Source organism: Empidonax traillii, unplaced genomic scaffold, assembly GCF_003031625.1.
Source record: "Empidonax traillii isolate 1590-97213 ecotype Southwest subspecies unplaced genomic scaffold, ASM303162v1 scaffold3:size4013460, whole genome shotgun sequence".
Taxonomy (NCBI): domain Eukaryota; kingdom Metazoa; phylum Chordata; class Aves; order Passeriformes; family Tyrannidae; genus Empidonax; species Empidonax traillii.
Window position 1 is genome coordinate 590,853 of NW_020955196.1, and position 139,576 is coordinate 730,428.

The 139,576-nt window shown below is 40.9% G+C and overlaps 3 protein-coding genes and 1 long non-coding RNA gene across 6 annotated transcripts; 3 read left to right on the forward strand and 1 right to left on the reverse strand.

The window, feature by feature from the left end:
- Window positions 1-11,094: 11,094 nt before the first annotated feature.
- On the reverse strand, window positions 11,095-17,624 carry LOC114069338. The gene is made up of 3 exons (XR_003573763.1): window positions 17,476-17,624; window positions 16,653-16,786; window positions 11,095-11,734 (listed from the first exon to the last, which is right to left on the reverse strand). It is a non-coding gene; the product is annotated as an uncharacterized LOC114069338 (long non-coding RNA).
- Window positions 17,625-33,770: 16,146 nt separating this feature from the next.
- CCDC112 (coiled-coil domain containing 112) lies at window positions 33,771-41,383 on the forward strand. Its single transcript, XM_027905850.1, has 10 exons — window positions 33,771-33,829; window positions 34,186-34,301; window positions 35,532-35,653; window positions 36,516-36,605; window positions 37,377-37,452; window positions 38,029-38,419; window positions 39,232-39,642; window positions 40,292-40,387; window positions 40,978-41,096; window positions 41,180-41,383. The coding sequence occupies exons 1-10, from the start codon at window positions 33,782-33,784 to the stop codon at window positions 41,208-41,210; spliced, it is 1,500 nt and encodes a 499-aa protein (XP_027761651.1). The 5' UTR covers window positions 33,771-33,781; the 3' UTR covers window positions 41,211-41,383.
- Window positions 41,384-41,541: 158 nt separating this feature from the next.
- PGGT1B (protein geranylgeranyltransferase type I subunit beta) lies at window positions 41,542-74,643 on the forward strand. Its single transcript, XM_027905977.1, is given in 10 exon segments — window positions 41,542-41,703; window positions 46,885-47,003; window positions 54,990-55,057; window positions 64,687-64,838; window positions 65,876-66,008; window positions 70,700-70,745; window positions 72,280-72,464; window positions 72,741-72,849; window positions 73,934-74,068; window positions 74,071-74,643. Coding segments are annotated over 10 exon segments (1,128 nt in total). The 5' UTR covers window positions 41,542-41,566; the 3' UTR covers window positions 74,115-74,643.
- Window positions 74,644-89,743: 15,100 nt separating this feature from the next.
- Window positions 89,744-121,128, forward strand: TRIM36 (tripartite motif containing 36). Of its 3 annotated transcripts, none has more exons than XM_027906178.1 (10): window positions 89,747-89,851; window positions 99,980-100,214; window positions 107,169-107,494; window positions 110,509-110,655; window positions 111,709-111,804; window positions 112,703-112,956; window positions 113,603-113,727; window positions 114,581-114,874; window positions 115,171-115,468; window positions 119,606-121,128. In XM_027906178.1, exons 1-10 carry the CDS (start codon window positions 89,789-89,791, stop codon window positions 119,958-119,960), a joined length of 2,193 nt encoding a protein of 730 aa, XP_027761979.1. In that variant the 5' UTR covers window positions 89,747-89,788; the 3' UTR covers window positions 119,961-121,128. The 3 variants fall into 3 exon arrangements, with proteins under 3 accessions (XP_027762143.1, XP_027761979.1, XP_027762063.1); XM_027906262.1 differs by lacking the exon at window positions 89,747-89,851 and adding an exon at window positions 98,913-98,961; XM_027906342.1 differs by lacking the exon at window positions 99,980-100,214 and having other exon boundaries at window positions 89,744-89,851.
- The last annotated feature ends 18,448 nt before the right edge of the window (window positions 121,129-139,576 follow it).

The window sequence follows — 139,576 nt, forward strand, 5'->3', positions numbered from 1 at the left end:
CAACTGCAGAGGACAGGATTTAGGCAGGCAGAATGTAATCCTTCAGCCCAAGATTAGAGATAAAAGTGATGGCTCATCCTCCACCTGAACGGTGTCTCAAGGGATACTGATGTGGCCAGCATTTCCCATACCACCTCTCAGGTGAAAGTATGTGCTACAGAGTTTTGTGGTGGATGCACAGCCAGGACTGGATGGGAGAGAAATACACAGTTTCCCACAGCTCCTGACTGTTTTTGAAGCACACATGCTTAACAACACAAACACAGTCCGGGCTTTGGATGGTGCATACTAAGTGAGACTGTTGATCCATACAGGCATCAAGACAGCTTACCACAAATCTGTTTAAAAGTCATGTTTGACAAATATGAAGAGCCTACATAAAAGTACAGTTACCACAACAATTCCAGCCATTATTACAAGAAAATTGCTTTTTAAATAAAATTTCAGGACATTCTGTGAGCAAGTTTCAAATAACTATCTGCTGGATATTACAAAGAAGTATCCTACTGATGCTTCAGGGACTGAAAACTTTTGGCAGCCAGGGAACAAAATGTTAATCTTACCAGTGGTTTGAAACCTGGCACTGGCATATTCCTGTGCTTTGAAGATGCAAGTATGTTCTGTGAAAGCACCAGCCAGTGCCACCTGCCTTTCTCTTCTATTCCCGCCATACACCCTTGAGTAGTGGTGAGGGATTATCAAGTATTTTAGTTGCTAGGATGATAAAAGAGAAAACATTACAGCATGGCATTTCAGTTGGAGGAGGAGTAGGGGATGTATCCTGTAATTTTAACAAAAGGAGAGAGATACTCTCAAGCAAAATAAAATCAAACACTCAATGAATTTTGTTTCATGTGTTATCTTCTGTAAGGTAATCAGTGTGGACAAAAACATACCCACACATGTTATTGCAGCTGAAAGGAAATGTTTCTTTTCCAAGTTGTTACTCAATGCTGGCACCAGTTTATTTATTCGAGTTGCTCTATCTTTGATCCTCTAGTAAAAGAGGAAGAGAACCTTTATCAAAAACAAAAGGAGATCTGATTTCCAGCTATCACACACCAGAAGCAACAGTAGTTGATCCATGTAGAGGAACAGAGACAGTGCCATGACAGGTGTGGGTTTATACCTGACACATTCCTGCCGTGTGAGGCACTTGTTAAGACACTCGGGCAGGCAAAGAGCAGCTTGCTGCAAAGTGGTTATTTTAAGATGAACAGTTTCTGTCCCTGGAGTGATAAAAGTTCAGGTCATCATACCCACCAGTAGGATGGCAGCAGGTGTTTGCTGTGCCTATCAAGCAAAATGGCAAAATTAGATGTGAGAGTCTCTGGGTGGCAATCTTGAACCTTTTGTGCCATCTTTGCCAAGTAGGCACTGCCTGAACTGATGTAGTTACAGGGTGATAAGAGGCAGTGTGTTTAAAAGTTGGTGATGGAAGATCAAAATGAGGAAACATAAAGCAATAACAGTCTCGAAGATGAGAGGATTATGAGATTATGTTTTGTAATCGGTTATTTTTTCTTTCTCAGTTGTGACTGAGGCTGTAAAACAGAGCTCAGAGGGGTTTCTTCCATGAATAGACCTTCTCCTCCTTATGGACAGCATGGTATCCTCATGACTATGTCTGATTTTTGGATGGTATGCCAATTTTGGATGAATAAAATTGGTGCTAAGGATCTTCTAAAATCCTTGCTGAAGTAGACAGAGGAGTTGTGTTGGCCTTATTAATTCTGTCAGGCTCACTTGGCACCTTATGCAGACAAAGTCTTGAAATATTTCTTTTACAGTCTATTCTCATGTGAATTCCAGTTACAGCTATAGCTGACAGATCTTGACTCTACAGAATTTTATATACTTGTGAGCTATCTGTCCAGAACCAAGACGAAAAGGAAGGGCCCATGTACTCTGTGGTAAAGCCTTGGGAGTGGGCTGTGGAGAAACACATACAATGTCTTTCTGTTGATAGTATTTTGCATCACTCTGGGGTTACAGTATCTTAAAAAGTATTCCTTTAACCATTCACTCTCCAGTTCTGTCCCCAAAACAAGGGAGTTCCAACTCAAATCAGTGCCCAAAGCCCATGTAGAAAAAGTAAGGCATCCCAAGGCAGAGCTCTGTGGTCTGTAGAGACATTCCAGCAGCACCATGGGGAAAACAAATGCCATGATTTTATTCCTTGCTACTCCAAACTAATCCCTCATAGTGGCAGGACTCAGGACTGTATTCTTGAAGCAAAATAATAATTTGACAGAGTTCAATAAACTCAATAGATTTAACAGTGTAACAGTGGTCTACCAAGGTTTAATAAGTTTGGCAGCAAGGTTTTCATTAATTACTGCATGGAAGAAACATAAAAGAAAACCGAGTTAGAATTGAGTTAAAATGATTCATACAGAAACTGGAAATGCAAAGGTTAAGGAAGATCCTTCCATTGAGGCATAAGGATCAGACTGCACCCCTTACCTTCTCAAGTCCTGATGGACCCAGGTGTGGCTAGGACCAATCTCAGTTTCAGGCTTGGCAAGTTTTATGTCTAATGGAATTACCTAGACAAAGTTTATAATAACTAATATTGAGTAGCTGTATGGATTAGTAATTTTTCCTTAGTCTTAATTCAGCATGATACCAATCACTAAGTGAGAATCTCTTAATGAGTAAGAGATCTCTTAGTCTCAGGTAAGGATCTCAGACCTTCAGAGGTGTCCCTGCAAGAGGGAAGTCACTGGCATGTAGTTCATCTGCAATGCAGGGGGAGCTCAAACTGGGCCGATCCCAATGCTAATATTTATAGAATGAAGTAGGTGGTGGTTATTCAATAATATAGACAAGGTTGATGTCTTCATTTTATCTCTGATATCTTGTTCTGTATTTTGGGGATCTTGCATTTTTTTTGGCTTCAAAACCATCTTTAGGAATATTTTTCCAAGGCACCTTCACTTCCTTGTACATGAGCCAGCATCCAGCAGAAACACAGGAAAACTGCATGGACTGCAGGAGTAGCACAAGGCTCTTTTCTCCCCTGATGGATCAGCCCCATGTAGAGCTTCCAGCTCCAGTATTCATCGTAGTGCATTTACTGTGGCCATGACACAGATATCAAATGGCACAGGTAAATAACTCTGAATGAAGCCTCAGTCATCTGTTGGCATGGTTTAACCCCAGCTGGCAATGAGGCATCACAGACACAGACACCCTGCAGAGCACTAGGAGTGCTGGAGCCCAGCACATTTGAAGGACGGGCAGGATTTCATGAGCTGCCTGGGCAAAACATGAGACAAGAGGAACCCTATGGATCTTTGTGCAGGGCTGAGCTTTCTTTCAGCTATGGGCTGGCACGCTCTGCATGTAACTCCCATGTTTATATGCCCTACATGCAACTTTGCAGTCAACATGATTTTGTTCAGCTAATTCTGAGGCAAAACCAGCGCAACTTTTCCAGTTAAAAAGATCGGTCCAAGAGAGTTGTCAGCCATTGCAAAAACACCTAGTTTTTTGAAAAGGAGCAAAGCTATCGCCTTCTTGTGCAACTAAGAAACATGCCTAACATACTTCATCCACTCAGATCAACACATATACAACAAGTCTGCTCCTGACTTGCATCCTTGTGTCTTCTTCACCCTGCCCAAACTCTAGTTTCAATCACTTCACAAATTTTGTTTAGGTTCTGTTTTCAAAGAGCCAAAAATCTGTTGGGGTCCCTATATTGTCATGTAAAGAAAATAATACAACCATGCTTTATTTCTGTACTCTCTGTGAACCATGGTGGGGTATAGGTTATCAAGATCAGTCCTTCAGTCATGGTAGGAGAGCCAGGGAGAGTTTCCTGTGCACTTTCTACAGAGGGTACGTGCAGGGTTGGGCAGTAACACCAGTGAGAAAATATTTGGTTTCAACAGTCATGTAAACAACTTTTTTTTTTTTTTGGCATAGAGTTGTATATTTCACATTAGAAGTACTCTCAAATACTTCACAGGAAATGTGGTGTGTCCTTTATCCTCCCTTTCTTCCTTAGTTTACAAAGTCCTAAGAAAACTGTATCTCCTATCATGTAGAATCTTTCCCCTCCCTTTTCTCTGCTTCCCACCAAAAGAATACTCAGGTCATTATGCAAACATTTGGTTTGTAGGCTGAAGATGCTTTCTCCAGCTGCATTTTTTTGTCCAGTGAAATTACCAGCCCTATCTCGAGCTTAAACATGATTGCAACCAACTTCAAATGTTATGCTGACCTTTTGTTTGCAAATAATTTTTTTCCCTAAAACCACATGCTAGCTAGACAAAGACAGCTGGATTCTAATATGCTTCCAGTGCCTTTTGCACAGGTTCATAGAGATTATGCTGAATAAGTAATTTCTGCTTATGCAAGATCTCCTATCACGCAGGAACCCAAGGCAATTTCCTCATCATTCTCTTTGCAATAAAGAAATAACAGCAGAAGACAAGAACATTCTCCCACATGTAAAAAAAAAAAAAAAAAAAAGGAACCAAATATGTAGTAGAACTAAGAGAGATAGACAGAATCTTCTCAGACATGCAACAGCTCCAAGAGCCCCAGGCCCCAGGGGCAATGGAGATGCAGGCAGGGTCTGTCCTCAGCAGAACAGCATGGGCAGCCTCTTGTGGAAACGAGGGATGGAAACTGGTGACTTCTGCTCTATCTGAAGGTCTATAACTATGACATAAGTTCATAAAAATCATAGAACTGTAGAATGATAGAATGATTTGGGTTGGAAGGGATCTCAGAGATGGTTTAGTTCCAATCCCCCTGCCAGGGACAGAGACACCTTCCACTAGACCACTTTGGTCAGAGCCCCATCAAATATGGTCTAGAACACTTCCAGGGATGGGGCATCCACCAATTCTCTGGGCAACCTGAGGAGAGCAACAGTACCATCTGTCAACATCTGTTTAAGCAGCAGAGTATGATTTTGGACCATGGGACTCTGTTTGAAGGTCAGCCTCTGCTTGGGAAGGATGGAATCCATCCCACTAAGTGGGGCAAATGTATCTTTGCCAGGAGAATGGCTGCCTTAGTAAGGAGAAAATATAAAAAAAATACAACTAAAATCCTGGATCAGAACCATAAATACCTATTTAAACTCACAAATGTTATTTCAGAGAAATAAGAGAAATATTTTTCGCAGGACAGAGGGCTGAACGCTAAACTAAACATCATGAAAAACAAAGTCTACTGGTATTAAATCTGGTGGAAGCTCCCCAGACAGCACTGGAACATATATGCTGTGGTGTGAATGGAATCTGATGGCACAATTTGACCTAATGTTTCAAAGGGTGGAGTCTGAGGACCAAAGGAAATGCCCCTGGCATTTCCCAGACGTTTGTGCAGGCAGCTCATGGTACCACCCCTATGGTGCCTATGGGTGAGTGCCCAAGGGACCCCTGCCTGGAGCAAACACCTCTTCAGGCACAGAACATCTTATTGCCTGAGTAATGGGTGCTTCTCTGCAATGCAGGTCCTGCACTGAGGGCTTCCAGCTTGCCAAAAAAGAACAGGAAAGGGTAAGTGAATGTGCCCCCCACAGGGTGCTCTTGCAGGGTGGCACCTGTGTCTGACAGCTCAGCCCTTACTCATGGCACCTTGATGAGCAAGGAATAAAACCTCTGCTTGTGTGACATCTCTAAACAGCCACTCTACCTTTTGATGAAGGGCACAGGCACCCAGGCCACCCGGGAATTTGCTGGAATCTCTGTCCTGTCCGGCACTGTAGCAGCTTCCTTGTGCATGCTGAGCAAGCTCGTGTGCTGGCTTGTGCCAGCCCTGTCAGCCGGCATCCTTCCCCAGAGCAACAGGTTTCCAGCCCAGCACTACCACCCTCTCTGCAGCTAAACTGGCTGAGTCCTTAATAATGGAGGCCACAGCTACACAAGTGCTGCCCTTTTTCAGAGGTGAGCACCAAACAATGGTACTTGCAAATTAACATCTTTGAGAAAACATCAGAGGCCATGCTTAGTGCTCTCCAGCCAGTGTGGGGTCATCACCTGGCACCTCGACTTCTTACAGGATTTCTGCTCCTTCCTGCTCCTCTAACATTGGTATACTTGAATCTTCACATAAGGAAGGTAAAATCAAAAACAAAACAAAACAAAACGAGTTTACAAAACAAACTATTGTTTGGTGAAATTGTGGTTTGTGATAAAAAAGAAAAGATAATGACACAACTGATATCCAGTATTTTCCATAATAATAATAACATAGCATAATAGTAATACTATTATTACTCTCAAGTGTGACTAATTTGATACATAAAAATAGCTTTTCTCATCTCTGGAATATATTTGTCTTTCTAAAACACCCCTTTTATTTAAGATTTCTAATTCTGAGTGATGAACATGTGAGGCAGAGTTTGACAGCTAAGAGGACTGCTTGACAGTGAAGATTGCATAATTCTTGCAGAGCAGTGGGTATGACAGAGAAGGTTATTTTGCAGCTAGAGTCCCCAGTCCATGTTTGTGCAGTGCATAGGGTACTGAACCCTTCTGGCTTAAGGTTTGTTACTGCTGTCAAAATGCAGATATGAGGTAATTAATCTACATGAGCCCCTGGAACAACAGCCTCAAGGCCCCCATTGCACAGGGGCACTGTAGAAGCAGGCAGTGACACCATCACCAAAAGTGATGGGCTCAGGGGTTCATCATTAACAGTTGGAACTCTCAGTGTGCCTCTGTTTGGGTCTCCCAGAGCAGGTCCAAAAACTCCTGCTTGGTTTCTCTCACTGTGGGAGGTATGAAATGAGAAGGTTAATTCTAGAGAAGAGAAAGGCTCAGCAGGCATGAACTAGTACAGGTCCACTGCTACAAACAGAACTGCACCAGTTTGTACCAGTAGACGAATTCTGTCATTGTCTCGTCCAATTTAGCCATGCCAGGCTGATGTTGCTACAGTGTTGTTGAAATGTCTGATAACAGACAGAAAAAAGTACATATTTTAAAATATATGTGCGTATTTGTAGAAAGTGATGAGGGAGGGCTGGGGGGCGGGGGCGTGGAAAAGAAAGAAGACCTAACAAAACCTCCCAAGCTTCAAACTCCCTTGCCTTATTTGCTTATTTTTACTGACAACGTTTTTCTGATGCCTTTCTTTTTAAAGTGGTGGTAATTGTATCATAGCTGTCACCGTAACAGGTAACTGGTGTGCTGTATGCACTGGGGAAAGTGGTGGGTGACAAAATTGCACTACTGTGAATAACTGTGGACTGGAGGAGAGCACACTGCTGGAGAGCTGCACTGGGTCTGAAAACACCCTACCTCTTCCCCTCCCCTCCAGTCATCTTCTAGTCCTCATGCTATTTTTAGGGTGCTTCAGGATTCTCTCAATTCCTCATCAAAGCTCTGCCTAAAAAACCACTTTCACACCATATCCCTCACAGTATAAAAACAAAAACCCTCCTAAAACCAAGTGTTTACAGGGGCAATTATTTTACTTGGTGCATAATGGTAATTATCAAGGACTTGAACCCACTCAGCACTTTGGATAAGCTGAGCTATGGGTATCAATTTCTTGATACCTTTCTGCAGGAGGTGTCAACTCTTTTCCACTGCACCTTTTAGTTTTATTCAGAGCGGTTATCACATGCTGTGACAGAGTGAAAAATCAATAGAGGCTTTTTTTTCCCCCCTCTCTCCTTGTTTCTCAGTGCAGGTTAAAGTTATCTTTCCCCAAATGCACAACACACTGCTATTGGCTGACTCAGCCATAACTGACTGCTGCAGCTGTCAGAAAGTTTTAAATCCTTTACATTTTAAAGTTCTTTTGAAAGCATTCAGTGTAATTAAAGTTACATTTGTTAGAATTTCATATAACAAATAGCAGCCTGTTTAGTATATTTCATGAGCGCACAATATCACTTCTCCCTCTCTTTTTAGTGTACAAAGTGTTTTATTGAATGGGAGGTAGCAAAAGATTATCTAAAACTAACTTTATCTGCCAGTCTCTCCCTGTATGAGGGCAAAGTTTACTCTTGCAAGGTGTCATGCTGACTCCAGTAATGTTTATTTGCCTGGGCAAAAAGCACCCAGTTCACTAAGGGCGATTAGGACTGGTCTCTGGGTTGCAGCCTCTTTGCAGCTTCTGGAGATTTGAAGGACATGTTACAGGATCAGCAGCTAGACATTTAATTTTTACCCTTTCTTATTTTTTTCCACAGCCATGTTCAAAATAATAGGACTTATTTTCACTTGGTGTATGGAAAAAAACAAAGTACCACCCATGACTTGCCAGTGCTGACCTTTCTCTATCTGCTGCATTACAGAAATGGATTTTGGCTTTATGCACTGCTTTTCTTCTGCTCTTTTTACAAATTGTTAATGAGTGAGTTCAGTGCAATGGCTCTCAAGACAAAAAGGAGGCAGATACTGTGTATTTGATATTGTTTACAGTCACTAGGGTGACGCAAGCTGTTTCACTGAATTGGGTAAAGCTGACTGAAATGCAGCATCCTCTTGTAACAAAACCAGGAATTACTGACCATCATGTTGCTTCCCACTGTGGGCTTCTTTTCCTAGTCCATAGAGGTCACAAATGCAGGAGTACTGTGTGCTCACAGGAGAGATCCTAAGTGAGACCCCCCAGCCCCACAGTCCTTTCACATGGGCAGCCTGTTGTCCAGAGGAAAAGAAGAAGTGAGCATTTTCTGTTTCTTACCCAAAATCATGCTACAAGGAAGGAGCTGCCCTGACTTCTTTATAGCCCTTAGGCAGGGCTGGACTACTCTCTGGGCTTGGACCTGGATCCGGAGGCAAAGACAGTGCATTCTCCACCCCACAGAGGGTCTCTGGCATTGGTCCAGGCACATCCTCCTTCCTTATTGCTTTTTGCTTCCATTATACTGATGGAACATCCTCCCCCTGCCCACAGTGCAGGTACAGGTTGGTCCTCAGCAGTGCCAAGAAGTCCCCACCCTGTAAATACTTTGCTGCTGAAGCTGCCTAGACAGGTCTTCTTGTCAACTGAAAACAGCCATTCCTGTATCCACGATGCCAGATGTTACCAAAGCCTTGGAAGCCCCTCTTGCTTAGCTAGGTCTCCTCTGCACCAAACCCCCTTCTATGACACCTGTGATCACATCCATCACTACCCTAAGTCCTTCAGAACAGTGTCCTGTTAAGCATTTCTCTTTGGTCCATGAACTTTGGTCCAGATTCAGTAATGCCAGCTTACAATGCCAGCAAAGCCAGCATTTCTCTCGCTGGGACAGCTGCAGCATGTTGCATCAGTGCCCTTTCCAGTGCCTCATTCTGCAGTGGAGGGGTCCCTACTAAATTCTACAGAGTGGTTCAAAAGTTTAAAAAAGCAAATATTTCAGTGGAATCCTGTGGGACTTCCCTATACATATAATTTCTGGTGTGCTTGACATGTCTCAGTGTGGCCATCAAACTTGAGGACAGATAACATCATAGAGTGGAATGTGTGGTGGCTTTATTTTTGGTGACCTTATCACTACTGCTTTAAATACACTGAGCAGCACATAAGGATGATGTTCATAAGCAAGGTGCAGCTCTCTGAGTCTGAAACACATTTGCCTCACTAAACATCCTAATTGGGTGTCCTGTAATAAAACCTTGATGGAAAAGGTCACAGAATAACTGCACAGCTCAGAAAATTCACACATTATAATCCCAGCCCTTCAACTTCCCTCTTCCTCATACTGTGCACTGTTAGTTCCCAGACAGGAGCGTGTTTAGCTCTCTGCCTCCTGTTCTCTTCCTGCTGTTCTCAACCAAGAGCAAAACACTCTCCTTCTTGCTTAATTAAACTTGGCTCATGTAATGCTGAGCATGTCACATTTTATCAGAGAGCTCATAGTTATTGACATTAATTTTCATAGAAAGAAACCTTTGAACTAAAATCAATGTATTGCTCGTGTAACAGTCCCTTTGGACCATGGGGTGGGTTGTCTGCAGCCCACACCTCCTTCTAGCTGTGAAAGCTCAGCTGGATGCCGCAGACTCTTGAAGGAGTGGTCAGTGGAAGAGGGTAAAGAAAGAAACCTCTGCAGGAAAGGGACCTGATGGTCCTGGCCAATGTCAATTTGAATATGAGCCATCAATGTGCTCTAGCAGTCAGGAGCATTGAGCATGTCCTGGGGTGCACCAGGCACAGCAGGTGAGGGAAGGTGATTGTCCTGCTGTGCTCTGCACTAGTGCAGCCTCACCTCAAGTTCTGTGTGCAATTTTGGGCATCACAATGTAGGAAGGTATAGGGCTACAAGGATGCTGAAGGGTCTGGAAGTGAAGCCATATGAAGAGCAGCTTGGTCTGTTCAGCCTGGAGGAGACTCATAACTGTCTACAGCTTTCTTACAAAGGAAGCGGAGGGGCAGATACTGGTCTCTGCTCTCAGAAGACCAATGACAGGACCTGAGGGAATGGCATTAAGCTGAGTCAGGGGAGGTTTAGGCTGGATATTAGAAAAAGGTTCTTCACCCAGAGATGGTAAGGCACTGGAACAGGCTCCCCAGGGAAGTGATCACAACACCAAGCCTGACAGAGCTCAAAAAGTGTTTGGACAATGCTCTCAGGCATATGGTGTGATTCTTGGGGCTGTTCTGTGTAGGGCCAGAAGAGGGACTATGATGATCCTTGTGGGTCCCTTCTAGTTCAGCTGTGATGCTATGATCATAAAATACAAGATGAGAAATGTTTCTCTTCCATTATGTGGGCTGCCCATCATCTCAGTTTGTGAGACCACAGTGAAGGTGCTTGACTATTTACTTGGAAAGATGAGGAACTGTAAGAGTGTGAGAGCACAGGTGACAGTGCTCTGCTGCAGGGGTGCCCAGCAGACATGTCAGCTGAGAAGGGCATTTCCCATCTCTCTCAGAATTTGATCCTGAATCTCACCTTATTTATGATGAAGCAGGGGGTTAAATAATGACAGTGTAGTTTTCTCTCCCTCCCCCTTTTTTTTCTTTTTTTCTTTTTTTTTTTTTTTTTTTTTTGAGGAGAAAATAAAAGTATATTTCTATTTGTCAGAAATGTGGATAAAGATACAAAATACAACATAAATGCTACTCTAAATGTCAAAAAAATTATACAGCAACTAAAAAGAGCCAAAGCTTTATTTTAATCTTCTGGTGTTTTTTCTAGCTAGTTTTGTTATTCTTCTAGCTTCTGCAATTTTTAAACATCTGGGATCAGTAGTGCCTTTTTGCCCTAGTCACAGTGCTATGATACTGTTCACCCCCCTCCAATGAACTTTGCTCAGGGATCAGCTCCTGCAAAGACGCTCACATCAGAGGAGAAAGCGAGGCAACCCAGTTCACATGCAGCCTGTCTCTGCTCACACCTCTTGGGGCACCAGGTGAGAAGAGATGTGACAAGAAGCATGACAGAGAAGGAATCTTGACTCCCTCTCTTCTATCCTGCTGCCACAGGAAAAGCCTTGAAGCAGTACCGATGCTGTCTCTTTGCATGGTGCAAAAGTTCCCGCCAGCACCCTCGGAGACAGATCTGCCTGGTTTTCTTCTGGGTTCCTATGGTCAACACCTGACCGAGTAGTACTTTGGGGTACTACGGTCAAGAGCTGACAGATAGTGAATGCATTTCACACCAGGGTCTCACAACACACCTTGGACTATACTGTCAGATGTGGTAAACTGTAGGGATGAATAAATGACAACAGAGTTGAGATCACCCTTAATGCATGTGTTCTTTCTCCTGGCTGCAGAAATTAGAGAAACAGCTGAACAATGACAAGAAATAGTTGGAAACACCCTGAAAATGAGGGAAATCATCTTCAATAGAGGTCTTGTGGCTTCCTGCATGTTCTGGGACAGAAAAAACCATCCCCCATGTTGTGAAACCACTCACTTGGAGAGGAGGGCCAGAATGGTCTGGTCTGAAATGAGAATCTGGTGCTCCTCTCAGAAATGAACAACCTCTTCTCTGCAACACTGTAAACATTAATAGGAACTTCTCAGACATGCCATTCCTTGGGTATTATTGTTTGAAAAGTAGAGCTTGCCCAGGAGGAGAACTGGCCTCAGGACAGGCTGTAAAAGTGAGTCTTCACAATAGGTCATTTTTTGACTCTAAGTCATATAGTGACTAAGCCAAGCAAATTCCCTAGGGTAAACTTTGTTCTGTTTAATTGCACATTTTGGTGCAGCTGTTAGGTGTCAGTGTTCACCACAGCTGCTGGAGCTGATTGCTGGTCCAAATACTGACCAAATCTTGACTGTGCAGTTGGACTTGTTTTATTCTTTTGCAAATAAGTAGAACCTAGCCCAGATCAACAAAAACTAATCCCCTCCCAGAATAATGGGATTCTCTTTGAAGTCATTAAGATTGCAAAGGTTTATTCTATCTCCTTGTGAATTTCCACACCTCTGTAAGTGCTAAGGTTTCCCTCACACCAGGGAGGTCTAGAAATTAATTGCCTTGGCTGGCAAGCAGATAGTCAGATTGCTACCTCATCACCAGCTATCATTTGTCTGTAAGGCTGCAGACTTCCTAGGGGTCTGCATGACTCCTCTGTCTGGATGGACTGTGCACTGCTCCAGCACTTACTGTTACAGGGTTGTGACCTTCTTCCGATTAAAAGACAGTGCAATTCTAATGCCTATAGAGAGACTACATTTATATTCTAATCCATTTAGCCTTGTCTTCTGCTCTCTGCTTGAGAGGAGAATACACTTATAGGTGCACATACAGGTATATGTATGCATTTGGACTTGCTAGGACTCCTGGACCCAAGGTCTGCCCATCCAGTTTTCACCCAATAGGTGATAAAGCAAAAAGTGATCTTGTATTTGGACAATTTGGACTCTTAGTAGACTATAATCTCTCCCTGGATTCAAAAATCTATGATAAATGTGAATTCTCTAGAGCAACCTCAGGCAGCCCATCATGAGTGTGTGTATAAAATCCTGCACACTGTGGGGCAATACTAAAGCCCAACACTTTAATACAAAGAGCACGCCTCTCCTTTGCACTGATTATCAATAAGAACATTTGTTCTTGTTTCCTTTCTTACCTGACTCTAAAAATAAGCCATGGAAACAGCTTCTGTGCCCCATCTTGGCCCCTTTCCATTATGCCTATGGGTTTGTCTGCACCTGGTTATTCACTGAAATAGCAGCTCTGGATAATGATACTGCTTTTATATCTGTATATCTATCTAAAAGCAAGCAACAGAACAAAAAGCATCACATGGCCTTTGCTTCGCTACACAGAGCAGATCAAAAGGAGCCAGTTATCCATACTACTCGCCTAAATATTTTTCCACATTTCCACTCATAATGTGAGTGCCCTCCTGAATGAGAAGCTCTAGACAGAACCAGCTTTCCTAGTACACCAACAGTTCTCATGTCTGGGCAGCAGCAGATAAACTGTAGTGAATACATGAAGTGACATTTTCCTTTTGTGTTCTTTTGAGTTTGCTGGATAGCATTTCAGTACTTTCCCTCTAGTACATCTCATTCTTTTCCTAATCACCTCATTACTATATCCTTCTTATTACAGGCAGGCACGAACTAGCAAGCTGCAAGAAAATATGTCCAGTTTCAAGCTGTCTGCAATCAGCATCTCGAGAGATGATCCAGGTTTCTGGAGACAAATAATTGATCTGTGATTCATCCTTGTGATTTTAATAGGCCAAAATTACACCCACTGATGAAAAACCTCTTAAGAAGTAGGGTGCTTGAGACTGGGATCTATATTTTGCAGTGTGGGTTCTATTTTGACATTTAAAGTATCCTTACACTGGCTTATCTGAGTGAGATAATAAGTCTCTTGGACAAGTAAAATGATAGAGATAATTTGGTTTAACTTTTTACAAGAGGAGTTGCTCATATGTGTTCTCTGTTTCCTTGGATACTAGAGATTTCATGTCACAGTTCAGCCTCACGTACATTTTCTATTCCATTACAGTACCTGGAATATGAATGAAAAATCCCCAGAAATTATTAAGACATGAACAAGACTTCAGGAGTAACCTCAAGCAGGAACATCCTCATCAGGGTCAGGTAGAAGTGGACAGGGAAAGCAGAAAGCTTATCATCTGCATCAGTTTCTTGATGGTGCTCTCTCTTCTTGCATAGGAATATTCTCTTCCCTTCCCATTCTAGGGATGCAGTTGCTTTTGCTTTTGGCATCCACCTGACTAGCTCAAAAGATAATTAATTAGACCATGTGCATAGTTTGGACTGAAGGCCAGTTCAGTGCATTTCAAAACCAATTCTCATCAGCCTTTTCACACTCGTAAGAGTGTGACAATAATCAGAACTTTCACCTTCAAAGCTACACTTAGGTTTACAGGCTGATTCACTAATCTTACTATCCAGGTCACAGACAAATTCAATTTTTTTCTGTTCACTTGGAAATACCTGCCTAGCATTTTTCAGTCATAAATATTTTTCCAGAAAGGGAATAATACTGAATAATTCCAAGGCTGTTGATATCATTAACAGTAAAGCTGGTTTAAACAGTTTCATAAAATTTGACTAGATAACTTTTAATGAGACTTCTTTAGTCTGGATAAAAGGGCAGAGAAGACCTAGAAAAAGCTGGTGGGTTCTTCTAATTTTAGGTGGTGGTTTCTTTGTGTTTGGCAAACCCAGGTGGACCTTTCCCATCAATGTACTGAGTTATTCTGAAAATTCAAACAAACTTTATCATTTACAATATCTTACAGCAAGGAGTGATACAAGCTAATTGTGTATTTTGTGAGAAGCTACCTCCTTGTTCCTATTTGGAATTTGCCTATGTGTATTTCAGTTGCTGTTCCTGAAGTTTTGTGTTGGAAGAGTCCATGACAAATAGCCAACTCCTTTAAGTCATTTAGCAATTTACAGACCATTGAGTTCTGACCCTTTCCACGCTGCAGAGTCTTAAGTTGTTCAAATTTCTATCAGAGGAAAGCTGTTTTCTAGCTTCACAAATCTTGCTTTTTTCTCTGTAACTTCTCCATTCTTTGACTTTTTCTAAGCTATTTCAAACAAAATGCATCATCAAAGATGCAGATATATCATAGCCAAACACACAGTGGCATAATGGCATTCACTGTTTAGTACTTTAGAATTTTGTGAACAACTCACATCTTCCTTCCACTTTTTGAATGTTGCTGAGAACTGATTTGATATTTTTCACTGGATGCACCTCTTCTTCTACAAGACCTTTCCCTTTCCTGTTGCCAAGTAAGAGGAAAGAGTTCCTAATTTAACTGCCTCACTTCAGTCTTTAAATTAATGAAATGAATTATGTCTTTAAACTGTCTGAGAGAAACTGTAAAGAGAATTTTAGCCAGAATATAGTAAACATCATTATTTACTTTCAAATCCCCACAAGGCACTGAATAATTTGTGTTGCCCTGTGAACACTTTTCTTTCTTCCTACTTGTTCAGATCCACAAAGCTTTCTCTCCAACTCTGCATTTCCAGCTTCCTTCAGAGGGAGGGGAATATGTTTGAGCTACACAATGCCAATGCTCTGAAGTGGTCATTGAACCGGGAAAGCAAAATGCCATCACAGGTGACACCAGAGGTTTATCTTACCTCCTTATTCATGGCAGTGAGGCTGGTGCTTGGTGTCACCATTTTTAATGAGACCACACCACTGACACCGTCATGCCCCTTAAGACACCTGAGAATTTCACTAACTCTGGAAGATATTCCGAGAAGCAATCTGGCAGATTCGGAGCCACTTTGCAATGGCAACATCTGCCTAGTGGGAAAAAAAGTCAGCATGAATCAAGTCAGTACAATGAAATGCACTGGCAAACCTTCCTACCTGGATTTCCAGATGTGTTCTTGCCATGATGTAGGAAAGCAGGCTGGGAGGGACCTACCACCCACTAGGGAAGGTCTTTTGTTTCCAAAAGACATCAAGGGATATTAATACCCCATGGCTTGTTGAGTAATAGTATCCTAGAAAATGCATTAGAAATCACTTTTCAACTAGGCATGCAAACTTTATTTTTATTGGATATACCACAGAAGAAGTCCTAACAAGGGTGATGACCCCTACTGCATAAGAAGACTAGAGGCCTGCAGTTGGAGAGGGTTCTTGCATTGTGAAGCTTCTTTAAGGCAGGATCATTAACTCCAATTCCCTCCCAGGAGGATGGTTTGCTTCATGACTAATGCTAAGCACAGTTAAGTGGCACAGCTAGAGTTCTTGGCAAAGCAACATATGGTGTTTTCAAGCGTTATAGATGTTTCATTGCATATGTTTCCCACTCTCTTACCTTGTGACACTCAAGAGCGCCGGTTTTCTCTGTTTATTACTGCTGTGCTCCTTTATACCTTTGTTTTCAAATGTTAATTATTTACAGTACTGACAACAGAAACTCACAATGCAACAATAGATATACATGTAAATGCACCTTTTTGGGGATTTCTTGTAATTAAGACTCCAAACTATGCAAAAGCTTTTTGATGACAGACTCTCTTGCTGCTTTCCCTCATATTGTGGACTCACAAGTTGGGAACTCTTTGTGCAAAGCACCAAGGCCTTGGTTTTATGCCAACTAGAAACTCAATACACGCTTTGACTGCTTGCCTTGTGTTCTTTGGAACAACAGCATTTTCATTTGCACAAATAGCCTTTACATAAATAAGCTTGGTTCAGAGGCAGGCAGGAAGATACATACGCATGGAGAGCATAAAGACGAGCCACACCAAGCGGGTCTTACCAGTTAGTACAGCGTGTTTATTCAGGGAATCACATTTGTCCTCTCTGGAAAAGCCATTGTGGTATTTTCTGTAGAGTCTAATGAGCCAGTCCCAGAACAATCCTTCTGAGTCATCAGTTTCCATTTGCACAAACCTGGTGTTAAATGAAATGATAGGCAGGCAGATAATGATTAATCCAGGGAAGATACAAAACCTATCAGATTACATTAAACAATGGCCAAATTCAGATGGAAAATGCCTCCCCCTCAACTCACAAAAAGGAAGAGAGTAGTGTATTCCTTACTACTAAAGCTCTTTGTCACAGCTTACTTCCTACAAATATACATTGCAATTAATTCAATTAAAAGTAATGAGAAAAATATAGCAGGTTAAAGGTGAAATTGCTTGCCTTGTTTCATCTGAAAATTTCACCTCAAATCAAACTAAATTAGCATGACTGTAGGTCTAAGATCTATGAATTGTACAGGTAAAGAATGTGGATTGCATGCTACCTATATGAGCTAACATATGCATACTGTAGGATGGTGAGACATTGGAACAGGTTGCCCAGAGGAGTTGTGGATGTCCCACCCCTGGGAGTGCTCAAGGCTACATTGGATGGAGCCTGGAGCAACCTGATCTAATGGAAGGTGTCCTGCCCATGGGAGGGAGCTTGAACTAGACAGTCTTTAAGGTCCCTTCCAACCCAAAGCATTCTATAATCCTATAAAAACTTGTTCACATTCATAGGACTGATGGTAGAGTGAAATGGAACATTTTAGAGAACTACTACAGAGTGGCAAAGTGCACTTGCCTGGACTGCTGAGAACAGAGATGACTCACCTCAGAAGCCAGGTGCAAGTCAGGATAGTGATTGTCTTAAGCCCTATATTCCAAATGCTGTGGCATGTAAGGAGCTGGGGTCCTCTCGAACTTCTGTAAGGGATTGGTGGAACATGATCCCAACCCCATAGAAATCCAAGAGGTTTTCAGCCCCTCTTCTGATGAGTTTCAAATCCCTCAGGATAAAATAAAGCAAGCAAACACAATACAGCTAAACTAAAAGAAAAATTTTAAAAATTACATGTTGTAATCAGTCACCAAAGTCACATCTACAAATGGGAGAACAGCTGAAGAGTAAATTATAGCCAACTAAATCAAATGGAACCAAGTGCAGTAAGATAGTGCTATTGCTGGTTCAAAATCAAACTGACATATAACTTTTGACTGGTCAAAAAAAGCCATATGGGCCTATTTCATTCACAGTGCTTTCTTGACAACAACTACTTTTTTCTGAATTTTGAAGTATAGAAAAATTGTAATCTAGAGTGCTTAGTTACTGCAGTATATATTTCTGAAGTTTATTTTTCTTGATTTATATCCAGGTTTACAATTATTTGTGGATTAAAACAAAAAAAAAACATGTATGTCTTAATTTGAGTCTGATATCTGTGTCAAGTCCCCACAGAAGAAATAAAATCTAGATAATATATTTTACTTTAAGGTGATATGAACAAATCCAGTAACTTGCTTGTATTCCCTGATAATTGATCTAAGTTCATTTTCTGTTTGGGAAACATTTTATGTCAACTACTTGTTTCGCTCACTAGATAAGCTTGGTAAACGATGTGATATAATCAAAGCAAGGTAAATTGAGCAATGATGCTTGTGGGTGAACATTCTATCTGATAAACATGTTTTTGTACTGACGCAAAGCTCATTTTCTGCAAAGCTGAGCTTTGTAGCCTAATGGTACTTCATTCTCCCCCCCAACAAGTCACAGGACTTTCTTCTTTCCTGCCTTTTTTATGTGTAAATAATGTTTGCATATGTGGTGCAAACAAATTCAGGAATCAAGTCAAAAGTATCACCAAATGTGCCCTGTTTTGGCTTCAGAGTAGGAAACTTAGAGTAGCAGGTCTGCAAGGAGCATATTGATTAGCTATTCCCATCCTAAACCATAAATGCATCTATGGTTTACTAAATGTCAAGTGATGGAATATTACCCTGTGATAATAATACCATAGTTATAATACTACTACCACATTAATAACAATAATAGTACATAATTATAGTAAATATATAATATATTTATATATATTATATAAAATAATATAAATAACAGATCCTGGAAAAAAAATCAATACAAAACTGTATTCCCTTAAAAAAGAAACTGACACTGACAGAATGCGTAACACATATTTGCACATATACATTCAGCTCATGTGGACTTTGCCTAGCTGGTCTGTTCATTATATAAGCGTCATGACTAACCTTCTCATTAATTGTTCAACCCAAAATCCCATCATTCAACCCCCCCACAAATTCACCTCTAACAAAACCCTCACAACCACAAAAACTACCCCTTGAATCTGATCATGAATTTAAGCTTCTTTGACCAGTTCACAAGCCCATCCCTCTTAGGAATCCCATAATTCTTCTTTCAGTATTATTCCCTACCCTACTACTTCCCACACCTGAAAACGAATGAATTGCCAATCACCTTTCTACCCTGCAACTACAATTCTTCCACCTAATTACAAGAGAACTTATGATCCCTCTAAACAAGGGAGGACACAAATGAGTTTTAATCCTAACATCTCTAATAACACTCCTACTGATAAATGACCTTCTAGGCCTTCTATCATATACATTCACCCCACCACTCAATCACACTGAATGTATGTTTTTTACTGTCAAAGTCAACAACTCTGTGGCGCAAAAGTTACTGCAAGACCCTTCCCATGAGACTCCTAAACTGCCTTTATTTTACCAGATCAGATTGTCAGCCTCCCAGTCTGGCCCAAGCCACTCTCAGTAACTTCCACAGTGTTTTAGAAAAAGTCCCCTTCTGGTCAAAGACATAGGAAAACATGTGTTTTAAACCCTGGATACATTCTTGAGATCTTCTCTTGTGCCAAGTCTTCATGGTTTCCCCATTAGCTGAGGATGTTTCTTTTGTTTGAAAATTAGTTTCTGATTCTGTCTTTTTTTTAATACAAAATAAATATATCTAATGATGAGCCAATTTGCAGCTACCCTGGGCAGGCCTGTGAAATGTTCTTTATGGTACTGTACGCAGAACATGTACAGGTTAGACAGCAGGGCAATACCTACCAGCTTGCTCTCGTGGGCGGGACCTGCGGGGCTCTCAGAGGCAAACTGTGCACTGCCAGACCTCTGTCAGCCACGCAGTCAGAACTTCTGGGCACAGCAAGCAGCCCGCAAACACCTGCAGCTTTACTACCCAGAAATTTCAGAAATGATGACTTCTTTCTACCTCTGTAGAGGTACCTCTTTTCCCTGGCAGACAGTAATTTCACAGTATTTACACTGAAAAAGGTATTAAAGGTATATGGGAAACAAAACGTGTATCTTCTATTTAAAGTTGCAAGATGGTCACCCTTCATTACCAAAGAGACATTTCAGCACAGTCTGGAGCTTTGGCAGCTCTAACAGCTGAGACTGTGTCTATAGCACTGTCAGCTTGGCTGTGTGTCATTTCAAATGTATGTCATGAAAATGCTTTTCTAAAGAGTTGTCAACATTGAGCCCATAGAAATGTTGCAAGACTAAAGTCCTGATGCAGTTAGAGACTTAGCAATTGCAAATTTATTGGCAAGTATTTTCAGATTCATTTTAATATGTCCTCCTATTAAGAAGAGGACAGAACAGTTTGGTTCTTTGCATTTAGGTCCAGGTATCTGAAGGAAAATTTCATCTGTATTGATACCGTCTTCTCTGATTGTAATAAATGGGATATCTACACACTTTCTGTAAGAAAGTGAAATTTTGTAATAGAAAAGTGCCATGCAATTCAGGAAAGAAATTACCATAACTATATACATTTGCATTTGCAAATATCTTTCGTTTCAAGTGGCTTTACAAGTCCTAGCTTTTGGTCAGGCTTAGTCTTTGCATGGGCATGTCTAATGCTCATGAATGTATTTCCAGTCAGGTCCCATGAATTTATCTGCACAGAAGGCGCAAAGTCACAGGCACCTTTAGCAAGCACTGAAAGCAAAATGGCATAAAGGAAAGCCTGCTATGAAAAGGAAGGGATTATATTATTATTGTTATTTGTCAAAGTAATGTTTTTCAAACACTTTCCAGCTATTACTTGTATCCAAGGCTCTGTTGCAGTAAAGCCATAAAAGGACCATCACTGAGCCCAGAGGGTGCTGGATCAGGCCTTCCTGATATATTCTCCCACACCACAACATTTGAGGCACCACTTGAATAGCCCTGGCTCTTTTTTTTTTGTCTCACTGTCATGACATCTGCCCATAAAATCACCAGCTCTCTTTGTGGCAGCAGTCTATTCATTCCTCAGCTAACATTAAACTAGCTCTAACTAATCAGAAAGAAATTAATTACTTTAACACCTCAGGCTGCAGCAGCTGGGTCTTTAAACAGGATTCCTGGCAGATCTGTGCTTGTCTGAGACACATTCTACTACAAATGCACTGCTGTAGGTAGTAGGTCCCTTAACAGCACAGTTTCTAGCTGGGTCTACCAGATCAACTGTGTAGAGGTGAACAGGAGAACACCATTCAAAAAAGGTGCTGATTAAATCAGAATTAGCCTACTACATGTAGAAAATTCTGGGAGACAAGAGTAGTTAAATAGATACCCAAAAGTTAAAATTCTGATATTAGCTGGTCAAGCTGAAGGAGCACATTTCCAGCTTCCTAAGCCAGCAGAAAGACTGAGCTGACATAAATCATTTTATATCTCCTGTGAGCTGCACTCAATTGAAGGAAATAAAAATAATCCATATTAACCTAATGATGTCTTTTATTTGCCAAAAGTAATTTATATTTTACTTAGGGAAGTTGAATTTGGCCTATCTAACATGTCTGGGCTCTGCTGGCAAAGGTAAAATAAATAAATAAATAAATAAATAAATAAATAAATAAATACAGGTAAGAAAAAGCTAACTCTTCAGTTATAGACATCAATAAGCTAAATTTAAAGGATGCCACTCATAGCAGAAGTTATATGATGCAGAGAACAACAACATATTCTGCAACTATCTGTCAGATGCCTGTAAGGGGGTACCTGACAAGCACATGTCCTTAACATGTCTGCAGTCCTTTTGTCAGCTTTAGAAGCTATTTTGGGAGAGCCATGTGTCTCCAGGTGGTCCCTATCCCAAGAGCAGATTCCCACCACAATCCCAACACAGCAGCCCTTCAGCAGCCTCTGGGGACAATTTCCAGATTTGTCCTGGCTGGAGCTTCCAGATGATGGTGGGCACTCTGCTGCAGGGTGGTTATTCCCCTGTGGGCTTTGGCTGTGGTTTTCCAGCAGCCTTTCCCTTTCTTATTTCCCCCTCAGGTAGCCTGTCAGAAGCTCATTGATTACCTCGAAGGGATTTGCCACATGCAAGAGCTGAAGGCAAGTCTTGTCTTCCCTTATGAACTGCCTTGCATGCCTCTCATGTCATTCTTCCGCTGGGAGACTAGATGCTAACTTCTGTGCTAACATTCTTCCTTAAGCTAAGTTTCTGGAAGATATTTAATATATTGACGAAAGGCAAGAAAAATGAAAATGTCATTAAGACTACTGAAAGGGACACCTGGAACAGCAGAATTAATGTTTCTCTTCCTCATTTACATTGTAATAGGTCAGGTGTTACATTCTTACTTTTCTACAGACAGAACTTTAAAGTGTATTTAGAACTCAAACTTTTGCCAATATCAATAAGCATGAGAAGCCTATATGTTTCTGGATTGCGCATAAAACTTTCAAAATGTGAATATGCATTCTACAGGATCACTTCAATATTAGATTATTTGATTAATTTCTCTATTAATATTATTAACTTTTTTTCCCAGAAAACAGTTAAAACTTTTTTCAGCTTAAATATTTATGTTAATCTTTATATTGGATTGTATTTTATTCAAAACATAAACACAATTATGCTCTGGTCTGCTAACCATTTAGGCAATTATGAAGATACAAGTAGTTAAGCCCCCTAATTCCATATGCACCAAAATGTTTACCATCTGGTTTCTGGGTATGTCATTAATATTTTCAGAGTATGCAGTTTTCTGGAACAGTTCTGCAAGCAATGCATAAAATTTGTAATACTGATCCACCTCTGGGTTTTAGAAAACGGGGATTGCTCAGCCAATTCAAATGAAAATGCAACAATAACTGCTTTAAACCAGCTTTTCAATTATATCCACTGGGAGTACAATGCAAATGCAGGTGAATTTATCAATATTGATACTACTAGCCTTTATAATAAGGAGAACACCTGCTTTAGTTCAAAGGTGTAGGATTTGGCTTTGGAATAAAAGCGCCCAAGGTGGGTTCTACCCTCCATGGTACAGGTTTATGTAGAAATGACATCTACGATTTAGCCCCAGATTAGTATAAATTTTGTCATGACACTATGTCCAAACCCACTTGGAAACTGTATTTCTGTAGTGAAAAGGAATTAATTTGTTAAGAAAAAGAAATTTGATCCTCATACACTTTCATCATAGTATAGCATATCTGAGACTCAGCAGGCACTGTCTCCATTTTGAAACCCAACAGAGAACACTTATTTTTCAACTAAAGCATAAGATTTTATTTTCCATTAGTTCTTAATCACTGCAATAAAAGGTAATCTAATTATGTCTTTCAGTCGCAGGCCAGTTCTATAAGTTAATGTTACACCCTAAAATGTAGATGAGTATAATGCACAGGGAGGATTGTAAAGACAGAGGTTACTGCCATTACGTGTGTGCTTGCACAGATACTCTGGGGAAGGGCACATTCTGAAGCTCCAGATAAATACTTAGAGTTTGATGATAACACTTGGCAAAAAAGGGCAGTTTAAGAGTTAATCTGTCCTTTTTTTTTTTTTTTTTGAGTGCTTTGAACCTATTTTTACAAACTGGTAGAGGAAATACGAACATTTAGTGCATCCATCTCTGGGACCCCAGCAGTCATGTCGCCACAACAGCTGTGTGCAAGGCTGCCCCAAGCCACAGCAGTGGGGGAAAACTGCACAGACAGTGTCCATGCCTCCCAGACAGACGACATACATGTGTCGCAGTCAGTGTGAAAATGTTCTTAGGACTGGTTGTAGTATGAGAGAAAATGGCATTTACTGAGAGAAAACAGGTAGGCTTGATGCTTTTTCTTGAGCTCTGACAGCAGCTGCCATCTCATATGCTTCCCACAGAAAGTTTACCACATATCAGGAAGAATGCTTAGACATCTCAGACACAGGTCTAGGGTTTGGTCAATCAGTACAAGTTTGTATCACATTTACTTGTGGATGCTGTGTTTAATGCGACCTTTTTTGGGTCAGATGGAGCCTAACTCAGAAGAAGGGCATATTGAGAGCCACGGCCTGACTCACTAATTAGCACATTGAACCACACTATGATTGAAATGTTCTAAGCTTTGCTATTATAAATAAAAAGCAACTAGAAGAATCTGATGTTTGCGTTTTGGATTAACATTAGTTCCTGTGTCTTAAGTCTCAGGAGCTGCACTGGGGTTGCACAAGCACCTGCAAATTCCCTTGCCATTGTTCTTTCCTCTAACTGCTGATTGTGACCCAAGCAGTTATCTTTCTTTTAATTTCCTTGCTCCTCTGCAACCTTTATAAACATAGTTTTAACCTTTCCGGTACAGCAGGCATAGCAATATAAGGAAAGCATTTTGATAATGTACAATAAAGAGAGATAAGACAGAACGGTTAGATAAGGAATGATAGCTAAGCTTATTTTTAGAAGTGTTTAAAACCAGAACATATATATGTATCAGTAGGTTCCCACAAGAATGTGTCCTGAGGCTACCAATCAAGTACTGGGATGGGGATAGTGTAACAAATTCCTCAGTACCTTTGAGTCTTAAACCACAGATATTTGTTTTATGGGGGACCTACTCAGCCATCTATCAGTTATCTATGCATGTACCTGGTTATGGGATTTGGCACTTGGACTAGGAATTAACACCAATACACACTATAAGTGACGTTACACAGCAGACAGGCACTGTAGGTAAACTGTGTTCTGCATGGTGGAACTCACCATGCTAGATCCCCAACAAACACAGCAGTCTCTGGGTATGTAGCCTCTTGCATTTCCAAATATTCTGTCCTCCAGCTGTGGGCTGTTACCAGCTGGGGAATGAAAAAGACAAAATGTCAGCTCTTTGCCACCTGGGAGATGGGTACATGGGGAAAATCCTTCTGGGTCATTTTAGCTGGCTTTGGGAGAAGACAAAGTAACCGCTAATGCATGACAAGATCTAGTGCCACGGGCACAAAAGCAGAGTGTTGGAAGGATTGCTTTTGTTTTGAAGAGGTATTGAACTTCTAGTGAGGATGTGCTGCTGTATTAATAGAGGCCTCCAACACAAATATTAAAAGATGCTAAAGCCATGCATTGTAGTTCTCCAAGTAGGGAAACTTTTCAAATCACATTACATCAGCAGTGTCAGAGCATCAGTGTGACTCACTGCATGTTCATTTGCCACAGGGGTATTCCCAGGTCCTAGCAAATGGTACTCATTTGAGTTCTCATTGTGTTGCTGTGACAGAAAAACACTAATTTAGAAACAAAAACCTGAAAAGGTCAACAGAGGTACAGCCAAAAAAAAAGAGAACAATTTGCCTCAAGCACAGCAGGGGCCAGACAACTCATATTACCCTGTCATAAACTGTAATTATCCTCAGCTTTGCAATTGGGATACTAAAGGTTCTCAATAGAGTGGCATGCTCTGATAGTGTAATCTGACTTGCAGGAATGGTCAGGATACAGACTTAGTCCCCTTAAAAGAAAACATAATGGAAATAGCTCTTGACAGAAGTCAGAAAGAGAGACAGTGTATCAGTCCTTCTGGAATTCTCCAATAAATAAAATGACTCTATGGGGAGCAGGGAGGAAGAGAAAGATGAACTTTGTTTGGAAATTAAGAATATCACCTGAGAAGTTCTGTCAGAGCATATAAAAGTTTGCTTAATGGTGTAATTGTGCAGTGAAAAGTTTCCAAGGGCAATGTTGAACTTGAGGGATGTTTTCCAGCCTTTATCATGTACCAATTGATAATATGCTTCTAAATGGACTGACTACTGTATACTCAGAGGTTTAATATGTCTCTCAACACAGCTTCAGCTAAATATCTGCAAAGGGTGTAGCTTTTTTTGTTTGGCTTGTGTAGTAACGGCCACTTTTTTATTAATATGGCACTCATAGTATGTTCATCCCTTTACAAACACTTTACAATGTGCCTTTTGACAAGAGAAAAGCCCTGGTATCCTACAGCTCATTTTTGGCTCCAACTCCTGAGAGTACTGAAGTACCACTCAGACAGAAGGCAAGGAGGAGAGCGGTAGGGGTAATCTTTTGTGTGCCTTACAGCAGCACAAAATGGGTACAACCCATTTGAGTGGAGTTTGGAAGTGTTCTGTAAGATTTATGTGGGAAGTAGATGGTGCCTGTGATTACTATCCATGGGAAACACAGGGTGGAAACTCATGGATGCTATTTTCAGCAGTGCTACAGAACAGCCTACATCAGCCCACCTGGTTGGCTTTGTGAGCACACTGCTCTCACCAGCATTAAAACCACTTGTAATCTCAGCTTGACCTTTAGAGTTTGGGTCATGCTCATACACAGATAAAACCATCTAATTATCCTGGCCTGTCTGCTGATGAATTATCCTTGCTACTAACAGTCCCATCTGTTTGTATTATTCTATAAATATGAAATATACTGTACTACGTATTCTTTCCCCAATCTGACAGAAAGTTCTGTAACACATAGTTAGGCCTTTCACATTTCTCATGCCTCTCATCTCCCAAAAGTATATATGGGAGGCTGCTTCCTCTCCGAGGTGTAATCAGCAGCATTACCCTTTCTTACAGACTTCATTAAGGGAAAAGATCTCATTGTATGACTTCCTGCATTTCCTTTTCAGTGCCTGAAGCAGGCTAAGCCTGATGCAAGAGCTTGTTTGTGAGAAGAAATTAAGCATACGTCTCTCACTTTCTCTATTGTGCCCCACAATGCTGGTTTTTTCCCAGGCAAACATATTTCTGTGGATTATCTAACAGAGGACTAGAGTGACCTGCAGGCTTGCAGTCCGTGTTAACAAGGATAAGACACTATACACACCCCCACGTGTTTGCATATGTTTTCATGGGTTTTTTTTTCTAAATCATATGTTTTACAGTAGGGTCTAACAGCAGGCCCAGCACAAATGCAAACTTGATTATTTATTTGACTTCGTGTGCTGCAAAGTAGAGATTGAACAAATGCCGACGTGCAATTCTCAACACAGTTGTTCCTAAGCTGTGTGGCAATGCCCCAGCACCATCCACACAAGCCCCCGAAGCACTACACACTGGATGTTCCATGTAGGGGCCAATGGTGCCTATGTGACCTGCCTCAGGCCACCCGAGCAGCTGTTCTGGAGGCAGGAGTGACACCCTCTGAATCCCTGTCACTGTTCCAGACTCAGTGCGTCACTGTACCTCCACCATGAGCTATTTCACTCCAGCTGTTTCCAGCACCTTGCACATTTGATATCACATTACATATGTAAAAACTGTCTTCACCTACATTCAAGCGACTTCTTGATAGTCTGTTCATTTTCACTGAAAACAACAGCTTGATATTTGGCAGTTCTGTGAACAGGCAGAAACTAACACAAGTGCTCTGTTTTCATTTTCTACTTTAAAAGGCACAAAAATCTGATATCCCAAGAAAAGCAAAAAACAAAAATAGGAAAGAATTAAAATTACAAGAACACAATGTAGTTACTATTCTCAGCTTGACCCTGGGTCACTTACTACTATATCATTTTGAACCCCTGTTAGCACAATACTTGTCTGACATTGGAGATTTCCAGTAGAAGAGTAAAACGTTCATTGGAGTAAAAACGCTCCTGGGATTCCTTTTCCTTTTTGACTCATTTCAAACCTTTTCTAATTTCTGGCTACTACAGAACAGGAATCAATAATCATTCTAAGGTAGCTATGCAGTGATAGCAATCCAAGAGAGAAAAAAAAAATGTTTATGTTACATTATGCTTCTTGTTGGACAAATATGTAAGAGGTCAATGTCTTCAAACACATCTGCAGATCATCTACACGGAGTATTTTTTGGGTTCTTCTCACAGTTTCCTGGAGCTATGCTGGGAACCGCAAGACTGGTGTCAGCTGTATCCAGGCTACCAGATCAGTTCCTGTGCATGTAACAGGTAGTCTCCCTGTTGCCTATCTATTTCTGCTTTCAAGTTTTTCCACTGGGTGCCTTCTCACTCTAAGCACTGTTTTAAAATCAAGGAAAATTAAAACTTAAGACAATATGAAAGACTTTAAAGCCTCCTGAGCTCTCTATTTCCTCTCTCACTGCTTGTCAATGCTGCTTCTATAGTATTTGGGGGTGAAAAATCTGTTAAAAACCTTAGCAAAATGCATCAAGTTAGACACAAATGCTTTTGGTGTCAGCTTGTTCATATGGAAATATTCCTACTGATTTCACTGGGACATGATCAGGACAGAAACCAGGAGTCTTTATCCCACCATAACGTGACTTTGAGACTGTGAGACATGAGAGATACCAGGAAAGAGCAAGGGAACAGGACAAGGTGTTGAAGGTCTTCACCATATCCTTTCTTCTAAAACAGTACCAAGATCCTATCTTTTGCCCACGAAATTTTACTTTATCTTTTGCCCAAACATTCACTTGACTTAATATTGGCAGAGACTGGTACTGTCACACTTTACAGTAACCTGTTCTGACCTGTTCTGAAGCCAGGTATAAAAGTAGAGGCAATATTTTATATTGTCTGGAAGCTGCTTCTCTTTGATAAATGGGTGTTGGTCAAAGAAAACCCAGTGAATGTTAACAAAACTTGCTAGCAAGCTTGTTTTCATTGCAATAGTCGACCCATGAAACCCACAGTGTTTAACTCTGTGCTATTGAAATCTGGGATAATTTGTGAAACTGGGGTAGCCTTATGGTGGCCATGAAAATAGCAAACGTTGTCCCTGTTTCAAGTTTATTTTTTAATCTGAATTTGGACAATTTTTTTTTCTGTAAATGGACTTTTTGTTTATCTGTTCCTTTTTTAAATCACAAAGACTTGTTTCCATGTCAACTAGCAGTGAGTGTGTCTTGCATCTTTCAGCCATATACCCAGAAAAATGAAGGCAAAAATTGTGACTGTGATTGACATATGTGTTGCTGTACTGGTTGTGCAATTACAGTCCCAAGTCACATACATGCTCATTCAGCTGCTTAAGCATAAGGACTTACAGTAACTACAAATAAAAAATGTAGAAGTACAGCATTCTAAACTGTAGCTTTTTAATTCTGATTAAAAATTTAATTCTGATTACTAATTTAATCACTCAACTCTCATAGCTACTGCAGCAAGCTGTAGCAACTAGAACTAAGAAAAATACAAGTAATCATACAAATTAGGAGCTTTATTGTGCCTATTATGAAATCAGTGCTGAAAGTCTTAAACACTTCCAGCTGTAGCAATGCTAGGCTCTGCACTTGTGACAGACCAGGCGGTTCCCTTTATTTATGTATGTCAGTTTTGCTTTTGTGCACAAATATTCTTGTACTTGCTCCAGTAAAGGTCAGCTTTGCCAGCCAGTCATCTTCCTTGTGAACCTAGGAACCCATTTCTTCTTTGCAGGACACGGTTCCTCAGAGAACCTTATTGACAATACACTCTCATTTATCTGCCTCTGACATACGTGAGGTCTTTGGAGCTGCTGAGTATGGCTGGAATTAGTAGACTGCTGGCCTTCAAGTGACAGGGAGAAGAAGAGCTCCTGACAGCCCAAAGCAGGCTGCCAGTTTTTTGCAGAAGCCAAAGAAAAGCCAAAAGAAAGTCCTTCACACTTGATTGCATTAGTAATGTTATAGAAGAGCAGCATAGGTGCTGATAAACTAAAAACTCATGATGAAAAAGAAGTGGCAGAGACAGCTGCTGAGTAAGGCCTTAAAGCTCCAGCGTGACTGATGTAGTAGTGTGACCTATAGAGTTGTGCCAGTTTCAAACACAAGCAGCTGCTAAGGTTGTTGATTGAATGTACAAATGTGTACCAGGGATGGCATCCAACTTTTTTTGCTGTGTTGAGATTTGGCCAAGCCTAAAATTTTCTGTAATTTTGCCAGAGCACATTTCTGTCCTCTGCTCGCCAGATCTAAGGACAGTATTTTGGAACACTAAGACTTGAACTTAGAATTAGCACCTTCATCACATTCCAAATGATTTTCAAGAAAACCTTTGGGGCTTCAGCAACACATTAGGAATTGTTTGTTTACTTCCATGCCTGCAATCACTTTTTGCTTGTTTGTCTCAAGTACAGTTGTGGGAAACATTTTCTTTCTCCTTTTATAAAAGAAAAGGGAGATGAATAAGGATGTAATTACAAAAGAGGCAAGAATGGGAAATAACGTAAAAATACATTAAAAAGTTCTAGAGAATGGGGAGAAAAAAAGAAAAAACAGAATTGGAGTAAAAAAGAAATGAAAAGCTGAATAATTATCCAGTTTTCATTTACATAGTTATAAATCAGAAGAAAGTGAGAAACATTAAAATTTTGTGCTTTTGTTCATTTGGAACTCTTGGGTTTGTCCAGTTTTTTTTTTTTCATTTCCCCTTTGGTCTTCAATTTTAGTGTGAAATCTAGACTTCAACCAGGGGAGGGAGGGGAAGGAAGGGGAGGGGAGAGGAGGCGAGGCGAGGCGAGGGAACTTATTTTAATTATTTTTCATGCTACCTATATTCCTTGCCGTCATGCCACCAAGCACGTACCTAAAGCACAGCTTTGTGTGAAAATGAGTTAGGGTGAGTGGAACAGGCACTCATCTGGGAAACAGAAAAGGAATCTTTTATAACTGCACCATCTCGTCTGGAGCTCCTCAACTTCTAGGGCAAGTTAGGCAGTGGCAGGAGAAGGTGCTGAGGGACACTGACACTAGGCTGCAGCTGCAGAGCGAGAAACCTTTGTCTGTCCAGGCTGTCAGGCCTCCCAGCACTCCAGGCCAGGTCTCATCGACGAGCACCCTGTCCTTATCAAATAAAGGGAAGCTAGTGGTCTCAGTATGTGGCCAGATCATCCTGTAAAGAGAGAAAGCGATAGCCAAAGGGCTGGATGCAGGCTCTGCTACCTACAGACACTAAAAGCTTGTTGTTGGTTTCTAAAAAACACAACAAAACGAAACAAACCAACCAAATAAAACAAACAAAAAACCCCACCCAAAACTATGCCTTTAGTAGCTATCAGGTGTTTCTCAGATGACATCTGGTGGACAAAAGCTAGAGATGAAAGCAGCCCGCCTTCGTAGTAAAGAACTGTACGATCCTTGCTCACATCTGCACTACTGCACTTACTGCTGGTGCACCTATCAGGTGCCCTCCCAACTCTGCTCATCCACCCCTCCTCACCACTCTGTTATTACAGTTCCCCAGAATAAGCACATGTCATCCATGAAGCAGCAATAGCTTTTTTTTTTTTTAGCACTCACTTTCATATTTTCTTTTTTGTTGTGACTTATGTCTTGAATTTAATTCTGATCTGCAAATTCAAGGCTAGGATAGAGTGGATATACCATTTTCAGAAACAAAAACACAAGGAAAGCCCATGTTAGCAGCAACTGGGTGTTTCAACTAGGTGTGGGATAACTAGACAATGTTGTGAATGCCTTCACAAGTTTATAGTTGTACTCAGAGAGTTAAAGGCTTTGATTTTTAATGATCATTAATTTACTTGTCCTCTTTTAAACTGCTTCGATTTTAATTCTCTAACAGTGTCTGTCTTTCTGCTTGATACAACTGTCCTAATGCATTCCTGATGAGGTCTCAGAGGCACCAATTAAAAAAAACAACTCTCCACATGAGTGAATACTTATTTCTCACACTTCAATGAGTGAATACTTATTTCTCCTAGTAAGATAGCTGGATGTCATGAATGGGAATATGAAGTTCTGGTGCAGTCCTTTTTATCTATTTGGCTTGCAGAATTTCAGAAAATATCAAATACCGCTGAACCAAGGCTCCAACAGAAAGCCTCTTCCATAAATAGACTGTGATCAATTGTTTGACTGCTAGCTCTGCATCTTCCAGGTTAATGCCCTTTTTTCCTGTTTTTGGTCCTTCTTTTTTTTTTTTTTTTCCTGTTCTTTAAATCCTAACAGCTTTATCTTCTTCTTGGTGTATTTCCATGCTTTATTTTTTTTTGTTGCAAAATTTTGAAAGATTTTATGAAGCAAAACACACAGTAAAGTTAGGGATTCATGGCCTTCAAACACCAAACTAAGCTGAGAAAGAATGTGGGACAGGTCAGGAGGTCATTACGTAATTATCTAGCCTGTTTCTTCTGGATTTAGATTACTTGTTTACAGAAAGGGCACAGTGGCCATCCAAGAGTCGTGGCATTGTATTTGGTCTGGCTGGCATGGAGTTAACATTCTCTGCTCCAGTGCACATAGAGCTGTGCTTTGTGTTTATAGCCATGACAGTGTTGAGACCACTCCAGTGTTTGGCTACTGCTGAACGGTGCTCAGGTAGCATAAGGGCTCTCTCCCCAGCATCTCCCCTAAAGGCTTGGAGGCCAGTAGGCTTGGAGTGGGCAAGAGGCTGGGACACAGCTCGGACAGCTGACCCAAAAAGACCAAAGGGACATTCCATACCACATGATGCTGTAAAAATAAAAGCTAAGGTGTGGTGTATTTTTTTATTAAGGCGTTTGTCTTCTAAAGAAACTGCTACATGAACTGGGGCCACACTCCTCCGTAAGTGGCTGGATATCACCTATTAATAGCAAGGAAGGAATAAAGCTTTTTGCTTCTCTTTGCTTCTGAGGGTGGCCTTTGCCTTGACCTTCAGTAATGAGTTTTTCATCTTATTTCTGCTGACCAAAGTGAGTGACAGAGCAGCTTTTGGACACCTGGTGCCTAGTCAAGGTCAACCTACTGCAGGCATGTCCTAGATGAGATGAGTCCTGCTCCACCAAGGGAATGAAGTAATGTCCTGGCACAGCTGGTAGCCAAGGTTCATCTTTATACCACCATTACAACTTGATGTCTGACTCCACGGTGCTCAAAGCCATAAGTAACGAAGTATAACTCTGCTCCGTTATCTGAAATATCCCTGCAAATGGTTTCCAGCACAACTATGAAAAGTTCTTAGGATTCTGAGCAACTCACAGGTAAAGGGTGTGGCAAATAATAATAGAGATTGTCCATCCAGAAACTGGTGAACTACTGAACAGTATCTGAATTATACGAGTGGGGACACCTTTCCAAAATGCTTGCTGAAAACAGGTGCTTCCAATGGAGCAGTCCAGTGGCCAATTTGCTGATCATAGAAACAAAGCTTGGAAGGGCTGACAGTGACTAAAAGAAAGCAAATATTAACACTACTGACTTTTTCCTCTTACATCCAACAGTAAAGGCCAAGACAAAGAAGACTTGGAAGCATTGTCATGAAAAGAATACTTTTACAAGCCATTCCAGGTACCAATCTGTGAGAACACTCCTCTTTAATTTATGCTGACAACTATTTTCAGGTTTTGAAACCTTCTCCTTTACTTTTTAATGCCCATTCAGCAAATACAAACAGAACAAATCTTAGTACAGCCAAAAAATACCAAGAGGAAAAATGTATCAGGAAAGTGGTCTTAAAAACATCAATTAGGCAAAAAAAATTTCTTCAGCTTAGGCCGCTCAGGCAGCATCTGTGAATGCTTTTGTGTTCTGCAGCTGGGAAAACACCAGTTCCTAAAATCTCTTCAGCTAGCAGAGCCACTGAATGATTAATTATTTCTATTCCGCAGAAATGTTAAATGGTAACTCATTTTAAAGTTTGATTCGTAAATACACGAGTGAAAAACATGATCTTGAGAGTCCCGTCCCCTCCCCCCCCCAAAAAAAAAAAATTACTGAATAACGTGGAATTCTTTACATTTTGACATTTACATTTACATAATGAGGGCATATTCCGGTTCTCCCCGAAGAAAGCAATCAATACAAAGCCTTAAGTCCCGACATAAATGAAACGAGGGCCACTAACACCAGCTCTACAGCGGCTGAGAAGGAGGGCGGAAAAGAGTTAAATCGTGTGAGGGAAAGGCGCGGCCGCCCCTCCCCTCAGCGCAGCCGGCGGCAAGATGGCCGCGCTGGCCACGGCGCTGGCGGCGGCCGCCGGGCAGCAGCAGGTAAAGGCCTCCCGGCGTGCCGGGGGCGGAGGGATGAGCCTGGAACAGGAACCCGCAGGAAGCAGCGCGGGCTTGTGGGGCTGGCCTGGGAATGGCAGCCTTTGCCAAAGCAAGGCGGTGTTGTTGTTTCATTGCTCTGTTGAATGAGTGCCTTTTTGTGCGCGGTCACCGGCTCGCCGCCACTCGCCGCTCCAGTTTCGTACCTGTGCGGCGGGAAATTAGTTGAGTCGCGCCAGCGGAGAACCGAAGTGATGCTGTCACTCTGCACTGTGGTGTTGTCTGCTTAAAACTAACGAACGAGCATTTAAAAAAAAAAAATACTGGTTGTGAATAATACTTTATTTTGTTATCTGCAGAATGAGGGCTGTTCCAGCACTGCAGGTGCTGGTCTACAGTTTCAGAACTGGAAGATGAAAGCTGAGCCAGCTAAGAAAGTTGAATTCATAAGAAGTGCAGAAAAGCTAAAAGCTCAGTAAGTTAAACACTTCATCATAAGTATGTTTTCATGCTGCTCTGGAGGTAGCACGTTTAAATAAGAATATATAGGAATGAAATCTTCAGGCTAAGGTTTCCTTTTCAAGAGCTCAGACAAATTGTTGTGGTTTTTACAGCAGTTCAGGATAGGTTTACGAGCTCAAAAATGCCCTGTTGTTCCGACTGCCGTTTGGACTTTGGCCGGTCATCTTGTTTAGTAAGAATTGCTGCTCTAGGTGCACAAAAAGGGAAGTGTGTGTGTGTGTGTGTGTGTGTGTGTGTGTGTGGCACAATTGAGTTCTCAGTTTTCCTACTCAGCTGCGCTTACACTTCTAAAGAACTAAAGCCCTTAAGACGTACTAACAAAAGGGGAATTGCAGCAGCATTACAACAACTCCTTCAGAGAAAACTGAAAGACTTCCTCTAAAATATTTAGGCCACTGCTCTGGAAAATGAGGGTTCAAGACAGCTCAGGCACAGAAGTGATTTAAATCTGTTTCCCCACATCTTGACTAAATGCTGGTAGCAACTGCGCTGGTGGCTGAAAGAACAGGGAATTTTCTTCTTGAATGGATGAGCTTTATGAGGAATAGTGATGGAGGAATAGAGGTGTAGCCACCTGGTTGAAGGAGACCCTTGTAGTTGTGAATCCTGAGTGAACAGTGGCACTTAAGTCTCACAGCAGTGCTTTACACTGTCTGACTGAATTGACTTCACCTTGATTACCCTGGATCCTGTGTTATGGCTCTAAATTTGACTGCTAGGTAATGTAGACGTTCCTAAGCAGCTTGAAAAGAGGCATGTCATTTAGCTGTGGCTCATTGTCCCTCTGTAGTGTTGTCTGTGCTGGGGCTCCATCTAGGTGTGCCACTGTATTAATACAGCCTGTCTGCCTGCACTTTTCAGGGAAAGTTCTCATAAGGCTTCCAGATCGTGAGCATACACATAGAATTTCAGGCTGTTTTAGTGTGTGAACCACTGCCTGTCAGCAAGGTGATTTCCTTGTTAAATTCTTTCCCTTGTTCAAGTTCTTGAGTTACTTTGGTGTGTAGTCTTGTAACTCCAGAAAGATTTTCCTTGAAAACAGTTGTAGGAACAAACCAGGGATTTGTAAAAAATCTAAGACAGTCCTGTTGACATAATTTCAGCTGCACGTTAACCTTGGAAAATTTTGGGACTTTGCTGAGTATTCGTGTCCTACTCAGTGTGGCACCCTTTTTTTTTTTAGGCTTGCAAATATAGAAAAAGACAAAAGTGGACTTCTTTATAATAGGAAGAGTGATTTCAGGGTAGAATACAGAATACTAGAGGATCTGGAACGCAGCATGACTCTCAGCAGAAAAACAGAAAGTAAGTGGGGTTTTATTCAGATTTATTGTTTGCCTTTTTTTTCTTTAATCTGCTGTTGCTTGTGTAAATGGTTTAATAATCAGTAGTGCAGAGAGATTAGTTTGGGTGGAAGCTACATACTGTCAGACCATGATCTTTTAGAATATGTACAAGAACACTCAAAATTTCCATTTACTTCAGCATGGTCTGTGTGCTTTTGCACTTTCTGTAGTCTTAAGCAGGAACCAGTAGGGTCATATCTTAGCTACATTTTGTTACATTTAGGTCTTGGAATCTCTTATCCCTTTCTTAAACCAAATCTTTTAGGATGGAAGATACAGCTCCTTAGTACCTAAGATGTATCCAGAACTTCATCCTCTTCAGTATTTTATTTATGGACTGAGAAGGAGCCAAGTGGTAAAAAAGCAAATAAATGCACGCATGCTCGGAGTACACAAAAACATTGATTCTACCCTATTTAACACAGCAAACAAATAAATCTTGTTGAAGTAGTGTATTCACATACACTTTCCAAGTTTGCTTTCTCTTCACGGGTGAGTGTTTTGAGGCCTAGGTCAAAGTTGCCCTCAAAACTCTAGAGAAGTTGTCATCTACATAGGCAGTATTCTCCAAACTCCCCCTTGGAAATGGGAGCTACTGATTTTAAAATCTGTTGATGCTGTGTGGGGAGATACATGGACCATGTGGTCAGCTCTATGCAGTTACAGATATTACAGCAGTTTCTTATGACCAAACACAATTTGTGTCTCTGCTTAGATTAAATCCGCAGTTTATTTTGGATACTTCATTGCTTTTGTTCTTGTGTGGAATTTAATGCACAAAGAAGCTGTTAGAACTATCAGCACCTTATTTTGTTTAACAGAAGCTAAAATCCTGCAGCGGCTATCAAAAATACAAAACAATGTGAAGAGACTTCAGCAACAATTAAAGGATGTGAAGCCTACACCAGAATGTAAGTCATGATGACACATTTAAAAACATTTTCATCTACAGACAGGTTTCTCACATAAGTTGGACTTGTCCTTTTATAGCAAATGCTGCAACAACCTGTTCAGTTTAGATGTTTTGAAACTTTTGGGAAATAGGCACTAAAAGAACCATTCACTTGTGATACTCTACTACCTCATGTGGAGCTTAAGTTGAGGCCCTCCTACTAGCTGAGGGCTTTCTGATGCTAGATAAAATGCATCCCACTTCATTTATTCAGTGTTTTATCTACCAAAAAAAATCATTATCTTCTTAAGGTGTCAGTGAAGATACAAAGAACTAGCAAGGCAGGAAAACTGAAATAAGAGTTTTAGATTATTTAACTTTACCAAAAGCCAGGTTAGTTAAACTGTGTGTTCCGTATGTATCCACAAAGATTTATGCTGGTTTAAAACAGATTCTAAAACTTTTTTCTACCACTGCAAGAGAGATCTTCTCTGGACAACTGTCTTACCATCTTTCAAAAAGTCAGGACTACAGCATGTTGACAGCACAGGACAAAGTCTTACTTTGATGTTTCTTTGTCAGCTTTGTAAAAGTAATGACCTGCAGGCTAAATAGGATTGCAACAGCCTGGTATAAACCAAAATCACTAACTGCATAAACTGTTTATAAACTGTTATTAAAAAAAAACAAAAGTAGAGCTCTGTCCTGGAAGTCTCTGCATTTCTGGATAGTGCTGGTAAATACTGTATCCTTCTTAAGTTATATGCTTTTTTTTCTTTTCCTCTTGTAGTTGTTGACAAGCTCAAGGAAATGATGGAAGAAATTGAAAATGAAATCAGTGCTTTTAAAGAGGAACAGAGGCATATGTATGTTTATACATGCTTCAGCTATAAGAAAAAGTGCTTTCATAAGACACAATGAAAACGTCTCATTAGTCCAGCAAACTGTTCTTTAGATTTACTCTTTTGCGAGTGGTTCCTGTGGTATGTAAATCAAAGCACGAGCTATCAACGGTAGAATCCTGATAAACTGTGTTTTAGAGGGGCTCCTGCAGTATTCCAGTGTAGCAACCATTTGCCTAAGAAAAGGCTTTTCAGAGAAAGGCTGCAGAAGAGATTATATTGTGGGGGTTTTGCTGATGACTGTTGTTCTGTTTTCTGAGTGGGTTTGTGGGGATTTTCCTTCCTCTCTACTGGTGTCAGGAGGGGATTGAGTTAGTTGTATGAGTGCCATCAATGTGTGCTTTCAGTAAAAGGGTAACTTAATAATCATTGTATAGTGCTTTATTATCAGATCATTACAACTGTGCCATTACCACTTCAGTTCTTAATCTTTGAAGAATAGCTTTTGTGTGGCATTGAACAATTCCAAAATTAATGTTTGGTGAATGGACAATGAGTACTAGATTTTTTTGTTACATTCCAGTGTTTGTCACTTTTCAGATATGAACAGCTTTTGAAGGAGGAAAAAGCTACCATTAATGAGCTCAGTCTCTTTGAGAGAAAAGTGGAACTGTGGGCGTTAGGCAGCTTAACAACAGAAAAAGTTTTGAAATTACCATCAGCCAGGGTTACAGTTGATAAAACACTGGAAAATCATCTACCCCAAGAAGTAGTAGAGTTTGAAAGGTTTCTTCAGCGAACAGGAGGACGGCAAGGAGGCTGGGATGATTATGATCATCAAAATTTTCTGAAAATACGGACTAAATACAGAGGAAGGCTGTCTTACATCGATGAAGCCCTTCAGTATCTTGGTGGAAGAACAAAAGAAGATATTGAACAGCATGACAAATGGTATCAAGAATTTCTAATTTTACATGAAAGAAAGAAAGAGGTAAAATAACCCCTCTAGGGCTTTTGGAGATTTAAGAAAAAGTACTTATTTTTAAATGCAGAAGCTTCTTATTTTTGAATCTGCCTCTTTGGTGGTAGTGCTAGGTGGATTTCTGTTGGTGTATAAATGAGGTCTTTGGCATCCTCAACTTGCCAAAAGTACTTGTCTTTAATAAATAATTACCAATAAACGTAAGACCTAATAACACACTGAAGTGGGCTGTGTATTGCCAAAGTATGTTATAAATGCTTCTGGTGGTAGTGGTCTAGCAAGTTAGATGCCAATCCCAGTGCAGTAAGTGATTCTATCGGAAATCACAGTTCCTATTACATTTGTCCCTAAGAATGTCTGTCCCACTGTATAGGCAATCTACCTGTGCCAGACTGACATACAGAATCATGATTCTCTCAAGAACTATCCATCTAAGTAAAAAAAGATACACTGACATAAGAACTATTATGAAATAGTAGGTTGAATTGTTAATTTGAAAAAAAGTAGGAACTGAAATATGTTTGTATTGAAAAAAACATATTACACCAACATTCATAACTACCCAAAGTTATTATAATTGCTGTAACTGAAACAGGTTTAGCAGATGTCTATTAAAGCTGCCCATGTGATCCATAAAAAAGAAAAAAAGGGTGAGAATACATATGTAGGTTCTCCTTTCCCTTAAGTTTTGCCTTCAGTAGACCTCTAATTCCTATGTGTGGTTTGTGTCTTTGGAATATATGTTTTCATCAGATTGAATCAATATGAATATGTAAATTTTCATTAAAACCTTGGACTTTTTTTCTACTGGTCCCTTGCAGTCAATTAAGAAATGGAAAGAAAAGCAGCAGACAGAAAAAGAAAGAAACTTGAAGGAGAAAGAGAAATCAGAAAAAATGCTCAAGCAAAAATGGCGACAGCACGAAGCAGCTCAGAAGCAAAAAGCAGAAGAAGAAAGAAAAAGAAAACAAGCAGCAGTTGAAGCATGGAAGAAGCAGAAAGCAATAGCATTTGCAATGGAACAAGCATCTCAACTAAAACTAAAAGAAGAGAGAGAGAAAAGGCAAGAAAAAGAGCGCCAATGTCACGTGAAGTTACTGTTGGAAAAGAATACCTTGCAGAAAAAAGTAAAGGAGGAACTTGAAAAGCTTGGAAATGAGAAGAGAGAGGAAGCTGAAAAGGAGGAAGGGAAGAAAATTGGTGCAGAAAAAATTTCTAGGTTTCAGGAGCGTGTGCGTAATTACATCTTCATTTATGCATATGTTAAACACTTTTTAAAACTCAAATTTCATACACATAAATTGATTCACTCTGAGAACAGCATCTACTGCAGACAAGAAATAGTAGGAAACTTGATTTTAGACACAGATGTTCCTTTTCCTCAATATCTAAATTCTACAAGATTACTCAATTCCACATTTCTTGCTACACATAGAAGTGGTTTTATTCAGTGTAAAAATGGGAAAAATTGCTTGGGCTGTGTTGTTCTCCATGGTGTAGAAAATGTCAGAGGACCTGAGTGTTGGATGCAGAGATAAAAAGAGATGTTTGAATATCCTTGCACTTTTCAGTAGCTGTTAGGTAAAGTTGGATCCCATATCAGTGTAAGTGCAAGTACTGGAGAACTGATATTATTGTCAGCATTCACACTAGAGTTTTTTTATAAAAAGAGTTTAAACTACTATTTTTTTTTCAAAGGCATGCAACTATAATTTATTTGTGCAGGCCAAGCTATAGTAAGTAGCTACCTAGTGAAACTTCCTGTACTATGGCAATAATTTCAAAACAAAAAATAATTACGTGAGAAAAGGCTGCATATATATTTATATCCTTTGTTTTACTTCCAAAGAAAAGTTCACTTTTCCATTCATTATATTTCAGGATCTACATAAACTGGAGCTAAGGCTTTTACAGAAACAAGCTAAAGAAATAGAGGAACAAGAAAAAGAGAAAAAGTTGGCAAAGTTGAGAGAGAAGGTAATTTTTGTTTTGTTGTAATGTGAGGTGTGTGCAGCTTGGTGGTTTAAACAAACTTTTTTTTCATTGATCTAAAAAGCAGTAGTGTTTAATTACCTAAATGGCTGATAAAGTAATTCATGTTATCAGGAGAAAAAAATGCAGCAGGCATAGTTGTTCTTGTGTTTAAAAACAAAACCAAAAAAGATGAGCATTTATTTATCGTAGCAGTATTTACCGGGGTAAAGCCTATAGGTCATGCACTGCTGCAATATCAGTGCTGGCTTGTACTTTTTGAAATGGTTTCTATCATTGGTTAAATAAGTAGACTGGCTTCCCGAAGCATTTTGAGTACACTGGGTGTTGAAAGAGTTTAACCTTGTAAATTACTAAAATCTAGTGACAGCAAGAAGTTGTTGCCCCTCTTACTGATTTCATGTTTCACCCGTTCCCTGGGATAGTATGAAAGGAAATGTCTCGTTCTGTCTAGCCAGCTCTGTTTTGTTTACTCTGCACCCGTTCCTGCGGTAAAGACACAAGGAGTGCAACATAAATCCTTCTGTGATCAAGGAAAAAGATCAATTTTTTTTGCTTATTCGTTTAATTCTGAGGTCGAGATTCGGGTAACCAGAGACCGATCCGGGTTGCACAAAGCTTCCAAGGGCTTGGAGGAATGTAGGAAGGAGATGGCACCAGCAGCTTCAGAACCACTGTTACGTGTTGTTCAAAGGTAAGGAGGGGGCCATGGACGTGCAGCCTGACAGAGATGCAGTTAATATACGAGCTCTTTATGCCTTTTTGCTTTGTTATCAGGGCTGTCCCAGCCTGGAGAGGAGGGCTGTAGCTGCGTCCCAGCCTGTCCCTGCCGCAAGACGAAGCAGCAGACAGCACTTTTCGGGAGCCGGCATAGAGTTGGCGTGCACTCCCTTTGTATTTCGAGAGTGTTGGGTTGAGAGTGCCACCCGTGGGACCGGCCAGGCGTGATGTCCCTTGGCACTAATAGCACGTTTCCCCACAGCCGCGTGGGACGGCCTCTTCGGGGTGGGGTGGGTCGTCCCACTGTCGCCGGCCCTTCCCTTTCCCCTTCCGCTTTGCCTCTTCCCCGTTCTCTTTCCTGTTCCCTGTTCGCTTTCCCCGCCCCGGGGCGGGTCCCGCGGGTGACGCGCTCGGGGCGCGCCGGGCGCGGGCAGCGGCGGCGGGATGGAGATGGCGGCGGCGGCGGCGCCGGGCGCGGGGGAGCCGGAGCGCCTGGACTTCCTGCGGGATCGGCACGTGCGCTTCTTCCAGCGCTGCCTCCAGATCCTGCCCGAGCGCTACTCGTCCCTGGAGACCAGCAGGTAGCAGCGGGCCGGGATCTCGTGCTTCGGGCGGGCCGCGCACCGCCGTGTCCCGCCCGGCGCCCCCCGCCCGTGCCGGGATGCTGCGCTCATCCCCCTCCCTGCCGGGCGGGCTCTCCACGGAAGGCCCTGCCGGAGGCTGCCCGGCCTCCCGTGGCCGTGGGCAGGGAGCCGCACTGCCCGGGCCGGAAGGAAAAGCCTCCCTGTAAATCCGGCCACCGGCAGAAGGCTCCCAAAAAAAACCCGGGTTGATGTAGGGGTGTAGTCTATGCTCGCGTAACCTGCCCGATATCCCCGCGGGAAGACTTGTTGATCCTTTTAATCTGTTTACAATCCAGTGCTTAATCTGCCCTGGAAGCCATTTTAAAATAAGTTACTTAAGCTTTTTGTTGCTCTGGGTCAACACGCAGAAGATTCTTGTTCATGTAAGAGAAATACATTAAATCTTCATTTCTTAGTATAAGAGATAAAGTACTAGTGAAGTATGTTATGAATTAGAGGGACATTTGTTCCTGTAATGATTTTAGAATGTTCTTACTTCATGTTCTTGAAGTCTTCACTAAGGTAGTTGGTGACATCTGAGGCACAAGAAGAGCAATAACTTGATTGTCAAGTTTCACCGTATAAAAATGTGGAGATATGCAGATGGTTTGCAACCAATAAAATCATCAGATGCTTTTCACAGTGTCATCTTCTGCAGGTCATTCTGTGAAGAATGCTGAATGGCTTTGATCAGGTCATCCTGCTGAATCAAGCTTTATTTCAGTTGAGAGCACAAACACTTGGCAGAACTGTGTAAAGACTAGCACAGATAGTGCCAGACTGTGTGTGGAGAGGGGCTAGCAGAGGACTACAAATATGATTAAGGGGCTGGAACATTCGTTGTGTGTGGAAAGGTTGGAGGAGCTGGGCCTCTTCAGCCTCGAGAAGAGATGACTGAGAGAGGAATTTACCAATGCATTCAAATATCTTAAGGGTGAGCAGCAAGAGGATGGGGCCAGACTCTTCAGTGGTGCCCAGTGGCAGAACAAAGGGCCACAAACTCAAACACAGGATTGTCCATCTGAATATGAGCAGAAACTTCTTTGGTGTGGGGGTGACCGATCACTGAAACAGGCTACCCAGACAGGTTGTGGAATTTCCTTCCCTGAGATACTCAAAACTTGCCTGCACATGATCTGGGCAACTTGCTCTGGGTGAACCTGCTTTAGCAGAGAGAGGGTTATACTGTATGATCTCTAAAGGCCCCTTCCAACCCCAGCCATTCTGTAATTTTGTGAAATTTTGATTTCAGAGCTTGAAATAATTTATTCATTAAGAATTATTGGGTATTTCAGTGTACTTTCTCAGTTATTTTAGATGACAGCAAGAGGAAGTCTAGGCCTCCTATACTTTTAACTGATGTTAGACCCTAAAGTTATAATAACATGCAGATGTGTTAAAGTGATAACAAATAGCTAACCTTAGCCCACTGACATATGAAAATGCTAAAGAAATGGAATATGTCTGGCCTAGAAGAGGAACAGTCTGATCAGTCTTCTATTACTGAGAAACTGACTACAGAGAAAGATGGAGGTGTGCTCTTTAGAAGGGACCATGGTGATGGGGCGGGAGACCGGGGGAATAAGGTGCTTCAGAAAGAATTGTGTGGCTGTAGGAAAATATTCACCATTCGAGCAGTTAACCATGAACAGCTTGCCCACTGAAGTAATGGAGTCTCCATTGCGGTCTCGGCTTGTCAGGGTCCTGGGAGTCTCATCTGAGGCCCTGTGTTCTGCAGAAGGTGGCATCAGTGAGAGGCACTCACTGCATTGCCAAGCTTGTCACAGTTTACCACTGATCTGAAACAGAAGTTCCAGTTTACAGAAAGTCTTCCTCAATCTTACTGAATAACAGTAACAATGATTGTTTGAGAACTCTAGAGAAATTAATTAGATGTCTTGAGCTTTTTGATTTGCGGCCATAGTAGCCTCAGTACCTTGAATGACCATTGGCAATGTGTGTTGCACATAATAGCTGTGCAGTATTGGAAAAACACTTGTTTTCTGAAAATTGGAACCATCAATTTGAAACTATTTCATGATGCCTTAATTTTTGGCTAATGAGCACTGTCTAAGCTTTCAATTAGAATAAAAATCATGGCCCTGTCAATTCATGCATTTTCTGTAGTTGTGAAGTTTTTACTCAGCTACAGGTTTTTTGGTTCTCTTACAGTGATTTTTAGATCAGTGTTCTGCAGGTGTGCATGCATGACTGGTGACAAAAGGGGGGGATTAAATCATAAATGCATCATCCCCTGTGTGACCTCAAGGGTACTAAGTTTGCCTTTTTGCAAGGTCAGGGTAACTGAATTCAGCAAACCTTAAGCAAACCTCTGAAACTGATACTGCTGCATAAAGAAATGCTATTAAGCCTTTTATTCTTGCTTCCCCTGTTCCTCCCTTTGCATGGTCCATTGTGAATTCAAGGGGAAACTCAACTAAATTAAAGAAAGATGTGTTAAATAAATAAATAAATAAAATCATTTGTCAGATGTTTTTTGTTCACTGCACTGCAGCATTTGTTGTCACCAAACAAGGGTGGTAGAGACTGAAATTTTCCACACTGTGCTGGTCCGTTCTGGCTTAGGCTGTAGATTTTCAAACAATAAGGGTGAACAAAGAAAATTCATTTAATGTTCTTTACTCAACTTTTTGGTTCAAAGCCTTCATAATTATTTTTATCTGCAGTTATTGCATGCAACAGTAGTTCCAGCAAGACTGCTTTTTAAGTGTTCTGACTGATGGTGTTTCCAACATACTGATTGCTAGTACCGTCAGGTTTTGCAGGAAAATGAACTCCCAGTCTCTGAAATCCTTCAGACTGTGGTACTTCATGGTGCTCTTTGTAGCACACCTAATCAGTTTCGCAGATCAGTTATTTCAAACGCGTTTTGAATTCTGTTGAGAAACTGTAGTCTTCGTTCATGCCTGAAGATGAAGAGATCTGAATGTGTCATCAGAGATGTCCTGTTGATTGTCCTCTGTGGAAATGGCTGTAGATAAAGTTCTTACTCTTCATGGCATGTATTGCCTAAGATGCTAGGAGTTGTTTTTGTTGGAACATATGTCTGTTAAGTTTCTGTGAGGCAGAATAGCCTATGGAGTAAGGATGCAGTGTCTAGGTGGCTGTATTGGGACCTCTCTGTGTCCAGTGGTGCCAGATCTTCTTGCCCATCACAAGTAAATTCCAACACACCCAGGCTGTTCCTTAGTAATGCTTGAAACAGACAATCAGCTCTGAATAAGTAAACTGAAACCCAACTGTAAGTAAAACCACTTTTTAAATTCATGTATTTGACATATATTTTTAACTATAGATGAGATTTACTGTCTGTACTGTATGCACAGCTTTGTGGTTTGGGACCTACTTCGCAGCAGTTTCTAGTGCTGATGTTGGCATGTTGTTTGTGCCTTATTGGAAGTAGCTCAGCTGGGTAAAATAGTGTGAAAATATCTTTTAAGTAGTTCTAGTAAAAGACTGTCAGTGTTTGTGAAAATCAGAACATATTGGCAGTGTTTCAAATTATTTATTTAGCTGAACGGTAAATTCCTTGGAGTTTTTTTATAGAAGTAGTGATTTTGTTTGAATTAGTGGTTCATTAACCGGTGTCAGATTTTGGGTTAAACAGAGATCTGATCAGTGCAATACTTGATATTAGCCTTGAGGTGTTAATTTTGCACTTCGAAAAACAATTTTTTGTCATCAGAAGAGTTAAAAGATACTTTTGCTCAACATAAAAACACCTTTGTGTGCAACATACTTTTTTTGGCTTTCTCTACTCAAAAGAAGTATTTTTAATAATAATTGTCAAGACATATATTTTACCAGCCCACTGATAGAAACGTCACCCTTGGAGGTTGTGCCACTGTGCTGAGATTACCACTGGTTTTTCCTTGGTCTTACTGTTTGGAGTTCTGATGAAGAAACACATGCAGGAATTAAGTGGCTGCAGAGTCACCTATCCACATCTGTCTCCTCGCCTTCAGAGCTGCCTACTGCTGGTGGCCAAGGTGGCTCACTGGCTTGTGAGGAAAATGCAAATTACAGCTTGATCTGCTAAGGAAAGCTGGTATTAGCTTCTGGTTTTCCTTGACATGCTGAATTGTAGTTTCTGCATATATAGCAGTTGTTTCACATTCCATGGTCTTACCTGGTGAAAGGAGAGCAAGAATTTCTGGAAGGATAGGCAGACACAAGTGTGGGTGGCAAAATATACCTCCAGCTAATTTTAGTCTGAGTCAGGGCTTCCAAGGTACCATTACATGAACATTTTCTCTCCTAGCAAACGCCCTGAGAGTGCTGTTGCTTTGGTGCTCTGTCAGAGTGAGTAATGCAGCTGTTTGAAGGGCCATGCTCTGTGTTGGTGTCTGCAGTGGTTTGAGATAAAAACAAACCCTGCAAAGAAGGTGCTAGTCAGCAGGTCTGGTAGGACACGTTTATGGAAGGAGACAAGTTGTGGGAAAGAATTTTGGTGTACGAGCTACTCCACTGCCCTATTAGATACCTGAGTTTGGTGTACTCAATTTTAGATGTTTAAATAAGGTAGTCATCTAGGTTGCTTTATGCCCAAGCGCAAGAAATAAGTAGCTCTAGATGTTAATTCATCCTGTGTGCATATTTTTGCATTGTTTGCTTGCAAAGTAGGCTTTGCTGTTTGCCATTTGAATTCTAAGCATCTGAAACTGGGTTTGGGGCACAATGAGAAGCAGCTTGCTATAGTTAAGGATTACCTTGCATATGCACTTAATGCATATTTAGGGGATTATTCATGTAAGAATTTTTCACAGAGAACTAGTGTTCCATGTATTAATAACATAACATAGTTTACTTTGTAGTAGGTTGTTTTGTTGGGTATTTTTTCTTGTAAACAGGCTCGTAGGTTAATTTTGAATTTACATATTATTATTATATAAAAGAAGACGCAGCTTAAATAAAAGACCTTGTTGAGACAGAGAAATGCCTGCAGTACAAAGAAAATTATTTTATCCAATAGATAAATTTCATGTTTTCTGAGCTAGTCTCTGGGTTGCACCTCTGTCAAAGGCTGAGAATGCATAGATGTATCTGTTTCTGCAACATTTTGTTAATTTCCCCATGATATTTATGGTGGGAAGTGTAAGTCTTATCTTTTTCTTTTAGGTTGACAATTGCATTTTTCGCACTCTCTGGTCTGGATATGTTGGATTCCTTAGATGTGGTGAACAAAGATGATATAATAGAATGGATTTATTCCCTGCAGGTCCTTCCCACTGAAGACAGTGAGTGAGTTTTTAGTTTTTTTATTGATATTAACATCTTTACTTTTGCTTTCTACTTGGGGAATAGTGGATGGCTCTGGTTTTTATAAAATACAAGGTTGACTTTCCTGAAGTGCTGTCCTGATAATTTCAGATAGTGATGTCAAGCAAATCTTGGAAATAGATCCCTCACAAGTAATAAAGCTAGAAAAAGCAGAAATTAGTTTGAAGATAAGCCAGTATAAAATAGTATGATGAAGTTGCACCTTTGGGCTTCTCAGGGGAATGTTTCACCTGATTCTAAAAGAAATGCATATGTTATGGAACTATTACAAGTCTAATAGTGTTTATATTGAATTCCACTCCTTTACCAGGAGTTCTGAGCACAGGTGAGGTTATTTGGAACAGCTTTTGGAAAACTGGAGGTATAATGGTAAGAAGCAAAAAGGATAAACACAGTCCCTGTTTGAGAAAATAAAATATGTTCTTTAGAGCTCAAGGTTGAATTTACCCAAGGTTTTTAGAGGGAATAGTGCTGTTGCTGTATCCCAGCTGTCCTCAGATTGGAAGGTGCATAGCAGATCCAAGCCAGAGAGGGAGCCCACAGGAAATGTCTGTTTCCTGGTGACTTGACAGAAGTTAGGGAGGTGCTCTTCCTGTGGGCTAGGTGGTATTAGCCGTTTTTTCTGTGGCGGTGTAGTGGAGTGGTGACCAGCAGTAGAGGGGGTGGGAGGGAGGGAGATGTGGGTGAGGCGCTGCTGCTTTACAACAGGCGTGTTAAATGCTGGTTGTGGGTATAGCTTCAGGCTGGTGGCTCTCCAGAGAAAAAGTAATTCCAAGTGGCTGTCTGCAAAATCATGAACTTTCGATGGCTGTAGAAAGAAAATTGTGTGTTTTCCTTTATTATTTAGTCTAATTACATACTACAAATTAGGTATCTAAAATCTGTATGCTACAAATAAGGTATCTAAAATCAGTTTTATGAAATAAAAACATTTTTATGAAGTAAACATTTGGAAATCAGGATAGCTGATGCTTTGTTTTTGCAGTAATAAAAAGATAATTTTTCTTACTCTGGAGACTTAGAAACCATCAGATCCACTCCATGAATTAGTTTTAATAGATTTCTTTTGCCTTTTGTTGTATTCCAGGACTGATTATAGAAAATTAGGAATTTGGATCAAATAATTACTCCTGACATTTTTAATCACAAGGAGGTGCCTGTCCCTTCTAACTTTTATCCCAGTCTTCAGGAGTGTATTCCAAAAGATCAGGGAAATTTGCAAGATTAGAGAAAACAGCATTTTTATTTGTTTATCATTGATAGTATGCACTGATTTTTCAGGAAGGTTTTACATGGCCAGTGTTTGGAATATCCCCACTGTCGAGAGCCTCCAAGGGAGGGCAGTAAAAATCTCGGCATACAGATGTGGAGGCTGACAGTCCGTGGCACAGCAGAGATGTTCTCCTTTTTTTTCTAGCTATCATCCCCTCATAAAACTGCAGTAGAGTAGTTTTGGGGAGGGTGCTTTTGGCAGTGCATTCTGTGCTTTCTAAATAGTAAACCTCTGCCTTTTACCATAAGAGCAAGCTTCCTCCAATCCTGTATTTTCATATCACATTGTAATAACTCTTATTCTTCTTACGTTTTGATAATAACACTACTCTTATCTGGTCATTTGACCCCTAAAACTTCAGCATTATTTTTATTTTGTTTTTGCTTCATCTACTGGACAATAGACAGTGTAAAATGTACATTATACCAACAGCAGAAAGTTGTATATTGGATGACTAAATGTGAAGAAGAGAATGTCTACCCTCCTGTAGTGTCTACTTATGATAAAATGTATTGACTTTCTGGTTTTTAATCCTGGGTGTGTGCAATGCTTGTTAATTGGCAGCTTCCCAGTAGCAGAGCTCTTACTCCCTCTTTTGGCCTGTTTGAAGAAGTATTTAAACTCTTGTAGGCTACAGCAGTTAAGTTTTTGGTTTCAAAATGATTGTGCATCTCTAGATATGGGTGCCTGCTGGATGGATCAGAATCCTTCCGGGTAAAAAAATTAAACAAGCAACCACAATACTTTGCTTTTAAAGAACCTTACTATTGCAGCTTTTTTAACATTCATTCTGATAAATCTGTTTTTCTGTGGAATATTGGTTTTAAACATTTATATTATAACAATGTTTTATAATGCAGTTTCTGCAGTGACAGATTACAGCAATCTAAAGCAACTGTGTCACATTTGATATAAGCCTCTACTTAGTTTGGTTCTGGGACTGAAAACCAATTTAAAACCTACATTTTAAATTGGAATATATTTTTACAGAATCTTGGGATTTGTTTTTAATTATGTCAGTGGCCGAATTTCTAAAATGGGCAAAAAAGGAAATTCCTGTAATTCTTTTCAGAATAAATAAATTTCTCTGCTCTTCATCTTTGTCCCTCCAAAGGTTCCATTATCTATGGCACTTCAGTTGATTTTTGTTTAAAGCATTTTTTAAGGTGGCAAATTCAAATTATTTTGAGAATTACTGCTATCTTACAGTCATTTTTCCAGTGGATAGGAGACAGAACAGTTGATCCTTTACAAGCTTAGTACCTGCTTATTTTTATCAATAACTTTCGTAGTATATGTACCGGCTGGGATGGAATTCACTGTTTTTCCTAGTAGCCCCTAAGATGCTGTGTTTTGGGCCTAGGACTAAGAGGAGTGTTGGTAAACAGCCGTCTTTTAGCTGTTGCTGTGTAGTGCCTGCACAGTGTCAAGGCTGGCTCTTTTCTTTTCCTCTGCACTCCTTTTCCCCCAGCAGATACAGCTGGGGGACATAGCCAGGACAGCTGACTTGGACACCTGAGGACTGACCTGAGGGATACTCCACACCATCTGGCATCATTTTCAGCAATAAAAGCTTGGGAAAAAAAGGAGAAAGGGGGCAATGTTTGTGGATCTGGCAGTTGTCTTCCTGAGTAACCCTTACACCTGCTGAGGCCCTGCTTTCTGGGAAGTTGCTGTACACCTGCCTGGCTGATGGGAAGTAGTGAATGAATCCCTCCTTTGCTTTGTGTGTGCCCACAACTTCTGCTTCACTTATCAGACTGGCTCTGTCTCACTCCCTGCGTCTTCTCCCTTTCTCTCTGTTTTCTTGTCCTGACACTGGAGGGGGAAGTGAGGGGGTGGCTGTGCAGGTGCTCAGCTGCTGGTTGGGGTCAACCCACCACAGCAGGGCATTACAGAACCTGGCAGAAAATTCAGGATTTAGTGGCTTTGAGCACTTCTTAGATAGGGTCTCCCAATATCCTGTGGTGGTTTTAAGTAACATGTTTGTATTTACTGCTGTGTAATGTATCTGATGGCTAAGGAAAGCTTCACTTCAGAGGTTTGTAGTCTTTGAAATTTTTATGTGAAACTAAAGCTCTCTAATGCAAAGTGGTGAGATCTTGATCTAGCTGAGTAAGAAAGCAAATGTATACTCTGTCAGCCTAATTGAAATGCACTAAAGGAAGATAAAGGTCTGTCAGTATAGTGGTCTTCTGTAGGTTTATTGCGACTGTGATTCAAACAGATAATGTCCTTTAGGTACCCTCATTTTAGCTCAGCTGTTTCAGAGACTGTCTCAATACCAGTTTTAATTAGGAGGGAATGGCATGTCACATATGCATGCTGACTCTCACACAGAAACACATCTTTAGCTGAATGCTTCAACTTATTGCCGCCTTCTGCTAGTTTGAAGGGCCCCTGCCTTCTCTAACTCATGCTAAATAGTTTGGCTTTATATTGCATAGATTTTGGCCGTGGTTACCTTTCCTTCACTTTCAGTAAATGCTCTGCTTAGGTGTGTGGCTAATATATATTTTTGTTTTGTTGGTGTGTTCACTGCAGGAAGTTGAAATCTTGAAAAAGTACTTTTTTTCTTTCCCTTTTTTCATTTTGAGGAAGGTGGTGGTCTTTTACAAGCCTTACCAGAAATTATATGTATTTAGACTAAGACGTATTTTTTAAATGTTACTGAAATGGGAAAAGCTTTCAGAGAAGACCCTCTTTCAACTAGCTACTTGTGCTTAAGATCCTTATCATGCCAGAGTTTTAATGTTTTTCCTCTCATAGTACAGCTCTTTGATGGAATTTCACATTTATTATAACTATCTTAAAGTGCAACTCATAGCAATTTAGGAAATATGTATCCCCGTTTCTTGCACGCTAGTTCACTACTTTTAAAAGAGAGAGTCCAGAGCTCTGTACTCAAGTAATCCAATTACAGGCAGCAGAGACACACTGCTTGGCCGTATTCATCCACCCTCCTCCCACATAGGAACACTGGCGTTTGTTTGACCCTGCTTGAGAGCTTGCTGAAGTGGCTGGAAAGCATGTATCTATTTATCTAACAGAAGGTTAGTTTTGTGTTGTGTTGGTGAACTGTGTTGGTTGGAAATGCCAGTGCCAGTCCACTAAGGCAGAGGGAAGGAAATTGTACTTTTGGAAAGCTGGATGCTTCACTAGCTTTGCTGTACTAAGAAATGGAACCAAAAAGAACACTGAGACATAATTTCGTTTGTAGGACTGAATCCACAGGACCCATGCATAGCAGACTGAGAATCGTCATGCTACGTGACAGACCTAAAACTTACTTCTGTCAAAGACCAGGTTTAGATTTGTAATAATGATTATTTCTTCTTGTGTTGTCAGTACTGAAAAAACGTATAAAATGCCATTGACTGTTTTTTGAAATCTTTGTTGCATGTGTGCTTTTTGATCATAAGTTTCTTGAGCAGAAATATGAATTTTCTTCCAATATAAGTTTCTTTAATGGCTACATTTGAAGTATTTATCTGGATGTATAATGGACTTCCATTTTAGAGAATGCAAATTCGCATTTTATGACGTCCTCTAGTGCTTGGGCTTACAGGAATAATCACATTTTTAGCCCTAGTTCAGTAAAAAGAGCTTATGTGTATTTTTATCTGGCTCTACTGGCAGGGTCAGCCTGTATTAAAGTTGTGATTTTATATATATATAAAAAAAGATTATAATGATGTATGTAACCTTGCTTCTGTACTTAACAAAATGAGAAAAGCCTTGCAGACAGAGAAATGAATGGGTAATCTAAATGTGAAGAATTAGGGGTAAAAGTTATTAATCCTTCCATGCAAGAGAAATCTTAAAACACAAATAACAAAAATGTCCTCTCTGTAAAAAAAAAGGGCTCCTACGATAAGTTGTCTGTGGTCATCACTTGAAGCTCTGTTACCTATCTTAAGGACTTTCTGGCTTAAGCGCACATAAGTAATAGAGTTTTCACAGGATAGTCTCAGCCCTTGATTTAAGTATGCAGCCTTTTTGTTTTGAGAAAGGGCCAGTTTTCTTTAGTTGTCTAATGGGAAAGTTTTTCCAGGTGGGTTATGTTCAGCTTGCAACAGTTATGCAGCAATCGATGAAACGTTTATTACTTTTGCTCTGTCTTCAGCTCCTTCAGAAAGTGGTTAAGGTCGGTCGGTGGTGAAAGCGAACACTAGGTGGTACCGTTTCACAGCTGCAGTTGCACTGAGCTTCAGCAAGCTGTGCTGGGGCTGAACTGGTCACTCCAGCAATTTTTTTACAAGGGACATAAACTATGATCACACCCTCTTAATTAAGGTATATTTAATTTCTGATTCTGACAGCCCATTTGTGGTCAGGAAAGGAGGCAAGAGTTTGACTAGTACCGCTAAGCTATCATAAAATAAGAAGTAGAAGTACTTTGCCCCAACATAGTCAAACTGGTTTCACAGAAGGTGAAGTTTCACATTATGAAGTTTCTTTCACAAGCTGAAAGACAGCAGTTTTCTCTGACTCCCCTTTGGTTCCCATTTGATTTTGAGCTTGTGTTTTCACAGTATGCTAAAAAAAATTTCTAGACATGACATCAATGTTCCAGAGTCATCTGGTTAAAAAGTGTTTTTCACTTCCTGTTTTAATGCTTCCCTTCTAAACTCAGAATTCTATTTTTTTATTCAGTGTTTTGACTAGATATTCAGCAGCTCTTGTAATACTGAAAGTCTAGGAAGCATATACTGCTGCACATTAGTGGATTTGAAGGAGGGGATAAAATTCCTTTTAAAGTTTCTCTTCTAGTAGTAACAGCATTAAAGAGTCATGCTGATCTGTTTCTCCTAGAAGCCAGTGTTTGAATTCTAGAATGAGGGATCTAAAGTACTGACAAAAAGAGTCAAATCGGATTTTAAATTGATAGCAGTAAAGTTAAAAATCCATTTTAAAATTACAGATGCTGTTTTCTAGTTGATAGAAGTTTAGTAGTACAAGAAAGGTTTTAAAATACTACATGAAAATTGAACAGCTAAAGGAAGTAATAGATCATGATTTCATTCATGTACTTTATTTTCAATCTCTTTTCATAATAGCTGTGAATTCAGAAGTGGACAGAATAGCTGTGTGCTAGTAGGCTAACAACTTTTCTGGATGAAGGGTTTCCACTTTAGGACCATTTCAAAGTGAGTTTTCTAGTTTGCTTAGACACAGATTCCTTTTTACTGAAAATGGGTCAAGTGAATGATGATTTTTTTTCCACAATGTCACCTGGCAAATTTGGTACTTAAGAGGCTGGAATTCTAGTTCTTCTCTTACTGATTCATTCACATTGTGTCATTTTTGAAATTGTGATTTTTTTCTTTTTCTTTGGACAGTATCTTTCAGGACCTTGGATTATTCTTAAATTCATTTTATTGTGCTTTCCAAAGGCTGATGCAATATGAAATGCAAGCATTTGACTCTAGAAGCAAACCAACGAATGTTCTCTTCTGAGAATGTTTAGATTATAACAAAATAAAACAGTTACGAATTTTTTTGTCTACAGTTACAGAGACTTTTTCTATTTCCTCTTTGTGGGTATGACTATACCATATCAACTTTTAGTGAAGGCTGAAGTTGCTTTCATTACATGTGTAGAATCATTAAAAAGTAATTTTGATTGAACAGTGGAGGAAGTGGAGAACTGCAGGTGTTCCTAACTCCATTTCAGTTAGATCCAAAGACTTGTCTTGTAGTGAAGCTTGCATACTTTAGCCAAATAAAGTTCTTAGGCTAGTAAAAACTTCCGTGTTTAAATTTTGCATATATGCAGAACATATTTAGAATTAAAAGGTAATATGGTGATAAATTACACAAGAACTTGTAGATCACATTATCCAGTAAGCTTTTTAGGGCTTTCAGCTTTATAACTATTCTTTCTTTTTTTTTTTTTTTAGTCTGGTGCAATTTTCCGTAATATCCATGAGGATTTTCAGATTAAAGGCTGAAGAATTAAAAAAACAAGGGGAGGGGGGGAAGAGAATTTAGGAAATTTAGGAACACCCAAGTGCTGTTTATCTACAGCTTTTACTTTCAGAGACTGCGTAGTAAACAACTGAGTTTTTACCATACAAAAGCAGGATTGAACCCTGCAAACCTGTACCTAACCATAGAGAGTGTGTGGTTCACACTTCTGTATGCATGATGCTCAGGTATTGTGAGAAATTTGAAACAAATTATACTAAATCACTGACAGAAATGTTTGATAGCTACAATGTGCTTAAAAGTGCAGTTTGTTTGCCCTTGAACATTTTGCAGAGTATCTTAAAACAGTTCTGCTTGGGAACAGACGGTATTACCAGGCAGGAATCCAGAGAGGAATAAAAAAATATGTTAACTCTGGGCATTTTCCCAGGGGAGCAATCCCTTTTTATTTTTTCTGGAGAGCATGGAAGACAATTCTTTGCTGATCCAATGGCTATATTTTCACAAAATTAAAAAAAAAAATAAAATCTATGCCTTATACTTTGTCATTACAGCAGGATTAGGTTTGCTTGTAATTTTCTCAGGTGTTTTTTTTTTTTTAATTAATCATTGATAACAAACTCTAGTTATGTTATAAATAGTGTTGGACTAATGGGTGTTGATCTCAGTAGAGAATTATGGATTATAATGAGTGTTTTAAAAAAACAAGTTAGTTGAGTATTGTTTTAATCTTTTCCAGGATCAAACTTGAATCGCTGTGGATTCAGAGGCTCTTCATATTTAGGGATGCCATTCAATCCCTCCAAGGTCAGTTAAGAATGTGTGTGTGTGTGTGTGTGTGTAATATTTTCAATTAGGCAATAAATGATCTCGTGTCTTTTTTACAATAGAAACTTCACAATTACAGAATATCTAGAAGGCAGAGGTTTTTGCACTGTTAATACACTAAAATGTTTTCAGAGGTTTTAAGAAACATGCATAAGAAACATGCTAAAATGATACCTAGGATTTGAGTTGAGTTCCAGATCAGTGAAGAAACTGGCATACAAATTGTGGCTTGTCTCAGTGCAGTTTTTCGTTCTCTGGTTTTTTGCTAACTTAGTTAAACTTCTCTAGCTCAAGAACTGTCACGTGGCAGAGAAGAGCACAACAGCCCCATACTAAGCAGTGCAGTACATACTGTTCTTTGGTATCATACAGTGGTTTGGACTGGAAGGAACCCTTAAAACCATCACACTCCAATCCTTTCACCACAGGCAAGGACACCTGCCACTAGACCAGATTGCTTAGGACCTCATCCAACTTTGCCTTGAACAATTCCAGGGATGGGGAACCCACAACTCCTCTGGACAGCCTGTTCCAGTGCCTCACCACCCTTACAGTGAAGAATTTATTCCTAACACCTAATCTAAGCCTACTTTCAGTTTAAAGCCATTCCCCCTTGTCCTATCACTACATGCCCTTGTAGAATGTCCCTCTCCATCTTTCTCATGGGCACCCTTCAGGTACTGGAAGGCCACTGTTAGGTCATCTTGAAGCCTTCTCTTTCCCAGGCTGACCAACCACAACTCTCTCAGCCTTTCCTTGCAGAAGAGATGCTCCCTCTAATCGTCTTCCTGGCCCTCTCATCATGCCACATCCTTCTTGTGCTGGGGACCTCAGAGCTGGATGCGGCACTCTGGGTGGGATCTCACCAGAGAGGAATAGAAGGGCAGAATCCCCTCCCTCCCACTCCTGCCCATGCTGTTTTTGATGCAGCCCAGGTTACAATTGGCTTTCTGAGCTGCGAGCACACATTGTTGTCTCATGTCCAGCCTTTACTTCACCAGCACCCCTAAGTCCTTCTTGGCAGGTCTGCTCTTGATTACTTCTTCTCGCAGTCTATACTCTCCCAGTTTGAGACTGCCTCAACCCAGATGCAGCAACTTGCACTTAGTCTTGTTAAATCTCATGAGATTCCCCTGCATCCACTTCTTGAGCTGGTCCAGGTCCCTTTGGATGGCATCCCGTCCTTCAGGAGTGTCAGCAGCACCACTCAGCTTGGTGTCATGTGCAGATTTGCTGAGGGTGCACTCGATCCCTCTGTCTGTGTCATTAATGAAGATACTAAGTAACACTGGTCCCAGTACAGACCCCTGAGGGCACCACTTGTCACTGATGCCCACTGGGACTTTGAGCCATTGACCACTACCCCCTGGATGTGACAATCCAAGCAATTCCTTATCCACTGAACAGTCCACCCATCAAATGCATAGCTTAATTAAGAGAGATGGGTGTTGTGGGGGTATCAGATCTGCTTTAAAGCTCTATCAGTGGACCTCTCTAACTATCCTGCTTCTTTTAGAAAGTAAATACTATCTGATGCCAATATGCATGGTGCCATGTAGGCCATCCCATTGTCAAAAAAGACCTCAAAATTTTGACCATGTCACCAGCCATGTAGGCATGTATGAACAGACTGGGCCTTTCTGTTTCTTCTGATGTCACTGTCTGCAACTGGTATTCCCCTTCCTGTGTTGAATCACACATTGTACCTGATACCCACTCAGATGTAGGCAAAGCTCTGTTCATCCCATAAGAGATGATGCTTTGAAGCCCAGGGAACCAAGAGGATTAAACTTTGTATTTGAAAAGAAAGTGCCCTTAATAAAAGAGAGAAAGGAGGTTAGCAGAGGCTGCTAGAAGTGTTGCAGAGGGTTTTATGAAGCTGGATGTGGAAAGTAGAGACCAGTGGCAGGAAGGACTGTAAAAGAAGTGCAGTAGTTCTGTCCTGTGTTTGACAATAACTTTATGCTTCTGAGTAGCTTGTGGAAATGTTAATCTGTGTTGAAGTAATGACTACATGTGCGTCTTTGCATGGCAAGTCAGCCAAGTCCTTATAGCAGTAATAACTCAGAAGTTGCACTTTATAACAAGCTGAAAATAATTGTGAAGACAGTTTTTTTACAAGTCTACGTTGAGCACTCAGCAGCATGTGACAGGCAAGGTAATTTGTCTCTTGGTTTGCTTTGGTATTTATCCTGTTACACACTACAGGTGATGTCTGCAGTGAGATCTCAATGTAGTAGCAAGTTTCAGTTGGCATTTACTTCTGTGGCAATCCAACCACACACTGAGCTTGAAGGAAACAAGGAAAAAATTCTGCTTAAAACCTAAACAAATTTGGGATCTGTACTGGTGACTTACTGGGATAATTTGTTAAAAAAAACACTTATATACAAAATAGTAGACAATTTCAATATAGTTGTATAAGGAAAAGACTGGGCTTACTCAGCAGAAAGTTGATTGTCTTTGATAACAGTCATCTAAAGAAGGTGGAGGTTGTTATGCTTACATTATGGCATAACAGCACTATATAATGGATAGACATAATTTTACCAAACTGAGATAATAAAAATAAATCAGTCTCATGTTTCCTCAAAGATTTGGGTCATTGCCATGTGGTGTAGTATATTAAGTCAGTGTATAAAGCTAGAAGAATTGATTCTGAATATAGTTCTCAGATTTTGTTATGGGCCCTGAAGACAAAAATCCTGTAAGACTGACAATGCGTTGTTTTCCCTTCTCAACACTTTGTGGTGTTTTAGTTTAACTATCAACCGCCAACAGTATGTGCTTCATACTTAAATATTCTCTTTACAGGAAATGTGTTGCAGTCCATCGGTGTCTTAGAATGTGTTAGCCAATCTGCAGAAGGAAAAAAGGGGTGGAACCATGTAACCTGTGGAAATAAGCTATAAGGTCATTATCTCTAGAAAACTGTTTGCACATGGATGTGCTTTTTATTCAAACGCTGCAGTAATTTTTTTGTTGTATCTGCCGAGAAGGATTACATATGCTTGATTTATTGGTATATAAAGGTTTAAAGAATTTCCAGCACTGTTGCCCTGAAATGTTCTGAAATTGAAAAAAAAAAAACACTGGAAATCACTACCATGACTTGGAGAAATGTTTATGGTCTTGTCATTATTCTTTATTCATCATTTAAAAATATTCTATTAAATCTGTCTTGAAAAATAATTTATGAAAAGCCTGTGTTTTGGGCTTACATTGATGTTTGATAAAATTTATTACGTGCCACTAGAGTGATTCCATTCTTGAACTCTGAGAAAGTGCCATACTGGAGGTAGCCAAATCTGTTCTGTCACTAGGGACCCTTCAAAATAATAAAAAAACCCAAGGCAAATGTTAGAATATCCAGCTTTACTGAATGTTACAAGGATAGCTCATTAGGGTTTAGTTTGGGGTTTGTGGTTTTTTTAGCTGTTACCCTTTTGATGTTTGATGGTAATATCTTTGCAGTTCTTTGAAACAGTAGCAAAAGTGAAACAAAAGCATATCCACTTCACCAGCTCACCACACAGCCTTTACTAACCATAACAATCTTGACTGTAAAAGGAGCATGAGTCACTCTTCTATGACCACATTTAGAACATAATTAATTTTAGAATTAGAAAATAATTATTTTTTTAAATGGGTCCAAGTTCTGCAGTCTCTCTGATTTGATGTTATTAGAATTTAAACTAGCTTTTTAGTTTAGGGGTGAACAGTCTCCTGAGAGTTTCAGGTGAGCCTAGATAATTTCAATCTCTTTAAAGTGTTGTAAATCAGTTTTAGGGCTAGATTGAAAGCCAATACCTGAAACTTTTATGTAAGACTGTAGTAAATAACATGTGCTTTCACTTGGGGGAAGAAAGATCTCTTTTGTGTTCCTGACACAACATTGTATTTTCTCAAGGCTGCTACCCTGATACTGATGAAAGATGAATAGTTTAAGAAAATATTTTGCAGAGTGACTCATATAAAAGACAACAATAAATAGAATATAAAAATAAATAGAAAATAACAATAAACAGTATAATGACTCAGGGAAGCCCAGGTCAAAGCATCTCTGTATTAGATATTTTTTTTAATGTTAAGTAAACATCTCTGTTTTTTTTTTTTTTTTTGGGGGGGGGTGGGCGATTCTTAGCAACCTGGTCTAGGGAAAAGTGTTGCTGCCCACGGCAGGAAATTGCAGCTAGATGATCTTTAGGTCCCTTCCAACCCAGGACATTCTGTGATCCTACAGAGTGGGAAATGGCAAGATCTTGCAGAATAGTTTTAAAACAAGTAAGATTACCATAGCAGAGGCACCTCAAATTAGAGACTAGAGGCTATGTTCACCAGTGGATTCTAAGTTTTACTCAAATTGGCTAAATCAGCTGAAATCATGTGCTTTAGTGTGAAAACCACACTTCTACAGCTTAAGCTACCTGCCTCCAAGTGAAGACAGCTACCCACTGAACATCTGGAATAAACTGTACCTTTAAATCAAAACAGGCAGAAGATTGTCCAATAGCTATTACATACACATGTATTTAGAAATTAGAGTAGTGAATATTTATGTATTTTGAAAGTATAATTATGCTTCTTGGCTGTAACCAGGTGTGCTGGTTTTGTGTATTTACCATCCAGCTTCCATCTCTGTGCAGACGTCAAAAACAATTATCTCAACTCTGTGTGTGGATTGGCTCCTTGCACACTGGGTAAAAGAATCCTTTCTTCGAACAGCGGTGCCAGGTGTGAGAAGAAGGTTTTTTGAAAGTGGGGCTCTGCTTGTGCAGGTGTGTGTTTATTAGTGTTTGAAGAGATCTTTCCCATGCTTTTGCAGCAGAGAGAATTTCTTAGCTCTCTCTGCTCCAGGGTGCCCCTTTTGACTTCTTGCTTACACCCACACACATACTCTCAGATGTGCTTCTGTCTTCTTCAGGCTCAACATTTGGTTTCCTATAGCAGAGTCTCAGCCATTGGATTTATAAAGATTAAAAAATTTATTAGAGTGGTACAGCAGCAGGTCAGCTCAAGATGAGTACCTCCAGAAAGGCACCCAGAACAAAGAAATCCATAGGCAATTATACCCTTACAACTTACACATCCACCTCTCACTCATCCTTCACATACCTTGTGTACACCCGATGGTAATTTTTGGTCTGGGATCTTATTGGGTTCTTTTTTTGTCCATGCAGACAGGCTGCTCTTGTTGATTTGCATCTTCTGCAATTGATGGTTGCAGTCACCTCATTTGCATTTCTGGTGCACCTGCTCCCTGGTAGAGCATGGAAAACTAAAAAATACCTAAACACAGGATAACACACTTAACAGCAGCCAAAACAGCAGTGTGTTATCAATATTGTTCCCATACAAAGCCAAAACACTGTACCAACTACTATGAAAATTTCTATGAAAATTAACTTTGTTTCAGCTGGAAGCATATCTTGGTGTACTTTCAAAGCTTGCTGTCTCAGGCTTCATCCAGCTACTCATGCTCAGCAAGTAAAGCTAAGCAAACAACAACATCATAACACGCCCTTCTTGAAACTTACTTAATTTATGCTAAATAACTGGTATTTCTCAGCACTACCCTCCAGACCCACTCCTGTTGTGTTATTCCTTCATGCAAACCATAACTGTACTGGATCAAGTGTATTTCTGGTGGTTCAAGTGTTAAACACACTCCATCCGCAGTTTAACAGCTTTGTTGTTGCTAGTTTCTGAGGTGTAACTTCTACCATTTAAAATAACTTCATTCTGTTTATCTGTGTTCTTGGCCCATGAATCTGAGCTGCTGGCAACCATTGTTTTTGTTATTTAGGCTGACAGTTTGCTTAGTTGCAGCTGTCAGTTCAGTTAGCAGTGTCTATGAGGCAAAAATAGATTTAACTAAAAGTATTTTTTTGTTCATAATACAGAAATTAAAAAATAACTTATTTTTAGCAAACCTGATCATGTACTTTGATTATGGTGCCTTTGATAAGATTTCTGCACAATGTCTGAATTACTTTGTTCTTCATAGCAGAGGCAGTCTAGCAACACTTCCTCCCACCCATGCAAATTTTAGATGTATTGGCAGTTATCTCATGAAACCTTTGAGGTCTGCTGTAATTTTTTGCATTTGGGGAATCCGTTCTACTCCTGTTTTGTGATATCGAATTGTCACAGGGCCAGTTACTACAAATTTTAGGAATTTTCAATTTTGTGCAAAAAAATATTCTTTTCTTAGGTTTTTGGGGGTTTTTTTTGTCTGAAACATCCAGTTGCCCTGATTGTTGTCCCCTCAAAGACATCCTGTTACGTGGGCTTTGTGTTCTGTTACGTAAGTGTGTGACGTATATATAGCTGTGTGTAGGTACGATATAAAATTTTTTAAGTAGTATCACAGTGATCTTGTAATAATTACATGGAACCTAGAAAATAAAGTGAATTCCAGTAGACTTAGAAGTTTAAGAGTATATTATTCTTATGGTAAATACTGTTTTAATTTTTTCTTAAACCATATGTGGTGAGCAAAGATCCACTAGGCTCTCAAAACCTTCCAAAATCCTACAGTAATTCCACATTTGAAACATCATGTTGGCCTCTATGAGTATGTTGTGCAGTAATTCCTGTATGATCTCATACTTCGTTCTGATCCTTCTGTGTTTAATTTGATTTTATTGAAATATTGGCTGTATTTGTTGGGATTTTTGGGCTTAACCCAGAGCTGTCAAGACATTGGATGCATCCCAGTATTTTGGACCTTCTGTAGTGTCCTCTGGCTTTTGTAGTAATTACATGTCAAGATACCTAGCAGTATTCTGATTTATCATATAAAGAATTTAATTACTTGCCACATCATAATCCTGTGATAAGAGAAAACTGTTAGTAGCAAAGGCAGTTGTGTGACTTAAGAGTAGCTATTCTTGAACACTGGCGCACCTCCCTGATTCCCCACAAAATGACATTACAAACCCAGCAGTCTCTTCTGCGTAAGGATTTGTTTGGTATTCAAGGACAGAAGTGAGTGGCAGTACTAGTGTAGCTGTGGACTTCATGACTGCATGTACAGGCAGCAGGCACTATTGTACATATTGCTTTATATGTATCCTACCAGTATCATTTGTGTTCTTCATTGAAACTACCGGACTTGCAAAATTTTGCGCAGCTCAGGTGTTTCTGAAAACCTCTGTCTGGAAAAGCGGTGTGCTACTGCTACCTTTTGGGATATTTGCACAGGAAGCAAGTATGGATAGAATTTGTCTGTTGCCCAGAAATGCTGTAGTGCTCTAGTGATTGATGCAATTTATTAGAGGAGGATGGTGTTATCAAGTGTTCCTCTGGTGTTATGTTTTGTGATCACACAGTATATATGCTTGTCTGCAGCCTATTTTTACTGCAGCAAGTAGTAGTGTAAAAGAAATGCTAAAATACAGAATTCACTAAAAAGTAAGGGCTTAATTATTTAAACATATTTGTAGGCTACTAAGGCTTTAAGAGCTATGTGGAATTAGCATGTGTGTAGAAAAGTAGAATGAAAAAATCTAGTGAAGTGGTAATTTTCAGTTACTTTATACAGACACTGTGAAAATATTGTCATTTAGAGGAGAACGTTGTTTGACAACTGTAGAGGTCTTAGAAAATTTCCTGGAAAGCCAGGCGTATTTCTTTTAGTTAGAACATTTGGGTAGAGTTTTTATAAATATGGTTCTAAAAAGCAAGTCTGAATATACTTCTGTAAACCCTCCTTGCTTAGTGAATGTAGTCTTCCTGTGGAAATAATATATTTAAATGTAAAGACAAACTCTTTCACTGTACATATTACTGTTCAGTTATTCCTGATTTCAGTGTTTATTTGGAGATGAACTACCTATAAAAGTGTGTGAACTGCCATGGTGAACAGTTTACCTTGATTCACAGGCTCAGTGTGTTTCTTTGAAATCAGCAAAGGCATCTTCTGCATTTCACTTGCTCTGGCTTAGTCCAAGGAGGAAGAAATCAGGAGTTCCTCTGATTCTAGTTTTAACTTAAATTATGTAGACGTTTGCAAGCTTAATTTTCTTCATAGTTGCTGATGGGAACTGCTGAGACATTTTGTAAGCAGTTGATCCTAATAACTGATAACCTTTCCACAGATTTTCACTGGCTATTGTGTGTCTTTTATTTCATTTGACAAAAACTGTGAGAAGCTTTAGGGTCAGAACTGGGACACGCCTGGGTGCCCATCTGTAGATGACAGTGCTTGAACAGGGGGTTTGACCAGACAAACACCAGAGGTCCTGCAGCCTCTGCCACTCTGGTTGTGTGTCTGTGACTGGGGGATGTGCAGGGTAGGAGACAGCAATTGAGGGCACTGGCAGCACAGGGAATGGAGTGGGAGCTGTTGAGATTTGTTCCCCCTTGTCATCAGAGGGTCAAGGGGTAGAAATAAAGGAAAAAAGGTGCAGCTCTCAGCACTCAGTTTCTTGCTCTCCTGTGTTGCATAGGTAGAGCTTTTCCAGTACTGCTGCAATCATTTCACCTTTTTCTCTGGCTCCCTTTCCCAACAGTGTTTGATTCTCTAGTATGAGAGCAGTCCCTTGCTGTCTAGTGGATTATTATTTTTCTTCCAGTTTCCTGTTAGAAACAAAGCCTTTGGGCTTTGAAAATAAGTATGACTTGCCTGAAAAATTCCAAGTACATGTAACATAATATTAAATTCAGTTTTATACTGATTTTTACTTTAGAATTGCTTGCAAAATAAAAATGGCAACTGATTAGGCAGCAATGCCAGTAATATGATTTAAAAATGTCTCTACTACTCAGTATTGAAATAGCTTTTATCCTGTTTAAAATAGTTGTCTTCCAGTTACTTCAAACAGAACCATCCCAAGTATCCATAGGCATCTTATTACATGTAGTCTCTGTTTTCATGAAGTGCCACAGTTCAGGTTGTTCCTGAAAAATACCAGAAAGACAAATAATAGTTTTAGCACAGCAGTATCAATCCCCTGGCCATTTCTGTGATTTATATTGTGTGACTAGTTAGCACATAACTCTCATTTTAGCTTCTCAGTTGCCATTCAGTGATCCTTGTGGGTCCCTTCAGCACAGTATATTCTATATTCCTCTGATTATTTGGTATGTAAATACTTTGTTTAAGCTCTGATTATTGTTTTAAAATAGACATGAAAGCAGATGAGTGGCTAATTTGGTATTGCTTCAATTGACAGAGTGATTACTAATAATCTCTTATACTGCTTTCTATTTGTAGATCATTAGGTTGTAACATCTTTGCTGAGGGAACCTCCGGAGGTTTGGCTGTTTAACAGTGCTTACCCAGCTGCCAGGCAGCTAATGCCCAGTGTTGTGTCAGGATAAACTTAGATACAGTTGAGGACATCCCATCTTTTTGCTTAATTGTTGCATAAATATAACTCGTGGCAGAGCTTTTTCCAAAGCTTCCCTCTGACCAAGTGTTTACAAGGGTAACAGAGCTATGCAGTAGCTTAGGAAAGCTAAGCAGGATGCCTTCGGTTTAACCATGACGAGTCAAGGGAAAAGAAATTTGTTTACATCTTAATTGGAAGGAAAAAAAGCTTGGCTGTAATAGAAGGTATTGTGATGTTTCAATATTTTTGGTTTTTTTCTGGTTTTTCTAGGGTCCAGGTGTATCTCATCCCTATGACAGTGGGCACATAGCAATGACTTACACAGGTCTGTCGTGTCTGGTTATTCTTGGAGATGATTTAAGTCGAGTAAATAAAGATGCCATACTGGCAGGACTAAGAGCTCTCCAGCTGGAGGATGGAAGGTAAAAGATATTTTATATTCTGCAACTCTCTGGATGGTTAATACTAAGCCACATGTGGAAGGAAACATAAGAAACACATTTTTCATGAAAGTAGCTGTATAATCTTTTTGTTCTATTAGAAAATATTTGGTTGGTAATCAGTATCAGTCACAGAAGCCATGCATGTGCTGACTTCTTGCAAGTAGTTAAGTCATCAAAGTATATTAACTAGCCCTTTGAACCAGCGCTTGTCAGGCAGCAAATCTTAGAAGAAACAATTAAAGATTTATTTCTTGTCACAGGTAATTCAACTTTTTATCTATTTCTGTTTATCATAGAATCATTTAGGTTGGAAAGGACTTCTAATATCATGAACTCCAGCCATTAACCCAGCACTGCCAAGTCCAGCACTAAACCATGTTCCTAAGCACCACATCTGTTGTTTTTTTAAATACCTCTTATACAAGTATCCAAATCACAGCATCCATCATCATTTTAAGAGTTTCTGTGATTGTGTCAAAGTAACCCAGATACAATAATTTTAAAATGTTCATGGAGTTTGAAAAGGTTATAACCATAAGAAATGAAAAACTGAATTGAAGGCTATTTTCACAATTTGTGTTAGTATTAGCAATTACATTTACACATACATTGGAAATTGATTGTGAAGATAAAATAAGGAAAGAAAGCTTTGTGAGCTATTAGGATTCCCAGAAAAGCAAAAAATTCTACCCAAAGTGGTAAATGTCAAAATGTTAACTCATGTATCAGTATATATTATAACAGGTTTGAATTAATAAAATAAAGACCAGTGTCATTTCATTGCTGGAAATAGTCACCCAGGCCCCTAAATATTAATAGTTCTATTCATTTTCCTTGGCTTAGAATCACATCTTCTAAAAAGAAAATCTAGCATAGCTTTGGGTTATATTTATAAGACTACTCTAAATAGAAGTAACTAATCTTTAAAGGAAATACAGTGCAATTCCATGAACTGCTTTTCATATTTTCTGGTGAAACAGGCGACACAGTGTCTAAGACATAAATGTTTCTTTCAGTTTCTGTGCCGTGCTGGAAGGAAGTGAAAATGATATGAGGTTTGTGTACTGTGCTTCCTGTATCTGCTACATGCTTGATAACTGGTCAGGCATGGATATGAAGAAAGCTATAGACTACATCAGAAGAAGTATGGTGAGTCTTCACAAAATGTTATTTCTTTCTACAGTTTAACATTTATAGCTTTATTTCTTAACTATGCCTAAAAAATATCTTTGTCCAAATTGATGTATTATGGTAATTCCTTTATTTTCTCTTTGCTACTTTAGCAAGTTGAAATTGATAAAGTACATTGGGTTTTTTGCATTTTGTATTTTCATTGTAATGAGTGTGCTACCAAGGTAATTTTATTTGGTGTGTTTGTTAACTTCAAGTTAAATCTTTTAAAAATCTTTAAAATCATTAAAAAATATAAAGCATGTTTTTGAAAATTGGGGGCTGATGTTTCTGTAACTTAGAAAAAGTATATAAAGCACTGTGTCAATAAAATCCTCACATTTCATTGAGCTGTAGGCCTGATTTTTAAAAGATACACAGATTTAAAGGAAAAGCATTTAAAGGAAAAAAATCGTTGACATCAGTTCATAGTTAATGTTTCCAATTATACACTTCATTATTTATTTATTAGATACTTGGAATGAAGGAAAATACACATGAATATATTCTGTGTGCAAGCTGTCTTCATATTTGGTTGGAGTTTCCCCATGACATTTCATTAGTTTAATTTAGTTTCATTTTCCAAGATTAGAATAAATTTTGTTTAAAGAAGCTGAGGAAGCTTGAAAACTGCAGTTCCTTGAATGTGAGTAAACATGTAGTAAACTCTTTTGGTCCAAAAAAAAGACCCAAATCTATGACAACATGCAGCTTTTGCTGTAAATGAGTAGTTGCTGCCAGCAGTGAGATTGTAAAATTTATGTGAGAAACAAGTCTAAAAAGGCCTTATTTCCTGCTTCGTACCAAATTGTTTTTTATTCCTTGTTTATTTTTAAATGAGGTAGTTGGATGCCTAAGGTTTTTTACTGTACATCACAAGAAGCTTTCTGGCACACTGTCATGGTCTTGGACAGACCAAGGGGATTGAGACCAGGGCTCAGTCACAGAAACATACGGACCTGCAGTCTGTTCACACTCTAATAGCACCTTTTACCCACCTTTTCCCTCTGTTTTCTCTTGCTTGTTCTTCCTCAGTCTGCTTTGATACTTCCCTTTCTCACCACTGATCCTTTCCCCAGACACCCCATAATAAATTATGCACACCCCTACATTCCCTGGAGAACACTCCATAAAAAGTTGATGGCTTTTTTATACAATCCTGCAGTTTTCTTCCCCTGCATCCCATAAGAGCCCCGGTACCCCAGTAGGTGGTAGCTCACCTTAGTTATCATAGGTTCCCAGGATGAGAATATCCCTTCTGAATCATCTTGGTAGGTTTCACCCAGGGACAGTGATTTATCCATTCTCCATTCACAGTCTAAGGGAGGAGCCAAGGCAGAGTGCTTGCTTTTACTGATTAGGTCAGGATGATTTTTCCTCCTCTGATCTTTTCTGGACCTTTGTGTTTACTGAGATTAGCCTTTAGTCAAATAGCTTAGAAGAAATAGTATAGGAGAATCAAATTCTAAGAAAGAACAGAAAACAAAACAAAAGAACAAATACCTCATTTTGTAGTTCTGTACATCACATTGACTGTTAGTTAGCATTTTGAGCATCTGAGTGCAGTTTTGGTCCCAAAAGATGAAGTGGAACTGGACAGGGTAAAAAGAAAGTCGAATTGAATTGTGAAAGGTGTGATCCAGCTTGTGTAAAAGTAGCATTTAATATACTAAGGATTCTTCATTCTAGAAATGAGATTGTTAAGTGCAGTGTGACAGAGGTATGTAAAGGAATAAGTAGCACTGAAAAGAAGAAGGGAGGAGGAAGCAACTATTTCTTTCTAAGATAAAGCTAGAAAGTGTCATATAAGGCTACTAACTGAGCAGGCAAGTGGAGATTCTTTGAAAGTTTGAGCTTTGAAATGGCACTGGAGATTGTCTACAGTGATCTTGAACCAAATTTATGCTTTGCTTCTAGAACTCAGCATTAATTTTATACTTGCAAATTCCAATTGTTATGTTCCTATTGAGAAAATTGATACCCCTTAAAAAAATTAATAATTGAAGCCAGAACAGAGCATGGCTTCTTGGAAGGGCTTGTTCTAATACTTCACTTCACCAGTGACGTTAAACTGGAGTCTGGGCATGGTCAAAGTTGAGAAGCTACTGTGGCTTATCATGAAGATTGTGTCTCTTCCTGGCTAGCTCAGACATTAACTTACAGAGATCCTACCAGCAGCATTCTCTAGACAGCAGTAATCTTAGCACGTACAAATGTGTGGCAAAAGATGCCGTATTTTTGTCCAGGGTTTGCTGTGGATTGGTGGATTGACTATACACTGTGTTCAGTAGGACTTCTTTAAAACCAATAGTGTGCTGTTAATTCACTCTAGGGTTGGTATGCACATATGCACTAGTTTCATCTGTGTTTTCTGGGTTTGCACTGCTTGATCAGACCAATATTTCAGTGCATTAATTCAGTTGCAAGGTGCCTGATACTTCTAGGAAACTACACATAGTCTTTGCATCCTGCTTAGTCACACTTAAGAGCTAAAGATGTATCTGAAGAAGACTCAGACATTCAGGGATTCAGACATTCATTGTGAAAATCATTTCACAACAGTGGTTGTTCCTTTCATTCATCTCTTTCCACCACTCTTCTTGAGATGTATTCCAGTTCAATTACCTATCCTATGAATGAAGTATTTCTGAAAGTGTATCTCATTGATAAATACAATGAATGTGAAATGTGGCATCCAAGAATGTGAGCTCGATTTCTCCCATTAAGATTTTGTAGATGGTGCTAAAAATAACCTATGTTTAGAGCAATGCAAAGTAAATTCTATTTGAGATTATTTCATTTGTTACTCATTGTGTACCTATGCAGTGAATATAGGTACAGACTCTATTGCAAATGTTATTCCTATTTTACTACAATATCACCTCATTCTGTCACTTTCATTAATTATAGAACAAAAGAGATTGCCTTGCTCAGTAGTAAAGTGCTTTGACAGAAAGGTGTGGGTTTGATTTACTGTTGAATGTCATCATCTGCATGTAAATGAAGCACGTGACAGTTAACAGAACTTTTTCCAGTTTTCCAGACTGGCCTACAGTTGAAATGCAACCAATCTGGACTGAGAGTAGCATGGGTGATTAAACACAGTAATATTTGTAATAAGCTTGTGGATTTTTTTTTTATTCTTTTTATTCTGAAATTTGTTCCCTTCATGATGCAGTATAAGAATTGTGACAGATACAGTTCAATAAAACTAAAGGAGGGAGCGTGTTTCTGTAGTTAGGCATATCAAGAACAGCAGAAGATTGGTACATTTAACAAGGTTTAAAATATTAAAAAGAATTGAATCTTTATACAGAATGGATAGCCTTCTTGCTATTACTCAACTGAAAAGTGTTTATGCAATGCTGATCACAAAAATAATTCTAGTTTTATTGTCAGTAAAATACTTGGATTCCAATCACATAATTTTTATCAGCATAGGTTGATATTTGTCTTTCATGTTCAAAAGTCAGGTGTTTCACTAATCAAAAATCAACAGACACTAAGATGCTGAAGCTTCTAGAGACTCTGTAATGCTGCTTTTTGCAGCATTACTTGTTGGTTTTTTTAAGTAGAGATATTGCAAGAAGCTTAAGTGTAGCATCTGCTTGTGCCAGTAGAGTCTCCTTGAAATGCAATTATATTAGCCTGTTGATATAATTAAGCTGGTTATGAAACTTTCGGACTTTGAAGCAAAGATTTGCTTCAAATCCCAACTGGATTTACACATTTTCTGAGGATAGTACTTCATTATGCAGTTTTTATGTTACAGTTACCCAGAGCCTCTTTTGCATACAGTTTCTTGAGTTTTTTCAAAAGAACAAAGAAATAGAAGTATTCCCCTAGTTTTTTAATGCACACAGGTTCCTGAAGAACAGCTGCTGTCTGTAAATAAATGGTCATCAGTTAAGCCAAAGGTCAACTTTTGTCTATTAGAATTGCAAGCTAATTGAACAGCCCAGTATAGTAGACTGCCTGGGATACACTCCTAACAGCTTTTTTCCGGAGCTAATTACTTCGTCATACATAAAGCAAACCACCTCCCCTTACCATTGCTGTTTGTAGAGTTAATTAGCTTTGCCAGCATAGCTTTGCTAATCAACTTGCCTTTGCTTAGCAGTTATTGGGTCTGTGAAGTGTGGTAGAACATTTGCATTGCTTTCTCAAAAGGCAGTGCCTAAGAGTTCACACTGTGTGCTTTAACATTAAGACATTTATGGGGATTCCTTAAAATTAGCTGGTTCAAATTTTAGAAAGTCAAGCTGCAGCTTGCAGTGTATGTGTTAGATGTTAGTCTTTTTAGTTGCTTAAACTTGCAGCAACAACTCGCAAACTCAGCAACGTAGGCATGCCAGGTTTGAGTTTTTCTTTTATGGAAATCTGCATCACGTGCTTTTACTTTTTGGCAAAGATGTGTTTACCCATTTTCAGACTTTTAACATGCGTCACAGCTAAAATTAATTCCATGAAAGTCGTAAAAGCTGCCTGCATTGAAACAGGTCTGCTTTGGTAACTGCTTGGGGCCAAGAACTTTTGGAAGTCCAGAATTTAGTCAGGTTAAATGGTGCTTATGGTCTGATGACAATTTTGCTAATAAACTAAGAAATTGCAATGTCTGTGAAAGTGATGTGGTACTAAACCAACTGGTTTGTGGGATTTTTTTTCTTCAGTCCTATGATAATGGCCTGGCGCAGGGAGCTGGACTGGAATCTCATGGTAAGAATGTTAAAATGTTCTAAACCTGTTTTTAAGACTGGGATTGAAAATGCTGTGAGAGATGCAGAGTATGTCATACCTTTCCTTCTTTTATGATTTTAAGGAAGTGGGATGAGGAGGAGCAAATCCAAAACATGCTTCTGAATATGACATCTTCTTCCCTTAGTTCCAGCCTAATATCAGAACAGATGGGCTCTTAATATACCAACTCCATTAATTTTACTTCATTAATATTTAATTGAAAGGTGTTGACTGTAGTTCTTGTCTCTTGCTGACAGAGCAAACTTTCCACACATGCCATTGCTACTCTGTGGATTTTATCTGCAAGAGATTTTGTGCAATGCACCTGATGATCTCCAGTTTCAACAGCTCTTAGTAAAATCTAGAAACATTTCCACAGCATCCGTTGTCAGCCCAAATCTTGAAGCAGCAGTTAGTTTTTGAAGACAGTAGGTAGTTCTGAAGATAGGAATCCCTAAGAGACTGCTGTTTTTTTAGCAAAAATGTTTCTATTCCATGAAGTAATGGTCTGCTTGTGACAGAGAAACTACTGACTTTATATAAGTGATACTAAATCTAGTGCTGTGGTCTATTTAACTAGGTGGGGATTGGTCAAAGGTTGGACTTGGTTATCTTGGAGGTCTTTTCCAACTTGAATGATTCTATGACTCTATCAAATGTTTGCTATCTTTATCATTATTGAGCTTTGATTGGATTTCATCTGTTTTCTTCCTGCAGAATTTCCAACAAAAAACTTAAATTATATCCCTACATATTAAACATTTAGTTAACTAAGTTTCTGTAGAGTGCTAGTGATAACAGATAGCCTTACTTCAGGAGCCTTCTCTTGCATCAGAATGAGCATAACCTTAGAGTTTCTGGGGTCTTCTAGGACCAGGATAGTGTGAGGAACTTCGGGCCCCAGGTCATCTGTCAACAGCATACAAAGCACAATTTGTATATATTACAAATATGAGAGTCCAGGAGCCTTTTCACAGTATTAACTATGCTCTTTAATTTTTTTTTTTTTTTTTTTTTTTTTTTTTTTTTTTTTTTTTTTTTTTTTTTTTTAGTTTCTGCTTACCAGACACTTCTGTCTGTTTATGTCTTCTGGGAGATTGTGTCTGAGACTGACTTTGACATCTCTGCTTCACTCTGATTGCTGGCATCCCAATAGCTTTCTTTTTTAAGTTACATATGGAGAAATGTTTCTGTTGCAATGCAGTTTACTTATTTCTGGACTGCTGTGTAGTGTACATTGCACAGCATTGAGACAAAACAGCTTTAAGAAAATTAATTCAGGTTTATTTGTGCTAGAGCTGGGTTGAGAGCATTTTTTCCTCTTTGGCATACCTGCTGAACAAAAGTGTTCCTATCTATTTGGATTTTAGACTTAAAATTAACATTTTCATACTCATAAAAATCCATTGATTTAATTGTTAACACCTTAGTTAAAGTTCTGACTGAGATCATACAGGCTTCAGTCAAAATCTGGGTATCAAAGCACTGCAAATACCAGATTCTCTTTTCACAGGTGGCTCTACATTTTGTGGTATTGCATCGCTGTGTTTGATGGGTAAACTGGAAGAAGTTTTCTCAGAAAAAGAACTGAACAGAATAAGAAGATGGTGTATAATGAGACAACAGAATGGCTACCATGGACGACCCAACAAACCTGTAGACACTTGCTATTCCTTCTGGGTGGGAGCAACATTGAAGGTAGTGTACAGAATAGCTACAGGATGGTTATTGACTTGTTTTGATTTCTTTAAGCATCATTTTCTCTACTTGAAAGGGTTAAATGTTTAACACCAATGCACCGAAGGCTGTAAGGGTCTTTCATTTTGCAAAAAGGCAGGAAATGGAGGTTTACCATATTACTGCTTTCTCTGCTGTCACTGCTGACCTCTAGAATAAGTGCTATACTTCAGTATTAAAAAGGATTTTTTGTACTAGGATTCAGTATATTACTGTTATGGTCTGATTTCTTTTCAGCTCTTGAACATATTCCAATATACAAATTTTGAGAAAAACCGAAATTACATCCTGTCAACTCAAGATCGCCTTGTTGGTGGATTTGCCAAGTGGCCAGATAGCCATCCAGGTAAAATTACTTTTCAGTATTATGATGAGTATGTTCTAAGCTAGAAATACATTCCAGCAGTCAGATGTCTGAGAGGCATAAAGGAATTTGTCTCCTTCAATAACAACAAAAAATAAAGGAAAAAAACTCCCTCAAAATATAATAAGATTTTCATGATTGAAGTGGAAAGAGGGAGGTGTAGTTCAATTTCTTCACCAGAAGGGTTGTTAAGCACTGGAACAGGCTGCCCAGAGAAAGGGTGGAGTCACCATCACTGGAGGTTTTTAAAATATGTGTAGATTTGGCACTTAGGGACCTGGGTTAGTTCTGGACTTGGCAGTGGTAGGTTAAGGCTTGGACTCTGATCTTAGAGGTCTTTTCCTAAGTGATTCTGTGATCATTTTAGTCAAATATGAATTCACTGACACCTCCACAGATTATTACATCTCGAGAATTTGCAGGGGGCACATGAACTTCACATCCTCTTTCCATCTTTAGCCTGCGATTCCATGGGCAGATAATCCAATCTAACAGCTTGCTGCTACCCAGAGGAGGCAGACTCAGCAAGCTGTAGTGCTGGTATAAGGTGTGCAGCAGGAGCAGCGCGGGACGAGAAATGGTGGCAGTTGTCTGTTGATCAAGCTGCATGAATTACTATCCCTAGGGTATTCTCTCAGGAAGGGGTGAAGCTAGGAAAAGTTATTACTTCTTTCATTCCTCTAAATGTTGCTGTTGGCAGCTACTGGCACTAGTTTTGGTGTTTCAGTGTTCAGTAGTTTAGCTGTTCATAAAATTATCAGCCAAAAATGCTTCCATGAAAAAAAAGTTTGTTTTCTGAACCAAAGTTGTTTCTAGATGCTTAAATTCTTTGGCCATGGCACTCAGAAAAAGTAAAGTATTGTGCAAGTAGTTACAAGACAAAATTAGACACTATTTCATGCTGGTGGCTTTGGGCAGAACCCGATTCCTTCTGTCAAAACTCAGATTTAAAATATAGCACCTGATTGTTTTCCTTGGATGTAATTATTCAGGGGTGTTTGAATAGGAACGTGTGGCTGTTACAGCCTGACATAATTTTATTTTCCCTTTTCTGTCCTTCTTTCAGATGCTTTACATGCCTACTTTGGGATCTGTGGTTTGTCATTAATTGGAGAATCTGGTATTCGCAAAGTTCATCCTGCCCTGAATGTAAGCACAAGAACCTCAGAGCGCCTTCACCACCTTCATCAGATCTGGAAAACACGGACTTTAAACAGTGTTCAGACGACACACACCTCTTTATGTGACTGATTTAGACTTGAATTTAGTTCTGGTAGCATAATTGTAGCCCAGGGTTAAAAGCCATGTATAACCAATGTGCTCTTTTAAGTGCTGGAGTCATACAATCAGATCTGTGTTGCTGGCATCACTTCAGTAGGGAGTTGCCTTCAGCAGGTTATTCTGCATTGTGGAAAAAGGAGATATTTTGATTATATAGAAGTTTGTCACCGCAGACTGTAAATGGCTTTTCAAATGGCTTTACTTCTAGGAAATCCCTTGAGGCGTTTAAACTTCATTTCAAGTTTATTTTTTTAAATTTGTGCATACTGTGTCAAAATATATAATGGGGACATATTTTCAAAATTGTTTACATATCATGCAGTATAGCACAAAACCTTTTAGTTCTTTATGATTTTACTATTTGACATATTTTAGCTAGAGAATCTCCTATATTAAGTCTCAGTTAAAAGTTACCTTTTATCATAAACTTTCAGATTCCATAAACTTTCTTTTAAAAAACAAATGAATTAATTAAAAATAAAATTATTTTATTCAGTATACTGGACTTTTAACGTTGTGTGGCCTTACTAAATGGATTTCATAACTCTTCTGAATAGCTTTTACACAGTTGCAGTGGATTGTTAGCCAAACAAAGAATTTTCATCTGAAATAGTTTCTTCATGTGAAATTCAAGAAGAGTGTGACATATTGATGTGTGTCAATAAGAGAAACTTAAGCACTTCTGGAAGTGTACCTGTGTGCAAGAGTAGCATTAGAACCTGTTTCCAAAGACAAGCCTTTGCAATACATTAAAACTGTACAACTGCACTCTGGTGATTTTTTCATATATAAGTCTCTCTCAGTCTAAAGTAATACCAAGTTTCTTAACCATTCTGTCTAAAGAGTGAAACATTGGACTTTAAAGTACGCAGCACTGGTGTACTGTTAGAGTGGTGTTGAACATTCTCAGCTGCTTTGGTAGTGGTGCTTTACTTTGTATGCTTGAAGTGCTGTTCAGAACTGAAGCAAGTAACCTTGCAGCTGATGCGTTTTTGGCCAGTCAGTTTGTGCATTTCCAGTGTTCCGTAGACACCAGGATGTCTTTGTACTTGCGAGTTGTTAGGGCACATTCTTTTTTTAAAGGACTTCAAAACAGGCAACTGAAGACTTCTGAAAACAGTTTAAGTTCGCCATTTGCCACTGCTGAGCCCGAAGAGACAGGGCATAGACCCTTTCAGTCAGCAAAACGAGCTTCAGGGATAACCATCGTCCTGATTTTGCAGTGCAAGGCAAGTGAAAAGGGTAGCATAGCTTCTGTCACACTTGTGTCAGAAAAATCCAATAGGCATCTTTAGGCTACCAGAACAATCCCAGTGTCCAACCCTGTTGCAGCCTTCCTACCTAAATAAATTGGTTTTATTCTATAGTAGATTAATTTGCATGGCAGCATTGGGGACATCAGTAGTGCAAGTGAAATGCTTGGAAAAGCAGAGGAGGAGCAGGGGGCAGTAAAATATGTCATCTGGGCATGTGCCAGCAGGCACTTCCCTTGGGGGAGGAGGTACTACATGGCTGTAAAATTTAAGAAGTTGGGAGCAGTGAAACCAAGAGAACTGTGGGGCTGGCACTGAGGAGGGAGAATAAGGTGCTTAAGTATGACTGGTGCAGAGTAAGATAAATGAAAACTGGGATATAGGAAGAGTGTAGGCAAGAGAAAACTAGAGAAGGGAATGTGCAGTAGTAATGAAACCATACTGTTGGAAAGGATTTGAGCTGCCGACGGTTAAGATTAAGGGAGCAAGAGAAAAAGAGAGGTACTGAATCAAGCAACATGAGGGAATCAAAGGAGGAAGACAGAGCTTGGGAATTGGTTTTGTGTCCCACATGCTGAGATGCTCAGAAGTTCAGCTACAAATAAAAAGAAAAAGTAAGATACCTAAAAGAGGGGACCTACCAGGCTGGGGGCTCACTACAACAGTTCATCTGGGAATCCTGTTTTTCTGGGGAGGCTTAGTGGGATGTTGGTCAACAGGGCCTGAAGTAGCTTCCCTGAACAGAAGACTCTCAGATCACAGGGGCCACCATAGCTGAAAACCCATTTAAAATGAAACAAAAAAAATCTTGGAGTGAAATTGTTCAAAATAGCGTGGTATTTGTTTGTCTTGACATCAGATGATGGCCGCAAGTTGAATCATGGTAGAGTGAGGTGGAACACGTAGTTACAATGAAGATGAGATGCAATTGTAGCTACCCATACCTACCATTGTGTCTTTGCTTCCATGGTGAACCATCTACAAGTTTTTTAGCATTTACTACATATTGTGTTAGAGAAAGTAGCTTTGATTTTCAGAAGAGTTGAATAAGATGCTCTTAGTATCTGCTGGGAAACAGCCCAAATATTGATTCTTACTTAGCTTCATGAGGAATTATGTCCTTGATTATTGTGGGGCAAATCCATACTTGCAAAATTCTAAATTCTGGTTCTTGAGTTTCCGTGTCTGTGACCGGGTTCTCATCATGTGAGCAACATCAGAGAAGAGAAGCAGAAATAAGGGCTAACAGTGAAAAATCACATTATGTGAACAAGAGTTTCAATTCTGGCAAGTGATTTAAGAGTGCTCTGCTTCAAAAAGCAGATAATATTTCTTGCTTTGTTTTCTGTATCTGTAAGCTATTTTGGGTTGTTTACATGGATTTTACATTTCAATCTCCGTGGCCCACCGTTACTCTGCAACTTTTTTTTTTTTTTCCCGAGTAAAGAACAGCATCTTTCAGGCTGAATGTCAACAACAGAGTTATCATTTTCTAAAGATTGCATGAGGCATATTTGTTTTGCATTAACTCCCAAAGTTTGATTGAAACCAACAAAATGCGCATGCCCTCACCCCACTCGGACTATGTGATTACTTTAATTGGTTTGAAATCTTTAATCTAATTAAGTTGCCAAAGTCTGTATTAATAACCAGCATTCTATGCATGATTTGACATTTTTAATGCCCCAGCTGATGTCAGGCAAACGAATGGTGACCATGGAATGTTCCTGTGGCACAGACATTTTTGTTCTGACTGTGTATTGCATTGCCTCTACCATTTTTGTGGTTTATCGTGTCTTCTGACTAGAAAAATGTTAAACGATAAATCAATAGACAACAGTTTCACAGATAAGAAGTCCATGACCTAAAATCTCTCTTAAAATGGATTTGTCCAAATGCAGCTAAAACTTAAATGGGAACTGTGAAGCTTAAATGTAGCGAGAAAAAGCAAAGCATGTGATTACTACCCAGTGTCCTGCCACTACACGCCCTTGTCAAATGTCTCCAGCTTCCTTGTGGGATCCCTTCAGGTACTGGAAGGTGCTATAAGGTCTCCCTGGAGCCTTGTCCTTTCCAGGCTGAACATCTCCCTTGATAGGAGAGATGTTCCAGCCCTCAGATCAGTTTTGTGGCCCTCTTTTGGACCTGCTCCAACAGGTATAGACCTTCATATATTGGGGATCCCAGAGCTGGACGCAGCACTCCAGATGAGGTCTCACCAGAGTGGAGTAGAGAGGCAGAATCACCTCCCTCAATCTGCTGGCCATGCTGCTTTTGATATGGCCAAGGACATGATTGGTTTTCTGGGCTGCAAGTGCATATTGCTGAGTCATGTCCAGCCTCTCCTCTACTTGCACCCCCAAGTCCTTCCTGGCTGGACTACTCTCAATCCGTTCTTCACCAAGTCTGTACTTGTGCTTGGGATTGCCCTGACCCAAGAGCAAGACCTTGCACTTGGCCTTGAACTTCATGAGGTTTGCAAGGCCCACCTCTCCAGCCTGTTCAGGCACCTGGATGACATCCCTCCGACATGTTGTCAGCACCGCTCAGCTTGGTGCAGTCAATCCCACTGTCCATGTTGCCTGCAAGGATGTTAAACAGTGCCAGTCCCAACACTGACCCCTGACAAGGGCCACTCATCACTACTTGGACATTGAGCTGTTGACCACAACTGTACTGAGTGAGACCATCCAGCCCATTCCTTATCCATCAAGTGGTCCACCCTCTCCAATTAATAGATAAGGATGTCATGTGGGATAGCATCAAAGGCACAAATCCAGGTATGTGGTATCAGTTGCTCTTCCCACATCAACTAGTGTAAGCCCTTTTTAGAAGGCCGCCAAAATTATCAGGCACAATTGGCCTGTAGTAAAGCCGTAAGAAATCAACGTTTTTATCTTAGCACGGTTTCTAGGAGGATCTGCTCCATGATCTTGCCTTGCACCACGGTGAAACTGACGTCCTTTAAAATATCTGTGTGTAGGTGCAGGCTCTGTACTTGGGAATTGGACAGGACAGAATTGGCCATTATTACTGGAGAAAAAGTCGGATTCTGAGGAAGGAAACAGTCCTGACTCACAATTAAAAGGGGAAGTTCATCAAGGAAGAGAAAATCTTTTTGAGAACCATCTGCAACCTCTCACTTCAAGAATTTAGAAATGTGCATGGGAGAGGAAATGTTTGTGGGTAAGTAAGAAGTTTTCAATTTGCCAGATTAGGTTTTTTATATTAAACTCACAAATGTAAGGAGGGAGATATTCATGTGGCAGCTCTGTTTTGACAGTTTTAGTCAGGTATGCTTGTGAAGGTAGCTTCCATGTTAACTTGTAACAAAGGTGATAACTGGGCTCTGGTACAAGGACCAGGAGCAGTGTGTGCACCATTCAGTCAACTGCCTTGCGTGCTTACAATCTGAGAGAGCATGGAGGCCTTCGTGAGGCTGCTTCTACAGCATCCCCAGATTTCCATCCAAAACTATCCCCATCTTCTCTTTGTTCCCTTTAGGACAAAAGCTCTACCTCACTCTGGGAGGGAAGATCCCACCTTATCATTTTATTTGAAATCTGCAAAGGAGAATTTGAAATGAAAATGACAGAAGTCAAGGCAAATTCTCTGTTGTTCATCACCCTTCCTGAGTGCTTGTAGGACAGGAGTTATGCTTACGTTGCCCAGAAAGCTAAATATGCAAGATTGCTGTTGAAATTGCACGCTGCCTTTGGCTAATTTTAAGGTTTCCCTAAGCACAGAGCTATATTTATTTGCTCTTGCGCTGTCCAGGAGTCTTCGTTTAACAACCCTCTTCAAATTATGGCCATGCCTTACTAAAAGAGGCTCATTTTGCAGAATTACATTTTAATCTTTGTCAACCTTCATACTGCTTATTATATGCCTTAAAGCCTTCTTTAAATTCAGACTCATTGTGGAGAAGCATTATATGGAAAGGCATCATATGTGTAAACATATTGTGCAGGGAACATTTGTCACGGGGGCTCTTTCACAGCATGTCAGACTAACAAGCGTTGGGAATGGCATAGGGACGGTTTGTTTGTCCTGCCTTGGGGCTCTTTGATGGGCCCTGGTGACTAACAGACTGTTTCTTGCAGTTCTTTAGTTCCACTCTAATATTTTAATTTTTTTAACACCACTCCCCACCGCACTCAACACAACCACACCCACCCACCCCCTCCCCTGCCTTTAAATTATTCAATTAAGGAAAGTTTTGCTGGTGGATCAGTTTAACACAGAGCCAGTCTGTGAGGCACATAGATGGGAAGTGGGACAGGGGGAATGTTTCTATAAATAGCACTGAAATACTTTCGAGAAAATGGTAAGTCTTAGACAGATTGGGTATATTTGCACACTGGTCTGTATGCTTGTACTTGACAGATCAGCTGTCCTCAGGAGCTGCTGCCTGTCCAGTATCCTTCCAAAGTATCCTCTGAAATATGCAGTTCTCCAGTGAGGCTGAGGAGGAGAGTCTGCTAGGGAGGTGTGTTGATGAGGCTTTCCAAGAGAGGCATTGGGCTCTTATATATATATTTGTATATGGCTCTATATATAACTCCCTGTGTATGGCCAGAGTGAGCCTGCAGAGCGCAGATAAAATGTGCCCCCTGTGACTTCCCAGTTGCTATAGATAGCTTCCTCCACAGACCGTGCAAACTGCCACTACCACCAAACTTTTCTAATGGCTCCATGACTTGATATCTGTTTTCAGCATAAAAAAACTCCAGCCTCAAGCAACTTTCTTCTACAGAATGAGGAGCTGCTGGTACAAGTGAGGACTGTGGTAGCTGGCATCTAAAGGAAAGGCGCTAACCATGTTAACAAAGTGAGCTTCCCTGGCTGTAAGCCGAGTCTTGTCTTCTTCCCTTCTGCCACACCGGATTATCCTAGCCTTTATTAAACACAGGAATGAGGGAACAGCACAGGCACATGTTTACTCTGCCCAAGATGCACCCTCCACCGCTGAGGAGCATTACCAGCTCTGAGTATGAGCTGGGAATGACAGCATTCGGTGGGAGAGCTGTTCCCCAGCCCTGCAGCAGCTGCCAGTGTGCTCTTGTGTTCAGTGGCCACCAGCACAGGACACAGGCAGGCACCAGAGCCTGAACACTTGTCTCCTGGGGCCCCGTGCACAGAAGCAGATAGGCGCCTAGCACATTTCTCCTTCTGCCCCTGGACAACTTTAACTCTGCATTTCCCTTACCATCTGCCTATATTCCCTCGGGACTGTCGCAGGCTTTCTCACCTCCTGTGACTCCAGGTTGTGATCCAGGAGCCACAGAACAGAGAGGCTTCACAGTCCCTGCGTGAACACAAGCACGCTGCTTTTGGCTGCAGTGGAAACCTGAGCAAACACTCAGGCTGGCATTTGAGATGTTACACAGTGTCTGTTCCCCTGGGGGCAGTTCTTTAAGCCAAAGACTCCACGGGCTATGGAGAGCAGCAGTTCCCACAGTCTCCCTTCTATAAAAGGAAATTAAAGTCTGCAGCAGCTGTTGATCTGATAGCCAGCCTGGACTGGACCTCCCTCCCATCCCTACTGCTTACTCCAGCTACCCACAGACCATCCATCCTATTAGAATAACTGTGCTTTCTGGTGCTTTCAATGCTAGCCAGATTTGGAGAGAACAGAGGTGTAAGGGAAGGCTTCTCTTTTTTTCCAGCTTTCATAAGAAAATGTCCATATAGTGATCACTCTAGTGAAGGTCTGTGCATAGCAAACACTGGCAAATGAAGATTCAGACACTTGAGAGGTGTTTTGTCTCGTGGGTTGAGACAGCTCTTGCCTAAACACTTCTGCTTATCTACTTCTGTCAGTCAGGAACAGATTATTCTTTATTGTTTTAAACTAATGGTAAAAAAAAAAAATAAGAAAAATTAAAAAAAAGAAAAGTTAAAATGTCCTTTTGCCTATGTTTCAGTTCAACATAAACCTAGTAAAAATGTAATAAATAATGCAATATTCCAAACTAGTAGGAGTTTGTCTTGTCTTTAACCCTATTGAAATCCTCAGCTGACAAGTTATTTGGGAGGTCATGCATTTGACTTTCTTTCAGAGGGAGAAGTGAGCATATCTCTGTGAATTTAGTGTGTCATAACTGAATTGGAGGGAAATCTGTTCCACTCATTTGAGCTGCTGCATCTGGAAGGCCTCTTTAAGTGTGCCAATGGGAACTGCTGAAGTTGTTGAGTAGCCTGTAGGAGTCAAAGGAATGAAAAGAAACCTTGATGGAAAGCCAGAGAAATTTCCTTTTCTAGAAAATCCAGTATAGTGCACAGGTGCTTGTGAGGGCTGTGCTTCTGCAAATGGCCCATGTGATGAAAGCAACAAGGCTCACACAGCAGAGCTCGTACCAGCTCACTCTGCACTGCAGTGTGTGAGGGACAAGCACTCAGAGCTGCAGCTCTGGCGCTGCGCCCTGTGACTCTGCACCCTTATGCTCTTTTTATTCTGCACTGCAACACACATGGGTAATCAGGCAGAGTCATGAAGGGTTGGACCCCAAAAACTGCTGTCCAGCCTTCGCATAAATCTCAGATCCAGAACAAATTGCTGGCACAGATCCTCTTCATGCTCCACACAAGGGACGTGTCACTGTGCTGCACCCTCAGCTTTTTGTTAACACTACAAGGAACAATTTGCTTTGTTATGGTTTCAGATAAATTTCCCCAAAGTGACATTTCTGCCATTTTGCTCTGCCATGCACATCCCTTTGTATATGTAACCCAACTTTGTTTGAACCAGTCGTTCTTTGGCTGGTCACCAGCACCTTTGTCAACTTTCACAGGGGTAAAGAGATGCAGGAACTCCATTAGCTCCGTGCTGCCTGCCCAGGCCAGCAGAGACAGTGTTCCCGCAGGCAGGTATTCCAGCAACGTGTCATCTGCTAAAGTGCTGATCCCAGCCTGACACAGGGGTGAAATGAAGTTACTGGTGTGGAAGGTCTGGAGAGGCTCAGATGCCCTACAGACACACATGTAAAGGGGCAGGTTCATTCTGGTGTCCTGTGATGCCAGGAGGAGGGTCAGCCTTTGTCTGGCATAGTGAGTTCTGCGCTGCTCTGTGCAAACTCAATCCACAGGGAGCTTAATCCAATTTTAGTGGGGATTAAAGTTTTCATTAACCCATGGGTAAACGCTGGGGAAGAATTTTGTTGCAGCAGTGTGGCAGGCCATTTTGAAAAAAGGAAAGTTAACTCAAACCTGATCCTGGTGTAGTTAAGCTGAAAGAAAATAGCAGGAGCCCAGCTGACACATTTAAACCTTGAAGACATGAATTAAACAAAGTTTATCCCCTTTGTACAGGGGTGTAATAATCTCTGAAGGCCAGCTGAGTCTGAAAAGCTTTTGTGTCTATGCTGCACTCTTCAGAGCCTTCACTGTTACAGACCTGCCCCTTTTGCAAAACACACAAAAATCACTAAAACATATATCACAACATTTGCATGCAGATTTCAGCAGTGCTCATCTTTCCCTTATCTTTCCCTGATTTGCATGTCTCTGATTTCTTCATTAGACACATTCTTTTAAGTAAATGAATAAAATCGGTACATTAATAGACTCAAGCTTGCTGTGTTTTGCTCAATTAATATTTGTTAAAACCCTAGATATCCAAAATTCTCTTTATATTGTCAAACTTGATTAACTGTGGTTGCAACAAAAAATGGCGATTCCATTTTCTATTCATGGTATGCATCATTATGTACTTTAGCTTATTCCTCATAAATATCTAATAACATACTCAATACATTAAATATTAATAGTAGTCTACATACTTAACCCATATTTCTTAAATGAGCTTGTTCCCGGGGGCATGAGGTACTGTACTAGGGTTGCATGGGACAGGCTAGGAGGAAATCATACATAAGGGTAATTTTTCAAACAATACAGTTGTAATTTTAATTCTGTACTTTATTTTGTGTTTTTCTGTATCACAAACACTGAATGAATATGTTTATGGTACTTCAACAGAGGTCTTCAAACAGAGGAAGACAAAATACCCAGAGGTAGATTCTCCAGTGTCAAATAGGTCTGAGCACAGAAGAACAAAGTATCTGGCTCCAATATATTGTGGATTTGAAATTCACTTTTTAATTTTATTACATTTGCCTGTGCCTGAGGATCAACAGCAAGAAGTATGGGAAATGAGAGGCATGAGTGAAGGTGAGAACCTTTATTCTGGCCATTACCATAAGAGTTGACTTAGCCACAGTGCAGCAGTCAAACTGCTTCAGTATCTCACCTTGTTTGTTGGTTGTATTTTATCTTATGGGTTTAGTGACCTTCATGTTTTTGGTAGTGTCTATTAGAACAAAGTATATAAACTTATCTAAAACTCTGTTTCAGTCCATGGTCATGGGGAGAAAAATTAGATCATTAAGGAACCTAGAGACACTGAAAGGGCAAAAATCACAATCTCCAGGAGAAAATGAAGATGTGAATTGGCAGATGCATCACAGTGAGAGATTTGGGGATCCCACGCAGTCACGGGCTAAATCTGAATCCTTAGAGGGATTTATTAACACAGTTGTCAGGGCAAAGGTGCAGGAGTTTTCCAGCTAAAGGTGGACCTCAACTAAACTGTGGAAGAGACAGAGAAGACGACGGTTTCCCGACTGTTCATCAGGAGAGTCCAGAGAGCTGTGCTCCTTTTTCTACCCTAGAGCAGCACAAGTTAGAATGGGGGAAAAAAATTCCCTTGAGGTGCCTAAAAGAACAAGAAGGAATGGAGTTTAATGCAGGAAAAGGTTTAGGTCTGCATGCAAATATAGTGATCTTTGAAATAATCTGGTCACATTTGTCCTGCTTGCAATATCTTTACAGCCTTCAGAAGGTCTCATCTGTTTCATGGTAATTTTTTTCTGCTAGTGACAGTTCATATCTACATCATTCCCTGTGGAAGAAAGCAGCTTATCTAAAATTCATAAACTATTTACATGGATTCTCTTTCATATTGCTTAAGTTGAATGCAGGCCTCTGAATGTTGTTAAGAGAATAAAAGCAGGTCACAATCCTTTTCAGAAGCATACACACTTGGATATGCATTTCAGAGGTGTTTTCTTCATGACTTCAAATGTTTGCTCACATGTGCAATTTAACACTGAAGCAGTTCATGCTGAACACCAGTACTGCTTTTTACTGGTTTTTACACCTTTAACATCATCTTTCTTGTATCTCCATTGCTTAACGCTCAGTGACATCAGAGTTGTCTGAGATGAAAGTACATCTAACCAGATCCATTTTCCCCATGCATACTATAAAATTGAAGCGTTCTTCCTCTCCTCTGTACTGAATTATTTGTGTTAACCCTTCCCATATCACTACCTGCAACTGATTTCAAACACTCTTTAAGTAGATTTCCTCAGGTAATAATGGCCAATAAGTTCAAGTGTGGTGTAATAGGGGCATAGTGGGAGAAGACCCACCCCACCATGGTGCTTGAGAGCTGCCAAGGGTGCATTCTTGAAGTGGATTCCCTGTGCAATGGAAGGGGGAAAATATCGCACAATCCTAGAGGAACAGAAAGAGAAGAGAATCTGAGTAGGCTTCACTGCTCAATTTAGTTCAGAATAAGAAAGTAAGACAGAGAAGGAGATCAAACAGAAAATCTAGAGACGTTGTTGTTGTTGTCCTAAGAGAATAAACATAATTCACAGGTCAGGAAACACAAATTTCCTTTGTATTTTAATTTGTATACCAACAGGCTATGTATACCATGTGTTGCGTGATATTTCAGGATTGCAATACAGAATCAGTTTTTCCGCTGATATAAAATCATATAACTTAGTTTACATCAGCTGACAATCTGACTGGCATCCTTGTTTTTTTGGAGACCTGCTTCAAATGATAGAAAACACATAAAATTAGCATAATATGATGTAGTCTGATATTGATAATTTCATGACAGCGGAAGGTTTGAATTAATTTTCAGGTGTCGTGGTTCCACAGAAAGGAACCAAGCTAAGAGATGAAGCAAAAGGAGGAAAAATGTGAAAAGGAATTGCATATCTGCAATTTATGTGGAAGAGGTGAGGAGCTCCCAGCTATTTCTGACATACAGCCCACCTCAGTAAAGGTTGTGTAAAACACAGCAATCATTCCCAAGAAGGGTGAAAGTTCTCAGGCCACCAGCTGCAACATGAAGTTTCTCCATCTGTCTCCGGCCTTCCAAGAGCACATTCCCCTATCAGCCTTCAGTCACTCAAGACAAAGGCTAGCACAAGTGTCTTCCATCCAAAGGAAGGTAAACATGGGCCAGTAGAATGGCTACAGGAATCAATATTTGCTGCAGAGGATAGTCCCAAATTCCTAGCTAGTCTGGATCTATGGAGGCAACTTGTGTTAATTATACTGAACAGTCCACCGGGTTCTGCTTAGGCTTGCACAACTCTGCAGAAATACACTTTTCTGCAGGGCTATCATAGAATCATAGAACCAATCATAGAATCATAGAATCATATGGGTTGGAAAAGACCTCCAAGATCATCAAGTCCAACCACTGATCCAGCACTGCTTCGGTTACTAGACCAGGGCACTCAGTGCCACGTCCAGTCTCATCTTAAAAACCTCCAGGGATGGTGAATCCACCTCCTCCCTGGGCAGCCCATTCCAATGCCTGATTACTCTCTACATAAAAAATTTCTTCCTTACATCCAACCTAAACCTCCCCTGGCACAGCTTAAGCCCATACCCTCTTGTCCTACTACTGGTTGCTTGGGAGAAGAGACCTCCCCCCACCTGGCTACAACCTCCTTTCAGGGAGCTGTAGAGAGTAATGAGGTCTCCCCTGAGCCTCCTCTTCTCCAGACTAAACAACCCCAGCTCCCTCAGCCTCTCCTCATAGGACTTGTGCTCAAGTCTCTTCACCAGCCTCGTTGTTCTTCTCTGGACCTGCTCCAGCACCTCAATGTCCTTCCTGAACTGAGGGGCCCGGAGCTGAACACAATACTCAAGGTGTGGCCTCACCAACGCAGAGTACAGGGGAAGGATCACTGCCCTGCTCCTGCTGGCCACACTGTTCCTGATCCAGGCCAGGATGCCACTGGCCTTCTTGGCCACCTGGGCACACTCTGGCTCATATTCAGCCTCCTGTCAATCCAAACCCCAGGTCCCTTTCTGCCTGGCTGCTCTCCAGCCACTCTGTGCCCAGCCTGTAGCGCTGCAGGGGGTTGTTGTGGCCAAAGTGCGGGACCGGCACTTGGCCTGGCTGAACCTCATCCCATTGGAATCAACCCAACTCTCCAGCCTATCCAGGTCCCTCTGTAGAGCCCTCTTGCCTTCCAGCAGATCAACACACACCCCCAACTTGGTGTCATCTGCAAATTTACTAATGGTGGACTCAATCCCCTCATCTAGATCATCGATAAAGATGTTAAACAGGACTGGTCTCAGCACTGATCCCTGGGGGACACCACTGGTGACCGGCCGCCAGCTGGATGCAGCCCCGTTCACCAGCACTCTCTGGGCCTGGCCCTCCAGACAGTTCCTGACCCAGCACAGAGTGCCCCTGTCTAAGCCATGGGTTGTCAGCTTTTCCAGGAGAATGCTATGGGAGATGGTGTCAAAATCTTGATGGCAGAGAGTGCTGTCATGCAGGGGCCAGGATCATCCCAGCTAGAACTGCTTAGGAGGATACCACTGCTGAAGTTGTGAAATTAATGCAGAAGTGTTTTGTGGCAATCTCCTGCTTCTGGCATCCTGAATCCTGACAGCCACCTGAACCAGGAGTTCTAACAGAGCTAATGCTGAAACAAAAACACTCCAAGAAGAGATCATGAAAGAACCATCAGCTTCTTCCATCTTCTCCTGTATCCTTCTTGCCCTGACCGAGTTCATGACTTGAGCTACATTTACATCTCTTTGCATTTGCATTAATCAGTTTATGGAAGTGGGACATGAGGAGGTGAAGGGAGAGGAACTAGGGGTCATCCCTTCTGTCCCAAGTCCTTGAATTACAGCCTGGGTTGTTCATAACCTACAACACCTAGCAGAAACAGAACAAAAAAACCCTACCACCACCACCAAAAAAACCCAAACAAAACAAAAAGCAAACAAACAAAACCACAAAACAACAGAAACAAAAGGAAAAAAAAAAAAAAGAAAAAAGTAAAACCAACTAACCACACTGTTCAAGCAAGAGAAAAAAAAAAAAAAAAAAAAAAAAAAAAAAAAAAAAAAAAAAAAAAAAAAAAAAGAAAAACCAACTAACCACACTGTTCAAGCAAGAGAAAAAAAAAAAAAAAAAGGTGAAAAAGCAGCCAGAAATTCAGAGCACTGATTTGGAGCGAACCCATGGTTTGTGCACCACAGAAGACCTTTGTCTCACAGGTTTTTGCAGATAGTTCTTGGGAGTCACTTAAAATGAACATAACAAATCTGCAATGAGATTCAGGTGCAGGTGTGCTTCCAGCTGAAAGGGTTCCTGTAGAGTAAACAGATACGTATTGTCTTCTTGCACTGTGGAGCAGAAAGGGTTGTAAATTCCTTGGCCTGTCATTACAGAGCAGTAGGGTCAAAGGTATGTTTGCTGCTTGGTGCTGGTTATCATTTGGAGATTCACACTGATACTATGGTACAGCCTTCCTGAATGTGGGAGTGCCTCTGCTGCTGATCCACAAGCAGCATGGTTTCCTGCAGATGACTACTGGACTTGAGCAGTTTGGGAGAAACAAGGCATTCCTTCAGGCAGTCCCTTGTCCCAGCCTTGGCCAGCCCTGTTCTCTGCCAGAGCCCAACACTGACCCAAAGAAATTACAATACTGAAAATTTCCTACATGACTGCCATTTGGTGAGCTGAAATTAGATCAGAGAAGCAAAATATCTCACACTGAGCTGAATTATGTATTGAGGACTTGTGTGGAGGATGGCAGCTGACTGTCCCCAGCACCACTGCCCATTGTTTATTCCCAGGGTGTTTGCACAAAAGCAAGAAGTGGAGCACTGAAAGCCTGTCTATATAATAATAACAAGCTATTTGATTAATGAGTCATTTGATACATATAATTGTACAGTATCTAGTAACAGAAATGTCTGGAGCTATTCATGAGTCTTGTTTCCTGAGAAAGGCAGAATATTCTGTTTCAGTGAGTAACCTGAAGGAAGAATCTGGGATAACATTACTACTATATCAGTATGCTCAGGAAATACAGCCTCTGAGGGGACACATTATACTGTTATAAAATACTCTTTGGTATGTTTTCACCACAAAGGGGTGATATGCTCCATGGGCTACCTGATAGCTACAGCATAAGAAGAGCTTGTTGCCTTCCACGTCTCAGTTTGGAATAGAGCTGGTGAGAGAGCAGTGTACTGGCCATTCACCTGTCCCACTCCCCCAGGTCTTGGATGTGGCTGGGACCTTTGGATCTGGGGATGTTTGAGACTAGAGGAGGAAGAAATGAGTCAGGTGCTGGCTGAAGTGACCTGCAGTGTCTCAACCAGCAGCAGGGTATAGCAGCATCATGGAGTGGGGAGAGGCAGGGAGCAGGAACGCAATGTCTGCCGTGTCTCAGTCACCATTCCCCAGCTTTCCTCTGGGGCCCCCTTGCCCACTGTGTCTGGGTGATTGTGCCTGCCTCTCTGGTTCTCCTCGCTGGTGTGAACTTTTCAGTGGGACCTTAGGATTGCTTTCATCAAGGAGTGGAAGGTACTTGAGTTGCTGGGACCAGTTTTTCTGCCATAGTTATATATAGGCATCTTGTATCCATCTCTAGTGGGAGATGAGAAATTTTTCTGGGACACAGAAAAAGAGATGATAGGAAGTTTTCCTCCTGTTTGAGTTACCCCACAAACACACCACCTGCCAAGAGCAACCACGAGGCAGATCATACACACAACTGCATACATTACATTAATAGATGCTCTTCTCTTCAGATGTGTTTAGACACAATTTTTCATCTAAACAAATGCTTAGAAAGTAAGAAAACCAAATGGAGCCCAGAGGCAAATGCATCACGCTGTACCTCAGCATACATCCCACATCAAGCTGTACTTTGAAAAGAAGCATGCCCACCTTGGGTGTTGGCCTTGTGGGCATGCACCAGCATGAGCTACATGCAAGATGAGAGTGATTTATAGAGTACCACTCAGATTTGGTGAGACCACAAGCAGGTGTAACCCTGCCATCTTTAACACAGCTGTTACGGCCGCAGCATCTGATCAGAGGCGGTGCTCCTGAGCACCTCCAAGTACCTGACAGTCCTCCCGCGCTGCTTCAGCGTGATAGGTTTTCGCGGGCATCCTCAGACCCGTGAGCGGGTGGGCGGGCGGAGCATCTGTCGCAGCACTACGGCCCTCCCCCGGAGAGCAGCGGGGGCAGGGGCTGCGCTGCGGGGCGAGGGGAGCGGAGGGGCGGCGTGATCCCGCGGCACGGCTGCGGGGCCATGGAGGTGGCAGCGGACAGCAGTCGGTTCTCCTACCTCTTGGACCTGCTGAAGCGGGACAGGGTAAGGACGGAGCGCGGTTCGGCATCCCCGGGACAGCGCGCGGGGCGGGGAGCACAGCCCGAGGGGAGAGCCGGTTCCCTTCTGGAATGGTTTGTTTGGGGCTTTTCAGCGGTGGGGTTGGGGGGATGAATGACTCTTATTTAGGGCTAATGTACTTTGGAGGCTCCACTAATATTTGCCACGTGCTTCCCAAGCTGCAGCGTGAAAAAGTGAAAAAAGAAAAGATTAAATTTCAATGCGAAGTGTCCCTCAGCCCAGCACACTGGGGCATCGGGCGCCTTTGCAGCCCTGCTGCTCCCTGTGAGGCAGTCTGCCAGCTCAGGGATGTGGGGCGCTAGGGCCGGTACACCCCTGTCCCTCGGGGATTCTGCTGTGAGCAACTGGGCGCGAGCAACGCTGAAGTGTCTCCCTCAGGAACTGATTCAGAGTTGGCAAGTGTTTTGAGGGAAACTTGGACGGGCGTTTTGTTGAAAAAAGGAGGGAATCCAACTTTTTGTACCTGTGAACTGTTGGTATATGTGAAATCCAGGGAGCCCTAAAGACTCTGCCACGGTAGGTTTAAAAAACCTGAAGCAGTCACAGTATTTTTAAACTTAAAGAAAAAAGTGTAGCAAAGAATGGTGATATTGGAAAGATTGTTTCAAATGCATTCTGGTGGCTTTATACCATATCTCCAAAGGCTGCCTTCACAGCCTGTTCTTTGTGCACGTCTTTCACCTCCTCCCTCCCTCCTCTAAAAATTCTGGATGAACCTTTAAAGCAGGTGAATGAAGGGCTTCCTGTGCAATTTTCTTCTTCTTGCCCAAGAGTAACCATGCCTGGGCCATTAAAGGAAAATTCAGATGGACAAGTCTTGTTACTTTTCATTTTAAATAATAAACAAAATCATACAGGGTTTCAGGCCAGAAACTCCTTTAACCTGTAATGGAGTGCTATGTGTGTCCCTTTTCCCACAATTAAACAGTTTGTATTTTAATCAGACACCCTCTGGAAGAGCATATGGCTTGGTAGACAGCAGAGTTAGCACAGTAGTGTGAAATACACAAATTTATTACAAACAGTGCAGCCATTTATGTATGGACAAAGATGTTGCCAAGTCCCATCATCACAGATACTTGATGTACTCGAAGAAAAGAGAAGCAGTATCAGCTGTGTGACCTTCACAGACTTTCCATAGTGGCATTCAGTGCTTGACCCTCTCCGATGCCCAGCTCTGAGACCTCTTGCTCTCCACATTTGCCTTTTGCATTTTTTCCCTTCAGACCAAGGTTTTAGATTACATCTACTTTGTAATTTATTGATGTTAACCAGCAGCTTGGAGGTGTTCTGTTGGGATAATTAAACTGCTTTCTCAGATAGCATAAATCATGTCTGCAAAAAGACTCTTCTGCATGGTAACCTGTATTTACTAGAGGCCAGGTATTGCTGCTTAGAGGTTCCAGAACTCCAGTTTTCTCTTTCCCATTCCCCCATATCAATAAAGTTTTCACCACAAAGCCTGAAAGCATTAACATGCTCTGACTTAATTGCTAAGCATCTTGTCTTTCACTGAACAAAGAACTATTAGAAAATCAGGATCAGTAAAGAATGCTTTACACTTGAACACTCACCTTTCCATACGTAGGGTCCCAATGGGTCCCCACAGGTAGGATGCATCAGCTCTTAGACCCTGGGCATGTGACATCTTTTGGCAAGCATGCTGTTTTTCCACTTAGCTTACAGCCTCTGTCAGGCCTCTCAAACAGGGCAAATCATTAGATATCACTTTTCCCTGGGGGAATGTCACTTCAAAAACCTGTTATCTCTATTAATGATCTGTACTAATTATTGCTCTGTGACTCTCTTTCACACACACAACTTGCACATTGTACCTAGAACACAAAGATGCATGTAGCACTTTCAATAAGACAGTCCTTGTGTAATCCATATATCCACAGCATCTGTTTAGGCTCACTACACTATTCTCCAAGATATTCTGGGCCTCCAAGGCACCTGTCACAAATGTCACAGAAGCGTCTGAGAACTCCAAAATACCCCTGTGAGACAGATTAACAACTAACTGCATTTTGTATCAGAGGCACTGGGGAAGAAGGAGAGTATGTGACCTTCTTTCAGGACTCTGAAGTATCAGCTCAAACAACAGCAAGGATGAACACTCAACCATCTCAAAATGATGTAACATTCCAGAAACAGTCTTAGGCTTCTTCCAACCCCCCATCTTTCCTGACCCTCCCCCAACTTCATCCCTTTAAGTTGACTTTTGCAGTAGTCAAAACACACATTACCCACCTCCAATTATTCACCCAAGCTCCATTTCAAACTGTTTTACTTACACAGATATATGGGTTTGGGTTTTATAAATGAATCTGATTCTCTTGTAGTATTAACTTCAAATAATTTTTAGATGATGTAAAGAAATATTCATGTTGGAATGGAGTAAATGATACCAACATTTGTCATCTGTTCTGTAGAACCATTTTCAGGAATTTTTCTGTAACTGAATAAAATCAATAAGCTGATATGTGTGAGTTTCAAAGACAGACTAACACTGACACTGTTCCTTTGCACTAGCTGTTGATTTCATGCTCTATTTTAAATTTTTTTCCCTTCACTTTTTTGTTTTGTTTTACCGTCTATTTTTTGCCTCCACGTTGTTTGCAGAAACTGACAATCTGTGTTTCATAAGGAACAGCTTTAAAATAATTCTACAGAAAAAGTATGTGGAGAGATGTATACTACTAAAAACAAGCCCTAAACCCCATATGATATAAACAGGAGAAATATATAAAGATAATTTTAAGAGCATTTGAAGTTCTGCATTTGCTCCACCTGGAGCCAGCAGGTGACGCTGATTTCTGTCCCTTCCTTCTGCCTGGTTCATATTTAGGCTGATGTAAAGTTCTCTTGTGGTAGTGTTTCAGCTTTTGTCTGGGTGAAATTAAGGGATGGAGCTATACAGGGGTCCAAATTCAAAACACATAAGAAGCTGGAGAAGGAAAATACAGCGTAATTTAGTAGTGGGGGCTGACGGATTGCTCTGGGCTGACTGACTCAGCTGAACTGGAGCTCTGTTCCTCACGTTGAAGAAGATAAGGATTTACATATTTCTTGCTTATGTGTAGGAAAGCACTTCTTTGGACTTTGGGTCCCTGCGAGGAGAATAGTCCTTTAACAGTGATTTGTTCAGTTTACAGAGTATTGATTTACCGAGTGCCAGACTGTGTATATACTGTGAGAGGTGTTTGCACAAAAAGGCTTTAGTGAAAGAGTGAACGAACTTTAGTGAAAGAGCACGTAAAGATAACTTGGAGTTCAGTTTCAGGTAACATTAAGTTAGATACTGCAGAGGGTCTGAGCTTGAAATCCAGCAGTCAAGAGTAATTGAAATCCAATTTACCTGTCTTCACAGCTTTTAATCACAGTTACTTAGCTGAGCTCGTTGGGCTGTGTGATAAAGGTGTGTTTCCACACCTTAGACACGTCCTCATCGTTTTGGTAGTGGGTTTCCTGAAGCATGTACAAGTGCATGGGATATAACATGGCAAGAGAGAGCTGACAACCTTGTCCTCTGTGACAGGGGTATCTACATTCTGAAGTGAAGGAAGGAAGACTCCCCATGTGCTCCATGTGTACCATCCTTATTTTTCATGTAATATGTTTATGGTGTCAGATATGGAGTCTGTGACTGATCTTCCCGTAAATTTGATTTTATTCTTTTTTTTTTTTTTTTATGTAAATGTTTTATATTCCAAATCCTTTTAGGAGTAACCTTTATACTTCCTTACTACTTAACAATAGTCATTTCTTTGCAAGTATGACTCTCTCCTAATTCAGAGCTGGAAGTTATTTTGATTTCAATATCATGAATATTTGTAAAGTTTTTTCATTATAATTTTTTCATTTGCTTAGCAAGTGATTACAGTGTGTGAAGGGAAAGAGCAGAGTCCTCTGTGTTGACTGCTGCCTGCAGCTGCTCATTGGATCTCCCGCAAGTACTGCTTTCCAGGTGTCATAGGCATGAAGCAGATTACTATACATGTGCCAGTATGTGAAAAATTAAAGATATTCTGAGCCATCTTAGCACACTTTTAGATATTCTAGCTACAAATCCTACCTAAAGCTGATTGCAGTCTCAATATTCTGACAGTTTGATGAGCACAGTCTTTACTGGCTCAGTGCTCTCTGCATAGCAGTGTCATGTGGGACCTTCAAAACTTGTTCAGTTCAGCTGATCAGGTCATGGGATCTGTTGGGAACTCCATTCAACCTCAAGGGTTATGGGTCTGTAGGACATCTTTGCAGAGAAGATAAACAATCCTGAAACAAAGGAGTAGGGACTGATACTTTTGTTTTACGACAAGAGATTCTCAAGTCATAATAATTTTGAAACACCCAAGGTCTATAAATCCTTGCTGGCTGTTACATGGTTGAAGGGTAACCATTGCAAAAACAACGTTAAGCCTGCATTGCTGAGCCAAAACAGGAACGTTTCTCTCAGGCAACATAAATTCCTGCCTTATTGCTGAGCTAAAAATAGATCTTTCAACCTGTATGATTGGGAAAATCCTGTGGATACGGGTAATCGTCATGAGGTTCAACTTTTCAGGACTGTAGAGAAGCAAATTGTATCACTGACAGTTTACAAGGAGTGGGATGCAGGCTAAAACCTCTCTGCATCCACCCTGGAAGAAAATACTTAAATTGCACAGAGAAAAGTGTGATAGCTCAATCCCCTAGTCAGTCAAGTTAGCTTAAGAAAAAATCCATCTTCATCCTGCATATCTCTGCAGTTCCATCATGGAACTGACTGACTCTTGAGCCATAGTTGCAAAAACAGCGTGAAAATAAATGTCTTGGAAAGCTTTGGTCTGAGGACCTGACTACTGAAAGCAGGGGAGGTGTTGGTAGAACCTCCCTGGTGCCTTGGGGAAGGCTTATGTTGCTTCATGCAGTAAGATTGCAACTGCAGTATGGGATTTTTACTGCTTGTTGCAGACCAGTGCTGCATCCTTCTCAAAATTATACTGATAGTTAAAGGGAATGAGCACTTGGGAGATTGTTGCATCACAATTCTTAAATTAACAACCATGTTTAATCTGAGGGAGGAGGGAAAATAGGATGGCAATCCCCACCCATTCCAGTTTCTATCTTTTTCTGCTGTCTTGGGAATGCAAGGCATGCCATAATGCCTGGTCAGACCCTGCCTGCTGAGGGGGCTGGAGTGAATTTTGAAGGATGTGTTAGAACTATTTTGACACTTTCCAGATATTACTCCATGCAAAAGGAGTTCCTTGAGAGCAGGACAGGTGTCCAATTGAAACACACCTTTGGCTGGAGGCAAAGCAGAAGGGTAGGTCCGAGCTCTGTGGCAATGCTGGTCTTACCAACCCCTTCTCCAGTGGCTAAGGGCAGGAGCCTTTTCTGACACTGTTTTCTGCTCTTATCTTTTTAATGTATCAGTGATTCCTAACTGCTGTGTTTTCTTCGCAGTACCATAAAGCTAATGCAAATTTTGGCACTGCAAATTTAGTGGTCCTAGGCTAAGGGAGGCTAGCAAAAAGGTGTGAGTGCAGAAGGGCAAGTTTTGACCTTTGGAGGCCTTCAAGGACATTTTCACCCATGTAACACCTTAGGTGGTAATTAAAATCCTGCTCTAAAGTACCCTGAAGCCAGAGCAAACAGACACACAAACAAGATAATACCTTAATGATCTATTAAGGGATTGAAAAAAGAATCACTCACAAGTCCTGCCATTAACAGTAGTTGGCACTGTGGCCCATGTGAAGGCTGTGGGAGAACAGGAGGAAAATGCATGCAACAGGTTTGTCCACACAGTAACACTCACCTGCACTGGCACTTACACCTCTGGAAAGAATGCAGAGTGATTTTCCTTGCTTTGCCACCAAAGACAAAACTTTTTCATATTGTTTCAAAGGCAGCCAAGGGGTCTTTGTTCTAATCTGCAGCTGATCGTTTATCTGGCCCCAAATCAATGACATCCAGTGTCAGCAATTGGTAGTGTGCTATTGTAGACAAGGGTTTTTAGAGCACTGCAGCCTTAAAGCCTGCCTGTAGCACCATTTGGGGAGAGTAGAAGGATAATATAATAATATAAAGATAATGATTCAGAGGCTGGCAAATCATTAGTCAAGACATAATTGGAAGGCTGACAATGCATGGCCTTACCAACCCTTTCTCTCCTCTTCTCAGTTAAGCGACATGTTTCAATTTGAATATACATACTGTTCATTTACTGGCATTATAAGAACAGTTTCAAGCACAGTACTCTCTATTTTTATAAGAGTGGTTTCTAAAGTAAATGTGAAATAATATCTTTATAAGTCTTCTGTAGGAAGTTCTTCTTTGTAGTGCTGGACATGCAAAAAAATCACCTCTGTCTTCATGATTTCTGAGTGGAATTTTTCCTTCAAATTTTATGTCCAGGCCACCAAAGCACAGGTGTAAATAATACCTAAGTAAGACATTTCATTTATGATTTTTTTATTGACTCATAGGAAGGGTAATTTTGAGGGAAAATGAACTTATTATCCTGATGTTTGTTTTTTAAATAGGCAAGTAGGTCAAGTTTAGGGTTTGTCAAACAGACAGCATTTCATCATTCACTCAGTTTAGGCTTCATCTGTCTTAATTAACTAAACCTCCTTCCATTGTGTAATGTACAGACAGTGTATGCTTTCATTCCAAGTTTCCTAACTTTTTTTATCCCTTAGCTTAATGCTATATTAATTATTGCATCTGCAATGGTGGTGTTCACACCCTTCCCAAAATCCAGAGATGCTGGAGAGTTAAAAGTATTTTTGTTTGTTCTGGCAGATGGTTGAAAACGGTATTTACTATGAATTTTCCAATGGAAATACACTGTAAGTGGAGGATAGGGGATGCTGACAGTCAGAACCACTTCCCTCTCTCTTTTTCATCCTGGCTGTCACAAAAGCTGTCTGGTGTCTGCCTCCTGCATCCTTAAAGCCTACGGTCAAGCTACATTTCCCACTCGGCATGTACGGTGGTGGTGTTCTCCCCAAGGACAGCCACATGCCTTTCTGACATGGATAGACTGTGAAGAGCTGCCTCTGAGAAACTGCTATGAACAAGTTGAGAGATTATGGCTAAAAACCAATGACCAGAGCAGCAAAGGGCATCTTGTGGTTGAAATCTACTGCAGACAGTGTGACTGGGAGGAGACTGTTGATGAGGACTTTTTGCTTCAGTTATGGGGGGCATTGTGCTCACAGGCTCTCATCCTGATGGGGAGTTTCAACCACCTAGATGTGTGCTGGGAAAGCAATACAGCTGGCTGTAAGCAATCCAGGAGATTCCTGGAATGCATTGAGGACAAGTTTCTGGTGCAAATATTAGATAAAGCATTCAGAGGAGAAGGGTTACTGGACCTGGTGCTCACCAGTGCAGCTGAGCCCATTAAAAAAGTTAACATATGAGGCAGCCTGGGCAGTGGACTATTTGGCCGATAAGGAATTGGCTGGATGGACTCAGCCAGAGAGTTGTGGTCAACGGCTCTCTGTCCAGGTGGGAGACAGTGGCAAGTGGTGTCTCTCAGGGCTCTGTCTTGGGACCAGTGCTCTTCAGTATCTTTATCAGTGGTACAGACAGCGAGACCGAGCATTGTCTCAGCAAGTTTGCAGATGACGTGAAGCAGAGTAGTGCAGTTGACACAAAAGAAGGAAGGGATGCCATCCATGGGGACCTGGACAAACTGGATAAGTGCGCCCAGGAGAAACTCATGAAGTTCAACAAGTCCAAATGCAAACTGGGAGAAGAAGTCACTGAGAGCAGCCCTATGGAAAAGGACTTGGTGGTTCTTGTGGATGAAAAGTTGGATGTGAGCCAACATTGTGTGCACTGACAGCCCAGAAAGCCAATTATCCTGGGCTGCATCAAAAGCAGCAGGGTGAGGGAGCTGATTATCCCCCGTTGCTCTGCTTTAGTGAGACCCCATATGAAGCACTGTGTCCAGTTCTGGGGTCCTCAGCACAGGAAAGATATGGACCTGTTGGAACAAGTCCAAAGGAAGGCCTCAAAAGTGATGAGGGGGCTGAAGCACCTCTCCTGGGAAGACAGGCTGAGAGAGCTGGGACTGCTCAGCAGAGAAAAGAGAAGGCTTGACAGAAACCTTACTGAGGCCTTTCAGTACGCAGGAGACTTAAGAAAAAGAGGAAGAGTGAATTTTTAAGTGGGTAGATGATGTAAAAAGGGAAATTACTTCAAACTTAAAGATAACAGGTTTAGATTCGATACTAGGAAGAAATCCTTCACTATGCGGGTGGTGAGGCATTGGCATAGGTTGTGCAGAGAAGCTGTAGATAGCCCCTCCCTGGAAGTGTTCAAGGCCAGGTTGGATGGGAGCCTTGAGCAACCTGGTCTAGTGGAAGTTGTCCCTGCCCATAGCGGGGGATTGGAGTGAGATGATCAGGAAGGATTAGGCTGGACATTAGGAAGAATTTCTTCACCGAAGGGGTGATGGGCTGCCCAGGCAGATAGTGGAGTCACCGCCTCTAGAGGTGTTTAATAAAAGACTGGATGTGTCACTTTGTGCCATGTTCTATCTGACATGACAATGTTCGATCACAGGTTGGACTCGATGATCTCAGAGGTCTTTTCCAAAATAATTGATTCTCTTTAAAGTCCCCTCCGACTGAAACAGTTCTACGATTCAACGATTTCTTGACACGGGCACCACGGGAGGTTATCAGTGGCAGGGGCTGAGCGGGAGAGCACTCGATACTTCGGGCCGCCGGGACGGGCGGCATTTCCGGTGCCGCTCGGCGAAAGACAAGAGCCAAAACAATAGGAACGAAATCGGCGGCTCCGGCGGGGGAGCGGAGCGGAGCGGAGCGGCGGGAGCGGCTGGACAGCTCCGCTCTGCGGCGGCTGCCGCGGGCGCGGCCGCCCCGCCCCGCCCGCGCTGCCCCGCGCCCCGAGCCGCGCCCGCCGCTCCCTCCGCGCTCCTCGCTCGCCATTTTGCGCCGGGCGCCGCCGCGGGCGCTCCCCGTCCGCGTCCTGGGCTGACGGCGGCCGCCGGAGCCGGCGGAGGAGGAGGCACCGGGATGGAGGGTGACCGGCCGGAGAGCCCGGTGAGCTCGGGTGGGGGAAACTGGCGGGGCGCGACCGCCAGGGCGGGGTGCCTCGTCCCTTGCGCTTGAGGTGCGGGGTGGGAGGGGGCTGGAGGTTGTCTGTCCGTCTGTCCGTCCTCATGGGTGTGCGCCGGCAGCTCCGCCGCCGCCCTGCCGGTAGCGGCGCCGGCGGCAGCCCCGCGGAGCCGGGACGGCGCGCAGGGCTCGCCCGGAGCCCTTCCGACGGGGCGCGGGGGCAGCGCTCCCGGGGGAAGCGCTCCCGGGGGAAGCGATCCCGCGGGGAGCCCGGGCGGAGCGGCGGCGGCCCCGGCGCGGGGAGCGGCGCTGGGCTGGGCTGGACTGGGCTGGCCGTGCCTGCGGCCGCCGACACCTGATGCTTAGCGGGGCTGGGGGAAACCGTGGGGGCCGCGGAATTGCTGAAGAGCTGCGCCAGTTCGCGGGCAGCTCTTTGTGCGGCGGATAAAGACGTAGATAAACGCATAAACAAATAAATAAATGATGTTCCGCACTCGGAACTATAGACCTAATGAAGTCAAGATACTTTCAGCCCTTAAATGTGAATTAGACGTGAGGAAAGCCTCACGTTGTTTAACCAGTACTGAGTATCTGACACTTAGTATCTTTTTTTTTTTTTCTCCTTCCTGAAAAGCTAGCGAGCAAGCTAAACATATTGACTCCTATTGTTAAGAAGTATGGTTGCACTCGTTTCACTGGGTCCTTGAGTGGAATTAAGACTACTCCCCTCCTTTCCTCCCCTGCAATGCAGACATGACCTAAAGATGAACTGAGTTTGCCTAGTGGCAGTGCTCACTTCAGTTGAAATGAGCGTTGTCAGTGTTTTCATAAATGTTAACTGAGATTTGTTTGCAGCTTTAGCCAGAGAAGTGCCTCAAACCAGATAAAACTGTGTGCATTTATTCTACAGAGATGGGATTTTGGTGACAGAGTGGTGCCATAAATCTTGATGGCTCATGTTTTCCTGCGCTTACACTTCTTTCTCCCTCTTTCTATCATGAAGGTTGCCATTAAGGGTATCGAAAGAGAGCTTATCTGCCCAGCATGCAAGGAGTTGTTTACCCATCCACTGATCCTTCCATGCCAGCACAATGTCTGTCACAAATGTGTGAAAGAAATACTTTTTGCATTTGAAGACTCTTTTGCTGATGGAGGCTCTGAATCCTCTAATCAGAGTAGTCCTCGAATCAGGATCTCTGCCTCTAGCATGGACAGAATTGACAGGATTAGTAGATCAGGTATGTAAGAATTTGTGCATGTTTTCCTAATTTTATTAGTATACTGGCTTAAGATGACTGGTATCTGCATTGGTAAAATGTCTTCCCAGTACTCCTGCTGCAGTTAGAGAGATGACTTAGGGATAGTGCAAGTCTTGTTCATTTTGAGTCAAGAACAATGGGAATATTTTTAAGGACAATGCGCTCTGTTTCATACATAATAGATTTGTCTTTGTGGCATCCTGTACATCTTTATAACCATTGTGTTTGTTTATTTCTGTATTTCAGTTACACCGAAATGCAATAGCATCACGTTCAGTAGCATCAAGATGTAGATTTCAGCGATTTTATTGCCTGTCAGTAGCACGGTTGAGGTGGTTCTCTCGCGTTTCAGCCAGCCTCAGTGCGGTAGTTCTGACTTCCTTCTGAGCCTATAGAGACTTTGCAACTTATAGTTTTGTCCTGCCCACTTCATTATGCTTACAGTAAATAATTTCCCATTGATTATGATTATTGCACAGTTGCAGATTTGGAGGATAGATGACTCTAAGCAGACTGTGCTGACAGTTGCTTTCAGTGTGGTCTGCTCGAAGCTTTAAGGAGCACTTAGCTATAGGATTCCTCATGCCCTTTGTGGTATCATGTTAGAAAGATTCTTACAGCTGTCTGTGTAATCCACAGATGAGTTGATCTTTTTTTATAGAGATACAATGAAAGTGCTTTGTGCATGCTGAACTTCTTGAAAGAAACCCCATCTTGGCTTTTAGGCTTTCTTCTGACATAATTGTCCACTTTAAAACCACACTTCCCGGTGCTTTGGAAGAGTCACCAACAAGGCAAACTCTAAAGCTCTCTCTTGCATTTCCTGTTACTAAAGTTCATCTACCCCAGTTTTCACAGTTCAAATGTGCAATTTCACCCACTTCTTTTAAACAGCTAGTGAGTTGTTAGTGCTAGTACTCCTTCAAATCAGTTTGATAAGCAAAAAACCAGCTCTTGGTATTTCCCCCTGCCACTTTCACCCTGCCCTGAGATACATGCACACAAATTGTTGCAGGAGTTGTAATCTTTAAATCCACAGTAGTCTGCCACCATCCCAACAAAGTGATGGGAAGATATCTCCTCATCTGATCTGGTAGTAGAAGGGTGATTGCTTTCCTGAAGAGTTGTCAGATGAGTAGCAAGAGAGGGTTGAGTCTTGGACATAATAGGCTTCCCCCCAAAGAGTGTTGGGCAGATGCACATCACAGGACAATTATCATCTCAGACAGTTCAAATTTGCAAAATGAAAAGCATATGGAAATGGGAGCTTTAAGGAATACATTTGTAAATTCAGGTTATACTGTCTTCACTTCTAATGTTACAGGCATTATAGCTTCATTGCTGTATGGGGTGTGGGATTTGATCTCAGACCAGTTTGGTACCAGTAATGGTCAACCACCTTGCAATTTACATCTACACATTTGTCATTTTGCACCCAAAGTGCTCATAATGTGCGTTACCTTACTTAATTTGTTTTGTGATCCATAGGGGAATTTGTAGTAAAATAGCTCCATAGGAGAGAAAATGTTCTAGAAAACATCCAACAAAAAATCACTAGAATTTCTGGTAGGCTTTTGCAGTGTATATCACTGTCAAGTCATTACTGTCACATGTGAAAATGGATATGACACTTTCTTCCCACTGTGTTTTTTCTTTTTTTTCTTTTTTTTTTTTTTCTTTTTCCCCCACTTAGGCAATCCCTGTTGTTTCCATAAAGAATATACTCTGTTTTAAATAGTTTTGGCATTAAAATTCTTGAGATCTAGGAGGAATGGTTCATGTTCTGTATTTGTTGTGCACACACAGCTTGCGTTTGCAAATATAGTTTATCTTAATGCAAAAAGGATGGAACTGGTAGAACTCTCATTTTCACATGAAGTGTGTGGGCTGCTTAAAATCCAGTGTGTCAGTTTAAAAACACTCCTCTGTTTATATTATATTTAAAATAATTTTTAATTTAAAAAATCAAGTTGCATGTGAAATGAAAATGAAGGATATTTCTTAGTGCTAATTAATTTTCTCTAATGTTACTGTAATTATAATGTTGATGTAATTAAAGCATGTAATGTGTTTATGTTGACACTTGTGCAACACTGATAGGTAATGCAGAAACTGAATGTTTGAAATATCTCTCCCTGTCCCCCTCCCCCCCAGTCTCTTCTTTCTCCCTTTTTCTGTTCTGCTTAAATACTACAGTTGTTTCGTGTGCTAGGAAATTAAACATTCTTGCCTTTCAGCCCTGCAGGAGTTTAACAGCCACAGGAGAGAAAACAGTTGATGCTTTTCATTTGAACCATTGTAAACCAATGGTATATCTTGTTTTTTGGTGTCTAAACAGCTCTCTGTTCATTGTTTGCAGCCTCACAGAGGAGGTCTTTTGGGTGGAGAGGTAGAATTGCTTCACTTCTTGTGTTGGCTACAGATAGTCTAGCATTTAGATCTCAAGTTAAATATTGTTGGTTAGCATATAGCTTTTTGTCAGTGGTCAAGTCCACAAAAAAGCTTTTTCAGTGAGCAAAGGTACAGCAAAGAAGTTCTATAATGACAGCTTTTCATTCTGTGTAACATTGATTTAAAGGTCAACTGGACTGGAATTCAGTTAAGAGTTGCATTATATTTTTTATTTTTTATGTGTGTGTGACTGAATATACATCTATGGGTGCAAAAATGCACACAAAACCCCAGTAGTCACCACACCACCTCTCCCACCCCCTTGCTTTTTAATTTTCATGAGTTTACATGCTCAAGTTTTAGTGAAACTGCTGTCTTACTGGTAGTGAAGTGTAATTATTAGATTGATCTTCCTAACCTTTAAAGGTCATGTTTGGCCATCACTTTTAAATGGTAGGTATTATTGGTTCTTCATTGTATCTGAGCCTGCTCAATTTGATAAAGAATCGGATTGAAATTTACACCATGGCAGCACATAGGTATACAAGGAAAGCTAAATATTGTAACCTTCCAGACTTGTAATGTTTGGTGGGCTTAAGGAATGACACAGTCAGGTTGAAGGATAGCCAGTGTTTTAAGTACATCTCACTTCCAAAAGCCAGCTCATCTGCGCAACTCAACCACTGTGTGGACTTTTTAACATTAATACTGTTTTTTTTTTTAATGTGATACTCTGTCAAAAACAGAAAAAAATCCCCAAACTCCATATTGCAACAGTATTGGCAGGCATGTGAGCAATCCATAGGAATATGTTATCCTCCACAAAAGATGCGAGCTAAACACAAATCTGAATTTCACTCTCAGTGGAGGACAAAGCAGCTAATCACAAGAGAAAGTTTAAAGTGCTTCAGTTGAAGGCTGAAAGTGTCATAAAACAAAGATACCATATGACACTGTCAGAACTCTTGGAAAGTTGTCCTTATCTGCTCTTTCGGCAGAAAGCACCCTTGATTTGTGAAAAATTAAGGTGTCTGAAAGTAACATTTTAGAGCTACTGACTTCTCTCACAGTTTGTTTTTTTGTTTCTCTCTAAAAGTTCATCTAAAAGCATTAACTGACTTAGAGGAAGTGATAATATGCATTTATATTGTAAACCCTCCAGTCTTTTAAGATAATCCAGTTGACTTTTAAAATCTTATTTTTTTAAAAAACTCTCATACATTTAACTTCCATGTCTTCCACAACCATAGAATTCTGGTAATACTGTTTACTTGGAAAACACAATTTTATCTTTAAGATGTCTTGTCCCTTTGCAAACCATTCACTGCAGCTTGGACTTTTCAGTTTCTTGGGAATAGGAAATTTGAACGTTGCCTTTAAAAGACATACTTAAGATTGCTCTTTGACTTGAGTCTTTGCAACCTATATGGTAATATTTGTGAGTTTGCAAATCATGAGCATATGTTGTGATAATTTTTGTTACTGATTGAGCAACTTAGTGCAAGTGGAGCAATCTGTTGACAAACCACAGTGGAAAATTTCTGATGATGATTCCTAATATTTAAAAAAAATATGTCAGAAAATACATGTTTGTTGCAAACTGAATTGACAAAGTGTAAAAGAGAATATGGGAAGGATCTAAGTTTCACTGAGCTGCATATATAACATGTCTACAAGATCCAGGGGTTGTGCTGCTCTTTTTTTTTTTTCCATGTGGTTTTTTGTTTATTTGGATTTTTTTTTTGTATCTAAGTAGAATTTAGTTTTAGCAAATTGGACACAAAACAGATAATAAGATAGTGCTCAAAGTAATTTATTACTTAATCAGTGTGGTGGTTTTTTTTTTCTTTTTGTTTTGTTTTGTTTTTTTGTTTAATAAGAGTGTAGAAATCCTCTAAACAGAAAGCAGACTAATTCTTATGGCATGATAATATTTAAACACTTGCTAGGCAGAAAGAGAATGTTTCCTTTCTTTTGAGTGTTGAAGTGTCAGAGAACTCCAGGAAGCTTAGCAAGTAAACTTTGGGGATTTAAAACAGGAAAAGACCCCCAACCTAGACCCTCAGAATGCTGTCAATGAAAAGGGATGAGACATCTGCAAGTGCATGGGACTTCCCTGATACTGGATTGCTTTCCATAAGCAGTGTCACCAGTCTTTGCAGAGCATGGCTCATGATGACAGTCTCATTTTGGTCCACCATGGGCAGAATAAAAGGTCTCCATTGGGATGGATACGAATTTCAGATTGTATTTTTAAACTTGACCACTGCACCATGTTTTGGTTTTTTTTCTTGTTATCTTGCTTAGTCATTGTTTGCTCTCTGCTATAGCATATGTACCACCACACTGTATGGTTTTCTTAGTTTCACCAAATGTATGTACTCCAGATTCCTTTTTGTAGCTGTTGTCTGCATGACACTGCATGTGAAGTCATCTTTTTGTTTAGGCCATTGTAGAAGTCTGTGTAGAAGATCTCTCTCTGTGTTCCTGTGTGCACTGCTAGCTTGGAGCATACACTGGAAATACAATCCATGTTTCACTGCTGTTGCTGTGCCTTGCATGCATGTGTTGCTGTGTATGCCAAGTTACAGGTACTGAAGGATGTGCAGTTTGGGTAATTAATTAATTTCAAGTAAGTACTAAAAAAAATTAAAATTAGGAAAAAAAATCTCAGCTTCCCTTACCAAGACAGTTGTACACCTGTGCCTTGTGTTACCCATCCTGTTCTGTAAATGCAGTCTGGCTGCTCTGTTCAGAACCTCCAGAAAGGCATGAGACCAGCTGACTTTGAGACTGTCAGTTAGTACACACTTATGCTCTGGTTGTGGCTTCTTATCTGACAATCATGCATAACTACCATGGGTCAAATTTCAAAGATACTTAAAGGAACTAATTCCTTATGGGAGTATTGGTTTGGTGTTTTCTTGAAGAGACTGGAAAGGGCATGATAGGAATGGAGGTTTTGAATTGTTAGGTGAAACACCAACAGGAGGACAGCGCAAGGCAGGTGTCTTGGGTAGGACATTTAAGAAAGGAATAAAGCATCAGCATATCTAATAGGAAAGTACTGACTAAATACAGTGGAGAACAAATTTCCCTTTTGGAAGAAGAGCCAGTTTCAACACTAAGAATTAACCTTAAAGTCATACCTCAATTAATGAATTTGTTAGTGTCCTGGTTTCGGCTGGAATAGAGTTAATTATAAACTGGAATATATACTAGAGTGATAACAATAATTAAAAAAATTAGTAATGAAAGAAAGAGAGCACTAAACCCCAAGAGAAACAAGTGATGCACAATGCAATTGTTCATCCACTGACAAGCACTCAGTCCGTCTCTGAGCAGCAATCCACTCCTCTTGGCCAACTCCCCCTAGTCTATATACTGGACACGACATTCTATGGTATGGAATATCCTTCCAGCTAGTTTGGGTCAGCTGTCCTATCTCTTTTCCCTCCTGGCTTATTGTGCACCTGCTCACTGGTAGAGCATGGGAAATGAAAATTTCTTGATTTAGGTTAAACACTACTTAGCAACAGCCGAAACATCAGTGTGTTAGCAACGTTATTGTCATACTGAATCCAAAACACAGTACTGTACTATCTACTAAGAAGAAAATTATCTCTAACCCAGCTGAAACCGGGACAGTTAGTTATACCAACATGCAGTGCTCTCAAAGAGGTCTTAAAACAAAGTACCAGCTATAGAAGATGCGGTGTTTTTTTATTTTTTTTTTTTTGTTTCTTTGTAAGGGGAAGCTGGGAGGACACAAGTTAAGACTAAAGACTGGCTTAGCCTGCTTCTAAATTACGTAAAGGATTCTTTCTGATAGTTGTGTCCTGTGGGTTTATGAGTGAGACATGGGATGCACTCCCTGTCTGATAACCTCAACAACATTACCTTGTAAATAGCTTTTGAGTCTGTGTGAGCCATCCCCCTGACAGACTCCAGAGGCTCCTTAGGTTTGTGGCTTTTCTTGAGCCTGTGATTTTATTTTGGAGAGAGAAGAAATTTGGGTGTAGCTGTTTGGCAGAAGTGCAGTTGCTCTGCCTCTTTTCCTTTTGAAATGAATAAAGATGGATGTATCCTGTGTAACAGTGGAATTTTTTGGGAATAACTAGTTTTGCTCTGGGAATAAGTGTCTTTCACTTCAACATGCTACAAAGCTGTTGCTCTCTACATGGGCAGTCAGTTAACCTAAAAACCAACTGGCTTCCACAGGGTTTTGTGTTTAGTGCTTCAAAAGGCTACAGCTTAAGTGCATCCAAAACTAGATGAAGAAGATAGGATTGGAACATCTAAATTTATCTTAACACAGAATTACATTTTCAAGGAGTAGTTGGTAATGTCCCTTAGAGTCAGACATTACACCACCTTGTCATGGTAATTGTATTCTCTTTGGCTTGGCAGACTGCATATGAATTGGTGTTGTACTAGTTTGGACAATGTGGTACAGTAGTTTGGTTCATATCTGTATGTCTTTTAAAATCTAAACCAGTTCTGTTTGTGCTGCTTCTAAATTCAAATTCGGTGTCTACACAGGCAGAAAACGCAATTCACTGACTCCTAGATCGACTCTGTTTCCTTGTCCGGGTTGCCAGCGGGATATTGATCTCGGAGAACGGGGCATCAATGGCTTATTTCGCAACTTTACTTTGGAAACCATTGTGGAAAGATATAGACAGGCAGCCAGGGCAGCCATTGCTATTATGTGTGATTTCTGCAAACCTCCTCCTCAGGAGTCTACAAAGAGCTGCATGGACTGCAGTGCAAGCTATTGCAATGAATGTTTCAAAATACACCATCCTTGGGGAACTCTGAAAGCCCAGCATGAATATGTAGGACCAACCACCAACTTCAGACCCAAGGTAAGTATACCATATCTTACAGAATTTGGGTTGCAGAATTCTCGTATAGCTTCAGACATATCTGTGCAATGGTAGTTGCTTTTTAGGACCATGTTGTTTTACTGACTATTGCTGTTATTTACTGAGTGAACTATAAGGTTGTCATTGATGAGGACACTGAGAACATGTTTGAAGAGGACCTCAAAGTAAGTTTTTTTGCTTTGTGGAATGGATGGACTGTTGTTATTTGAGTCTTTTTTTTTTTTTTTTTTTTTATAAGACTTCATGATCTTGAGCATTTAAAATGGCACTGCCATAGGGAGGATATGTGGTAAACTTAAAAAGCCAACACACCTGGCCTCCTCCATGCCCCCTTAAGGCACATTCCCCTTGGATGCTTTGTGCCTGATCCATCATGAAGTATCTTCTTTCTCTCCTTCCCAGTATCTAGGCAAATTTTATAGTTTACACATTGCTGCTACTGTTGCTGCATTCAAAGCAGAGTGATTGCAAAAGTGCTGTTACATTTGTTTCTGCTGCTAAGTGTGGTGCAGTACATGATAGTGCCTTTTTGAATTCAAGTTGCACAACAGGAGAAATTGTCACAGATACCATCTCTCTAACAAAGGACCACAGTAGGTCTTAATGTCCCAGCACATGCTTTGTGCCTCTGGCTGGTGACCTTGCTGGAGGTCCCACAGATAACAGAAATGCTGATGGTCAAGGAGTCCTGGTTAATTTTGATTAAGTAAATTGATTAATGTGCATTGTGTAAGAAGGTCTTGACTTCACAGTGTACCTTCCTTCTGAGATTGGAAAAATGTGAGCCTCTGAAGTTAGCTAGCTGCCAGATAGTGAATATCCAGAAGTCCACTTGGTGCTGTTTTTCTTCAGTCTAACATTAATTCCAGTTAAAAATTGGCACGAGCTTCGTACACTTTCCCATGTGCTAGCACACACATTGTATGAAAGGTCCTTTTATGGGATATATGAGAAAGGTGAAAGTTTCCATGCGGTCTTTTAGCTCTTGCTTTAAAATGCTATACAGCTCCTTAAAAACTTTTCTTCTATGGTATATAACCTTTCACAGCTGCAACATTGCTATTTGAAAATACTGAAGGCACCTTGTGATCCTTAGGTATTCCTAAAGCTACCATATGATCTTATACTACATGATGAATTTGGGATTGAAAATCCCAGACTGAATTTGGGATTGAAAATCAGTAGTTGAATTTTGTTGAAGTGGAGCAAAGGGGGAAGAAGTGGTTTAGATTATTCTGACACTGATATGTTGAGTATGTCTGTGAGATTTAGCTTTTTTAAGTAAATGTGAAGAACAGGGAAAAAAAAAAAAAAGAGAAATGTAGTATAGGTAAATCAACTATAGATAGATCTACTTTGTGGAAAAGCTTCCCAACAGCAGTAAGCTGATCTTTACTTTGCTCTTATAGAGACTTCTTTGAGGAATATTTGAGCTTTACATAAAGAAAGAAAGTGCATTTTTCATTGCCCTGCATTCTGAAGACCTGAGCTGAAAGCATGAAATATTTGTTGGTTTCCTAAACAATGTTGACAGTCATCACTTTAATTTTCAATGAGACTGGAGAGCACTTTGTAGTGTGTGTGGTGGGGATGGGAGAAGAACATACTGGGCTGATTGTTTTTGAGTTTTGAGAGAACTAGACAAGGTAGTCTGCTGACCTCTGCTGTCTCTTGGTCTCAGGCTGTAATTCTTGCTTATATGAGGAGATGAATAAAAATACATGTTTTCTGTTAGGTGTGGGTATACACTGCTGTGGAAAAATAACTTCCACAGACTAACTGAATGACTCCAGTTTTTGGAGATGTCTGCCTGCAGAGCTGATTTTCCTGGCAGTTTCCTTCTTTTTTTTTCCCTTTGTTTTTTCCTTCCAAATCCAGTAGTCAGTGATTGCTTGTTGCATATTTGACTTAATGATAGTCTCAGTGTACCAAGGCGCTAGTGAGACTGGTGTCTTTGGGCTTTTCACCATACCTTTACATAACATTTGAGGTTTACAAGTTGGTTTTGGAGAAAATGTGCACTTTTAGCTTGTTATGTCCATATTTGTGCTACTCACAATTTTCTATTTTTGTGCCCTTTCCTGTCCTTTCTGTGTGTGGGCATCTTGAAACTGAAAACTTCCTCAAGAGCTATTTTTTGGTAACTTCTATGGAATAGGTGGTCCAAGTGTTGCCTTGTAGCGCTCTGGAATGAGGCAAAACATTGTTTCTTTTTTTTTTAAACCAATACACACACATACACACCCCTTTTATATGGTTTTATCTGTTGCTTGAACTTGGATTTGAGTGGCACATTTTTTTTTTCTTTTTGAGCAATTATTTCAACATGTTCAGTTTTTGGAAGATGATTTTTTGTGAATACCAGTTTTTTTGCAATGCTGTTTAAGCTGATCGTAGAATTAGCACTCAGTGTGAACAACTTGTAGTTGGAGTCAGCAGAAAGATTGAAATAGTGGAGCCTTTTGTCTTTGAAATAACTGTGGCTGGTGATATGGTTTACTTTGTTGCTCCAAGACTAGTGGCTATGTGGTTTGTCATAGTCTTAGACTTAAACTGTTAGAGTGTTACATCAGCTCTTTAAGAAACAGTTCATATCTGTTTCAAGAGATGCTGGCATGAACTTTTTTGGGTTTTTTGTTTGTTTGTGTGTTTGTTTGACAGGCTGGGTAGGTTATACATTGCATTTACATCTCTGAGCAGGAGTGTAGGGAGCTGGAGGCATGCAAACAACTTGGGCAGGGATTAGCAAAAGGGTTGGTTGCTGTATGGAGGCTACATGGCAAGTTGGGTACACAGACATTGTTAGAGGTAAACCTTGTGAAACTGTGTGACGTTGACAAATATAATATGTGGAAGATAAAACTGACTATAAAGAAAAACCCACTGATGAAATCACAGGCTGCTTTGGGTTGATTGTTTTGATGGTTTGTTGAGCATCTCGGTTTTATTAAGTAAATCTGTATTTTCTCTGCTCTTTTTTCCTCCCTGCCCAGATTTTGATGTGTCCAGAACATGAAATGGAGAGGGTAAACATGTACTGTGAAATCTGCAGAAGGCCTGTTTGTCATCTCTGTAAACTGGGAGGATGTCATGCAAACCATAGAGTAACAACCATGAGCACTGCCTACAAAACCCTTAAGGTAAAAGTAAATATCATTGGACCTGGCCTTAAGAAGAGGAAGAGTGCTGAGCTTCTGGTGTAAGGGCAAACTCCCTCTGGCTGGAAGCCAAGACTTGTGTTTAGAAGACCCTGAACTAGTCTTGAGGCATGCTCTTGTGCAACATTGGTTAATGTACATATTAGTGTGACAAAGTGCGTGTCTACTACACTGTGTTTTCTGTGAGGCTTAAAACATAAACTCTTACAAGTGCTTTCCCCTAATCTTGGGCATTTGTACAGCAGTACATACAATGCAGAAGGTTTAAGCAGTTAATACTTCGCAGTCAATTTTTTTTTTTGTTATAAATATTCTGGTAGCTTGGGGTAACTGATATTTCAGAAGCACTTCTGAAAAGTTTGCATCAGAAGTATCTGTTGGGACCTTGAATGTTTCTGAAGTTGCATAGCTCTTAATTTCCTAAGCACAGCGCAACAGGGAAAACTTGCAAACATTGGTTTGTTAATAAATGATGACTGCTCCTATTTCTTCCTTTTCCTTTTCTTCCTCCCTTGCTGACAGGAGAGCAAAAAAAAACCAAAAACATCAGACTAGCCTGCCTTGTGCTCTTTGGCCTCCTCAGCAGTTTGCAAGGCTTTTCCTGTACACCTGCTAACTCTTGCAGCTAAGGGAGTAGAGAGACACTCATAATAGTCATTTAATCCACTAATTTTTCTAGCATATTTTACTACAAGTGAGTTAATAACTAACAACTCTTTTGTATAAGTTTTATTAATGTCCTGAAGCCTTGTGTTCCTAACCTAAGAGAGGGTGACTCCTGGGTGGCTGGAGGGGAATGAGCCTGCTCACACTGTTGCCTCTTGTCCTTCAAGGCTGTGTCTCCAGTCCTGCTGTCCCTGTGCAGTCACCGCAGGTCACCAAGCAATTCTCCACAGGGTTGCTGCTCATAACTGGTGGCAGGCTGTTGTCCTTGTGGCTATGTAAACTGAGCACTAGCTGGATCACCTGCCTGTGCTGGTTGTCACTTTGTGGTGGATACCCTTATTCTGCCATCTTGCTGTTTTATTTCAACAGGAGAAGCTATCAAAAGATATTGAGTACCTCATCAGTAAGGAGAGCCAGGTGAAAGCTCACATCACACAGCTGGATCTGCTACTGAAAGAAACAGAGGTAAGAGTGGCTTGCAGGTTTTCTGGAGACACAGCAAGGACTCAAAACTGTTTTCAGTGAAGCGTTTCAAACTTCGTTTCTTTTCAGTTAAGTAGTAAAGCAGTTTCTGAACAGATTATGTTAGTAGTGAGTCACACAAGGTGAGACCTAACCCTGTTAGTGTGGGAAACAGGGAAACACACAGAGGAAAGGTAATTTTTGTGTGCTGCTGTAAATTTAAATAAAACAAAGCTTAACTGATACCTTAACCAGTGGCAGGTGCATTGGACGTGCGACACTTGTGTGTTAACAGTGCTGCACCATTTAGACTGCCTGTTTACCATGAGGTCAGAATTAAGGGTAAAATCTCCCTGCAGAAGCGTCACAGCTGGAACCTCACACACAAGCTGAAAAACACAAAAGCAGAAATTGGAGGAGTTCCTGTGTACCTTGATTGCAAATTGCATCTGTGCTTTGCAGTTCCTCTTATCCAGGGTGGTAGTCAGCAGTGGCGCTACAGTTCAGGGGGTATACATGAGAAACTGGGCTGGATCCTCAGTTCAGAGTAATTGAGGAACATGGAAGAGCACCTAGCTCTTGTGCAGGAGGACTTCAGAGACTGACCTGTTTTTAAGTGCTTTTTCGTGAGCTGTTTTGACAAATGTAATGCATAACGCACGACATAATCAGGGGAATACTTTCCTGCTCTTCATTCTCTGTGTTAAGACAGTAAATGCTGACTAGCTTGGGTGCAGTGCTGATCTAACTTTCAGTGCTGAAGAGCATAACAAAGCTCATTAGTGTTGTCTGTGAAATGGATGATTAGATTACTATGATACCTTGAACAAACTTTAGTATATTTCTGTACAGAGCCACAGTGCTGTGGAATCTCTCTAAAATGTCTTTTGTTTGCTCCTAGTGCAACAGTGAAAGAGCTAAACAAGAAGCATCTCAGAGTTTTGAGAAATTATATCATGTCCTGGAAGAGAAGAAATCTGCAGCTCTTAGGGCAATTGAAACTTCTAAGAATATAAGGCTGGAAAAATTACAAACGCAAGTGGAAGAGTATCAAGGGCTCCTGGAAAATAATGGCCTTGTAGGATATGCTCAAGAAGTGCTTAAAGAAACTGATCCCTCTTGTTTTGTTCAAACAGCAAAACAACTTCATGTCAGGTATCTTAAATATCTTATGTTTGAGATACAGGTACTGTTCCAGGACTTCTGTGCAGCTTTGCTCTTTTGACACCTGCTAGCAAAGTACTGAATACAGTACCTTGTACTGCAGAGGCTCAGGAAATGGTCCTGGTAGTGTTCAGTCGAAATTACTACAGTAGAGTGTGCATTAGGAAACAACACAGAGGAGAGGAAGGGCTCTGTCCTGCAACAGTGCCTAGCCCTGTTCAGTTGGACTGCAGTGGAAGGGTAGTCTGTTTGGCTCCCTGACAAATTCCTTTGCTCAGAGATTGTATCAGGTACTTGCAAGTTAATCTAGCAGGTTTCTTCTGGCTTTAAGCTCTTTGATATTTATGTTCTCCACTAACCCTTCACATCTATTTTGTTCTTTGAACATAATGCTCCAAATTGTTTAAATGCTTTCCCAGCTGAACAATTACCTGTTCATTATATTTACACTGATGTACAAAAGGCCTTTAAATTTTGCATTTGAATTCTGTCTAGAGAGACAAAAATTTCTGGGAGATGTCAGCAAGTGCATGAAAGTGGAACTTTTTTTAAAGAACAAACTAGCATTTTTACTTTAAGGAATGCCTATTTGAATTCCCTTTTCTCTCTTCTGCTATTCTCCTGCTTCTGTTTTCAGAATCCAAAAAGCTACTGAATCTCTGAAGACCTTTAGGCCTGCAGCTGAAACTACTTTTGAAGACTTTGTGGTGGACACTGCTAAGCAAGAAGACATCCTTGGTGACTTGTCCTTCCATTCTAATGGTAAATTCTGAAGGCATCAACTCTTCCTCAAGTTATGACTTTAAGGGCTTCCCTGGAGAAAGGCAAAACTTACACAGGGCAGCAGTTGCAGAGCTCAGTCTTGTGATTTGTGTTGTCCCTTCTGTCTCTGTAATCCTGAAAGCATTACCTGGCAGCATTGTTGTCTTCAGCTCTCATAAAGAAGCTGAGATGCCATTGGATTCAGTACCAGTTTACACTTGCTTCCTTGAGTGCCCCTGGTGGTGCAGTGGCTAAACCACAGCGTTGTCAACGCTGAGATCCGGGTTCGATTCCCGGTTAGGACACTCCCCGGGCAGATGGAGCTCATTAGCCCTGTAAGGCAATCCATCTACATCCTGAGGACCTCGCTGCCACTGTCCAAGTGTGCTTGGCCCCGGCAGATGAACCTCAGGATTAAAGGGTGGGCTCAGTTCCACGCACACTGTGTCTCACCTAAAAAATCCAATGCGCAGGCTGGAAGGTGGAAAGACCTTCCCCGGTTCTTCGTTCACGAAGACTGGCCATTACTTACTTACACTTGCTTCCAAAATATTGTAGTTACATCATACTCGGTCTTCCTAGAAACTCTTTATGGCATGACAGAAAATAATAGGTTTTAATATTTTTTTTTTTTAGCTGCCAGGAAAAAAGGCTTGAGCCTTTCAAAGTAAAAGCAAAAAATGAGGGATTTATTTAAGTGCACGAACAGAGAACCACCCTCATCTGCTCTCTTTAACTGAGTGATTTAGATTCCCTCCTTACTCAGGGCTATAGCCACTCAACAAAGGGGTGTACGGTTAATTCTAAAACAATGTATATCTAAATTTGAGGGTTTTTTTCTTGTTTATTGCAGGTCTAGAAATACCAGAAATCAATGAAGAGCAGAGCAGAATGTACAACAAAGCTCTGATCAGTTGGGAATGCCCTGGGAAGACAGACTCAGCTGACATCTATGTTCTTGAGTATCATAAGCTTAATAGAGATGAGGAGAATGTGACATGGCAGAAGATTGAAGTTTGTGGCCAGACCAAAGTAGTGTCTGATCTAGATGATGACAGCAGCTATGCCTTCAGAGTTCGAGGATATAAAGGGTCCATCTGTAGCCCTTGGAGCCGAGAAGTTATTTTGCGTACACCTCCAGCTTCAGGTATTGGGTTTTCTTATGTCTGCAAGATGGTGATTGTGTGTCTGTCAGTGTTAAGAGCTGTAAGTACTTTCCAGTAGGTCCCAGATGTCCATTACACTGTTACCCATTGCATAAATGTTTAGAAGCACTACTAAAACTTAAGTAGGTAACATACAGAGACTGTTAGCTTGCATGACGTTCCTGGTGGCATTTAAAAGTGAGGAATTCTAATGCCGGTGTGACTTAGAGTGTAGTTTATAAGCTAAGAAAGCCAAATAGTTAACTAAGCAAAATTTTTTGGGGATACTGTTTTTCAGTTTTCAGTTTTCTGTTTGACGACAAATGTGGATACAACAATGAACATCTCCAGCTAAACCCAAGAAGAACCTCTGTGGAAAGTAGGGCTGGATTTCCTTTATTGCTGGGATCTGAGCGCCTGCAGGTTGGATGCTACACAACCCTAGATTACATCATTGGTGACACTGGGATTGCCAAAGGGAAGCACTTCTGGGCCTTTCGTGTGGAAGCCTATTCATACCTGGTGAAAGTGGGAGTTGTTCCTAGCAACAAGATACAGAAATTGTTCCACAGTACCCATGATGTGACCAGTCCAAGGTAAATTGCAGACTCTTGCCTGATGTATATTTTATATAAGGAGATGGCTGTTTAAAAAATAAATTGAGGGCAAGTCTGGTCTCAGTACACAAGGTGAACCTAACCAGTGAAAAGTGGTTTGAAGAATATCGTGTAAGCAAGTCATCCTGTTCATCCCTACTGTTAGCAGAAAGATGTTCTGATTATCCGGAGTCCTATTTTGTTTCTTTTTAGGAAAGAAGTCAGATTCCTGTAGATTTTAAGGTATGACAGTTAAAGCAAGAAGGTTAAAAAACAAACTGTAAGTTCTAAGTTTGAAGCAATACTTAATTATCATTGGTAAGACTTTGCCTTAATTCCCTTAGGGAATTCCCTTTACTAGGTTTGGCAGCCATTCAGAGGTACAATGTTCACTGGGCATATTTGCATATTTTTGCAGTAGCTTGTGTGGTCACAGTGCATTCCAGGTCACTGGCTTATCTCAGGCTATATGCTTACATACAGCACTGGAGTGCTACAGTACTAAGCACAAGCCAGAGTACAGTGGGCAAACCAATAAAAAGATATCCATCTCTCAATTGCAGCTGTAGTAAGCCTGGATGTGTATGGGAACTACAGGCTGGGAGGCTATCTCCTGGGGATTCTTCTTCCGAAATTTAATGAATGTACTTGCTTCCAGCTGTGTAGCACACTGGAAGTGTGTCAGCTCAGTCTTGAGTTGATTAAAGTCAGATGGAGCATTTTTTGCAAAGTGAAAAATTAGATCCAAATTTCTTGATTTCTTTTTCCTTATCTGCACATGTATCTGCAAGACTTTAGCTAACTGCCCTCAAAGCCCCCCAAAACTGAAACCTGTGGAAACTTAGGTAGGGATTGCCTGCACTGAAGAATGTGTGCTTCTTTGGTATGTCTTTATCAGGGGACAGAGGTCAGGAGAAAAATGTGTAGACTGAGCAAATATGGCTAGAACCTTCTTCAGTAACTATCTGGGAAGTTGTCCGGGAAAACCTTGAGACAGAGCACTTAAAAAAAAAAAAAAAAAACAAAATGAAACCACTAAGCTACTATCTTTTGTTGTGAATTTTAAAGATACTATAATATGGTGGCAGTATGGAAAACTCACTGGACATAATTTTGTCTATAAGGATCGGTCATATTTGCTAAATTACTTCTCAAGTCAGCTAATTTACTATACCTATAGGTTCTTTAATGATTGCCTTGCATAAGTACGTTTAGACACATCTGCTTCTTAGTGAAGCCTTTTGTGGTCTTGTCCTTATTAGAGTTAATTGTTTGAAGTTAATTGGTCCAAGTGAGTGTAATCCACCTACTAAATGTGTCTTCCTTCCTGGCTTGGGTATGTGTCACTTGTGTAAGCAAAGCCTGGTGGGAGGAGTCCTGTGACTGTTGTGCCATGTTGGATGTTTGCAGGCTCTTCAGGAGGGAAGGCAGGGCAGGCAAGGCAGTGGGGTGGTGTATGTAATGGAGGGACTGGAGCATATAGAGCTTCCCGTTGGTGATGGCACAATTGAGAACCTATGGGTAAGGATTAAGGGACAAATAAAGCAGGTGTCATCCTGGGAGTCTACTACAGGCCACCCAGCATAGATGACCACGCTGATGAATTATTCTTTAAAGAACCAGGGGACATCTCTCCATCAACTGCACTTGTCCTTAAGGGGGACTTCAGCTTGCCAGATGTTAATAGGGGGCATTACACAGCTAGCACAAACAGGTCCAGAAGATTCCTAAAGCACCTGAATGCCAACCTCATGGTACAGGTACTAAGGGAGCCAAGGGAGCCAACTAGGAAAGGTCCCCTCCTTGATTTGTTCCTTTTTAGTAGCCTTTTAGAGGTCTTGTGACCCTTTTAGAGGGTCTCGTGAATGAAGTGGTGATTGGTAGCTGTGCTGGCCACAGTGACCACAAAGTAATCGAGTTTGAAATCTCTGTTGTGAGGAGGAAAAGTGCCAGCAAAGCTTCAGCTCTGGACAGGAGGAGAACAGACTTCAGACTGCTCAGGGGACTACTGAGTCAGGTCTCCTGGGAAAATGCTATTGAAGATGCTGGTCATTTTTTAAACATCACCTTCTAAGGGCAAAGGGCCAGGCAATTCCAAAAGCAGGCAAGGCAGAAGGCTGGCTTGGCTGAGCAGGGATCTTCTAGAGTTAAGGCAAAAATAGAAAGAGTAATACTAATGAAAGCAATGGTATCATGGTAGGAATGCAGAGCTGCCACTCACTACTGTGGGGAGACAATTCAAAACCTGTTTGGAGTTGAAGCTGGCTAGTATTGTGAGGGATAATAAAGTGAGGTGTTTTTTTAAAAAAATTTAATATCCAAAGGCAGTCAGAAAGATTATTGGCCCATTACAGGATGGGGATGGTTACCTCACTAACAAGGATATAGACAAGGCAGAGGTGTTTCGTGTTTTATTTACCTCAGTTTTCAACTCCAGAGTGATGGGCTCTAGGGGTCCCAGAGATTGAGGACTATGACTGTGAGAATGATCAGCTCCCAGCCAACCTCAAATTTGTGCAGGATTTTCTGTTCCACCTGAATCCCCATAAATCTGTGAGGCTTGAGGGGATTCACCCTTAGGGTACTGAGTTGGTTTGTGTCATTGTGAGATCTCGCTGGTGTTTCCACGGTCTTTAGAGGTCTCAGTCAACTGGTAGCTGTTTAATATCCCGGTTTTTGAGAAGGGCAGGAAGGATAACCCTGGTAACTACAGACCTGTCAGTCTCACTTCAGTGACTGGTAAAATTATGGAGAAGATTATTCTGGGAATTATTGAACAAGACCTGAAGGACAGTGCAGTCCTCAGTCACAGCCAGTTTAGGTTTACCGGGGAAAGTCCTTCTTGAAAAACTTACTTTCCTTTCATAACAAAGGTAACCACCTAGCTGACCAAGGGAAGCCAGTTGTTGTAATCTCCTTGGTTTTCAGTAAGGCTTTTGATACTGTCTCTCCTAGGATCCTTCTGGATGAAACACCCAGTGCACTGCTGCATAAATAAATTGTGTGTTGTGTAAGCAACTGGCTCATGGATTGGGCACAAAGAGTTATAGTGAGTGGGGTAGCAGGAGGCTGGTGACTGGTCACTAGTGAGGTTCCACAGGGCTCTATCCTCAGCCCACTTCTCTTCAATATCTTCTCAAACGACTTGGATGCAGGACTTGAGGGTACATTAAATAAATTTGCTGCTGATACCAAACTGGGAGAAGATGTTTACTCCCTTAAAGGTCTCCTGCAGAGAGATCTCGACAAATTAGAGGTCTAGGCAATCACCAACCCTATGAAGGTTAAGAAAGACACGTGCTGAGTTCTAAACCTGGGACGAGGAAATCCTGGGTGTACAGACAGACTGGGAAATGAGGTGCTGGAAAGCAGTGCCATGGAAAGGGACCTGAGGGTCCTAATCAACAGCAACTCCTAATTAAAAGCAGTGCCCTGGCAGCCAGGAGGGCCAACCATGTCCTGAGGGGCATCAGGCAAAGCATCACCAGCTGGTTGAGGGAGGGGATTGTCCCTCTCTGTTCTGCACTGGTGTGGCCTCACCTCAAGTCCTGTGTGCAGTTTTGGGAACCAAAATACAAAAAAGACATTAAGCTGTTAACATCCAAAGGAGGGCTACAATGTTGAAGGGTCTAGAGGTGAAGCCATATGAGGAGCATCTGAACAAGCATTTGGCTTGTTCAGCCTGGGGAACAGGAGACTGAGGGGAAGTGGAGGGGCAAGTACAAACCTTTTCTTCCTGGTGACCAGTGATAGCACCCAAGGGAACGGCATAAAGCTGTGTTGGGAGGTTTAGGCTGAATATTAGGATAAGGTTCTTCACCCAGAGGGTGGTTGGGCACTGGAACAGGCTCCCCAGCAAAGTGGTCACAGCACCAAACCTGACAGAGTTCAAGAAATGTTTGGACAACACTCTCAGGCACATGGTGTGATTATTGGGGTTTTTCTGTGCAGCACCAAGAGTCAGACTTTGATGATACATGTGTGTCCCTTCAACCTTAGGGTATTCTATGATCCTCTGATATTCTTTGAGGTTTTTGTGGGTGATTGTGTGGTGTTTCCTGTCTTTCAAACATGTTTTTTTCCAGTTCACATCACTTCAGAATTTGACAAATGCACATGGTTGTTTTTCTGTTCCAGATATGAGCAAGACAGTGGTCATGACAGTGGGAGTGAAGATGCCTTCTTTGACTCATCACAGCCTTGCACACTGGTCACTTTAGGAATGAAAAAGTTCTTTATCCCTACTACACCTGCTGCTCCCAAGGATCCAGCAAGCAGAATCCTTCCCCTGCCATCATGCTTGGGCATTTGCCTTGACTGTGACAGAGGCAGGGTAGGGTTTTATGATGCAGGCCGTATGAAATGCCTTTATGAGTGTGAGGTGGATTGCTCTGGCTTAATGTACCCAGCATTTGCTTTAATGGGTGGTGCAGCAGTTCATCTTGAGGAAGCTGTCATAGCAAATTATGGAGAGTACAATGACGACATCTAGCACAGTAATCTCTTCCCATTGCTGTTCCAAGATGCAAAATGAAAGCAGAAGACTTCTACCTTAGTTTTCGGTCCTGATTAATTATATTCTACCTACGTGTTGCTCACAAGCCTTTGGCCTGGGTTTTTTTGAGATAAAGAGTCCAGACACTTTCCACACTAAAGAAATTCTCCTGCCTTTCTTGTCATCTGTGCAGTGCTGTCCTCCACAGACTTTTTTTCAAGGGGGAAGCAGGGAAGAAGTTTGACTAGCAACCAAAATTTACTCTTCAGGACTAGCAACCAAAACTTACTCTTCAGGGGTAGAAATCTGCCTTTTATTTAACTCAAATCCTTACATAGTCAGTTTTGTATTTAATGAAGTCAAAGCTGACAGTTTGTGATTGCCATTCTTCTTTTCAGAAATCTGCCTGAATGCCTCTGAGGGGTCAATGCTTTCCAGTTAAACCTTGAGCACCAGTTGGGCCTTTCAGCACAAAATAGTATTTAAAAAAATACAATATAAAACGGGAAGAAATTAGAAATCAAAAATGCCGTTGAACATTTAAGTTATACTTGGAAAGAGGAGGGTAAACTTGAATCTGATTGCATGTTGTATACCTTTAATGTGATTGTAAGCTGAAACTCAAGTTCTGGCACATGGTGTCATATAGTTGGTGGCCTAATGGTAAGTTTCTTTACTCTTCCAGGCTTTTACTATAAGCTATTTAAAATAATGTGCAATTTTACCTTAAATGTCATAATTTGGAGTCAAAACTCAGAAGTGTTTGCATGTGTGAATAATAGTATCTGGTATTTAAGCAAAAGCAAGGGAGTTACTGACATGAGTAATCATATGTGAACTTGAAAAAAATCAGGTATTTCTTTTAATACTTGCTCTTATAGGTTAATTTTTTATCTAGTAACAGGTTGGGTTTTTCTTAGTAAGATTGCTAAAAGTGCACTGATTAAGTTTTGAGACCTAATTTCTGCCTTAAAGGATGTCTCCCTTCAAATTTCAGTTCCTGTAATGCTAAAAACTGTATCACACAGTATTTTTTCCTAGAATCATAGAAACACAGAATAGCTTGGTTTGGAAGGGACCTTTAAAGACTGTCTAGTTCCAATGCTTATGTCATGGGAGGAGCACCTTCCACTTGAACAGGTTGCTCAAAGCTATGTCCAACCTGACCTTGGGTTTGGACCAGGGATGGGAAACCACAGCTTCCCTGGGAAACCTTCTCCAGTGTCTTAGCACCCTTATTGTTAGAAATTTCTTCCTTATATCCAATCTTAATTTAAACTCTTTTAGTTTAAAAGCATTGCCCCTCATCCTGTCTCTACAGGCCTTGGTAAAAGTTTCTCTCTCTCCCTCTCACTCCGTCTTTCTCTTAAGCCCTTTTTATATATTGAAAGGCTGTCATAAGGTCTATCCAGAGCCTTCTCTTCTCTAGGCTGAACAACTCCAGCTCTCTCAACCTGTCTTCACAGGAAAGGTGTTCCAGTCCTCTGACAATTTTTGTGTTTCTCCTCTGTACTGGGAACCGCAGAGCTGAATGCAGTACTCCAGGTGGGGTCTTGGTAGGACAGAGTGGGAGAATCACCCTGATGGCCACCCAGCAGCCCAGGATACTTTATGCGCTCCAAGCACACATTGCTGATCATGGCCAATTTTTCATCCACCAGGATGATCAAGACCTTCTCTGTAGGGCTGCTCTCCATCCCCCAGTCTGTATTGATACTTGGGATTTGCTGGATCCAGGTGCAGGACCTTGTGCTCAGTCTTGGGGAACCTCACGAGACCCACATCAAGACTGGTACCAGTACAGACCCTTGAGGGACACTGCTCATTACTAGTTTCCACTTGGGCATTGAGCTATTGACTGTGACTCTTTGGATGTGGCTATCCAGCCAATTCCTTATCCACTGAACAGTCCATCCAATCAAACCCATATCTTTCAAGTTTAGAGATAAGAATGTTGTGGAGGATCCTGTCAAAGCCTTACAGAAGTCCAGGTATATGGTATATATACCATATCTTCCCTTATCCACTGATGCAGTCACATGGTCACAGAAGACCATCAGGTGAATCAGGGATGTGAACGCCTGTTGGCTGTCCCTGATTACTTTCTTGTCTTCCATAAGTTTTCACTTATCTTCCAGGTGGATCTGTTACATGATCTTACTGGACATGGAGGTGGGCTGCCTCTATTTATAGAAACCTATATATAAAAAAATAGGTTGCTTCCACTGTCAACTTGTGGAAAAGTAAGGATCTAAAGTGAAGGATGTTTCTCATAAATACTTGGTGCTTTCTAATTTGGGGATATGCTTTCTAATTTGGGGATATGCTTTCTAATTTGGGGATAATGTTGCGTCTTGATGAATGTGTGTGAAGTATGCTTACTAAGTACATGTATACAGCTGTAGAGCTGTGAAATGAGACCTAAAAATCACAATACAGTTAAATGAATGTAGGCCATAATGCAAAACTTTTGTGGGCTTTGCTGTCTGAACTGTTGTACTGATCTGATCTGTACAGATCTACCCTTCCCAGTGTTCTCTATCCTAAGCCTCTGACTGGTAGCCACTGTCAGAAAAAATTGACAGAAATGTTATCTGCTCCAAGGTGAGCATGACAGCCCACCAGGGGCTAGAAAGGCCCAGCAAGTGCAATTTCTTGTCTGGGTCTCACCTGCAAGTGTTTCTGTCTTGGCAATGCTATGTGTGGAAGTGCGCTCCTCAGCTTCAGTGTGGGCTTTGAAAAGAAACATGAAAGAAAACACTTTCATGTCCCAGGCAGCAGATGTGAAGCAAGGGATATCTTCTGGAATTTTCTCCTGCAGGAGAAAAGGCAAGTTGTCCCCCACTAGTTATCCTTTAGGTAATTTCTTTTGTGATAGGTGATTATCATCATAGCCTTTCATTTCCATCATTCCTTCTCCTTCATCTTTCCTGTTGCTGGATTGAAGCCATTGCCCTCTTCTCTGAGGGTGACTGAAGAAGCCCTCCATAAGACACTCTGTTGCTGTGAGGGATGAAAACATTTTGAGTTTTCCTTCTTTCCATAACTCTAAAACTGTATTTGCCTTTTTTAGCTGGTACTAAGCTGATGTTGATGAAGATTCTTCTCCCTTGTTTTCCATGCAATCCTGATGTTTAGTTGTAAACAAACTTTGCACATAGGGGTTTCCCCACCTGGTGTGTTGTTTTGCATTTGTTAATGTTGATAATACTTATTTTCCTAGTCACTCAGTTCTGAGGGCCTTCTGCAGCTCTTCAGTCACTTCTAGACCTGGATGTTCCTGAGTAGCTTCAGAGGTAACACAAACATGACCTTTTTTTTCGTTTGTTTGTTTGTTTCTAGGTCTTGGAGTAAATTAAGTTGTAATAAGACACAACAAGTCTTTCTGCTTTTAAAACTTTTCCTTCCTCCTACTATTTTTACCCTTCAGTATTTATTAAACCATGAGTCAAACACTGAAAACTCTTACATATTGGTACACTTTGTTGAGTAAGTGACACTTGTTTGAGTGCAGCGGTCACATAGACCCAGGAGAAGGGATTCTCACTTCAGTAGCTGTGACTTCTCCTATTGTACAATTGGCATTTGTTGGTTCATCTACCAAACCTAACATTGGCTTAAAGCTATATCATAGGGTTGAATTTTCCAATTTCTTGTTTCCAGACCAAATTTCCCTCCTTAGAGAAATGTTTTACTTTTGATTCCTGAGTTTCAGAAATTGGTCTAAATTAGAGGGTTTATGTCATGGTTAGCACTCCACAGTTTCACCTTTACAGTCTTTATGAGCATCTGGATCAGTATCACCAGATAAAGGCCTTTTGCTACTTTATGGAAATATTTGTAAGTGGAACACTCTATCTTAGATATGAAGACAGTGTCTCAGACTCATTGATTTATAAAAGGGGATTACTGGTTTGAGGATATAGAAATAAGACATTAAAAATTTAAGGGTGGTTTTTTTCCTACTATAGTTCTAAATTTATTTAGGATGTGTTCTGCTATGCAATTACTTACTCTACGGGACAGAAACTGATGCTACTTTAAATATTTATCTACCTTTTGATATATCTGTTTGTATTTATCTCATTCTGAGTTTAAAAATTGGATTGGCTTTTGGTGTTACTTGAACACTACTTAGTATGCATTCCAGACAGTACTCTTTGGTGCTTACTTCAGCTTATTAAATAAAAAAAAACACACTGTCAAGAGGCACTGACAACATGCTGTGATATTTTTTTCCACTACCATGGAAGCGTCAACTTTCAAAAATGCAGTTCAGCAGTACTTGCCTATCCAGATAATTATTTTTTCAAGTTTATCCCTATGAAACAGCACTTTACAATGTAGACTAAGCTAAAAATGGTGTGGTAATGTGTGGATCTTTGTGCAATATAGCTGTTTGGTGACTATGGTGTGACTTGCAAAGCTTCATGCAGGTGTGAATCATGTAAACACTTTTTAGATAATCTAAAGCTTTAACAGAAAGGCCTTGTTTAAAAATAATCTGAAATGTAAAAGTGGTGTCTTGTTTTTTTTTAATAAAAGTTGAAAATACAGTATCTTAGTAATTCACATTATTACATCCCAGCTCTGAAATACCCTTGTTGAAATAATGTTACAATACATGACAATAGGTTACTTGAGGGGAGAAAGCACTGATTTTGGTTCTTGGGTCTGCCCATATACCAGTACCTCTGATTTTAGGAGGACTAAAGAGTCTAGTTTGGACTAAGTGCCAGGCTTTTACTTAAGATGCTGATGTTAGGAACTTGGCTGCCTGAGCCTCCTTCCCCTGTCAGGAAAAGAAAATGTGCCTCCAGAAGGAACTTGGCTCTTGGGCATTTTCAAGGGGACCTACACATTCCCCAGCAGAGGAAGCAGATGGTACTTGGCTCTCCAACCTGAGCAGCTCTGCCAAGAAACGTCAGGTTGGATGGACCTGCCTTACTCTGCAGTTCTGAAAATTAGTACCACTGCTTAAATCCACATACCTTTGAAAAATTCAGTATTTACATTTGTCAATGATGCTGTTTGCAGGATGTTTTAAAGTTCCATCCTCTGGTGGTTGCTGCCTCCAGGCCAGCTGTGTGAGCTGTGATAGGGGCTGTATTCACAGGCAATGTCCTGTGAGCTGTGTTAGTGCAGTTAAAGCAGTCAATGCACTATGTGTCTACTTCTGGCTGTCCACATTTCTCTAACTGGTAGTATAGATGAGAAGATGACTAGAATACTGATATTTTTCACCTGCTTCACCAGGGCTTTATAGTCTTCCTTGATCCTGCCCATTTTTTGGCTTGTGACACCATTTGTACCCACATGAAACAATAGTAGTGGGTGGTAGCCCATGGTCTTGACAAGTTGGGGTACTCTCTTGGCAACATCACAGATCTTAGGCCCTGGTAGGCAGCATACTTCTTGTGCCTCTCCATCAGGCTGGCAGATGGGTGCCTTAGCACTCCTTAACAGAGTCACCTTACCAGCAACTTTTTGATTTGACTGCCATCCTCAAGGCTGTAATTCAAAGGTGTAATGACAGGTTTGTTTATTGCTTGAGGCATAGTAAAACTGCCACTGTAGAGACAGAAGGGTAGCTGAGGAAGCACTTGAAAAAGGCCTGTGCTGAAGAATATTCTGAGTGCCCCATCAACACATGAATGCACAGCTGTCTCCTGCTTCCTGGGGTGCTTGCCATCAGGGGAAGGCGCAGATGATCTTTGGCTCAGCTCCTATTCAGTACCAAGTTTCTGAAAGCTTATTTTGAGGTTCAGAAAAACAAACGATGCATCTGTGTGAGAGGGAATTTCAGTTTGCACTAGAGTCTCAAATTAGAAAGAAGAGGCTTTGACTTAGCCTGAAGGATATTTCTAGCTCCTTGGCAAAATTGTAAGGCTTTTTGTGTATTTATTGCCCAACTATAAACATTGCACTGAGCAAATCCAACTTGGCCTGAAAGGATCCATTTGTTCTTAGCTAGCCTGCCTGGTTTGACAGGCTTAGTCCTTGTTCTTAACCCTTTTATTCCTCCTGCCTCCTGTCTCCCATAAGATATTTGCAAGGGAGAAGTGGGGGGCTCAAGCAGTCTAAAAAAAATACTTTTCTCAAAATTAATTTTCTACTGTGTGTGTATTAAATTCTCTTCTCTCTTTCTCTATATCATGCCTGTATCAGTTCAGCTTTGGTGCAGTTATTGGATTTTTGCTGCTCTTTTCTCAGACCTGAACACAACTACAGCAGCAGTATCTTCTCATCCTCTGTTCACTTAATGATATGGGAAGGAATTAAAAAAAAATACAGAGCTATACTTTTATACTTGTAGAGATACAGCCTATCAGATGAAGGTGGAGAGAAAGTGTCCTGGGTAGATAAAAAACCTCAGAGTGGGGGAAAAAAAAATAAAATTAGAGAACAGGAAAAAGAACTGTTTTCTCTCTCAAACTCTGGTGGCTCTCCCTGGATGGTTGAGCAGGAAAGGGAGCCAGGCAGGCAGAGGAAGTTTCCAGTGGTGCTGCTAAACATGGACAACCTGCAGAACCACTTGGCAGGTTGTCCAGAAGTGACTGTTGCTGGGGTTGGTGGGGGTGGTGCAGCCCACCACGGCAACTTGGTGGGCTAAAACAGGGAAACGTTCTGTGTGTTTCTCCCAGTTTCTTCCTAAATGGCATCCTATGCAAATGACATTTCTGGCTGAGCTTAAAAAAAAAAAAAAAAAAAAAAAAAAAGTCATGTTTAAATTCTGTGATGATCTCAAAAAAAAACCCCTTTTCTTCATATCTATCTATCTATCTATTCTTTCCTAAAAAGATAACTGTGGCATAGCTTTTAAGGGTAAAATTTTTAGTAAAGCAATTTAAATGAGTCATCCTACTTTGCTATATATTATGCCACAGAACCACCATAACTGAACTGGTGGAAGGAAAAAATTTCCTGTAAGAAAAAGTCTCATAAATACTTGTTAAAAACTGAGGTAAACCATGAATGATGATTAAAAACTGAGAATTCATTTGAGAAGTCATTTCAAAAGAGAATTGCAGGACTAACTGCTTGACTGGGGAAAAGGATTCATTTCATTCCTCACTGAACCTACATCTAGACATCTAGATATATGCATTCATATTTGTGCTTTAGTGCATGTATCTTTTTTCCAGGAAGTTCCTTGGCTGTCCATGAAATTTTTAGGAAGTTCAGAAGACACTGAGACTCATTCAGATAATATCAAGAATTGTTCTTAGGCCCATCTTATTCAGGCTTTTGCATAATGCTGAATTAAGTGTGCTCACTGCATCCAAGTATTTAGACTATTGAGGTGGCAGGGGATGGTCATTTCCTATGCACCTGAGAGTATGCAAGATGAAGGGATTCTTGACTGTGGGACAGAAGGACCTGGGTTGGTGCTGATGGTACATCTCCTGTATGTGCAAACACTAAGTCAGAAGAAGATGTGAAGATGTGATGTACTCCAGTGGAGCTGACAGGATTACTTTCCTCATTTTTTTCCTCACCAAATCTGTAGACAACGCAGGCACTTGTCACCTTCCTCCCTACTGTTTCTTGGGACTTACTATAAGGATCTAGAGTTGGGAATGAAGTATAGGGGATACCTTTCAAGCCCAGTTCCTATATCTCTGCCCTGGCAGAAATACTCTGTGGCCATGTCCACTGGATACCCATTCAGGGTCTGGACCCCCACAGCAGGGGAAGAACCCTTCTTCACAGACTACCCAGGAGCTAACTAGCAAAGGAAGCAGGTTTTGCTACGACATTCCAGACCTGAGTTGAATTTGTCACTTCTTCCCTTATTTAGAAGGTGCTATATATCAGGCACCCTCTGATACTTCAGGGTATTTATGCAGGTGTGAATTCATTCATGCTGATTGTATTAAAACTTTTTCCTGCCTCACAGGGAAACAGGCAAACTCTTACACAAAGTAAATGTAACTTAAACTGTCAATTTATCTTATTTTAAAATGATGATAGAGTCCATTTTAGAAAGCTATTGAGACAGAAAAATGATGAAGAAGGATAAGAGTGGGCATTGTTATGAGAGAAAAATCATGTATAGTACCAGGTTTGTTTTATTTTAATTTTCTTTCAGAGAACATTGTTACTGTCAGACATATAAAAGAATGGAAAATGTATTTTCAAGATACTAGAGAGAAAAGAATGTACCAGTAAGATTTCTTTCTGCAAATCCTATTTGTTCTCCAAATACCTTAATTCCATATATATTCCATTATATATATATTCCATTCCATTCACAGATTTTATTTGGGGTTTTTTGCTACTTTATCCAGTTTGTGTTTTGTCAGGTTCCATGGAAGCAGGCTGGCCAACTCGGAGCACCATCCAGTTCCCCATGCACCAGCCAGGACCTAGCAGTCACAGCACCCGTATCGGTGCATTAGTACTGTAATCAAAGTGCAGTAACATACAGTATACAGATTTGTGCTGTAAATGCATTCAGGAATAACTGAACATGAGTTTATCTTCCAGCACACTTTTCACACTTTTGGTGAGAGCAGAAAGTACAACAGCACACATTGTTTTGGTGGGCTTTTCCTCGGGGGCCCTGCCACCGGTTTTTGTTGTGTCTCAGAAGCTGCTTTTTCAAGCAGAGTGAGCAGATGCCCTGAATGCTATCCTGCTTGCTGGTGCTCCGCTGGGGGCTGTTGTCCATGAGGGGGATAGCTGCCATGCCTCCGAGCTTCAGCTCTCCCTGCTCCGGGTCTGGAGTCCCTCTGTGAGTGTTAACCTGGAAATTTTGCCGGTTTGGGAAAACTCCCCCTGCTGCTCTGACGTGATCCTCTGCTCCAGAACACTCCTGCCCGAGCTAGCTCCAGGTTCATCCTAATAAAGTTGCATGTATTGGTGAGCCTGGAGCATGTAGTACGTCAGCAAGGAAGAAATACTAAAGTATTAATAAGAACACATACTCAAAACATACTGACGGGTAAGTAGAAACTGAAACAGTTGGGAGAGATGGTCTGTGTGGTTTCACACAGCTTTTGGAAGTATTTCCTGGGAGACAGGCTGAGCCTGCTTTGTTCTGCTTCATGTATAGTGAGTGCTTTGCTTTGTACGATCTGCAGTCTCACAAATACCCATTTACTTCTCAAGGGAGAAGTGAAAGAGTTAGGTTTGCATAAAATGCTCTTTGACATGGGACCAACCTAAGCTTTAATGTGTTTTCCAGTGCTGCTGGTAGCATTCGGGTGTGCTCAACAGAACATAAAAGAAGTGCTAAGGCACAAGGGCCGGCAGCTTTGAAGTAAATACGGGAAATGGTTCTTCCACTTTGAAATGCAAACCCAACGACAAAGCCACTGCTTTAGTGGCTGCCATTCTGTTCCCTTTGATATGACACATACAATGCAAATGTATGCTGGAGAGCCACAATCAAAAGGCTTTGAAAAGCAAAGGAGAGAGAACATATTTGTATTTTCCACAGCTGTTATGCTAAGCAATGCACTGCCTGTTGAAACAGAGTTCAACAAGTAGGTTTGCACAGGACAACTTGTTGGAAATTAGGTTAAAAGCTTGCACCTCCCCAGTATGACTCAGTGAATGATCATACTGTTTCACAGTTGACATCAATATGGTTCTCATTTGCAATGTGTTTGCTATAACAAATTTAGGTTTGGCTTTGCCAGCTTCAACATTGAGAAATCTGCTGGAAGTTCTTAAGTTGTCTTTAGGGTAAACTCTGATTTAAGAAGAATGTTCTTTATCAATACAAAAAAGATTTTTTTTAATCACCAGTTGACATTTTTGCTTGCTGTGGATTTAGCAAAATCTGAACTTCTTAAACTTCGTTATTTCCTTTTAAAATGATACAAAACTTTTTTTTTCTTCCCCTGTGGTTCTCTCATTTCTCTTAAATCTACAACTTTTTCTAATTATAAAACAATATCAAGTTTTATTTTAAAAAAGACAAAACTCAAAGTGAGCTATGAGTTCCATCTTCCTGAACTGAAACTAACGAAGTAGATGCCTGATGTAAACATAATTATTTCTTCTTTTCAGTGCAGACAGGATTTTAATCATTTTGTTTAACCCAGCATATCTGTTGTTATGGCCTGAATTTATCCAGTTTCCAAAGCAAAATTAGGTTTCATTCACATGTGTTTTCTTCATATGTGACTAAGCCAAAACATATTCAGCCCCAAATTGGTTGAAGCTATGAAGTGGACTTTGTTCCAAGGTTTTCCTGAAACAAATAACAAATCAGAGCAAAGCAGCTTTAAGTCAAGATACTGGAAAAGGAAAAAAGGATATAATTATAAATTTTTCAGAAAAATAAGTTAGTGTTATAACCTCATCATACAAGAGCCTGCCAATCTTTAATTCTTTTTTCTGTAACTGAGTTACCAGAACATTTTTATCTCTCTACCTTTCCACTTTATATAGTAGGTTTAGTCTAAATGCTTGCATATGTTGTCATAGATAGTGGCAGAAATATTTAACAGTTACTATTTAATTTAAAATATATATAATATAGTTAATATAATATTTAATAGTTAATATTATTTTGCTTCATTTAACAGCCAGGAATTTCTATCTTAGCAAAGTTCTAAGACTACAATATTGCAAGTACCAAAGTATTTGTTGAAGTGGAAGGAAACCCCTGTTCTACACCTTCATTAACAAGTTCTGATTTGATCCTTGGGTGGTTATCACAGTTCACATTAACAAGTGTAAGATTATTTAAGTTTTATGCTGAATTTTACATATTTAATTATTAAAACCTATTGCTGGATTCAATAGAAGAAAGAAGAAAAACATGTTGAGCCTCAGTTGGAAAATACCAAATAATCTTTCTCATTTTGAAACACAGCTAATCCCCTCCAGGAAAGCTCAGCTCCCCTGTGTTTAAGAAAGTGTAGTCTACTGACAAAACATTGACTGATCATTTCCTTTTGCAGAATATCTTCCACACAAAAAGGCTGTCAAAGATAAAGCCAAGCAAATGGAACAAAACGAGCTTTGAGAAGGTAATTTCAACCCATCTTGCTTGTATTAGTTTCAAGACCCCATCACTGCACTTCTGTAGCTTCATAAATTACAGAACAGACCCCAAAAGAAGCCAAGAACAACACAATTCATTCAACTGCAAACTACCTTTGTGTTGGAGAGATGCAAGTGTGTGCCCCCATGGATGTCACAGAAAGATGAAGATCTTAACAGCAAACATGAAAGCCCATATACAGCATATTATGAAGAAAAATAAGATTCCTCCAAAGAAATAATCTTAGTCTTATTTTTGTTGCAAAAAAATTTTTCAGTTCTCTTACTCACCTGCATGTTTTACTTTTCATTGAATGGCCATTTTTAAACACAGTGATATCAGGTCATTGGACTCTTAACCTCTGAGATCATGACAGCATGATCATCTCTGCCTCTACTTGTACACTCAGATTCAGTTTGAAGTACAGTTTCTTCAGCTGAAAAGCCAGGTTTTGGTGGCACTGTGCAGTCTACAGTCTTCCAGATCTGAAAATTAGTATCATTAAGCCATGAACTTAGTTCCTTTAAGATGTTGCCATTAAACCATGCAGCTGACGATCACAACACTTCCTGAGAACTGGTATGGGTAGAGTGCAGCCAGAACCCTTTTTAACAGGATTTCTGGTGTTATAAAGCATTCAGTTCCTTGTTCTTCAGAGCTGTTATATTTTCATCATACTGGAAAGTAATAGGTAGAAGGTCTAAGTTATTGCCTTCCCCTATTTTGTAAGAAGTGAGCAGTGAAGTCAGCTGCAGGAGATCCACTGAATGCATGAAACTGTAACACCAGAGTCCATTTTCTGGGCCACTGGCAGGGTTCTTGTTCATTGCATCTTGCACACAAAAGTTGCAGCCCTTTGGCTGGTTTGTTTTTTTCTACCATTTTGCTACCAAATCTAAAGGTCAACAGGGGAAAGAGCTGTCCAGACATGCTGGGAGAGAGGGATTATACTGGATGCCCTCCCAGCCTGTCTGTGAGGGAGATGCCTGGGATGAATTGTTAGGGACAGATTAGGTGAGACCACATGGGGATCCCTTCCGCAATAGTACTAGTAGGGCCCTTCCTGCATGGCCCTAGCATGCTGGCCAGCTGCTGAGGGGCACTGCTGAGCCTGGGCCAGCAATCTCCCCACAGGGACCACCTGGAGATGCAAAGGAAGGCTGTGGATTTGTGTAGATAAGCAGCGAAAATTTAGATCTGTCTCCTTTTTTTTTTTTTTTTTTTTTTTTTTTTTTTTTTTTTTTTTTTTTTTTTTTTTTTTTTTTTTTTTTTTTTTTACCTGATAACAGACCAAAAGGCCACAAAGAAAAGTCAGATTAGATCATGTAAAAGGCCAAGGAACATGCATTTCTACTTGGGGTGCCATGACAGGCAGTGGGGCTGGGATATGAAAGGGGAAAGTTGGAAGTAGTATGCCTGCTTAAATTGAAAACCTGGAGCTGCAATCAATACACTGTGCTGCTCAAAGTCAGTTACAGGATTGCTGCAAGTGGTAAAGATATAGATGTATTAATTTGTGAGGTGTGGATAAAGGAAGCTCTCTGGTGGGGTGTGTTGCAATGCAAGCAAATATAAATTAGCTGCTATAAAGGCAAAGCATTCCATAAGGTCAGTGGGGAAAAAAAAAAACCCAACACTTAGAAGGTCAAAGACTAACAATATCTGAATACTCCATGACAGGGGGTGTTTGGTCTCAAGCCCTCACAATCAATTTAAAACTCTGTTGCTTTAAAGCATAAGATATTTGCTTCAACTCCAGTGTGTCTGGCCATCCATCTGAGATACATGGGGCTTTTTAGGAGTGCGACCTTACAAGTGACCTTGAAAGGAGTTGTGTGAACAGTGCATGGATAGGTGCAACCCAAAACGGATCTTGCTAAGGAGCTCCCAAAATGAAATCCTACCATAACCAGAGCCAGAGGCAGGCCTGTAAGCATGATGGGAATTCCTATCAAGGGGCAGCAACCCCTACTGACACAACCCTCAGTGCCCTAAACAACACCACCACCCAAACAATAAAAGGAAAAGAACAAACAAACGAAAAGTCCAGAACATAAACAAACAAAACAAACCAAATAAATAAAAAACAAACAAACAAAAAACCCGCCAAGCCACCTCCACCCATTAAAAAAAAAAAAAAAAATCACGAAACACCGCAATTCCCCACAGCCGAAACCATCTCACTTCCTTTTCCCGGCTTGTCGCTGTGCCGCGGTGCTGCCGGCAGGGAGCAGCTCTGCCACGCTCCCTCGGCCGGCGGAGCTTCGGGGATGCGGCTGCGGGGACAGCGCGGAGCCCGCGGGGGCTCTCACGGAGAGCTTTGTTAGGGGTGAAAGGGGCGCCTCCACCTCCCGGGAATACAGCCGGGGCATCCCGGAGGCTGTGCCCGCAGAGCAGCGCCTGCACCAACCCGCAGGTGGTGGGCGGCAGCTGAGACAGCGGTTTGCAAAGCCTCACAGGCGCAGGTTCTGGTTGCCTTTGCCGGATGCCCGGGGAGATGTCGAGCCTCATGGGGAGTACCTGAGAGTCCTTCAGCCCCTCTAAGAGCTGAGAAGCAGAAGAGAAATTGCTTTGCCATCAGGTTCCCAAGCAGAGCAGAAGATAGCAAAGCCTAGTCGCCGCTGGATTGCCAAAGAGCAGCTGAATCTTGGCTAACACAGGTCCCCCATGAAGAAGGGTGACAGTGAATCTGTGCAGTGCTGCCCCAAATTGGGCACTGCCCTGGTGTGGACATCTGTGGGCCATCTAGGTATGATAGGAGATGCAGGATTACCATTCCTGTACTCTGTCTGCTTTTGTTGCACTGGTACTAAGACAACTGTTGCAAAGTGCAAGAACAAATTTTGGCATGTATACACCAGGTATATATTAGGCACGCATTTTTACAGGGCTAAAAATCTCCTGTGTCCTACTAGTTCCTTAAGTAAGAGATTTCAAAGGTTACCCAGCAGAACATGTAAGACAGATGCAGTAAAATAGAATGAAGGAAATGCGTTCACCTGGCAGTGCTGAGGATCAGGCTTATGGAGAGAAAAAGAGATTCCTACCTGCATTTTGTTAATGCACCTACAAAGCATGCTTCAGACTTACAATTTTGCTCTCTTTTAGAAAAGCCAAAAGCACTCAGCTTTGTGCCACCATAAGCAGGAGCAACTAAAATGGAGTGCTGCTCTGAGCTCCAGGTCTGCTTTCTCAGCTACTGGATCACTGGGTGATCAGGGTTGCTTGTGTGAGTACACAAGCATGCACACTTTTAATTTTCCTGAAAGAGTGCTGAACTCTTTCTCTTCCTGTAAGTGCTGAGTTCTGAGCAAGCTTTTGAAACACCGTTTGTTTTTTTTTCCCCACCTAAGCGTAAAGTTGAACAGATACCAACTACCTTCCCTTCTGCATCCCTCCCACATTTGTAGTAGAGAGATTGTGTCCTGTTCTCGGTGCCAGTTGTTCCTACAATGCCTACGCACTGCCTGTGCTCCTCCAGGCCTGTGCAGAGGGGACAATATGGTCTGTGGGCAGCAAGCCGCTCCAGGTGAGACCAAGTGGAGCCTTCCTCTGGCTGAGCTCCGGTTGTCTCAGCTGGAGGCTGTTCTTGGCATATGTTCACTACATTCCCAGAAGGACATGCAGCTTGTTCTAGTACAGAACACTCAATTCATAGTCACTGTGCGTCCAAGACTATAAATAATTGTAAGACCAAAGAACTTGGAGAAGACCACACTACCACTTCTTAAACTGGTAATGAAAACATAGGTGGAAAGAGGACACAGAACCTTGTTACACTGCAGGCTACTCAGGCAAGAGAACATTTTCTAAATTTGCTGTCTAGATGGGGCTGTAGGCATCTAAAGCAGTTCTTGTATATCTGAATCTCAGAATCTCCTCCTAAGCAATACAGCTCTTCAAGTTTGGAAAGGAGACCAGCTCGGGGCTGTCTACTGGCAAGTATAACAGCAAGAGTATCTTTGAATTTTGTACTTTCTTTTTCACAACACATAGAAGGTAAGGTTTTTTTCCCCATCATCAGCTCAGTAAAAGATTTCTTCAAAATACCAGGATAATTGATGCAGAAGTTGTGAGGTCATCACTGATGACAATGTCCTGACACAGGGTTACCTAACATGCTCTGAACATGCCCTCATATGGGAGTTTCCACAGATTCCCTAGACAGTAATGGTAGAGTCCCTGTCTCCTGCAGAGGCATGGCTTACCTGATGAAATTTTACGTATGATGGACTTCAACAAATCACCCTATTTTCTATGCAGGAGTGTACAGAGTTTTTAAAGATTTTTATCACATCCCTTCCTCCTTTGTAATTTCTTTTTTTAAAAATGACCTTCTGAGTCAGCTTCTTTAAAAGTCTTCAGTCTTTAAAAGTCATGCTTTCTAGGTTGTTGACTGCTTCCCCCACCCTCACCAAGACCCTCTCAAGCACCTCCTCTTTTTATGGAAAGACAGCCCCAAAAGTGAATCCACAGCAGACAATTGCTTCACATGTCTCATATATGCAAGCATGTGGGGTAGAGTTTGAATTCCATATGTTTTTATTCTCCCAGACTTATTGACTTCTTGCTTGTAAGTTTCAGCAGATCTATGTATTTTATTTTTCTTAAACAGGAAAGAAAATTAATATGAGAAGGAAACTGCTTCTCTGGGGGCAGTGCAGAAACTTTCTAACTACTTAGACACATCAAAGTTATAAAACTATAATTTCTGAAGATGTTGAGCGAAAGACTGTTATTTCACCTGGCATTACTTAGCCAGTCTCACAACTTCTAGGACTTGATACCCTCTAGTTTTGGAAACTCTGTGCTTGAAGAGGGTCCTGGGAGAAGAATGAATTGTTTTGGAAAGTTCAGCTGCTGCAATGTCCCTGAGTATTTTGTCCCATTTCCATGGGACCCAGCATGCTGACTTTTTATTTCCCTGTGTGTTTTAACTGCTTTTCCTGTCTGTGCTTTTATTCTTGGCTTATTAGATTAACCTCACTTAGCAGCATCCTAAATTTACCCCATAATTAGCCCAGAAACTGTAGTCATCTTTTCCTCTCTGACACATGCACATTGGTTTCCCTGAAGCATCTGTGTCTTATTTAAAGACTATGCCACCGGCACTGTGTCATGATTAAGTGAAGAAGGGACCTGTTTCAGGTCAAGGCTGCTAAGTGACATTTTGTGTAAAGAGCAATGATGTAATCCTGTATTACAGTTTTAAGCAGCAAAGCTGATCCAAGATCCTTCTGACCACACTGCCACCAGCTGCCTGATTGGTTTTTTTACACCCTCAGCCAACTGTTTTTAAAGGGATGGTGACTGATACTGAATGGATGAGAATGAGCAACGTGTAATGGGAAAGCGTAAACTTTTTTGAACATGAAACCATATAACAAAAATGTAACATGCAATTATGAGCTAAATACTCTATAATCAAGTATCAGTACAGGCATACAGTGATTTCTTCTTTCTAATTTTTTTCTTGGTATGATTTACTTATATTCTGATCTCTTCTAGTTGTCTTTGCCTATAAGTGCTGCAGTCAGCTTTGTGGAATTCTCTTCATTATTATGCTGTAATTTAACTAAATAAACAATTTTCTGTTAGCCACACTAGTCAGCCTGCTGGGAGCCTTAGAACTAGTGATTAACACTGACCTTCAGACCAGAGTCCCCTCTAGCAACCTGAAAGTCCAGCATCTTATTCAAAATAGGTATTTATATATTACTCAGTGTAATGGGAATGATTTTACTCCCCCAGCTGATTCTATAGGTGCTTTGAAAGTCTCCTCTGTCAGTGATATTTAGTACTGTGTTGCTAACTCTTTTGCCTGCTGATGCCAGCTCATCAAATAGCGGAGAGCTTTGTTATAGTTTTGTGCCTGCTTCAGAATCAGGGTGCAGCAGAGGATGTCCTCCACAAATAGCTGAGTGGTTATTTTACTTTGGAAAATATAACTAAAATAGTCCTGACAGAGTGGCAGAAGAGCTCATAACCCTCTACAGGTGCCTTCTGAGGGAATCCTGACTAACCATGCAAGTCAGGCTAAACTGAGTCAGCAGGTTCCGAGGTGCAGCTGCTGGCTGGGCAAGGGTGGCTGTGGGAGGCCACCCTGTCTGGGGGCACTGCCTGAGCACCAGGGAGTGACAGTCATGGCACAGGGCTCTGGGGAACCTGGCAGCAACAGTTAGTGTTATACAGGAGAGATTTTTCGCTCCCCGTAAGAGGGAAGGCTCACTCAGAGTGTGTATGTGTGGTATAGTGGTAAACAACAGAAAAATTCAGTTAGCTTGACCTCTAACATCTCAATGTGAGATTTTGCATAAAAGTATGGGGTTTGTTTTTCAGGACAGTTCTGAGACCCACATGCTTTTACAAATCATGAATGGGACCTTACAGCCAGAAAACAGCAGGAAACAACAAAATACTTGCCAAGTTCCAACTTTGCTTATACATTTGCAGATATTGTACATAAATACACGTGTTTAATATTCACTTTTGTGTGAAGACAAGTGTTTATCACTTAAGAAAAGCATTCTCTGAGACATATTTCTTCTTGGTTGTTTATAAAGATACCTTCAGAGTGATCATTTAGCAAATAGGGCTATTTGCTATGATTCAGTTAATACTGGAAAATTCCGATTCCAGATTCATAGGCAGAGGAGACTTTATAAATATTGTGTTATTTCTCTGCCTCAGGACTTGATATTATCATGTTAATAGTCTGTGAAAGTAGCTCATAAGAGGAAAAAAATACATATTAAAAAAAACTCAAACCTGCATCATGAAACTTTGTTTGTTGTTTGAATAACAATGAAGTGTCCCAACATCAGTCAGTGTTGTACTGCTTCCACAAAGAAAGATTTCATGAAGATGCTGGGCTTTTTGAATGACAAATGCACAAGTGATTCCTATCGGTTTCTTAATGAGTATATTCACTGCTCAAATACAAAAGACTGTATTTCAGATTACACAAACACTAGACTGTAGTAACATACTCAAATGCCTGTGTATGCCAAGCACCTGCTTAATCATGCTCAGAAATGGGTTGCTGCAGTGCTTTTCATCACTGCATCTCAGTAACTTAGTGCTTTGCTGATGAACTTTGCATTGTATCTTTGGGACCTTTTTTGCAAGGTGAATATTTTATGGATAGAGCAATACTCATGGGATGGAGACACTTCTTTTGCTGAGATGCCTTTTAAGTATTTAGTGTCCTGGCATGGCATTTCATTCTTGTAAAAAAATGCTCTGTATGCTGAAGTGCTTCCTCATCATGCTATACTTTCAGTTTGACCAATGAGTATGTAAGCTTCCCTGTTAGTCATTGTTCTAGGCTCCTGAGGATTCCCAAAATCACAAATACTGAGATACGAAGGGTATAAGCAAAGCACCTTTATTCTGTTACTCGCAATAGCAATTAGTACATACCAACCCCTGGATTTCTGAAAAGCCACTGTTTCTCTTCCAAAAGTCAAGTTCCCACCAGTTAACCTAATCCATTAATTCTCTTTCCAAGGGCCAGTTCCTGTCTTAATCTGCTGTTCTTCCTTCCAAGGTTTATTTTCCAACAGTGAAAATATACAATATTTTCCCATGCCACATTGACAAGCACAGCCATAGACCAACTGTGGCAGGGCCTCAGACATGACTCAGGTCCCTGACACGCCACTGCATGGTCCATGGTTGGAACACGTCGATATTCCACTTTACGAACAATAGTACGATGTAACATACTATCTACTAAAGATCATATTAATGACACTAAACAGGGAATATAAAGTATAATACATAAAACCCCAACACCTAAGACACAAAGCAATACCAATTCTTTCTTTAGCCAATCTCAGCCCCATGTCCAACTGGCACATGGATTCCAGCCGGTATTGTTGATGAGGTGTGGAGTGAAGGCGTCCACATTTGTTGTAGTTGTGAATGGACAGAGCTGGAATGGTCACTTAAGTTCATACAACATAACCCATCAAAATCATCACACCCCTGTCCTTGCACTAAAAGCAAAAAATCAATTGCTGCCCGATTTTGTAAAGTAGCATGTCTAATGCTGTCTATATTGATTAATAAATCTAATATTACTGTACTACTGGCATTGCTAAACTTTGCTAAACAACAACTAAGTTTATTTAAGCTAGTGAGGGCCTGCGCACTTGCTACCCCAGGAGCCAGCCAAGAGGCAATAATTACTTTGGCAGCATCCCAAAACTAGATTGTATCTTTACAATCAGGAGTAAAAGCATGTATGTTTTGTGTGTGACAATGGTGCATTCGGTTTTGTTGAAACCATATTGCAACATCTGTGTTTGGAGATAAGAAGGTTAATTTTCCCAAAGTACATGGGCCACCTTTGATTGCTTCTGGTACTCCAGCCCAGGCTTGATCCCCGTAGATTAGAAAGATACCTGGCAGGAATTACATATAGAATCATAGAATCATAGAATAGATTGGGTTGGAAAAGACCTCCAAGATCATCAAGTCCAACCCCTGATCCAACTCCAATTACTATATCATGGCACTAAGGGCCACATCCAATCTCTGCTTAAAAACCTCCAGGGATGGTGAATCCACCACCTCTCTGGGTAGGCTGTTCCAATGCTTGATTACC

Bases quoted from the DNA above. Each gene is read 5' to 3' on its own strand.
- CCDC112 (XM_027905850.1), top strand. From the start codon at position 33,782: ATGGCCGCGCTGGCCACGGCGCTGGCGGCGGCCGCCGGGCAGCAGCAG. The intron at 38,420-39,231 runs GTAAAATAACCC...GGTCCCTTGCAG, and splicing joins TACATGAAAGAAAGAAAGAG to TCAATTAAGAAATGGAAAGA. The intron at 41,097-41,179 runs GTAAGGAGGGGG...CTTTGTTATCAG, and splicing joins CTGTTACGTGTTGTTCAAAG to GGCTGTCCCAGCCTGGAGAG.
- TRIM36 (XM_027906178.1), top strand. From the start codon at position 89,789: ATGGAGGTGGCAGCGGACAGCAGTCGGTTCTCCTACCTCTTGGACCTG. The intron at 110,656-111,708 runs GTAAAAGTAAAT...TTATTTCAACAG, and splicing joins CTGCCTACAAAACCCTTAAG to GAGAAGCTATCAAAAGATAT. The intron at 111,805-112,702 runs GTAAGAGTGGCT...GTTTGCTCCTAG, and splicing joins TGCTACTGAAAGAAACAGAG to TGCAACAGTGAAAGAGCTAA.